Source organism: Vigna angularis, chromosome 9 (assembly GCF_016808095.1).
Source record: "Vigna angularis cultivar LongXiaoDou No.4 chromosome 9, ASM1680809v1, whole genome shotgun sequence".
In the NCBI taxonomy this organism is placed as follows: Eukaryota; Viridiplantae; Streptophyta; class Magnoliopsida; order Fabales; family Fabaceae; genus Vigna; species Vigna angularis.
Genome location: NC_068978.1, coordinates 683,104 through 820,102, shown reverse-complemented (window position 1 = coordinate 820,102; position 136,999 = coordinate 683,104). Strand labels below are relative to the sequence as shown.

Sequence of the window (136,999 nt, the reverse complement as noted above, 5' to 3'; positions counted from 1 at the left end):
ATCAGACTGAACTTTCAGATGCTTCTCTCCACTCTTATTACTCAAGTGGACCGTGCACGTAAATGGCATATGTTGGTGACTGTGACTGTTAGTGACCACTGACATATAATAACTTGAGTACCATTCATTTTCAAACCATGACATGCTTAGCTCATTGATTGTGATGTCACTATCAACCTATAACTTAAGCTTAACTTTAAGAGCATATTATTCTTAAGGAATGAGTATATAATGAAGATATATTTGTACTCAAAATTAAAATTAGTCTCTGTAAACTTAAATAAAAGTGAGATATTGTACGTTTTAGATTCTAATTTTTCACAGTTGTTTGTAAAAGACATTTCGAAAAATTGAAAAAAAGAAAGTATTTAAACCGTATATACAAGGACACATGCATACATAAGCTAACCCTGTAAAGTTTTTACGCTGGTCCAGTGTCATAATTTGTCACTTAGGTTGTTAACTTTTACACTATAACTTAAAAAAATTCATACCGTGCATGATTTTCTGTTGGCTGACATTATAATTTGCTTTGCTATATATGGTGCTTGTCCTTCTACAATGCTTTCAGTTTTGGCAGCAGCATGATTTGGAAGTGACTGTCAGTTGCATGAAGGTGTCAACCGTTGGTCCTTGCTCTGGAAATTCCTTTATTCTCTATACCACCACACTGCAAATTGACACTGAATAAATCTTATGAAAAATACAAAATCATTCAGTAATTTTGAATACAAAAAGGAGATAAGTAACACAAAACTCAGCAGCAGTTGGTTTATCAGTACAAAGAGGACCATTTCATCTCTTCAGGCTAAAGGATGACATGTCTCTTTTTCTTATATAAGATTTAACTGGGATAGATTCCATACAAGAGATTCACATTACTTTTAACCAAAAACTTCATCTTAAACTCAGTTTTATTCAGATCTGGTTAAATTTAGGTGCTTGCATATGTACTTGGCCAATAATTGTATAGATTTTAAGGATGCTATCATTGCTCTGTGTTTCGATAAATCTTTTTACACAAATTATCTTCTAACTCCTAGCTTGGATCATAGTTTGGTTCTTAATTCTCCTTGGACTCTTCGATCTCATCAGGTGTCATATGCAAAAGCACTCCGACGTTTAAGTCAGTGTTCTGAACAATTTGACAATAAATGAGTAATAAAAGTAGTCAACTACCTGAATATCAAACCTGTATTTATAGACTTTCGTGATGGACTTCTGACTAGGACGGATTTAATTACAGCCCATACACTAATAATCTCACTTAAGGTTAACCTAATTACAATAGCTAATCTTGTTTGTAGTCTGACTGATCAGTTTATCAATCGTTTCATTGCTGGATAGTCAACCGTTCGATCTATTACACAATATACTGTGCATATAGCACAGTTAATCACTTAGGCAATTTTTTCAGATCTGTTATTGCTTTTTCCATCTTCTCCCCAATATTAGATACTGCACATTGATTGATATAATTTCACCTTTTCAGCTATCAGAAAAAAAAAGTTTCTTTGGAAGGAAAATGAAGTTAAGTCTCCAAAAAGCAAACAGAGGCTTGTTTTTGTTGGGAAAATGGTGCACAAATACAATGAACTGATAGACCATCAGAACAGCATATGAATATACTAAGAAGAAACTCTGATATATTGCTTATACAAATTTAAAACCAATCCTGCGGCTATAAGGAATAAGGTGCAGGAGTTGTAAAGGAGAAAAGCTATTCTGCATTGATGATTGAAAAATTCATCAGACACAGAAATTCCTTCCAAATCAGGAAATGCTGCAAATAAATGGAGTTAGCGCTAGCAATCACGTTTGAGGAATGCACGTGACGTGACTTCATCTTGCATTCATTCTATCTCTAGAACTTATAATGCTGCATGCACATATGTGGACTTAAAACTATATACATTTTTGTCAGAGACAGATAATCTTAGTTTTAAGCACGTGATCAAAGATCAATCTCGAGATGCTAACTTCTTAAATAAATATCATTATTTCAATAAATTAATCCTTAACTTTCATTCAGAAAATACATTGGATTTCATTTAGAGTTACATAAAGTCCATCATTACCCCAACATGTGATAAACTGAGGTGAGATTTTTTCATGAATCAAAAGTTCTATATTCAAGTTGGAAGTGTGTGCAGATTGTTAAGAAGTAGAGTTAAACTCTATCTTACAAAATGAACATGTTAGGTAGAGTTTGCATTTATTTATATATTGTAAATCAATCTTATCTCTAGTCGATTAACTTATAAAGTAAAATTTGCATCTACTTATCTACTGTGAATTGATCTTAATTTTAGTCGAACAACTTGTAAGGTAAGATTAAGGTTTGCATTCATTTATATATTGTGAATTGATCTTAACTTTAGTAAATTAACTTGTAAGGTAAAGTTTACACTTACTTATATATTATGATCTTATCTCTAGTTGACTAACTTGTGAGATAAGGTTTGTATTCACTTATATATTGTGAATTGATCTTATTTCTAATCGACCAACCTGTAAAGTAAGGTTGATGTTGGAAGTCTCGTAATGACTAGAGATAAGACTAATTTATAATATATAAGTAGGTGTAAATCTCATCTTATAAACCAGTTTTGTGGAATTGAATTAGATTTGAAGTCTACTTCTTACCATGGAATTGAATTAGATTTGAAGTACTAATGCTAAATTGTAGAAAATAGTGTAATAAAAAGTTTTACACGCTGTGTGGTGGTGACGAGTATTGTTAGTTTTTGTCTTTTTATTATTATTAAAGAGGAGTGGTCCTGTTGCATGAAGTGGCAAGTTGTATGAAGAGTGGTGTCTCAAAAAAGGCAACTACCTAACTGAATGGAGCACATAGTGTGCGTGTTTTCACTGTAATGGAAAAAGTTACAGCACATGTGATGTAAACATCGAGTGACACAGTACAAGAAGCATTATTTATGGCTTCATAAAGAAGCTAGCGGGGTTGAACCCCCCACGGCAACGTGCATGCTTCCTCATAGCTACAGAGCTGTGTGAGTGCCCTTTATTACAAGTTGGGATTTCATCACCCATTTGCACATGCACACCCTTTAACACTGCACACCAGTTTAACTACTGCTTCTTCTGCTAACCACTTTTTCATCCTTCTGCTGCAACTGCAAAGACACAACTACACTGTCATTTTACCTATTAAATTGTACACATAGATCTTTACATCGAAGAGATATTGTCCATTTTAGATCAAACTTTTACGGATTTGATTTTGATACCATTCCAAAAGAGACAACTAAACTGATTTGCTTTTGATACAATTCCAAAGGAGACAACAACACTGTCATTTTACCTATTAAACTATTAAACTATAAGAGGAACAACACACATAAATCTTCACACTGGAAAGATATTGTCCGCTTTAGGTTAAGTTCTCATGAATTTGCTTTCGGTACCACTCTAAAAGAGACAACTACAATGTCATTTTACCTATTAAACTGTAGGAGGAACAACATACACATAGATGTCCATGCTGGAGAGATATTCTCCGTTTTAGGTCAAGCTCTCAGATTTGTTTTTGGTATCACTCCAAAAAAAAACCTCTCACACCTAAGTCGAACTTTATTTGTATTTTAACGTAAACTCACCTCACTCAGGAACTAACTACAGTGTTTAGGTCAATTCTTTAGGGTCATTGATTTGGTTGGACAATCTTGGCCTAACTCTTTGCCTTGTCAAATTCTGATGCATGACTGTGACAGCTATCCACTACCCACTTCATAACGGAAAAATATCTTACCAAATTAACTACACTCTTTGATATTCAAGGCTTAGCTTATGTAACCTTGAGAAGTTAAGTTCAAGTTCTTATATAGGATCCATACCTAATCAAACAAACTTATAATTTCAACTCTTTCCTCTAATGGTTGCCTCTTAATAACTTCCCTGTAGCTGTGATGTCTTTTTCTCTCAACCTAGATTTGGTACGCTCTTTTCGTCTATTAAGCATGAGATAATCATGCCTCGTAGCTGTATCTATCAGTGCATTTAATTAGCTGTAATTATAATGGCATTAATTGATTAATTATTTCATGATTGATAGACGACAATAATACCGATAAGATGATCATGGCGATGGTTTGTCCAAATTCAACTGCAGTTTTTCTTAATGGAACTCTGAGAATTGCTGCATGGGTATAGTAACTCGCAGTAGTAATCTATAGGTGAAAAATTGTACTAATTCATAATCTTCTACCCATTAGCAAGAATTTTTACAATACAATCTTTAATTCATAATCCTAACTTTTTACAACACAATTTTACCCCTACATGTATAATTTATAAATTTCAACAACAAGGATAACTAGATTCAACAAAAAGAGAAATGAAATTACTAAAACTTGTTGTCATTAGTCACTATCTAAATTTAATAAATTGAATAAGCATAGAATAATTCAGTTGATGTTGTACAAAAATAATATTATTCCTGTGTATCCAAATATATCAAATAAAACACCAAGTTGAGATGTTTATATTATTTTTAATGACTTGACTATTTGGTAGGAAGTGTGAGATGCTATCATAGAAACACAATATAAAAAAAATATTTTTTAGCGAAATCATCACTTCGATAAATAAAAGAAAAAATCTAAATAAAAACACATAATATATTTCACACGGTTTAACTCAACAAACAATTTTTCTGACAAAAACAACCGATATTATTCTTATACAATTTTTTGTCGACAAAATTACAAACATTATTGTACATTTTTTACGGACAAACTGTAAACTCTTCAATAACATACCCCTACATACAACTATCCGATTTTGAGTTGCGATAATTCTCAAATCAATTCAACATATTTATAATAATTTCCTAAAGTCACTATAAAAAGAAGATTATCTCTCCATGATCCATTGGCTACATTGAGGGAAGTTGTTGCATCCATCCAGTGGAGATTCCAAGGAATTGCAAAGACGTTTATTGCAAAGACCATCGGCATATAAGATTTCCAAACCTAAATTATTTGAATTTGGGTGTTGCTCCCTCCACCTCCACAGCCTTCTCCCTTCACCTCCCCAATTATCTTTAATTCCAATTATATCCTTAAAGTTAAAATTTTTTACTTTTATTATTTTATTATTTTAATATTTTAATATTTAAATATAAACTAATATAAATATACATTATTAAAATACATTAAAAAGATATTCAAAAATAATAAATCAAAATATTAAAATATCTAATAAAATAATAACAGAAACATAAAATTAAAACAAAGCTTAAACGGATGTTGACATCCGTTGAAGGATGTCATCCGTTTAAGCTTCGTTTTCATTTTACGTTTTAGGGTTAAAGAATTATTGGAAAGATTATTGGAAGGATTATTGGAAGGGTTTAGGGTTTAGGATTATTGGAAGGATTATGACTACGTACCTGGAGAGGAACCACGACAAGCACACTACACCATGTACTGCACTGAAAGCAAGAGGAAGATTGCTTGATAATTCTTTTCACGATCACTGAGCTTTGCAGAAAGATATTTTACTCATACAAGGAACTACGTAGGTTATCAGTGAAATATGTTATAAATGAGTAAAATTAAAAAACAATAATTCTAAAAAAAAAATTTTAGTGAGGGGTAAAATAGTAAAGGGGAGGTGGAGGGAGAAGGCTGTGGTGGTGGAGGGAGCAACACCCTTTGAATTTCAAATCAAAATATCACAACAGTTAAAGGACAATCATGATAGTTTAATTCCAAATTTTAATTATTTTGATGTAATTTATTTGTATAAAAACGGTGAATAACACCATCGTGGATTACAACAACCACAATGCGAGATATTTGTCTATATTTTGCAAGAGTTTATAGATCCTTGTTGTTTAGATTTAGAATAATTAGTGTGTTTTCTCTTCCTTAGTAATTATTACATGATTATGGAAATCAACCATCATCTTCAAGAAAGCATAGTTGAATAATCTTCCAAAATGTTTTAACCAAAGCAGTTAAAAAGAGTTTAGATAAGGCGTCTTATATATTTTTCCATTCTCACACTATATATTTGTCGAATTTATTTATAGATAACTTCTTCTTATCGTCTTCCTTGTTAATTCGTTTAAAGTCTATTTTATCCAAATCTAATTTGTCTCTCTTCTTTAAAAATATATTTCTAAAATATCTTTCAATCTTCTCATTGAAAAATTCTAGATTGTTCATCTCATACCCTTTTGAAACAGTATCATTAGTATTGTGTTGGAATATTTTCAACAAAAGAAAATTTCTCAATTTTTCTATATATGTATATATTTAATCCTCATTTTCAAATTCTAAAATTCAAACAACATATTTTTTTTCTTTCATTTATTTACTCTTCTTCAATCCCCATTTTCACATTTTTTTTAAATTGTTATAAATAAGTTAATAATTGTTTCTATACATTTTATAATTGTTATATTTAAGTTAACGGAATCAATTAATAATAATTAATTAATTAAATTAGTACTCATTTACTAAAAATATAATTTGACCCGTAAGTTTTTTTATTTTATGATGAATTAAAAATATTGTTCAAAGAAGGCCTTGTTTTTGCTCTACACCAAAATAATGAAAGGTTAACTCATTGGTTTAATTTTTCTGGGCTCATGTGTACATTTATTGGGTCCATCTTGTAGCATATTATATTCGGCAACTTCTTCCATAATTTCTTTCTGCACCTCATGAAGTTTTGTATTTGCAAACCAAAATTATATAATTCAAAATGTATTTTTTGTTTAATATTTTAGAATATATAATTCAAAATACAAAAATTAAAAAAATATAATATGTTTTGAATTATATAATTTAATTTTTTTTATTTTATATTTTAGATTATATAATTTGGCATACGATTTTTTTTATTATTTAGAATATAAAAGTTTAAGAGAGTGTAAGTTGAAATTATGAAAGTGTAGGAAGAAGCTGCTATTATATTGTATTAGATATGTATAAATAAATTTTTAAAAAAGTTAGCGCTAACTAACTTTTGAGTGTTTTTATTTGAATTTTTATTAAAAAATTCATTTTATGAAATATTTATAATATCTTTTATTTTCATTTAAATATTTTGCCGTTAATTTTGTTACCAAATGGATATTTGACTGTTTATTTCATTTTTTTTCATCATCATCATCGTCACTCATGTAATTATCATAAGAAATAAATAATATATATCGAAAGATTATTTTCCAAATATTACTCGTACACATGAACTATAATATTAGTCATGTTTAAAAATAGATTAAGAAAAACTTAAATTTTTTAGGTTACAAAAAAATAACTAAAAAATAGTAAAAAAAATAATAAATGGAACATTTCTCTTGTACTTCTAGCCTTCTCTTGATTTAAATAGTTTAACTTCTTAATGTTTACTCGCATTCTATCATTTTCACTCTCGATTAAGTCAAATCCTTCGTGATTTATAATTATATACAAAAAGAGATTTTACACACATTTTTGATTTATTTTATTATTTAAATAATCATTATTTTAAATTAAAATAATATTATTTTCGTTTTTCTAAATAATTGTTAATTTTAAATTTAATTATTATTTAAATTAAAATAATTATTTTATTGTTTTATTTTAAAAATTGTTATTTATTTAAATTTTCTTATTTCCAAAATTAAAATTATTACGTACAATTAATAAAAAACAATACACTCTAACATATTACACTTGGTATATATAATCTGAAATTATTTTAAAACTTTTATAAACTCCGAAACTCACGGATTGAATGTGGAAAAGATAAACATATAATTTAATTCTTTTCCTTACCGACACCAAAGATATAGTAACAGTCGTTTCGTCCATTTAACGACACACGGTTTTCGCTTTCAAATGACCCTACCCAGTTTTGCAACCTTTTTATTTATTATTATTCATTGATATCTGTCACTGTTAATTGATTTGATTTACTGCCATGTTATTAAAAGAAATTATTAAGAGTAAAAGAATTTCAAATTATAGTTTTAGACAAATTGAAAGATATATAAAAAATATAAAATATATACTTAAGATTAAACGAACCCTCTCTATTTATAGTTATTTATATCATGAGTGTCTTTGAATTTAGATAATTAAATTATTAAAAATAATTTGTTTTTCAATTTAAGAATAAATTTGTAATATTGAATTATTTTTAAGTTTCAACTGTTCTTGCGAAAAACTAATTATTCTGTGTCCGGATAAGATAACCATCTTAAAATTAATTTTCATCAAAGTTATTGACAAAATAAATTATAATAAACTACTAAAAACAATCTAATATTTCGACTAAACGTGTCACCTAAAAGGACGACTTCTTGTACACGGCATTGTTCAGATCTGAAAGAATTTACTTACGTATTTAATACGTGATTGTCTACTGGTACATGTGTATGGTAGGAAAGAGAATGCTGACCTATCACATACTTCAGATATTTAAAAATGTCGAATTTTATATAATAAATATTTAAAGGTGATCGAATCTGGATTGGTTCATATTTAATTGTGTTGTTTGAAGTCTCAAAATATATACAAAAGATGTTTTTGATATTAAAATTAACTCAACGTGAGACGTGTGAGTGATAGTACTTAATGGAATAGTAAGTGTATATAATATATTTTTTATCTCAAATTTTTTTTTTGGATATTTTACCTATGATTAATTATATTTTATTTTTAAGTTGGTTAATTTTAAGATTAATTTACTTTTGGATCGTTCATCTCAATTAGTTAAATACATGATCGATCGATCTGTTTGATGGTTAATCACGTTCGTTATATTACTCATTGAACTTATGATTGACTATTTGGATTCATACATGATCAATTGACTTATTAGGTAACTAGTTAAGCTTGATGATTTGTTCTGAGTTATGAATGTCCGAATCATGGAACGTTATCTATAATAATATATAATTAATCAACCTCTTGGCATTTCAGTTGTGTTACTTATTTGTGTTCTGAATTTTATTTATAACTAGTCACGCTCACTAATTAAATACCAAAACTATAATTAATTATCCGATTATAATTACCTGCATTGTTATATATATAAATAATCATTATAATTCCTTGAATTTACTCTTAAAAAAAATTATAAATATGATATTGTTTCGTAGGATTTTACGGGACCGAGAGACAAACCTTTGCTGACGTGTCTTCCTTCCTTCCGAACGTTGGAATCGCTTGAGCTGCTTGCCTTTCTTCTGTCGGAGATGTTCGGTTGACTTTCGTCTGAGCCGTTCGGTCACTTCAGTCTTGGCTCGGTTGCCTTCGTGCCCCAGGGGAGAGGTACCTGCAAAAGGTACTCTGACGCTCAAGTTAGGCGTGTGGTTGAAGAGCTTTTACTCTTAATGAGACAATCAATGATTGATTGGCACTGTTTGAGTATTTGAGAGTAGGAGAGAAGTGAAAAACGTACCTGGCTTTCGGCCCTGACTTTCGGCCCTGGCTTTGTATTTATAATTTACCTCATGGATCCTGAACTGATATAAGTCCAAATAAAATATAAACAGAATAAGATATAAAGAGATTACCTGGAAATTCGGTTGGTTGTTTATAACCTATTTTATCAACATCTTTAATTAAATATTCTTTGATTATTTTATCATATGCTGGACTGTTGACCCAACAATAGCTTAAGCGCTGGCCCAATTGCAGTCCAATCTTTGACGTGAGTGGATAGACCGAACGGTGCTGAATGTTAACCTTTCGGCTTTTACTTTCACTGGATACGATACAGATAATTTAATCTTAGAAGAAGAAATAAAAAATTAAGTTATAAAGCGTTACCGTAACGAATATTTAAAATTTTGTTTACTGCATTAATCATTTAAAAATTATAAATTTTCGTCATTAAATTTTAAAAGTTATTCTTTGATAAATTGGTCCTTCATTTTTCAGGGAACTTGAAATAGTTTTCTTTTTCTTCTTCGTACTTGAAATAGGTTTCATGAAACTGTTTATAAAAAAAAGTCTTGTAATTTTCGTTATGTTTCAATAAATTTATTAGATAAAACTATTAAAATTAACTATGTTTTAACCTTTTCTTTTTGACAAACTGGCTGAATTTACCAGAAAACTTTTATTACATAACATGCTTTGAATTTGTATTATACTTAGTCGGATATTATGTACACCTTTGATATGTTATTTGATGGTTTTTCTTCTACATATTTTAAATAATGAATGTTTTCCCTTTTACCAAAAAAATTAATAAGAATGTTAATCACTCGTGTGTGGAAATACTAATGTGAAAAATAAAGCTAATACAAAATAAGTGAAATGTACCAAAAAATCATAATTACTTTTTATTTTCTTAATCACTGTTTTTGAGACATTTGTTAGTAGTTGCCTTAGAACGAGTTGACTCGAAAACTCAGTATATTACAAAATAATAATTTATAATTGATTAGTAATTATAAAAGAAAATTAAAGTAGAAACTTCTTTTGGGTCAATGTCTATTAATGTGTAAAGCTTTCCAATGTTGCCATGTGCATAAAGTTCAATAACAAATTTCACTATTACACTTGCATTTACACCTTACTATTCAAGATAAACTTATTACACATTGAAACTTAATTTTGTTAACTTTCTAAAAATTGTTTTTTTCTTTTAAATAAAAAATTATTTATTTAATTCATTATCGTGTAACTAATAAAAAACAGTAGTTCAACACTTCTATGTAAATAATTTAGTCATAATTTAAATAATACTGGATCAGGATTTTTTTAAAATATATTTATTGTGTACTGTGAGATGACAATATATATATATATATATATTCATACCTGTGCTCTCATAAGAATTAATCACCATAATTTTTCACACACGTACACAAAAAATGGGATGCATCAATAATGGTGGTACAATATTTACCAAATTTAGTTAATTTTGATTCTATATTGTGGTCCTCTCTTTGATTATCTCACTATATACTTTTGATTTTTTTCTTTGTTATTAATCACAGAATATTTATTTATTTTTCTTATTGTACCTTCTACAGAAATCTCGATTATATTTTAGTAAGATTTTCTAAATTTAATTATCATTATTATTATTTTTAATGATTAATATTTTTTAGTTTTAGTAAAAATTATAATTAATCTCTCTTTTAAATTATGGACCAATTTAATTTATTAATTTTAGATATACAAACCAAATTTGTTATTTGATGTTTCAAAAAGAAATTTTCATTTAATATCGAAGTAATAGTGTGTAAAAGGTATAAATATCACAAATGCTATAATGAAACACTTATCAAACGTTAAATAAATTTAATAAAATTTAGTTTAAAAAAATAAATTCATACATTTATAAAATTAAAAATTAAATTAAATCAAAACTGAAAAAAAGATTAATTTTAATTTTCACATAAAATTAAGAAAAAAAAAACATATTTAATCATAATTTTTAATGTACAAAAGCATGTTGTATTTATCCATTAAGTTTAATTATGTTAAATTTAATAAAATTTAATATTGTTATAAAACATATTTTAAACATTAAATAAATTTGATTAAAATAACTAATTTTATACGTTTTAAAATTAAAATATTAAATTAAGTCAAAATTTTGAAAATAAATTAATTTCAATTTTATTTTTACTGAGAGTCGAGGAAAAGTCTAATTATATTAAAAAAGCCTTTATATAAAATTAATTTACTCTTTTTTTCTTCAATTAAACATGAAAAAAGACATAAATATTTGTAAATAAATTAGAAAATAAAAGAAAACACGTCTAGAAGAAGTCAAATGAAGAGATGATTGTGCTTTCCCACGAACACGACGCGATTAGAATGCGATGTTGTGCAATAATATGAAAAGTTGAAAACATGCATGTTTTTACTTCCTTCCTTGTTAAAAGGAGACACTCACTCACTAATCTCCATTCTCACTTCTCCTTTCTCGGATCTCTCTCTCACCCTTTCTCTCTTTTCTTCTTCACCTTCGCTTTCCCTTAACAAGGTAGTGTTTTTCGCTCTTCTTTCTATTTCCACACGCTCTGTTTCTTTTTCTGCCATTTCTACTCTGAAACATTCTTCCCCAATTTTAAGCCCTTTTGGTCCACCCCGCGATCTGATCTAACTCTTTAATCTCTCAAATTGGTAATCTTTGTGTGTCATGCACTTCAACTCCGCTAGATTTTACATGGGCGCTTTTGCTAGTGCTTTTTTTCACGTTTCTGTGATCTAATTCGAAGTGGGGTTGTGTGGATTTGCATTGCAGGTGGGAGATGGCGCAAATTCTGCTTCATGGGACTCTCCATGCTACCATCTATGAGGTTGATAAGCTCAATGCTGGTGGTGGCGGCAATTTTTTCAGCAAGGTATTTGTTTTAGGCCTGTTTGGACCTTGCTCAATCTGGTGGTTTAACTGTTGATTTTGAGTTACTGTGTGTTGGATTTGAAATTGGAGATGGTATGTGTTTCCGTTTGTGTTGAAAATTCATAAATCGAAGTGGACACTGCTTCCTTTGAAGGATCCGCGATTTGTTTGAATTTGATAATTTGTTATAGTACCATGAACTGATAAATTAATAACGAAAGGAACATTATTTGATAGTGTATTGTGTGATGTATCACAGCGATAAGGAAATTGAAGTTGATGCAATTCTGAGATTTTTTCTGTGAACCTTGGTGCAAATGATTAATCGGTTTAACTTCGTTATCCAGTTTCAACTTTTGTGACAATGATCTAGTACTGCAAATAGTTTACAAAGCTGTCTGTGAATTCTATCTGGAAATGGATTGTGCCGTCTAAGAGTTTTTTGTTATTAAAAAAGGAGATTGTTAATCCATGTTAGTGTTCGTAGTCAAGGTTTCTGGAAACGAATCGTAATTTAAATTGTGATTTAACAGTTTGCTCAACATGAATCAAATTGTTGACTTTAGTTGGGATTATATCATTCATCCATCTGGAGTTTTCCTTCGGTGGCCATTAATTTAACCTTATGTAACCTTTGTTACACATATGCTTTATTTAATTTTAGAATTGACTATGCTAGCCTTAGTTTGGATTTTACCTAGTGACTTAACAGATTTATAGTCCTGAAAGCTGGATTGAGTGTTTTTGAAGTGTGAGCAAAAATGTTGTGTTGTCTATTAATTAATTTTCGGCAAGCTACATTTATTCAATTATGGACCTTTTCCCTTGCTCCTCTCCTTTCATTCCTTTATCACTGCAGGCATGTTATTATCATTTACTATTCATAAGTATTTCAATTGATTTAGATTTGCTCCTTTATTTTCCTAATCACTGTCATTGACTCATTTAATGTTTATTCTGCTCAGCTCAAGCAAAACATTGAGGAGACTGTAGGTATTGGAAAGGGAGTTACTAAGCTCTATGCAACCATTGATTTGGAGAAGGCAAGAGTAGGAAGGACTAGAATTTTAGAAAATGAACATACTAATCCCAAATGGGATGAGTCTTTTCACATTTATTGTGCCCATGTGGCTTCAGATATTATATTCACTGTGAAAGATGATAATCCTATTGGGGCAACATTAATTGGAAGAGCATATGTGCCAGTTTCTGAGGTCTTGGATGGTGATGAAATAGATAAGTGGGTTGAAATCTTGGACACAGAGAAAAACCCAATAGAAGGGGGTTCAAAGATCCATGTGAGGCTGCAATATTTTGATGTAGCAAAAGACCGCAACTGGGCTCGAGGAATTAGAAGTCCAAAATACCCTGGAGTTCCCTATACTTTCTTCTCACAGAGGCAAGGATGTAAGGTATTTCTGTACCAAGATGCTCATGTACCTGATAACTTTGTACCTAAAATACCTCTTGCTGGAGGCAAGAATTATGAGGCTCATAGGTGTTGGGAGGATATATTTGATGCGATCACTAATGCAAAACACTTTATATACATTACTGGTTGGTCTGTTTATACTGAAATTTCCTTGGTAAGGGATTCTAGGCGGCCAAAGCCTGGGGGAGACCAAACAATTGGTGAGCTTCTCAAGCAAAAGGCAAGTGAAGGTGTTAGGGTATTGATGCTTGTTTGGGATGATAGAACATCAGTTGGTTTGTTGAAAAAAGATGGATTGATGGCTACTCATGATGAAGAAACCGAGCAGTTTTTCAGGGACACTGATGTGCACTGTGTTTTATGCCCCCGCAATCCTGACGATGGCGGGAGCATTGTTCAAGATTTACAAATTTCTACCATGTTTACTCATCACCAGAAGATTGTGGTGGTTGACAGTGCTTTGCCTGGTGGAGGAGGGTCAGAGAAGCGAAGAATTGTGAGTTTCGTTGGGGGTCTTGACCTCTGTGATGGAAGATATGACACTGCCTTCCACTCACTTTTCAGAACCCTGGACACAGCACACCATGATGATTTTCATCAGCCTAACTTTCCTGGTGCTGCAATCACAAAAGGTGGTCCCAGGGAACCATGGCATGACATTCACTCCCGGCTTGAAGGACCCATAGCTTGGGATGTTTTGTTCAACTTTGAGCAGAGATGGAAAAAGCAAGGTGGGAAGGATATACTTGCTCCACTGAGAGAGCTAGAAGATGTCATTATTCCCCCATCCCCAGTAACGTTTCCTGAAGATCATGAGACCTGGAATGTTCAGTTGTTTAGATCTATTGATGGTGGGGCTGCTTTTGGGTTCCCAGATACTCCTGAAGATGCTGCCAAAGCCGGGCTTGTTAGTGGGAAGGACAACATCATTGATCGTAGCATTCAAGATGCTTATATTCACGCGATTCGACGTGCTAAGAATTTCATCTATATTGAAAATCAATATTTCCTTGGAAGCTCTTTTTCCTGGAGCTCTGATGATATTAAGCGTGAAGAGATTGGTGCATTGCATCTAATCCCAAAGGAACTTTCCCTTAAGATTGTTAGTAAGATTGAAGCTGGGGAAAGGTTTGCCGTGTATGTTGTAGTCCCTATGTGGCCAGAGGGTATCCCAGAAAGTGCATCAGTTCAGGCAATATTGGACTGGCAAAGGAGAACAATGGAGATGATGTACAAGGACGTTGTTCAGGCACTCAGAGCTAAAGGAAGTGATGAAGATCCCCGAAACTATTTGACATTCTTCTGCCTTGGAAACCGGGAGGTGAAAAAATCTGGAGAATATGAGCCTGCTGAACAACCAGATCCTGATTCAGATTATCAGAGAGCTCAAGAAGCCCGGCGTTTCATGATTTATGTTCATACCAAGATGATGATTGGTAAGTATGCTATATTTTTGTGTATAAGATCTTACAAATGATGTACATTTTCAAGCCATGATATTGTATAATTTTTACCTTTACTAACACAACTATACATTTTCCTCTTTGCAGTTGACGATGAATACATAATCATTGGATCTGCCAACATCAACCAGAGGTCAATGGATGGGGCTAGGGACTCTGAGATTGCCATGGGTGGTTATCAGCCATATCATTTGGCTACGACACAGCCGGCACGTGGCCAAGTCCATGGTTTCCGCCTGTCATTGTGGTATGAGCACCTTGGCATGCTTCATGACTCCTTCCAGAAGCCAGAAAGTGAAGAATGCATCAATAAGGTGAACCAGATTGCAGACAAATATTGGGATCTGTATTCTAGTGAGTCACTTGAGCGTGACCTTCCCGGTCACCTTCTACGCTACCCTATTGGTGTTGCCAGTGAAGGAGACGTCACTGAGCTGCCAGGATTTGAATTCTTCCCAGACACCAAGGCTCGCATTCTTGGTGCCAAAGCTGACTACCTCCCCCCTATCCTCACTACCTAGTTTGGTCTTGTACTTTGTTTCAGTTTTCTGATTGCTTACATATCCTAATGTTGTGTTTTCATCACTTCTTAGTAATAATCTTATTAGTCTCTGATGTCTTGTGGACATGTTTTTCTCTATTTTTATGTCTGACAGATGTTAGTTATCTGGTGGTGTTGGTTAGCATGGTTTTGACTGCTATCTAACAATGTTTCCTTTCTCCCACAGTGGTATTGTTGTTTTTGTACCTGCTTTCTGGTTTAGCTATTGCCTAACAGGAATATCATATCCACATTCTTTTTTGAACATTTGGTTAGTGAAAGCAAGCCATGCAAATATGCAAATTAGAAACATTTTGAAGCCTTGGATTCGCAAGGAATCTGTTATTTAGGTGGTAGAGTTGGGACATATTTCTCAAACTGTGGAAACAAGACAGCAAATGTTTGGGGTAGGTCTGCCAAAGTAGGCCAAAACTGTGTGGTTCTCTGAGATTCCACACTTAGCAGCCATGAGAAAATCTGCACTCTTTAATTGTCTCTGTCGTGTACCAGGATGCCATTTTGGTTTAAATAGGTTGTGCTATATACTTTGAATGTTTAACTTCTAATATTGCCAGCAACACAAGCTTTGAATAAAATATGATTGATTTTTACACTTTTGATAAATAAAATAAGAAAAATATATTTTTGACACATACATTTTTTATATTTATTTGATATTATATTTTCTTACTTTTTTTAAAATATAAAAATATAATTTTTTACGATCATTTTATTTTTATTCTATGTGTTAAATAAATAGAAAAGGGTTCATCGTACTATTATTTATAAAATAATGTTTCAAAGACTAGGATCATTGACATTGGAATTTTTAAATTTACTCGGTCATCGTTTCAATCTTTCAAAGTCTTATACTTATTAATAACAACCTTAAATTAGTTGTTGACCACGCTAGTTGAAAAAATAGAAAAAAAATTTACTGTAAGAAAATGGTTGACATTAAAATGTATTAAATTATAGAATGTATTTATTCAAGAATTTATAAATTGCGTTTTTTATTATTTTTAAAAAGTAATATATATCAACGAGCAATTACTATAACAATCCTCTTATGTTAATAATCACCAAAGTCACTTAATCATGAACAAAATAAATTATTCAAAAAAATCACCATTAAATAAGTAGTATTTTAAAAATAGCATTATCAAATATAATGAAATCAGTTGGTTTTACTAATATTTCATTTAAGTCTATCATGCATTATAATTTCATTATTTATATTTAAATGTAGAGAAAATACTATTTTTTACGTGGAAGAATTAGTTATATTATCTTACACATTTTATACAGACATACAAGACCATGTTGAAAAACATGATAAGTGTGTTTATTTTTGTTTCTTTTTAAAGAAAACCACTTTGTTAATTTGTTATTTTATTTTTGAGGTGTTTGTTTCATTTTAGTTAGATTTTTTTTAAATCTGTAACCTAATTACAACCAGATTTTATTTCGAATAAATTTTCAAAATATGAATTAAATTTTACTTTTCCTACAATATTTAAAAAATAAATTAATATTGTATACCACAAATTGACCAGGAAAATATTCAAATGTAAAATATTACCTTTTCTATATTAAAAAACACATAATAATAATAATAATAATTGTAGAAAAAAAAGAGACCCTTTTTATCTCTCTATATTTTTAGAATAAATAAATAAATGAGAATGAAGGTTAAATAATCATCAATGGATAGTGGTCAAATAGTAAATTCCAAAATGTTCATGGTGTGGTTTGAAAGATTTAAGTTATTTAAATAGTGTAATTATTAAAAAAAAGTATAACAATTATTGAAGATGTTATCAATAAGAATAAAATAGGATATAGAAAATGTTTTAATTGAAACATTTAATATATAATTATATATTATTATTATTATTATATTCTTAAAGAAACAGTGTATGCCATTACCGAAGAGAAACTTCCCACCGTGATATTTATGAAATAAACAGAGCAAATAATTAATTTATTTATTTCTTAAAGCCGGGGTCATTTTGTACTAGTCGTTGAAACGAAAATCATATTTGAAAAAATCAAATTAAAATAATAGAAGAATTTAAATATTTTTCTCAAAAATAAAAATGATTTCAGTTTCTCCTAGTTTCACATTAATAAATTAATATAATTGTGAGACACATCTTTTGTAGAAGTTGTGTTGGTCAACTTTGTGGGGCTGTGGAAACGTTTCATTCAATTCAAGAAAGTCCAACTAATAGTTACCATTCATTGTTCTGAATTACTTCTTCAATAATTGTACGACAAACCATTATTGCATTTTCTTATTAATAACAACAATATCTCAAATTTTGTAGTTGAAAAACATATAATTAAAAAAATTAAATTTAGTGAAAAAATCAATCATTTTTTATAAAGATTAATCATCTATAATTAAAATATTAATACAAATTTTGAATTTTAGAAAACTAAATACTATTTTTGAAAATGCGATATGACTTAGCCCTATATAGTTTGAAGCGAAAACTCCAATTAATTAGAGCAAACAATCGTAGAATTCAAATCTAATTATAATATCATTACCATCTTTAATTTTTGTGCTCTTTATACGTAACTATGTATTATTCGTTATTCATTGTTCATTATCACTTTATTAACTTCCCAAACTATTGAAACTATAAAATATGTTTGCTAAAATTGGTGTAAATTTTGATTTATAATAAATAAAAAGTTAATCAAGTTTATATTTAAAATTTATCTATGTTTGAAATACCATGCAAATTTTTAGTTATGATAGGGTTTTATATATTGATTAAAAAAATTAAAAAATAAGATAAAATTATTATAATTACCATCTTCAAATAAGTAATTATCATATATTAAATAGTAAAAGATATAATTACTTTTTGCCTAAGATGAGGTATATATATTAAAAGTGAATCTAAATATTAATTTAATTAGTAATATACAATACTAGGTTTATTTTTAACAGACCACAAACCCATTAAATATTACTAAGTTCAATAAACAAATCTCAATAAAATAAATTTTAAATAATTTTAATATCATTTAAAAAATATTTTGTAAGTTTAATTCAGCAAAATCTCTACTAATATATAATTCAAGAATATGAAATTATTAGAAATTATTTATAAATTGCATAAAATTAATATGTTACAATTTATCAACAAATCTATTAATAAAATAGAAACATTGAAGAAAAAAAATGAAAGAACTTGAAATGAAAAATGTCTCCCCTGTTTCATGAAATACAATTTCTTCATGAAGCAACAGACGATGATCTCGTCAGTGACAGCACGCCATTCTCTGCACTCTGTCCCTCAAAATCCCGTTATACAGAGCAACTCGGTTCGCTGGAATTTCAGGGTTTTCCAGATTTTCTCTTTTGAACTCGCTTCTCGATACTCTGTTTTGCATCCCCTGCTCTTCTCTGTTTTCTTCCTCACCATCTCTTTCCACTTCCTTCACCATCACATTCTTAGCAAATTTCACCTTCTTCTTGTTCTTCTTCCTCTCCCTTTTCTTCTCCTCTGTGAAAACAAAAGAAAAAACAAAGTAAGCACCACAGATCACAGAATCCCATAGACGCATTTTTTGTTTTGAGCATTTAAGATAATCGATCATCGACAACCTGAAATCAGAGTAGTGTTTGAAAGAGAGGAATAAGAGTTGATTTACCTGAGTACATGCAAGAGCGAAGAATCTGTTTGTTGGAATCTGAGGGAATTTGAAAATCGGGAGAAGTTTTGTGCTTGGAAAATGCAAGATAGAGGAGAGTGGTGGAGAAGAGCATGGCGGAGGTGAAGACGAGACCTTGAGAAATGGAAGCCATGTTTGGGGAACAGAGGAAAAGGTTGTGTTTCGAAGAGAACGAGGAGCAGAGGACTTGTGTTGACCATAAAAGGAAGAGACGTATAAATAATGAACAGAAAGAGATGGCGTCCCCATTCACGAAGCTTCATGGCTGGTGCTTTATAGCAAAATAAACAAAAAGGAAAAACAAAAATCCAAAATGGTAATTAACGGAAAAACAATTAAATTTGAGAATTTAATATCTTTTTCTTAGTACGTGAATTTTAACGAAAAATTTAATATTTTTTTTCTAATTAAATCTTACAAAATTTACTTGTAATATATTACATATTTATGTATATATATATATATATATATATATATATATATATATATATATATATATATATATATATATATATATATATATATATATATATATATATATATATATATATATATATATATATATATATATATATATATATATATATATATATATATATATATATATATATATATATATATATATATATATATATTAAATTAGTTTTATCAATATTTAATACAAAATTTCTAATACATTTGTTCACATTAAAATATATATTTTTTATGTATAAAATTAAATATTAATAAATAGTTTGACAATAATAAAAAAATAATAAATTTAATAAACACTGAATTTTATTAGGATAGTTTTTAAATTATAACTCTATAATATATTAAAAAGTAACTTTTTAAGTATAATTTAATTCTACACCATTAATTTATAAAATGAAATTTATATTTACATATATGTTATAAATTAATTTTATCTTTTTAAATTAGCTTTATTATTTAGTCGATAAAATTTCTAACATTTTTTTTAATTTTAAGACAATGAACATATAAAGGTATTAAGTTAAAGATAGGAGTTAGTCGAATATAAATATGCTGTAACTTTATTCAAATAATGAAGATTGAAAAGATACGTGAAATCTATTACATTGGTTATTATTGATTTTAAATTCTGTTAAATTTTGTGTATATAGTTATATAGTTTTCATTTACGTAATATTCTTAATTACTTTACAACTTTTTAGTAAATGATAAATGTTGTAAATTAATAAAAATAGAGATGATAACTTCTATCTTCACGTACTGGTTAATTAAGTGGTAAGAGATTAAATTATGAAAATTTGAAAAAAAAAATAGTACAAATTTTAATAAATTTAAAGAATTTAATGTGAATTAGTTAAAATGGTCAAATTATTTATTCATTTAAATATCGTACTGGCAAAACAAGTTATCTATTCATTCATTCATATTATCATATATTAGATAGTAGAAAAAATACAATTACTTTACAGTTCCAGTCAAAAAATGTATATATTAAGAACGAGACTTCTTAATTTAATTCAATATTGGACTCGAAAAACAAGCTACATTCATTTAAAAGCTTAATAAAAATATTTTTTTAATAAAAACTAATTTAAAAATATACAAATCTATGAAGGATATACAACTTAATTGTATTATTATTATTTTTTATTTCTACATAGGAAGATATAAGCAATGAAAATACAAGACTATGTGTAACATCCCAAAAATACAGTATAAAAACTATATAAGGGAATAATCACATATTAATAATATTTCAGATTAGTCTTACAAAAGATGAGACGTACGCTTATGGCCGAACGGCCTTACAAGATAGCGGGGAAATTAAAACTGTACAAATATGCAATCTAGACTAAACGGTTTACAGAAGACGTACCGAACGGTCATACAAAAGAAGAAAACAACAGATGACCGAACGGTTATCACACAAAGAAAATAACTACTGACCGAACGACTCTATTGTTCGGTCTTAACTTCTACCTCAACCAAACTTTCTTCTTTCAGCGCCTCTTCCAACAAAGCTTCTCCTTCTGCTCACATCCACACGGATGATCATTGCAACAGAAGGACAACCACCGAACGTACAAAACGGACAAGACAGGAAATAGGGTAAGCTTATGTAATTTAATTCAATTATCAACAGATATCTCACTCAATCAATTTAAACAAGATAACTCATTAACTCTTTCATGCAAAGCCTAATACTAGACTCTGACTGTCCGGACTGTATGAATTTTGTGTAGCTACGACGTTCGTGCACCCGGGTGATGTAGTAACTGGGATACCCTCAACAGCTGCCACCCGAGGTTAGTCCGTTCCGTCCAAATTAACCATAAGGACGAGGACCTCCTGCCATTCCCACACATGACTTATCCTTCTCTACGTGAGAAACGAGTAATCACGGAATATCAGGATGAACCGCCAGTTTAGCGTGCCCACATTCATACTTTACCATTCAATTATCAAATCATGAGATATTCCTCCCCGGAACACTCTTCCATAACCAAAGTCATTTCATCCATATCGTATGACATCATCTTTCATTATTAAAACCTCAACTGAACCAATTTGAATAATGATCCCTTAGGATACCAAATACCGCACGTTAGTTTTTAATCCAGAACAAGACCGAACACTTGGAGTGAGACCGAGATGTCTCCAACTCAAACATAATCAAATTGAGAGAGTTACTCACTAGTTGTGAAAATGACCAAATATAATAATACTTCTCATAGACTAATATAATCGAATGTTGTTTACCAAGTGAGCCAATTTAATGAACTGACTCTTGAGAGTTCAAACCGACACCGTAAAGCCTAGGCCCAGTACTAGGACTCTAGGCCGAAACCAATTGAGACAGGTACTGTAGGACACCAAATAATAGTACATGACGGAATCATACGAAGAAACCGATCGCTAATAAATACTTAGCTTCTTAATGAGCTAAACCTCAAGGAAACCGAATGTCAGTTGAAGACTGAGCACTGTAGAGAGTGAACTCTATGGAGTTTGGACGAACGCTCTTATTATAAAGATAGATTACGGAAACGAGAACGAGCGCCTGGTGTAAGACCGAGCACTTACTTAATACGAGCGCTTTGTGTAAGACCGAGCACTACTTAGTACGAGCGCTTGGTGTAAGACCGAACACTACGAAACTTATAGAAGAAAGGCTTGATAAATATAATAAGATACCGTTTAAATAGTGTTCACGAACTAACGAAATATACAAATACATATAGATATACTTAAGTTTACCATCAAACACCAAGGAACGAATATCCTTGGTTGAACGCTTATATACAGATATTACAGAACGAAGACACTCGGTCCTCAATTGGAATTCTTTCCAAATGAAAGAATCCAGTTACAACCGAGTCCACAGGAAAACCCAACGGTCAAAGATCTTCAGTGACGAACATCAATTTTCACATAAAACTCTAGACTTAGAATTCATAATCTTATCAATACATTTCTCAACATCTATCTTCATACATTCATACATCCATATCATAGTAAATATTCACACTTCATACAGTCAAAACATATCAACAATCATACTTCATATTCATTCAGAAATCAACGAACGTACATCCATTCAAAACAAGAATCTTAATCAAATTATATAAGTTTCCCTTACCTCTAAGCGTGACCGAACGTTCACAGTTCATAATACGGGTTCACCTTTACTAGAGACCTTAGCGTTCTACAGTCACGCCTTAAGAAACTAAACCAAACAGAAATCAAGAAACTCTCAGAACAAGATGATTGACTCATGCAACCCATAAACTAGGTTTGCATGTACCAGGAAAGCAACCGGCTGAATGAAGAGAGAACTTACCAACTTAGAACCCGTAACTGATCGGTTCAAACAAATGTCCTCGATGCCGGAAATGCTCAGGTGTGGTCTGTTTGATGATTGGAAGAAGAAAAGAGTGAGATTTTGTAGAGAGAAGTAAGAGCTTTATAAAGAGAAGGAGGAGAAAAATGGAGTTTCAGAAGATTGAAGAAGATGGTTGCATGCAGAGAGTGGCGTGAATTTTGAAAAACTAAGTTTTACTTCTACCCTCCAAAACCGAACGACCACTCGACTGCTCACACCTGTCTTCCACTTTCTGATTTCCAGCTTCCCTTGCTCGACATTTGTCTTCCACTCAAATAGGATTTTTAGTGTGTTTTTAATGATTCTGACACTATGACTATATCACTCCAATTGATATCAAGATTGAGGAAAATATACTCAATTAAAAAATATAAAGGTTATGAATACTTAATAGATTTTTTTAATAAAAATTGAATAGTGAATAAGAAAATTAAAATTTAATCAAGCCTCAATTATATTTTTGAACCTTTTTATTTATAATTAAATATCACCATCTTTTATACATTAAAAATTGAACATATCTTGTTAATTGATTAATTTAATAGCTAACAAAAAAAACACAATGCAACCTGATTACATTTATGATTTATATTTCATTAGTATTTTCCTTAATATAGTAAATATAATAAATAAAGTAGAATTAATTTATGTGTATATAGTAATTATATTAATTAATAAATAATTAAATATAAAATATTAATAATATTTACTTTTTATACTGATGAAATTAACTATACATTTTGGTTTTTGAAAAATTGTATTTATGCAAATGTTTTTTTTAACGTTTTTAACATCTTGTTTTCACATGCATTACCAATTATGCAAAAATATTTTTACTTTCTTAATATATGTTTATTGGTATTTTTTGAAAAAAAATCAGAATTTTTTTTTTACATTTTTTGTTTACTTTAATAACCATGCGAAATTCTTTTTTACCATTTTAACAGTGTTGTTCTTTCTTAGTACTATTTATTGTTACATTAATTTTAAAAAGAAATATTTTGAGACTTTTAACTATGTTGATCATCGTTTTGTCATTACTTTTTCTTCAAAACTTAGATTACAATAACATTAACTGAACTATAAAAGTAACACAAATATCGTTCGTTATATACATAGACTTAGAACAAAGGATGTTAAAAAATAAATTATTGAAAATATTTCCAAAGCTATCATTCAACATATTAAGAAAGTAAAAATATTTTTGCATAAGTGAATGATATAAAAGATGTTAAGTTTTTTTAAAAAAAAACACATGTGCAATAACACGATTTACACTAATAATGATTTTGTTTATATTTATATCTTACTTTACATTTGGTCGTTTCATGTGATTATTTTCCTAAATTATACAGTTATTTATGCTTATACGTACATAACTAAAAAAAAAATCAAATTATCTTAGAATGAATGAGAACAATTAAAGTTATTCTATTTTTTCTATATACCATTACTTTTAATTTTTATAACATAACAGTATTTATTCGTTTTAGTCACATATGAATATTTATTTAATCTAAAATATAAATTTTGATATAGTTATACTAGTTTACAAATTTTGTGTTGTTGGAACTTGTGATTAGTCAATGGTCAAAGAGAACATAGCTTCTTCTAGATGGAGTTGCAACTTCAATTGTTGGGTGACAACTACGACTCCATGATATATATATATATATATATATATATATATATATATATATATATATATATATATATATATATATATATATATATATATATATATATATATATATTATAGTATAGTATAATGCATTATACGTTAATTAGATTTGAAGTTGGGGCTCAACTACTTTATTTTATTTAATTTTTTCCTAAGCTGTACTGGTACATATCTTTTATACAGCTGACAAATATTTATTATTTAATACCATTTAAAAAAAACATAACACGAATTATTCATTTTGCACGTTAAAGGTTTAAAAATACTCATCATGTAACAAATATAAAATTATATCTTGTTTTTCTTTTCAAATATTTAAATTATCATAACATATTAATATTTAAGATATTGTTATTAAATATTTCAGAAATATTATTGTATAATTGTCTAATTAATTTTAGACTAGACATCGGTTGAAGAATTATGATTAAGATAAAACATGATTATTATTCATTGGAGGTATTGCAATATGTTAGTCATATTTAATATACATTATTTTGAAACTGTCGATTTTTTTGTTGACTTTATAGTGAAATATATTTTATAAGTGTATAAAAAATTGGAATAATGAAACTTAAAAGACTTCACAAACACTAACCATAACATTAATTGTTTTTTATTATCTTCAACAAATATTAAACAGTGTAATATCTTTTCACAATTTTATTTTTTACTATAATGTCCCATTTCTGCCTAATGTCTATAGTAACATTAAGAGCGGTAATTATTTTACTTAATTTTTGTAAATTAAAATTTCCTTACAATCCACCAGGAACTTACCGTAAACATAAAAAAAAACTATTATTTTGTGTTTGATGATTAATTACTATAAATAATTAACAAATATTTATTATAAAATTAGTGATGTTTTCATAGTTTTTAAAGATTGCATCCAATTCTATTAGTATTGATTCCAAACCTTTTACACGTGTTACATGAACAAATATAACATGTTATCGTATACGGTGATGTAAGTACTCGTATTTTGCAACATGTACGCAGAACACGCACACGATACGTAACTATTATACTCATCGAATTAGAACGTGAACATAAAAAGTTGCTGTACGAATAACTGTAATGGTATCTTATACGAAACAGTTAACTAGAAAACTAATATCATAATAGTCAAATAAAGACTAAGACTATTTTGTTTTGTAGGAAACACTTTCACATTAGTCAAACATAAAAATAACAATACTTTAAATTTATTATAATAAACACTAATTTGATTTAAAAAATATTAATCATGTAAATATTTTTACAAAATAAAATTAACATTAAGTAAACATTTGGTTGTCTATGGAGAAAATAGACTTGAACTGAAGTAAACATTTGGTTGTTGTCATTTTAATAAATGTTCAGTATTTTAGCTTATGTGAAACTTATTTGTATTATAACTAATTAGGAAAATTTTCTCAATTGAATATTTGACGAAGTAATAAAAAATTTAAATAAATAGAATTGAATGAATTCGTTTTATATCTGAGATAGTAAAACGACCTTTTAAAAATCAAACTCAACTAAAACTCGTCACTTAACCTAATTTGACTAAGACTATTAAATAATATTAATAAAATATTTCTCTTAGAGATTTTGATGGCTCAAAAAAAAATAATTATTACTTTAAAAAAAAAAACAGGTAATGGTTATTTTTGACGTAGTGAAAATTAAATATATTTTTTTCTGATGAAATAATGAAATTTCATACACCATAAAAACTAAATATAATTTTTTTAATTGCCTGCATAATGTATGAGTGCAGAGTACGGATACCTAACATTTCACCTAATCAATTGAATCGTGATTAGTCCAATTAATCAGTATTTTAAATTGCTAATATTATAATTAAGAGAGTTAGATAAGACTTGTAAGAACAAGTTTGATAAAGATTTACTATTTTTAAAACCCTGTTGTTAACTTCGTCAATATACACTTTGACCAAAGGAAAACTAACAAACAAGGAATTAGAAGAAAAAACAAGTAGATAAGACATCAAATTGTTCTGTTTTATATTTAAAATGATGAAAAAAAATCATAAATTTAAAGATAAGACAGATAATTAAAAAAAATAGTTCATATAGAGATTTTGATATTCATAAAATATAACTCAACTAATTCTTATTATTATTTATTTATAAGCTTTGTATTTTAATAATATAACATTTAAGAGCATCTACTCTTAATTACTTTCTAAATAATTACAATTTTTATTTAATCTCATGAAAGTATGCTTATTAAATTTGTATTGAAAACTATATTAAAATTTATCAATCATAAAAATATGAAATAATAATTTAAAAAGAAATAGAAGAGAAAAGATAAATGTTTTCTCTTATATTTCTAATCTGGCAATACAATAACTTTATTGAAAGTAAAGTTAATTGAAAATGTAAAATTAATTATTCAATGTCAAGAAGATATCATTTTATAACTTTATTTGGTGTCATATTTTAATGAAATAATTTTACTTTTAAATAGAAAAATAACTGATTTATTATTTAATAAAACAAATAATTAAATTATTATTTTTATTTTAAAATAAATAAATATATTTTTTAAATTAACAGTTATATATATATATAAATGATAATAACTAGTGAAAAAAATATTATTATTATTAATTTATTTAATGACAATAAAGAATAATAAAATTATATTATGAGAATAAATATAAATAATATTTATAATTTTATTATAGATAATTTTTATTTGTTTAGTAAATAAATTTTTATTATAAAAATTTATTTTAATTTGAAAAAAAAATTAAAAGAATGTTCAAATTAAAAAAGAAAAAGTTAAATTAAAAAAAAATCACTTAAAACCATACTTAAGAGTAAAATTGAAAAAATAATTGTACACTAAAATGATTTTTTTTTTCTTTTTGATATAATAATATATAATATAATAACTAAAATGCCTTGGTTAAGAAATTAAACTATTAACCATTTATATATAATTACAGTTCTTTTAAGTAACTGTTTCACTACAATGTTTAAATAATGGTAGATGTAAAAATTAAAACATAATTATTTATTCTTATTAATTTCATTCTTAAATATAGTATCTTAATTTTTAATTACTTTTTAAGATTCTAACAGGTAGCTGAATTGCAGTTAAAATTATAATTTTTTTAAATAGATTATAAATACAAGTTAAATTATTACATTTTTGTTGCTTAAAATATTCCACTCCTGCCTTATCAGTTTCTTTTGTTGATTTCAATTGAGAGAGAAGAAAAGAGAAGAAGCTGAGGAAGAAGAAGAATCCAAAAAGCAATCCCATCTGAGTGTTTACACATCAGAAGGGGGGGCTTTCAAACTCAAAGGTTTTTATTCTCATCTTCTTTATGCATTTTCTTTATCTTTTTTTAAAAATTTTTTTTATTTAATCTCTGTTTTCTGATTGAATTGTTAGGATTTCTCTGGAATCGATTTCATCTTCTTTGGTTTTCTTCGAATTTCTTGGGTCAGATCTAATCTAATCAGGCTTCTGGGGTGTTTCAGACATTGCATGCATATGGGGTATGTTTTTCGAATCCAACCATAGCTGAAATAAAGTTGTCTCCTTTTTCCCCTTTCCCCTGCAATTAACTTTATATTGTGTGGGTATTAATTTCCCCCTATATTGATTAGGAATCATGTGCTGGGGTGATGACGCTGAAAGTTATTCCTTTATGTCTCTTGATTACACAGTTGTCTAGAAAATTGATGAAAAGGTTTTAAGATCGGTCAGATTTTAATGCCAACATATATTTTTTTGGTAGTAGAGGATGTATATGTATAGTGGTTGAATTTGTCAATAAATTACCTTTTAGGTTTTTTAATTTTATGAACTAAAGCCGCCGGTCTGGAGAGTATTGCATTTTTGTGACTACTCAAACAAGATTGGTTCTTGCATTTTTAACATAAATAATGCATATCTGTTGCCATTAAATTGAAGTGGCTGAATTATGATGGATATTCTAGCCAATAGTATGATTATAAAGTGGTGCATAACCGAAATTAATGTTATTGTAACAGAGCAGTGGTTGTGTTGGATGCTATAAAAGGCCTACACTGAGCGCCACAGTGGATGTGCCATCAAAAGGAGTAGCAACAAAAGGTAACTCAGTAAGGAAACCTAGTTCATCAGAGGATTTCTGGACCACCAGCACGCATGATATGGACAACAGTGCCGTCCAGTCACAGGGGAGCATCTCTTCAGCCAGTCTTACAAACCAAGCTGTGGTTCCTCATGCTAGTTCTTCCAAAAACAGCAGCAACCCCACTGAATTTGTAAATCATGGTATTGTATTTTTCATTGCTTTTTATTTGTGCAGATATTCTTCCAAACAAGAATTCATGGTTTGAGATTTTTTTTTTTTTGTAATTTAATTGAAACGAGAAAAAGAAAGGGTGTGGCCTTTCACAGTGCAGGCTGAAATCATCCACTACCTACTTGTGGGTTGAACAATGCCAAACTCTATTAAAACGTGTAAAGCTAAGCCATGGTGCGTGTTTGTAAGTAGTGGTGATATGTAATGCTAACATTAAACTGATGTCTATGTAATGCAGTTACTTCTTTATTTCCTTTTTAGGACACAGTAATTTTTGGTGTACCATGACAATATATATCTGATGCATGTTGTTGCTCAGTTAAGAAATGCAGTTTGACTAGCGCTCACCTCACTTTTCTTTTAGGCCACACACATTCATGAAACACTGTTAGTTTACCTCGTTTCTTATTGATATGCCTTTTACCCGCTGAACCTTTCAATCTATCGTAGATTAGTGAGATTTTGTTAGATATGTTAGTGGTGCAATCATATTTTAGTTTGCAGGTGAATTTATGTTAATATTTTTGGTTGCAGGTCTAATTCTTTGGAATCAGACTCGGCAACGCTGGGTTGGAAATAAAAAATCTGAAAACCGAACACAACAATTACGAGAACCTAAATTGAGGTAACTTACATTTTTGGATTAATATATTGGCACCTTTTTATATTTTCTGTAAATTTGTTTGTGTTTGGATTCTTGAAAATCCATTTATCTACAGGTTATTTTCATCATTTCCTTTTTCTTGTCTGAGTTTCATATACAAGTCTCCTTGTGTTGTGGTTATACTGTTAAACATATGCTCTCGATGATCATATTGGAAACAGTCTGCTTAGCCACCCTGCGACCAATGATGAAAAAATAATTTACTCTATATTAAAGCTCATAGTTAAATAATTGGAAAGCCTGTTGTAGCCTTGATGAAGAAATTTGTGAATGACTCGTTTAAGTTGAATCCATGGTGCATAGCTGTTATGTCCTTGCTGCTACATTAACAAGTACATTATAAGGAGCTTAGCTTATATTTCAATTGAAAAAAAAAGGTTCTTTGACACCATTTGGCTACCAGTTGACAACCTTAAAAGAAAAAGAGAGAGGGAAGTGTAGCGAGGGATAGTGTCATATAGGTGTAAAAAAAATTATGGTGTCAAAGCACCATTGTCCTTTCAATTGTTGTCTTGATGAGTTCTGCTTGCTAATTTCTTTTATATTGGTATGGTGTATAGCATAACTTTCCAGTTGGGTAATAAGATTTGCATATACTGCTTCGAATGAACTTCTTTCTCTCAGTATGATTTTCTTTCTCTTTTTCTCCTATCTTGTCAGAACTTATTGTCTGTGCCTTGCCAAAATTTCTTGGCTTTGCAGTTGGAATGCAACATATGAAAGTTTACTTGGGAGCAACAAGCCTTTCCGTCAGCCTATCCCTCTTGCAGTAAGCATCTACTTTCAAAGAACCATGATGCAATAATTTTGAGTAAAAAAATGATTATGTAATGATCTTGTCATATGAATACTGATAGGAAATGGTAGATTTTCTTGTGGACATCTGGGAGCAGGATGGCCTATACGACTGAGCTGTTGAAGCTTTAGGAAGTGCCGCTGAAAATAATCATAGTTCTTGCTTATAGGAAGGACTAATTGGCATATACTTCAGTTTGTATATCAGTTTTCAAATGCCTATGAATATGATGAGGAAAATTTCTCTCTTGGGAACATGAGATAACTGTATTATACTTGATTTAATTGATTGCCTTGGCTGCCTCCACTATCTCATGAGCCTAGTTTTGGAAAACTCTTGGCTGACACCATGCTGCATGAGTTGGTTGCTACTTTCATTTGCACTGCCTCTAAATTTTGTGTAATGGTCAATTTATAAATTTGCTGTTTCTGATTTGGTTTCATACCAGTTTATCTTGGAACTTATAAAATCTCCGGGTTCTTGTTGGAATTTGTACCAATATCTTAACAAGACTTAAAAAGGTTTTAGGTACAACAGATGACCAAATTTTGTTTAGACTGTATAATATAGTTTTCTAAACAAATGGATATCTAATAAATTAAAAGATTTGGATTTAAGTTTACGAGAAAACATATTTATTTGTATTTTTTAATTACTTTTTAACTGATATTTGAAATATGTGTGTGTATGTATATGTATACCCTATGTTAGTATAAGTAATAGGCGTTTAATGTGTATCTTCATCAGTATTTATCTAACGTATAATGGGTTGGTAGATCTGACTAAGATAACAAATGTTTTATTAATGTAATAGAAAAAACTTGGATTAAAGTGTGTAATTAATAAAATTATTGAACATTCTTAGCAAAATTCTAAGAATGGTCAATGATTTGATTTATGATTGCATAATTTGGTCAAACTTTGATTGTTTTTTCTGGTGAAGTGGGTAGTTTGATTGTTCACTGCTACCCACCTTCAAATAAAAAATGATCATAGATCGCTATCATTGTCCATTTTGTCATGATTCATCAATGTCAATGTTGCATATTCTAAGATTTTCTCCTTTTAACTTTTCAGTAATTATATGTCATCTGATAAATTCTCCTCCTATTTTTGAAATTAGTCTTTTACTTTATAAGAAAAAGATTTAATAAAAAGAAAAATAAATATATACTAATTATTAAAAGTATAAAACATTGTAATGACAGGATAGACAAATTTTGACACCAAGTATATATTACCAATGAAATCCTTCTCTGGGCATGATTTCAAGTTTCACTTCTCTTTTTTTAACAAAGCATATTCTAAATATCGTCAAAGAGTCTAATTGATATATTTAGGAAATTGCTTATATTTTAATTGCGTTAACTTCTTATTGGAAAGAGATTGACATTTCAATTCAATGGTATTAAATCAAGCAATAAGCTTTTTCCTTTGTAGTTTTTTATTATTTATTTTTCACTTAAATTACACATTTCACTATTTAACTATTATTTCATAAATCTTATCGTGACAAAAATTGTACAAGGATAGTAAAATGAAATCAAAATAACACTGTTTGAAAAGTAGTGATACAACTTTTAATTGTCTTAGTTTTTTCAACTACTTTTTTGTAACACCTCATCATTTCAGTAAGAATTTAAAACTTTGATAGTAAATATGAAAATGTGTGATTAAGTGTAAATTGTATTCTGAATTTGGGCCAGAGCCATCTGACTATTTCTGGACTCTATCTTTATTCTTCAGGCCCAGAAGGGAATGAAAAAAAAATTTCAAGAACACAGGTACATGTGTATTATATTTTTTCTCTGGAACACTCTAGTGAATCTATCCATGCAAGGTCTGAGAAGAAATCAGAAATCTCCATTAATATCACTGTTCTAAACATCTTTAACATCCTAGAATCTCATGGACACTTCTCTAAGCATCTTATGTTACATATATATTTAAGTTGTCTCAGTTCCACCAACTATCAGCAAGAACATACAAAACAGACAAAGAGAAAACAAGCAGCAGTTCAACATCAAGTCATCATATGGCTTTGGCACGTTTGGCTTTGAAAGATTTGCGAGGAAGGTTGTTTGCTTCATCTTCCTTCACCATCCATGGTTCTGGTGGCTTGCACAAGCAGAGATGGAACAATGAATTGCTCAAAAGGTTTGCCACTGCATCAGGTGATAAAGGAAAATCTGAAACCACTGAAGTTGCTGTCACTGAAGGGAAAAAGTCTAACAGGTTGTTCCCCAGAAGGAGGAACAGAAGATGGATTTGGAGAAACCATGATCGTGATTTCCCTCCAGCTCTCTATGGTACTCTCTCTTTCTCTACTTTTCTAAGATGCAGGTTATGGTATTGAATGTAAGGTTTTTTTGTGATGAAGCTCACACTTACACTTTGTGTTTGGGTGTTAGAGTTCTTTCCTTCAGGGCTTGGGAATGCACTGATGCAGGCAAGTGAGAACATCAACAGGGTGTTTGAGAACATGAATCTGACACCTTGGTCTCTGAGTGGTCGTGTGAAAGAGAGAGATGATCATTACAAAGTGAAATATGAGATGCCAGGAATGGCAAAAGAGGAGGTGAAGATCACCATTGATGATGGGGTGTTGACAATAAAGGGAGAGCACAAGGAAGAGAAAGAAGAAGGAGAAGATGATGAGTATTGGTCATCAAGTAGCTATGGATACTATAACACAAGCCTGGTTTTGCCTGATGATGCTAAGGCTGATGACATTAAAGCAGAGTTGAAGGATGGTGTCTTAATTGTCACCATTCCTAGGACTGAGAAACCCAAAAAGGATGTGAAACAAGTCACAGTAGAATGATGTTAAGGTTTTCCTAATAGAGGTGTGGCTATAATGTACTTTGTGACATGTGCTTGGTTCTTTTGGAGTTAATGTAACATAATCAAATAAAACCTAAGACCTGTGAAAGTTTTATTTTTGTTTCTTTTCATTCTTTCCATATTTTTCTTGTGAAATTGCATACTTTTGTTTTTCTTATCTGATGTTTTTATTTTCCCTTTCTTTGTAGTTTCTTTCTCAAAACAACAAAACCAAAAGTATACAACAGCATTGTGTAAGGAACAGATAAATAGAGAAACATTGTAGATTGTAGAATGGGGCCCTTGTAGATTGGGCTTAGACTGATTCTGATCATACTTGGGCTTTATTGGCAATAAAAGAAAGACCTGGTATAGTAAAATAGGCTTTAAATACCAACCTGTTTATTGTCCATTCCTTCAATTCAAAGAGTTTTTACTGGAACTCATATAAAGTGTAAAAGTTAAAAGAATGCTTCAGAATGAGAAGTTGTTTTCTTAACAAGATAATAGAAACTGTTATTTACAAATATCATAATTCTGACAGCACAAAAGATGTAACTGATGATGCTTTGCCTGGTAGTAATTGGTGATTACTTTTCAGTTTTCCTACTACTATTTTCATAGACAATTAAAATCTTCATAAGACAATGAGATTTCTTTCTTAGAATATTATATATGAAATGTGTTATCTATATTTCTTAAAATTCTATATAGTATCTGATGTCTAATAAGATTTTGCAGATGTATTTGTGTCCTGGGACCACATCTGATTTGTTTTTTCTGGTCAAATTATGTTGAAAGTCTTTTTTCATCTACCAAAAGTAAAAAATCCTTTTTTCACAAACTTTCTGAAGAATGCACCAGCCCAATTAGAGTACAGCCTCGAAATCTGGGATATGTTCTATTGGGTCAGTGATCCAATCTCTCCAGTGTCTCTTAAATAATGCCTACAATACCAGGACAAAGATGAATGATATAATAAAAAAAGAAAAACTTATCCTATGAAAGAAGAAGAAAAAGGTGCATTAGGTGAAGTGGTGTAGAATGAAAAGACTGAACAGTGAAAAGAGAGGAGAAAGAAGAAATGATGTGTACCTTATATGATGAGGTCACTGTGTTCATCTCAACAGTTACGTGCAGTCCAGTGCAAGCATGAGACTGTATGCAACAACTGTTTATGACTTTTGCTTCTGTATCAGTACACAATCACCTTTGTGGGTCCAGAAAATGTGAACAGTCAGATCTGATAACAAGTGATAGAGGTCTTCCCTCCTAACCGTAGGATTCATCCACCTTGTGATTGGAGATCTTGTGTGTGTGTACTTGCTCCCATCTTTTGGGAGATTGTGCATGACACTCTTAATTCAAAATAATTTAATATCTAAAATCCCATTTACTTCAATAAAAAAAACAAACACATCACTATTCACATGTTTTGAAGACTTCAAGCCTATTCTATGACCAACATGACAGAAATATCACTTCAGATCTTGGTGGGGGCTTTCTATTTTTCCTGATAAAGGTCAATTCAAACTGTAATAAAGTCTTTAATTTTGGAACATTGTTCTGTGTGGATGAAGAATTTCTCTATGTTTAAATGCACAATTTGTAATCGAACTGTGAATATTAATGAACTATGCTTGAATTCAAAATCAGCTGTATCATACCAAACTTATCTTGTGTAACTGGAGAATGCTACAGTTATTATCTCTTATGTTTACTTTTGTACAACATATAGCACATTATTTGCTTTCATTTCACTGCACCAATGAATTTGTAAAACTCAGGTAGAGTGCATTTCAAACAATCTAAGTGTGATCATGAGGCACTTTGAATCTAATACTTTTGAAACACAATATCATTTATTATTAATTTCAATTAACAAATAAAAGATGTACTGATAATAAAAGAAAGTAAAAAGCTGTGTGAGTCAGTGTTGGGCATAGTCAACAGTATACAGGAATATGGAAGTCAAATTTGAAAGTAAATAAATTCGTTTATGAATGTATGTCTTGGAAGGAAAAGACAAGAGTGATTCCACCGTTGCCATGCATCACTATTGAGCAATAGTCATAGCAGTTTCTTTCTTCGGGAAAGGGAGGTTGGTGTTTTCAAAAGTTGAATTTTCCTTGGTTTGTTTGTTCAAGACACTGAAAAAGTTGCTTCATGAGAGGAAGGTGTGGGGGTAAAAACTGAAAATAAATTCTACCCTTATCATATTAAGCAAAGTTTTCCATGTCAGCAGCAGCAGCAACAGTAAATCTCAACACCCTGTGTCAGATCTAGAAGGAAATAGGGCATACACCAGTGAGTTCCTGCTAGCACAGTTTCTTTTAAACCTAGGAATGTGTTTTACACATTATAACAAGCTTTTAATTAGCAGAGTTATAAAAACTAAGCATATTTAACTCTTCAATATCTTATTGTAAAGTTTATGTTATTATCATATTTATGTGTAGAAAGAAAGAAAGTATATTCATATAAAATGAAAATGAATGTGGGGTCAGGTAGGTAATTTAATGGATAACAGTAGAAGTTGTGCTGGAGAAGAGAAAGGGGAGGTCATATCATATTAGTTTTTGTTCATTTCACTCAGTCAATATTCATTGTGAATCCAAAATCTGTTCCCCAAATTCCCAAAAAGGCCAAAGCAAGTGACTCTCACTGTGTGATTTTGATTTTCATTGGTGAACAAGCCATGGAATCAGAGCACTGTCTCTACCATAGGAAACATCCCTCAACTTTGTCTATCACACTTCTATCTCTTATTTTCATGTATTCCAACACTAATATAATCTAAGTCACTTTCACTGCTTCTTCACCTCCTCATTCTTTCCTCAACACTTCTCCACTGTGACTATAATTGCATCAAAATCCAACACAGCACACGTCAAAGCTCTCTCCTAGACCAGTCACTGCTGATGGCTCCACCTGCTAGATCCTATCCTCTACATGGACTCAAACTTTCAATCACTGTGCTTTTCATCTTTTTCGTCTCCCTTCTACCTTCCAAATCTGGTAAAAACCCTCCACCACTCTCATACCCTATTTAACTGAATAACTGTTTCAACCTTCTGTTGGGTAGAGTAATTGCAAAATTCCAAATAACCATCTTTTTCACCAAAACACCTGATCTTCATATACACACACAGTTCCCCTTTTATGGGTTTGTTTCAAAATTTTAAATTTAGTCAGATTTCGATGTTCTTTTTCTGTGCTTGTTGTCTCTTTCTCTGTGTTCTAGCCATGTCTTTCTCAGTGCTCTAGGGCACCCTTGAGGTTTAATGAACAGTACCAATTGTTGTACATGTGCAGGTGGATCGCTGACGTTGGACACAAGAAAGGGTTTGGAGCAAAGTAAAATGGTAATAGGGTCAAAGCCTCCTGCTTGTGTGAACAAGTGCAAGAGTTGCAGGCCTTGCATGGCTACTCTGGTAGCTCCAAACCACCAGAAGAGGAAGAAGGGTTTCAGAGTTTTTTCTCGTGGGGATGATGATGATACTTATTATCTTCTTTCATGGAAATGCAAATGTGGTGATAAATTGTTTCAACCATAGAATTATTCATCTTAGTACTCTTAATTAGTTTTTTACCATTGACTTCTGTATATGTAACCAGAAAAAAGGCAAAAAAGATCAGAGAATCCATCTTCTGCTAGAGCCTCTTTTTGGCTATCTGTCATTTAGATCTTGAAAATTATTGGAGCTGCCAGTTGATCTTGTTTTTCATATATCACTCCTAATATAATTATATATTAATTATTTGTCTTTGCTTTGAGACCATTGTTTTATATACTTTATTTAATTTATAATCAGAACTAGCCAGAAAATAAAAGTAATGATTGTAGTAATATGATATATTTTTACATTTATTTCACATTCAATCCAATGATAAAATATTGATAGAGGTATAAACTTTTGTATCTTTTTAAAAGAAAAGAAAAAAAAAAGTAAAAATAAATAATATTAAATGAATGTAAAAGATTTATCTATCTCAAATAATATTTTTCTGGTGGAAAAGAAGAAAACATTGTTTTCTACTCTTAAATTTCTAATCCCTGATCAAAATAAACTAATAGTTTTTCTGACTTTCTAACCACAAACACAAGAAATAGGTTTAAGACATGAAAAGAATACAACTGGTACAAGGTCCTATCATGCTGTCTCATGTCCACACAGTTGAGGACCATAATGCACTGTACTTAGGATATGTCGAGAATAAATTTTTGAACTGGTTGAAGAGGAAAATATTTTTAAATTTAATTTATATAAGTTAAAAACAAATGTAAAAAAATCGGGTATTTATTTTATAAACTAATTTTAGATTATAAATATATTTTATTACTCTTTTTTATTTTTTATTCTATTTTAGATGACTGGGGTTCGTAAAAAAAACACCTCAGATAAAAAAAAGGAAGTTTTGTATAATAGTTAATTTTATTGCACTAAATAAATTTCCCTTGCAATATAAATGTTATTAAAAGGTTTGTTAAGAGAAATTAAAATAATACATCTTTTGATTTATTTTAGTATGTGGCATCTGCTTAGAAGTAGGATCCAATATTTGATGATGTAAATGGAGCCCAATCAACCCAGGCCCAGTTAATGATGTAAATGAAGCCCAATATTTGATCCAGTTGGTCGGAAAGTGAGCCCAATAATTCACCGTATAAGGGAACACTTTAATCAACTATGGATCATTCATTTTGGTTAAAATTGAAATGAAATGTGTCCGAATGAGTCTTGTCTCAGTCACCACCGCAAGTTCCTCCGAGCGCTTTCTCTATCGCACTATCTATCATTCTCATGCTTTCTCCTTCCCTCTGCACCGCCGATTTCAACCTCTTTCCTCCTCCGCCGTACTCCGTCGTCTTCCACCGTACCGCGCTACCTCCCCCGGTTCTCCGCTCCCACCTTCCGATAACAATTCAAGCAACCTTAAAGGTTTCATCCATCGAATCTGTTACTGTTTGATTATATGAGTTGGTTTTGTTTCGTGCTTCGATTTAGGATTTTTTTTTTTATAGTTCACGTTTATTACGGGGAATTTCCTTTCCCGTTACGTTCCGTGTCCAAGTACTAACTGTAGTAATTGCGTTTTCTTTTGTTCGAATTCTGAGGGGTAAACATTAATATGAAGTATAAGGAAGAGCTTAGTTAGGTCGGTGAGATGGATTTCTTTAGGAGCTAGTTTAATTTTTAACGGAAGATGGACGGTGCTCAATCAACGTAGTAATTTCATAGCTAGGGATGAACACGAACTTAGCTAGTCATGAATTGTTTAAGCTCCACATGTTAATTCATCAGTGAAATTCTTTTTTTCTTATAGCTCGACAAACAAGCCCAGTGCCTGACAATATGTTCTGCAAAATATAAAGTTTTCTATCGAGTATCTTTTGAAGGTGTTTGTTGTTTTCTTGGGGGCGGGGGCGGGCAGGTTTAAGAAAATCTGATTAGTTTTTGTACTTTTTGTGCATAAATATCTGTCTTTGACGCATGAAGTTATAATATTTGGAGTTTTGAAAGTTCGTAGTTAACCATCTAAATCGTCAAGTGCAAGAAACTAAAGTAGATAAGATATTGGAATTTGAAATAATCTGTTGTCTTCTGTAGCATTGAATTATGTTATAGATGGTTAGTTTGTCATGTTTCCCTTGTAAAAGCCACTTTATAATTGTCAACTGTACTTGTATTGCGTTTATCTTTATTCCACAGCAATATTTTAGTCTTGACTTTTTCTTCTTTGGTATATTTTCTCAATGCTATACTAGCCTGAGTTTTAATTGGATGAGGATGCTATATTTTTTGTATTTAAAATTTATCATATGCACAATTTCTATCATTATGTTTTGATTTGGTGTTAGATGCAGCTTTCGGTATTGAAAATACATTTTTTTTTCAGGAGCAGATGTTGGTGCATCTTTATCCAAAATTCAAGATAGGATACAGATATTCTTTGCTGTTCTTTTCTGGTTGTCTCTATTCTTTTGGGCTTCTGCCTGGGATGGGAGGAATAGACCAAACAAGGGATCAAGATTTAGATGATAAAATAGTAAGCATTTAATTTGTATATATGGAACATGTATCTTAGTGGAACAGAATTATACAGCAAAAGAAATAAATTATGCAACTGTGTCGAATAAGTATTATTCTGCATAAAGTTTTCGTGTGCTATGATTACTTCTGTCAGAAGTAGTTTATGAGTGATACTCTGATCTCCTTTTCCTTCTAAGTGCTTTATCACCTAAATGAAATATCCTCAAATTGAATGTCTTGAATCAACAGTGAAGTTTGGAGTTTATTTTTGACAGATGTAGTGGATGAAATTTAGTAATTTATTTGCAGTCTTTGCATTAAAAAAAATTCATGTATACTTGGTTGCATTTGGTCGTAATTTGCTATTGGATGGATAACGATTTATTCAACATATTGTTGTAATCCAAGGTTCAGTGTTTTAACATATATGTCTTTTAAGAGACTGTACTAAATACTGCGGTGTTTTGGTATAAGAATCTGTATAACTCGTGTTCTGTTTGACCTTGTGTAATTTGATGTTGGAGATTGTGTAAATCATAGTGTTTTGATGCTGTTTTTATGTTAACTAGAACCTTGACGGCGAGTTAAATCAAAATCTTTATAGCGTTGTCATTATTCTGAAAGACTGAAATTCTTAGAATATATGTGACCTTATAACTCCTTTTGCATTTTGAGTGATTGGTCTGTTTTTGTAGTCTTAAGCCTTTAATTCAAGTAAAATGTATTGTGGGGTCTCGCAGGTTATTACTTTTGCTATGCAATTCAGTTTAGACAAGAACCTTGAAGATGTTTAATTTAATGACTGTCTCTGCTCTTTACTGGAAGGACAAGTGGTTCCCTTCATAGTGAATGATGTCTTTCCATTCGGCTTAAACCATGATGCATGAAACCCAGAAAAATAGAATGAATGGCCTACTATCATTTTGAAACTTGGGATTTGTTTCAAGTTGTTTTCTTGTTTTTCTTGAGCCAGCAGGTATACTCTGTGGAAAGGAAGGGTCATTTTAGATTGAACATCATTCATTTATGGATGGACTAATCGTCGGTTTGATGTGTTCAAAGGAATTGATATTTTTGCACAGACCGTTGTTGCGTGTAATATGGTTTGCAATCTTTTACTTCTCATGAGCAACGATCGAATACGACATATTTTGTTCTGTTGCTTTCCAGACCGTAACACTGGATGAAAATGGAGATGAAAATTTGTTGTCGTTACCTAATAGGCCCAATTGCTTATAAATATCAATTTCCATTTAATAGAAAGCCTCAGATATCTTTCATGCTTGATATAATTATACTTGTCAAAGCATCAGTGAAGTTTCTAAGATTCAAATGAAATATTTAATATATTAAAAATTATACAGGACGTAAAGTGTTTAACCCCTTTACTTTTCATTGTTTTGGTTCATTCTTGTGAATTGTTTCTCAGAGTTTTAGGAAACAATCTCACATTTACAGAGGAATTAAACACGAAATTGTACCAATTACTAAATTGCTTTTTGACTCTGCCAATGGTGGTTGTATCAAGTAAATAACATAAAAGCAAAAGGAATTAGTCTTGACATCTGTTGCATACTTCAACACATATTTATATAACAGTTTTGGAATAACGCAGTTCACGGTTGAGGTTGTTTTTACCAAGTATATAAGCAAGATCATGACATCCCCTGTCGCTTCCACTTTCCAGTATGTAGTTTTAAAAGGTTGCTACATTATTAGCAAACGCCATACGGCGACAAAAAACGCCCATGGTGCCCAAAAGCAGGTGTTCATTCATGGTTGGTCTAAATTGGGAAGGTTCATTAGAGATGGCGATACAAAAGTAATCGGTGTCCGTTCAATTTTGCAACTTACAGTAAAACAAAAATGGCGACTAAGGTCCCCCCATTAACGTGTCTCTTCTGCATTGGTTGTAGTCTATCACTTGCATTCCCTTTTCCTAAATTTGTAACTCGGGATTGGACAACACATTCCTCTAAGTAATAATGTCCATTGTTAATTCTTATATAAACACTTGCTTCTTTCTTACATTCAATTCCATGTCTCACTCTAATAATAATCCCACGAATCACTTTGGTTTCTGCTTTTTCTCTTTCCTTTTGCAGTTGAGTACTTTTCTTTGACTTTTCAGTTCCTGGTTGTTTCAACTTGCACCATTTCGTTTCTATTTCTGTCCTCAACCATTTTCTTATTGTTTCCCTGTAGAAGATGTTACTTAGAAGTTCCTCCGCACCAATTCTAACTTCATTGGTACTCTATTCCAGAGACTCCTCCACTGAACCAGAAAACATTTTTCGGCTACCTAAAACAACATCAGCTTTAAGTCTAAACCAAATACCTGTAGAGATAGACCTTAAAAACTCAAGTCCTAAGAGAAAAAACCGTGTGCAACTTAGTAATAGTGTTCCCAAAAATCAACAGAGTATAAAAATCAAAGAAAGAGATGAAGTGAAAAGTCCTCAACAAAAGACTTATTACATGAAATCACAACCTTCCATTCAAGAACTCTTTTCGAGTTTGGATTTAGATAAGGGAGTAATGGATCATGAAGAAGAGTGTTGTGGGGGGAAGAAAGATGGTACCTTGCAGACTTCTGTGATGGGTGGTGGAATGGGGAGTGATGGTGGTTGTAATGGTAGTGGAAAAGGCTCAAATGGTGGACATGGAAGAGGGAAGAATTTCCATGAAGGAAATGATCGTGGTAGAGATAGGACAGATGCTTATTACCAGAACATGATTGAAGCAAACCCCGGTGATGCTCTTTTGCTGGGAAATTATGCAAAGTTTTTGAAAGAGGTAATTCAATTTGTTTGAGCAGCTTCTTGAGCTTCATCATGTTTTATTTCTCTAAAGATCGTGTACTTTGTTGATGCATAGAAATGGTAGGAAAATTATATGCTTCACCGACCTATCTATTTATCTGTTTATGGTTTTGATATTGTGTATGAAAATAGGTTTGTGAAGACTATCCTAAAGCAAAAGAGTATCTCGAAAGGGCTATTTTGGCTAATCCTGATGATGGTCTTGTTCTCTCCCTCTATGCGGACTTAATATGGCAAACAGAGAAAGATGCTGATCGAGCTGAAGGATATTTTGATCAAGCCATTAGAAGTGCCCCAAATGATTGGTACAATATATTATCCGCAATTCCTAGTTGATTATTGTTCTTGTTTACTTTTGTAATTGTTTAAAGTGTTGAGAATTTAAGTGTGAGTACAAATCTCAGTAGAACACCGTATAAAGACGAAAAACTCATTAATTCATTGTCTTAAGGTTTTGGATAAAGAGTGATGTCAATCTCTTATGCGGTTGGGCTCCAATCTTATTGGTATTGTATTTTCTCTTTAATAAACCCAAAGTAGTATCAAAGTTTGGCTCGTCTTGGTCATGGGCTCAGACGAATACAATGGTCTCTATATCAAAAGTATTCCAATGTTATATCTTATAATCACTTGATATTCTTGATATCCATGAAAATTGAACATTGTGCTTTGTGCTCAATTACTTTTCTCTGTGTATCCCAAATGAAAAAATGTTCTGCCTTTTCTTGTTCATGAAACTGATATATCAATCTTGATTGTTGGTAGCCATGTCGTAGCTTCATATGCTAACTTCCTTTGGGATGCTGAAGAAGAGGAAGATAAAGACTGCCAAAGTAAATCAGATGAAAATCAATCATATCCAACTGCTCTCTTTCTTGGAAGTAACCATCACCTTCGTATAACCGAAGCCTCAAAAGCTTTACCACTGTTTCTTAAATGAAGGTGATATTGCATGACAAATAAGTATGTTGCTCAAACAGCAGTAACTCATGCCCCTTTTGGAAGTGATTACTAGGAATGGTTGGTGTAATAGTAACGACTTGCCTACTGTGAATAGCTTTAGACCATAACAAGAGAAATCAACTTTTGATGCCTCTTGTGCTTGTAAGTAACAAGGCTTCATCAAATGTATGTTTTGAGAATATAATGTTATGCATGCAGACACTAAGGAGTACAGTGGTGCAACCTTTTTTTCAACATGAATCCATTGAGATAAAAGAGAAACATATATTTAAATTGTCTTCATGTTACTCTGATATAAAATTATTGAATAAATAAGAAGACTTTTAATATAGCAGAATCATTCTACTCTTCAATTGCTTCTAGCCGTAAAATTTATAACATTAAAATATTAGAATTTGAAGTGTGAATCTAAGTTTTACATTGAGTAAAAATAAAAATATAAAATATCGTATAAGATTAAAGATCCATTAACTAGTATCAATTCTTTATGTGATTGAGTTTAGATTTTATTGGTGTTGTATTCACAAAGGCTAAAGTGGCCATGCATGTACTTCTGTATAAGATTTTGAGAAATGAGGTCAGTTCAAGTTGGTCATTGTTTTAACAGAAAAAGAAAGGAGAAAGAAAATAAGTGGAGCATGTGCATGGAGCCATAGACAGCAACATGAGAAATAGTAGCTGCAGACATATATTCCAACAGATGAGAGTGGGGTTTGAGTAACATAAACCAACGGCTCCAAACGTAGAACTAGGGCCATGAAAGGTGAAGCAAATGGGTGTTTTGTCAGCTATAGTGTGTATGGGTTTGTTGTCTTTTTGACATGTCAGAGTCAGTGATAAGGTGGTAAGTGTTTTTGAGTTCGTCTTTTTCAAAGCGTTTGTCATTGTTCATGATACAGTTGATTTAAGGGTCGCTGTTATTTAGCCCCAACTTGCTTATTTCAATGTATGACCAGTGCCGCAGTACTCAAATTGGAATAGTTCGCATCTTTTTTAAGTACACTAATCATTGATTTCGTATTTGGACCCGTATATCTTAACAGTTTCTTTTTTACAATGGATTAAGTATCATTATTTTATTTTATTGGTTCGTATATTTGAAACGACTAGTCATAAAATACCACATAAACTCTTGTCAAAAAAAGTTGTTAAAAGAACATTTTTCTTCGTATTTTATCTTATGTTTAAACAAAGATATCTTTTATCTCAATTGTATGACTGTTAAGAAGACGTGAACTTTAATATTAACTCAACTTTACAAAATTATACTATAAATTGATCTAATTTTTAGTTGATGTGAAACTTTCAATAATGGATTCACTCGGAAAGACTAAGAATAACTTTAAATTTTTAGTTTGTTCTTATACAATATTTAAGGATTGGATGTTTAATAGGTAAAATCTAAAAAAATTTAAATACTTTTTTTATTTTTCAAAAATTCTTTTAGAAACAAAAATTGTGATAAATTTTCAAATTTCAAAATATACAACGTCTTAATTGTAATGTTTGATCATAAAGATGAATTTAAAATGGTAACAAATTTGAATTCTTCCATTCAAAATACCTAAATTTAGCGAAACTAATATTAATTCAAACAATATAATCAATCATTCACACTCCAAATACAATTTGCAATCCAAAAAATTTTCACTTTATCAATCTAGAATTCAAGCAATTCTCTCAAATAATTACATAAACAACATTACAATTCCTATAAACTTGATTTTCTTAAAACTAAATAGAATGACCAACAAAATTTCAAATATCAATTAATTTTCACTACCTATAAACATCTTGTTTGTTGAGAAACTCTACTAGTTGTGTCATCATGAATCCCTCCAAAAACAACATGCATGTAATAAATGAAGAAGAGATTTGAAATCCAAAGTGAATAAAGGTGAATAAGTTGGATTTGATCTCAATAATCTTGTGGCTTATACACTAGAAGAATAAAGGTGATGGATGATAGTCAAGAAAATTGAAAAAAATTATAAAAAATTTTAAAAAAAGAATATATGACTCACAATATCTTTATAGTGACATCATATTTTTTTTAACTGAATTTTCGATGGATTTTGTTTGTGTTTTTTTTTCTCAGCCTTTTTGTTTGCTCGCGGACTCAATCACTTTTAAATGGACCCGAAAAGATGGGCCTGATTTTCTTGTTTTTATTGGGTTGGTAACAAAATTGGTCGAGTTAGATATTATTACGTGAAAATAAAATATTTAATATTTAAGTGTATTTTTTCTTTTCTATTTTAAAAATTTTACATTTTCATAATTTGTAATTCATTCTCTCAATAAATTTTACTTTTTTAGCAGATCAGTGAATACATACAATTTATTATGTGGTACGAAATAAAAATTATACGCAAGTAACTTTATAAATAATGCGAATATGAATGTTCACAGTATATTAAAAGTGATTTTAAAACAATAAAATATATCATATCAAACTATAACCATATTTCTTGTTATTAAACTAATTAGAGTTTGTCGGGACTGGATTATTCATTGCGACAAGAAAAGCAAAAACGATTTTTTTATAGGCTAATATTAAATTGTACGTAAATTAAAAATATTAAGCATATTAAACCAAAGAATTTCCATAAATTAACCTGTACGGAAACTAATTTAATTTTTAGAAAAATTTCATTTTCAGAAATCTTTGAGGAAACTTACAAAAAAAGAGTGTCATGAAAAAAACTAAGGTGAGTGATATATAAGCAATTAGTTTTTTTTTATTTTTTATCGTAATTAAGATATTTGTATTTGTGTTATTTTTAATTTAATTTTACTAATTAGTTTAAAAAAAAAAAAAAATTTGGTAATGGTCGGTGGTTTCGGACTCGAAAAAAGAATTGATTTTGATTAAATGTTAATAACCGGGAGAAGAACGTTATCCAGATTTTTTATTATTTAAATGAAAAGAAAATTGCATAAAAGAAAGAAAGTGTCGGAAGAATTTGAATTTGAAATCGGAAGGTGATTGGTCGGTGAGTTTCGGACTCCAACCACACATTTAAATCTGGTTAACACAAAAGAGAAGAGAAGGTTATCCATAAACTCTAACTTTTCACGTGTGAGCAACACCTACCACTCTCCACATATTCAAATTTCAACCTTTTTTTTGTGTTTTACTTTTACCACACACCCATTCATTTTTTAATCCTTAAAACACCATTTTCATTTTGAAAATAAGAATATACTTCCAATTCATGCATAAAAATGCGTACTTTAATTTGAAATTGGTAAATGTAACAGTTCTTGAAGTTTGTGCTGGGACAAGTTTGATGACAGGCACGTGTCGATATGGAAGGTGAAGAAGATGAAATGCTGGAAATGGATAAGAATATTAATTAGAAAGGAGGTGTCTTTGGGGGGATTTGATTGGAGGGTGAGAGAGGAGGTTTGAGAGAGGTGGGTGAGTTTAGAAAAGCCCTTTCTGGAATTGAATTTGGTGACAGTTTGAGAGAGAAAGGGGAACAGAGAGAACCATATCCTAATTCGACGCTTTATGCATTCTTTTTTTTTTTGATTTTTTTGTTTGGTTGCAATTGGGTTAGCAGAGAATAGCAGGAAGTTGAGAAAGTGAGTGTGAGAAGAGGAATGGAGAGCGAACCGCAGAGTGCAGGAAAAGATGAGGTTTTATCGGTTGAGCTATCGGCCCCTTCTGCTTGGAAGAAACTGGTCTCTTCTCATTCTTCTCTTTCTTTCTCTCTCTAATTTATTTTAATTTATTTTCCCATTCCATGCTTTCATTTACTGTCTGTTTTTCCAATTTCCATGGTTTTTTGCTGTTACCGATGTTATAGTCTTATTACATGTTTTTGTAGTTTTTTTTTAGATTAAATGGTTGAATCAATTCGGTGCTTGTTTTTGTTTTAAGGGTTTCGGGAAAGAGATTACCTTGCGATGATGGTACCTTTTTTGAGAAAACAAAAATGGTTTTAATGTTTTTGTCGGGTAAGCGGTTGGAAGAATTCGGTGTGAATCTTTGTTTCTAGGGTTTTTCTGGAAAGGGATGACGTTGTCATGAAATGGTTCCTTTACGAGAAAGTCTCTGTTTTTATTTTTTGTAGTGTGAATTAGTTTTGTTTCTAGGGTTATCCGGGTGGGATTAATTTGGGATGATGGTAACTTTGTTGCAGAGGAAAAAATCTGGTGTTTTAGTTTTGTTTTGGTGTAATGGTTTGGATTTGGAAGAATCAGTGTCGAATTTTGCTTCTAGAGTTTTCGGGAAAGGGAGTGTAATAATGGTCTATTTCATTCAATTCAAATTCTCCTGTTAGTTTTTTCTTGTTGTAGTGCAAATGTTTTGAAGAATTCTGTGCTTAATCAGGATTTCATGGCTTTTCTCAAAGGGCTAACGTTGTCAAGACAGTTTATTTTGTTTTTTGGTTTTCTTAGTTTCATTATGTTGACACTGAGTTCAGTTCCTATTTCGTAGCGAAAGTTGTTCTTTTTAATTTCAATGCCATTGCAATCTGCTCCTTTCTTTCACTGTGATCCCTGCGCAAATTTCCTGAAAAATACTACAAGATTCTGGGCATCTCGCTGTAGAAAAAATCGAAGACAATGTCTCTTTTTATCTGGTACTATGTTGTGTTTCCATGGATTTATGTCTGTGCTTTTGCTTGCTACCTAGTGTCACCGCTTTAGTGTTTTTCGTTTTGTTATGTGATTCAGAAAATCTTGGTGTTGATTCTATTCCATTGCTGCACCATTCCTTCCTTATTAAATTCGTAGTTTCCGGATTCAGAAGTGCAATTTTCCTTGTCTGAGATATTTCAAAAAAATATGCCATGGAAACTCCTGAACTCTTTAGGAACATATTGGTTGATTTATTCTAGATCCTTATGTGAACAGAAGCTACTAATAAAAGGTGAATTTTGGAGATAACTATCAATAGCTTGTATAGGTATCTCATATTTCCATATCGGTTCATAATAGGATAAGGAAGCTACATGGAGTTGTTTTCACCAGCAGTGATTTATACAAAGGAGATAACTATCCTTATGCTTTTGCTTTTTTTTTGTGTGAAGCTATTATTATACAAAGATCTATGTAATGTAGATGTTTCTCTGTCGAACTCTGAAATTGATAAACCTTAACATGGAGATTGCGTTGTGATGCTTGCTTTGGTTCCACTCTGCAGTTCTTCCCTAAGAAAGTAGGAACACCAAGGAAAAGTGAGATTGTATTCGTAGCTCCTACTGGGGAAGAGATCACTTCCAAAAAGCAGCTGGAGCAGTACCTAAGGGCACATCCTGGGAATCCTGCCATCTCGGAGTTTGACTGGGGAACCGGTGAGACCCCTCGGCGATCGGCACGGATTAGCGAGAAGGTCAAATCGACTCCACCGGAGACCGAGCCTCCGCGGAAAAGATCCCGGAAATCATCAGGTTCTTCAAAGAAGGATAGCAAAGAAAACGAACCCGCAGCCGAAGAATCGAAACCAGATCCTGCTGAAACTGATAACAACAACGTAAAAAAGACTGATACAGAGGAGATTGATAACAGTAATGCCGAAGTGCAAAATGCAACAGCTGAAAAACCTGAGGGAGGAGAAGAAGCATTGGTAGAGTCAGAGGAGAAATTTGCAGGGGAAGCTTTAAATACTGAGGAGGTAACTGAAAAACCCCAAGAGAAGGAGGAGATCACTGAGAAGCCTGAGGAGCAGGAGGGCATTGAAAAACCCCAAGAGGTGGATGAGGCAGCAGGAACTGCATCAGGAAAAGAAAATGGCACAGTTGATGACAGGAAGCAAGACATAGCTGATAGTGTGATTCCTGATGCGAATGGAGGAGCTGAGAAAGTGAAGCTGAACCCAGATGTTGAGGAAAAGAACGGTATAACAGAAATCCCTGTAAGTGATGGAAAGAACAGCATTCAAGCTGAGGAGCAAGTAAATAAAATGGTTGACAACGGACAAGTTATCTGGAGCTGTGCTCAGTGAAAGTTCTTGTTCATCTTGTAGTGTAAAAGCTGTGCTTAAATGTATCTTACTGATATAGGTGGTGACTTTTGTAATGTTATGTGAGTTGCTGTAGTTGTTTTATGAGCTCCTGGATTATTGTAGTTCTGTACTATTTCTTCAGATTTCGTTGTATTTAGGATGAACATCAAACGCGTATCACTCCTAGACTAGATCTTTTGGGTTATGAACGATCGTTGTAGGCTTTTGGCACACATTTCTGTTAGGAATTAATTGTTTTTAACTGTTCCATTATTTCTTCACCTCTTTTCAGTAATCTTTTTCAGCTACAGATAGAAAGTGTTGATATCATATTTTCATTGTTTCCATGCTTGATTTGAATCTGTTTTAGCAAGTTGTGTTCAGTGTTCATAATTAAAATAGCCTCGTGCTTGGCGTGGGTAATCTGATAAACTTATGATAATAAAAATAAGTGATTTCTACACACAATTGCTTGTCTTATTCATTCTGATATTTGACAGAAAAGAGCATTTTGTTTGATAATAATAGCTTTTTGCATTTTCAATGTTCAATTATTTTTTATACAAAATGGGTGACTTATTGTAATAAATAATGTTTTAGGTCATTTTCGATACAATAGTCATTATTTAATATGTAAAATTTGAAATCTATGATGTGTATGTATTCTAGTGAAAGAAGGCTTTGATCACATAAAAATCTGAACTTTACGTCGGACCAGGATGATCTAGTACTAGATTCATGTCAGTGCGTCATCCACATCTGAATGTCCAAGGTTGTTGGAGGTTGGTTCCTTCACATAAAAGATAAAAAAAAAAATACCTTTTTACACACGTTAGTTCAGGAATATTTTAATCATTTAAAAAATTAACTTTTATATTTATAAAAAATTAAAAGAAAAATAGTAAATACAAAATATGTGTAAAATTTTGTTAAATATAAAAAAAATTATTTAAAACACCTAAACCTTTTACATTCATTTAATATTATCTTTTCTTATTTTTTTACTTTCTTCTTTTTTGAAAAAATACAAAAGTTTATATTTCAAATTCTGCATAAAATTTGTTACAAAGACTGGGTCAGATTAATTTAACTAATTAGTTTTACGAAAACGCTTCTTTAATTGTCAAAATTAGTTTTATTTTGTCAATGCAAAACTTGAATCAAAGAAATGACAGAGGAACGAAAGGTATCGATGATGATGATGAATTTACAGATCCTTCGTGTCTAGCTTGAAGCCTCTGCTGGCTACGCTGCAGACACATTCATGAGTTGATTAAAGTTGCAAAAAGGTATACTTTAAGGAGAGTTAAAGGGTGGTGAAAGGAAGAATATGTTCTAAGTCTCTGTAAACATCCTTGTTTTATATTTCAGTCATCTTTTGTTTAAGGCTAAGAATCTTATTCAGATATTTTGGTCATCATCTTTTGCCAAAAAGCTTCGAATCTTTAGCTTATGGCATTCCTGGAGGAAAAGTTTTGCATCACCGCCAGGTTTGCCTATCATTTCTTCACCAACCGTGTTACGTTATTGAATTACATATTACAGGGAACTCACAACATTGCTCATTCATTCTTAATATCCTCACACTACGACGGACCATGTTCTCTTACTCAACTTCCTTCTTTCTTTGCCTTATCTTCTTCTCTGTAACACTTTCTCACGGTCTGTGTTTTTCTCTTTCTCAACTCATCTTTAAGCTTTTCTTTTTCTTCTCAAAACTGAATTTCCCACTTCATTGTCGAGTTTGCAACTACATTTTTATGAGAATTTAACGTCTTTGCATATCAGTAACTATAAGAAAAATACCATTTTTAGAGTAGTTATTTTAAAAGTTGGTAAATTTAACGTGCTCATGTACTGCATAGATTATTTCCTGTTTGATACCATGCAAAAATGTTTGTTTTTGGTTAGCAGAGAGACCCTTTGCATGGTAATAAAGCTTGTGTTATTGTTTTTCAGTGGCATGGATTTTAAATTTTGACCATGTTTTGATGTTCTTGTGTGGTGCAGTTTTGGGGGATAAAGTATTTACTGGAACGTATGGAGTGAACTATGGTAGGATTGCAGACAATCTACCTTCTCCTCAGAGTGTGGTTACTCTTCTGAAAGCTTCAAAGATTAGGAACATCAGAATATATGATGCTGATCATCAAGTTCTGAGTGCCTTCAAAGGGTCAGGGATTGGAATTATCATTGGGCTACCAAATGAGTTTCTGAGAGACATAAGTCAGGGAGAGGATCGTGCCATGAACTGGATCAAAGAAAACGTTCAGCAATTTCTTCCAGGAACCAGAATTCGTGGCATTGCAGTGGGGAACGAAATACTAGGAGGAGGAGACATGGAGCTGTGGGAAGTTTTGCTTCCAGCAGCTAAAAATGTTTACACTGCACTTGCTAGGCTCAATCTGCAACATCAAATTCAGGTGTCAAGTCCACATTCCGAGGCTGTCTTCGCAAACTCCTACCCTCCATCTGCATGCACTTTCAGGGACGATGTTCTTCCTTTCATGAAACCCCTTTTGCAATTCTTCTCACAAATCGGCACTCCTTTCTACATAAACGCATACCCCTTCTTGGCCTACAAGAATGACCCTCAACACATTGACATAAACTATGCTCTCTTCAAGAAAAATCCAGGGATTTACGATGCCAAGACTAAGCTGCACTACGACAACATGTTCATGGCTCAAATCGATGCAGCTTATGCAGCCTTGGAGAAGGTTGGCTTCGACAAGATGGAAGTCATTGTTTCCGAGACCGGTTGGGCCTCTCGTGGTGATGACAATGAAGCTGGTGCAACCTTAAAAAATGCAAAGACTTACAACAAAAACTTGAAGAAGCTGTTGATGAAGAAAAAGGGTACCCCTTATAGGCCTAAGATGGTTGTGAGAGCTTATATTTTTGCTTTGTTTAACGAGAATTTGAAGCCTGGTCCAACGTCTGAGAGAAACTTTGGATTGTTCAAACCAGATGGTAGCATTGCTTATGATATAGGTTTCACAGGACTCACTTCATCAGCAACCTCCTCCTTTCTTTCCTTCAAGGTATGCTTGCTCTTACACTTTGTATTATTCATGAATTTTACCTATAATTTGTAGAAAGTGATGGTGATGATGCAGAAATTATGCATTTGCAGGGTGTTGGATCTTTGTATGTAATGGTTTCTGCAAGTTGTACGGCTTTTCTTCTTCTTGTAGCATTATAAGCAATCAGAAGATTGAATGTACAAGTGAACTCAATGATTCTTTGGATGTAACAATTTTCAGAACTCACGGAGCAATTCAAATTGTGGAAATTCTGAACTATAGATATCTGATTAACCTTTTTTATAAATATTCATCTTTATTATATGAACTCACCAACCAATATTAATGTTTTTTTTTTCCAATATTGTAGTAATTTTAAATCACCTATATATATATATATATATATATATATATATATATATATATATATATATATATATATATATATATATATATATATATATATATATATATATATATATATATATATCCTCATTTTTAATTTTATTTTTATTGTCTCTCAACATGTTTTTATACAATTATTTTTTTAAACAATGTTTTCTCCTATTTTATTTCAACTATTTTATTAAAAAATACAAGCGTATTATTTTTATTTTTCGTATAATTTATCCTATTAAGTCAGAATAACACAAGTAGAGATATCACACTCGAAATTTGAAATTTTCAACATTTGGGATATTCGTATAAAATGCTCGAGGATTTGACTGGGTTCTTCCTATGAAATCTACCTTTATTTCGGGCGTTTGAAAATTTTTAAATAAATAAAATAGGATATCATAATAATTTAATGAAAAAGAGTAAAAGAAACATAAATAGAGTGTGTTAAAATATCAATTTTTTTTTTTTTTAAAAAAATTATCCTAGCAGTGTAATTATAGTTGATTTGCACTTAAATTATCAAAACATTAATTGAAGCAATATAGATCGTTAATTGCATTGGGTTTGAATTTGAAAAAATAACTCTGTACAAAATCTAGATTGGATAATAAAAAGGAAAAAAATATATCACTTTTTAACTTATTTATTTATATATTATATTTACCCAAAATAATTATTTTCTAAATACATTATATTATTGTAATGACTAGTGTTAATCCTGTAGAACTACATGTTGATGAAGTTATAATCACTGAATTAATATACTGCATATAACTATAACTATTTTCCAGATTATACATTCAAAGTTATACACCTTGACGAAATTCATTAAAAATGTATAAAGTTTACTGTCATAAAAAGAAATTAGAGTTAATTATAAAAGATAATCTTGTTATTTTATACATCTTGCTTAATGTTATTAATTATGTGAAAGCATACTTTCATTTTCAATTAAATGCAACAGAGAGAAAAAATGAGAACAACAAATAAATGTTGGTGGTTGGTACGTGAAGACTTTGAACTATTGCGTAACGAGGAAGTCCGAAAGAGTGGCGTCTCCACCGGTGCGGCTAACACCAACCCACAAGCTAAACATATAATTTTAATTTTTCATCATATAATTTTTGAACCAAAAGAAAAACTTTTTTTTCTATTAAATTTGATAGGAAATAAAATAAAATAAAATGATTAAAAATATTATAATCCAATTAAATAAAAGAGGTTTTATAAGTAATTATTTCGTTAAGTAACTTAAAATCATTTGAAATACAATTATATTTAAAATCAAGCATGAGGTGTTAAATGTTATGGATTGTTCAAATTTCAATTATGATGGAAACTTATTCCCTTTATTTAGATTTTATTATTAAAATAAAAATAAAATTATTGTAGAGATGACTTTTTTTCATCTTAAAATTTATTATTTGTTAAATTTATTATATATATATATATATATATTATTAAAAAATAAATTTTAAGTTTAACTATAGTAGGCAAAATAATATATATAATAAATAATAAATATTTTGATAATGATAAAATATTATACTCAACAAACAAGAAATTTATTAAATTTTGTGTCATATTAAAGATTAAATTTTAAACCGAATTCAATCGTATAAAAAATTTATTTATAACTTGAAATTTGTAATCATTTGTATATCTCAAATTGGTTTTATTTTGAATTGATGTAAGATTTCACGCCAAAACTTTTGATTTTGTAATATCCAAATTTTGTAAATTGAATTAGTCATTATGTATAAGAAACTAAATACTTTTTCTTTGTTTGGAGTCTATCAAAGTCAAGTTTACAATTTCCTCTGTAACTTTGGTTTCTTCCTCTATTTATAGCTTGGCTCTCCACTCAAAACACTTCAACCAAAAACAGAACCAACTTTGTCATTGTTATATATCTTCACTACACTTTACACCAACAAAAACATATTTTGCAAGAATTTTGAACACGAACATCATGGTTAGTTCGCTCTGTCTTAGTTTAATGGTGACAGTTTTAATGTTTGTACAGTATTCAGAGGCACAAAGAGTGTTCAATGTTGGAGACGGCACGGGCTGGACAACCCCACAAGATTCCTCCACATACCAATCTTGGGTTTCTGACAAAACTTTTGCAGTCGGAGATATTCTACGTAAGTCTTCGATTCATACCATGATTTTACCTTAATTATCTTTCGGAAAAGTCTCACGTGTACTGTAAATCCAATTTATAGTTTATAAATAAATGCAATCTTCATCTTACTAACTAGTTTTGTAAAGTTAAATTAGATTTAAAATTTACTTTATAATTAAAGTTTATCCTAACAATATTTATTATTTATTGAACATGTTATTCTACTAATATAACACTTTCCAATAAAAATATCTAATCTCATGCTTTACACTTCTAACAGAATAATTTGTTTTTCTTTTTAAGACTTCGATTTTCAGACATCACATAACGTGGTTGAAGTGCCGGAAGAATCCTACACTTCGTGCACTTCAGCTAATTCTATACGTACATATACAACGGGTCCGGTCAACGTTACCCTTGACACAGCCGGTCAACATTACTACATCTGTAGCATCGGTCAACACTGTACACGTGGACAAAGGTTAGCCGTCAATGTCTCCAGCTCCGGTTTGCCACCTTCCACCGCCGTTTCACCGGGTGCCAACACCACTCCGCCACCACCACCTTCATCTCCGGCAGCCACTTTTTCCCCTGCTTCCGTTGCCTTCTTTCTCTTCTTATCCTCATTTATTGTAGTGCTTTTTGGACATCATGCTTGAAGTGTTCAATCTGATTTATGAGTGTGACCTACTAATAATTATATGTTTCCTATGTTGTAGTTGTAGCATTCATGCTTATAGTTTGATCAATAAAAAACTTTTATGGTTTCTAAATTAGGTCAAAAGTAATGGTTGATGTAATTTGCATTTGCTACAAGCAAACTTTAGATAAATTATATGCTAAATTAGTCAAAAGTTTGATTTAATTTTGGTGGTTTACAAATGTTTGTCACAGCTTTTTGGGTCTATTTAATTAAGCCATTTAATCTTACTGAATAATTATTTTTCTGTAGATATTATAGGAATTGAATGATGTTCATATACTTTGTAAATTATAGTTATAAGTTATTTTGAGAAATTATTGAAATAGATTAATATAGCTTGTTGATTAAATCAATTCTACGCGGTTTAGGAAGAAATTTTGTAACTGCATTAAATGAGTTTTATTTTTGTAGAGTAACGCCATTAAGTTTTAAAACTCTTTTTTTTTCGTTAGATAATAAGTCCTTTCATGACTTTATTTTAAAGTTATTTAAATAAAATTTATAACAATTGATGTGACTGATTCTTAAATTTAAGAAACCAAAATTTATTTTAAATAAAAAAGAAAATGAATCAACTCGAGGAAAAAATTTTACTGCGTGTTTGGGCTACAAGCCCACCATGACTCGTTTTTTATTTTATAGCCCAACAGAAAATCTAGCTATGAACATTCTGTACATATAAAAGTTAAAACTAAATTTTCTATAAGCTTCAAGATCTTTGTTTGTCCAGATATTAATAAAGTCATATCTATATACTCTTATATTAATTATTATAAGTGAAGCAACATCAAATCTCAAAATAGTAAATTTAGTTAACTAAATTTTTATAGCTTTGATTTTTTTTAATATTTATTGTACTCAAATCTATCATCCCTAATGACTCCAATAATACCTATGAATTCTTTGATTATGTTTATAAAGTTTCTTTTTTTAATTCTTTTCTATACAGAGACAAAGTTTTGATATATTTTGTCTTCTTTGTTCACTTATAAGTCATGATTTTATTATTATTTTTTTTACGAAGTAGACTTTTATTATTTTTAATAATTTTCTCTATAGGATATATCTTTTTGTTTTTATTTTCTTTCAAGTTCACATTTATCTCTTGTAATGATAATTTTGGCGGGCCATTAATATCTTTAATAATTATAACAATAATAATTTTTAATTATTTTATGTCTTTTTAAGTACAATCGTGTCATCAAATATAATAGGAGACTTGTCATAATCATGATAATTTATTTGACCTATACTTTTTACAAGAAAATATCAATAGATTTCCTATACATCAATATCAATTTCTGTCTCTTTGCTAATTTAAAACCTTTAAATATTAATAAATAGACATTTTGTTACCACGCTACCTGAAATTAGATTTTATTTTCTTACCATAATCTAAACATTATTTTTATGTATTTTTTCTTAAAAATAAAATGCAACGCACAAAGAGTTGTGTATACAATTTTAAACACTCGTAGCGTACATTTCTTAATTTTTAATTATTTTATTAAAATGGTAATTGTGAGAAATAACAAGGGAAATTAGGATCAGTTCTTCCTTGTGTTCTTTGCAAATGACAATGTACTACATTGCCAAGTGATTTCATCCACAACATTATCATTATTATTTAAAAAAAAAACGTTTCTAATATGAGTGAGTATAACGTCAGCATCAGAATAAACACGCATTTCTCTCAAACTGGAAGAGGTGAAACCAGTCCCGGATCCTCTGCGGCAGAGCGCACCACAGGCTCTTCCATTCTATCGTCAAAGTAATTCTCACCGTTCATCTCATCAAGCACCAACACCAATCCCATGGCGAAGGCCGCATCAAAACCAGGCTTCACGCAAAGCCAAAACACTTCCTTCCCCAGCATAACGCTAGTGGTGGGGTCCACCTTGCGACGAATCTCGGCCACCGTTTCCTTCCCCGCATTCAAAACCTTGCACCACCGCTGCCGGAAACACCCTTCGATCAGGTACTCCACACCAGCCCTATCGTACACCTCTACCGCCACGCTCGTCCGCGACCGTCCGATGATCGACGATCTCTTCACGCTGAAAACGGCTCTCTCTCCCTCCCTTCTCTCCCCTCTGAACCCTTCCCACCGCTGATGAAGACTCGGCTTCTGCCGAATCAATTAGAAACGTTTCAGTTGTAAATAAAAGAATAAAAAACAGAGAAACACTGAATCGGTGATCTGAGAATTAGAGCATAAACATGTGATCGACCTGCTAGAAAGCAAAAAAAAAAAAAAAAAAGGTTGTAATTGTACCTTCCGGCGCAGAGTAAGAAGAGAACGGCCATTGGGATCCATGAGAACAAGCTCGTCTTTGTCACGTGACCGTGGACCATAGGAGTCGAAGCGGAAAACGAGTTGACCCTTGGAATCGTAGACAGCGAAGCCATCACCGTTGAAGAAGAGAGAGGTTTTAAGCACTGTGAGGTACCTCTCTTCATTGGCAACGTAGCCTTCTTGCATCACCAATTCCTCTCCCATTCTTCTCTCTCTTCAGAATTTCAGAATGTGCGACAACGGAGAATGGAGAATGGAGAAGAAGACCATGTTCCTTTCACTTTTTCACTCTCATCTATATATATATATATAGTCGGAAAGCAGAATTGAGTTGCAATGGAAAAGGAAAGGTATCAATGAACCATACTCGTGTTTTTGTTGTTTTCTTCTTTTCAGTAATTACCACTGCTTCTTATTTTATTTTATTTTATCCCTGCAAGGTTTCATTTTTTCTACTATCTCATCATAAACCAATGACTATGTATCTATAGTTATATATAAAGAAATATATATGTATTATTTTAGTTTTTTAATTTTATCTTTTTAATTATTGTTTTTAAATTTAAATAATCATTTATAATAATAAAAAATTATTTTTCAGTTTTATTATTTTAGTAATTATTATTTTTAATTCAAATAATTACTATAATAAAAGAATTATTTTTTTATTAACTAATTTTTATTTATAATTATATTTACAATTATATAATTTTTTATTTTTTCAATTTTACTCTTTTTATTACTACTACTAAAATTTTAATGCTTAAAAAATTAATATTTATTTACACTAATCTTACGTAATCATGATCTCAAACACATTGATTAAGAGATAAATTACAAATTGCCATTTGAAAGTGAAGACCATTATTAATAATTTTAACCAATTGTAATTACTTGATATTTATTAAAGTAGTTATAATATCACTGTAAAAGTTACTACTTAAATCAAATACGATCACATGTACCATTTTCTTTTATGTAGTAAACACAGAAGCCAGAGTAGCTATCTTTATCATACTCATATTATATAGTCTATTATGCCCCACGTGTTCGTATAATCTTAGTATTCCATTGTATTATATATATACATATATACATAATATATATATATATATATATATATATATATATAATTGTTTATATTATTTATATGCTCCCATTCTTCTTCCAGGCATAAAGGTGTTATGATACTATCTAAGTTGCTTTTGACCTCACGCCTTTAAAGAAAGCGTTTTTTGAAAAACTATGTTGTCGGTGTAACCTAATTAATTGCATTTTAATTATAATATCCTAAAAATGAAATAAAGATTAGTTAAAATGTCCAAGTGATAGATGACAAACATAATAAAATGGACGTTAAGAAGTTACAGAAATTTGGACGTTACTATTAATAGTTTAATTTATTAGACAAAGAAATATGGTAACTTTTTTTATTACACAAACAATTTATGATGTTGGAACTTTGTAATTTTAGGATAAAATACGAAGATAGATGAAATTAAAAGTAATTTGTGTACTTCAACCTTATACAAATTCTACTGTCCAACTTTCTAAACAATTTTTGTTATTAACTGTATTTTAATTGCTTTAAAAAGTATGTTTTGATTTATGAGAAGAGTTTGGTTTACTTTGTTTTTAATTTGATTATAATATAAGTATATATTGAGGAAAAAGTTTATTCAAATTCGTATTATAATAAAGTATTGAAATATCATAGATCAGTTATATTTTCCAATGAGAAAAAAAATAGTTAATGATTCAACAACCACTAAACATTATTGAGTGAAAGATCAGACATATTATGTGATTCAACGATGGCCTTCTATTTTGTGTTTTTTTCATGGAAGCTTCAAAGAAATTCAACATCAACTTTACTAATTTTGAATCTTAGGTATTTGATTAAATACAAATGTTAATAATATACACTTTAATATGTCATTTTAATTGATCTAGTTATGAATTTAAATTCATTATGATTTACATATATTATGTGGAATTCACTTTTTCTTAATAATCTCACATATGTGATTTTATTAATATTCATAAAATTCTAGTTAACAAAGTTGTATTGAAAAATAAGTCGGTGGAGTTAATTTATCTTTTTAAATAATGTAAAATTAACATTTGCATTATAGATTAGGAATATTTTCCATTGGTCTTGGCATTAGGATTCTATTTGGCAACAATAATACTTTTTTTTAGTTGAGCTAGTTTTAATTAACAAATCATCGTATGAAAAGAATTGATTATGTTCGTGGATTTCTAAGGTGACAAATATTCTCAAACATTTTTGTAAAAATGTTATAAAATTTTAGTTAGGTGAAAATGAGTTTTGATTAAAGATGATAAAAATAGTTGTGTACGTGAATAACAAATATTTTAATATTTATTTAAAAACAGATTGGATATAGATATCATACTACCTTTACTTGCACATATCCATTCCTATAAAATAATTGAAATAAAAATTAACTTATATTTTATGAAATTAGATTTAACTAAAATTAAAATTAATTTATATTGAGTTAATTTTGTTTAAAATTAAATATTAATTTATATTATATTTTATATTATTTTTGTAATTTTTTTTCTTTCTTTTACCAATTTGGTACATTTGTAGGTTGTGGTAGTCCACATGGTTGGAAGAAATAAAGGAATCGAAAAATCTCAACCACCAACTTGTGTAAGTAGTTCTTTTAATGCAAAAGGAAACTAATGCCAGGTTTTTGGTTTTCTTTTAACAAGTAGTGATAACATTTATAAAGTATATTTAGAGGAAAAATTTATCACATATTTATTAGTCTTATCTAATATATGAATTGGGTGGCGTTTGAATTTGGAATTTTATCAATTTTAAGAAAAATTTAAAATAAGAAAAGCTTCAAAGGAACTTGAGAAGCACAATCACTATCTAGATGTTTATTTTGTCCTTGTTATGCTATTTCGTTATGATCCATATTTAACTTAGAAAAAATTATAAGAAGTGTATACGTTTACTCAATTAAGTTAGTCAATTATTTAAGACATAAATGGATAGTATCTTTTTGGTAAGTTTGGTATACTTAAATTAATTTTCAAACTTCAACAAAACCGATGATGATCCACCTCAGTAATTGACTTGTCGGAACAACATCTACATGCATGCTGGAAATGAAAAAGACTTTATTTTATCATCTCATTAATAAATTTCCATTGGACAAAACCTATTTTATGATGGGGAGAAAATAATACTAACCTAAATATAAACCTCGATTAGAATCTTTAAAAAGGTAATCAATAATTAGGATAAAATAATATAAAATAAATATTACAGTCTTAATATAAAATAAATTAATTTTGATAAAATTTCGTCAATGATTAAAGTAATTAACCACAATCTTCATTAATTATCTCATGTTAATTGTTACGTATATTTAAAAAAAATAAAAATTTTATCAAGTCTAATTATATATTAGGATTATTATTTAGTAGTGTTGTCAAAACGGGTCATCCAACTAAGTCTGACCCAATTTATTATGAATTGGTCACTTAATAAGTCAACTTAATTCGACTTATTAATAAATTGAAAAAATTCGAATTCGATTTGACTCATAAATTAACGAGTTAAACAGATTGACTCAATGATTCCAATCCATTTTGACAATACTACTTTTTAATAAAAAAACATATTAAGGAGGTGTATAATTATCTTAATCATTAGTAAATTTCAAACAAAATTAATGAAATTAAAATACTAATTTGAACATGTCTCATAGAAAGTTATTAAGAAAGATGTATAATATAGAGAAAATAGATTAATAGTGGAAGTGAGTATATAGTATAGTTTGCTTGGTAGGTCGGCAAGTTGCCAGCAGCACCACAGAAATTGGATCTATGAATTCGAAATTCTAAGCTAAGTTTGTAAAGAAAAGTATGTTGCATAGGATGTAATGCAACACTATATATGATTCCAATTTCCATAGTCAAAAAACACGCTCCACCGTCCTTCCTCACTCACCCACACAACTTCTTTTCATTTTCTTTTTTCTACTTTATTAGGACTGTGAATATATTTAGTTCATTTTACGATATACTGTCTTTATTAATATTCTTTTATGTGTTCACATTAACAAAATCATCCCATATTATACTATTAGGAGTTATAAAAACAATTCATACTTGCAGATATAATAAAATTCGTGATGATGCTAAATTAATTTTTATAATGGATATTCACTGTTTGATGAGACAATTCAAATTTGATAAATTTTAATTTTTTTAGATAAAATATTATGATCATCATAAAATTTTAAAAAAAATATTTTATATATATCAAATAATTGTGTAAAAAATTAAAAAATATTAATAGCAATAATTTTTTGGTCAAAATTATTCCAAATTTTATTCCTATTATATATTTGTAAAACTTTTTTTAAAAATTTACGTCAAATAGAATTATTTTAAATAATATTTTAGACTAAATGAATCGACTTAGTCTAAGATTGAAATGAGTTTATTAGAGTCAAAGTTCAAACAAGTCGAGACAAGACAAAATTCGGTCAAGTCAGGGTCTGAATTGAATTAGGCCTAGGTCAACATAGTCCAACCTTGAATTTATTTGTTTTAGTCCAATGAAGAGTAGGTCGAGTGGAGTCATCCTAGAGTCAATGTTTGATGTTTGGTGTGCCTAAACTCATACTAGTAAGTTAATTTCAAACATATAAATTGTGTCAAGTTGACTTGGATCTAAATTTGGTTGAATTTAAGTTAGGTTGGTCCTAAATTAGATAGAAACAAATCGGATCGAGTTTAGCCAATTCAAGTTGATTTTTTACTGGACTGGAATCATATCAAATCAAGTTGAGTCAATCTGCAAGTTAAGTCAAGTTTACTTAAATCCTCGTTAAATAAAATCAACTCAATATATAAATTTAAAAAATAAAAAATTATAAATATTCACATTTAAACTAAAACTTGAAATTATTTAATTTTAAATAATATATAAAATTTTAATTTCTTTCAAAAAATTTATACAAATAACATATTTTATTATAAAGTATTTTAAATTTCTTCAATAAATATAATCATCGTCATAAAATACCTAGACAAGTTAACAAAAACCAAACTCTTTTTTAAACTTTTTACATTTATTCCAACTCTATACTGTAATGACAGATGATGCTCATTAGTGAAACTATATGAGACTATTTTCTTCATAACTATACATTTCTCCTTAAACTTCATTACCTTTTAACTATACATTTATAATGTCAATTTTATATATTATTTTTCCCATAACAATAAAATATATTATTTCACCCCTATTATCCACAATTGGAAGATGTTACGTATTTGTACACGTCTTTTCGTTTCATATAATATAAATGGAAATTTAATTTGTTTTAAAATGTTTGTCGCTTTAGAAAATAAGAAATCGTAAATATTTTTAGAATATTTTCATATATTGGTAATTTCATCTAAAAGGATTCATAGTTGTTGTTTATTTCAAATCAGTTTCTTGTTTATTAAAAATTAATACCTGAACTTTAAAAGGAATGTCTCAACTGCCAGCTAATATATGTCCATGTCGATATTTGGATTAAATATGATTTTAGTCCCTAAACTATTGGTTATTTTTCTTAGGAAATCTTAATTTTTCGTCTTCTATAACTAACGTTAAAAAGAAGCTGAGCTGACTAACGGTGAAGTGTCACGTCATTTTTTTTCTGACACTGAGTCAATATGTCCCTCACCGTTCGGTCACCATCATCATTCAGTCACCATCACCGTTCAGTCACCATCACCATTCAGTCGTCATAACCGTTAGACCATTACCAATACCGTTCGACCATTACCAATACCGTTCGGTCACCATCGCTATTCAGTTATCACAACCGTTCAGCCATTAACAAAATCGTTCGGTCATTACCGTACGGTAAATGACAGATTGACAAAAAAATGACATGACACTTCACCGTTAACCAGTTCAGCTTTTTTTTAACGCTGTTGGTTTTTTAAGACGAAAAATTAAAGTTTCCTAAAAGAGATGACAAAAAAGTACCATAATTTGAAAGAGGGATTAAAAACAAAATTGCTTGATAATTTAGGGACTAAAAACATATTTAACCCTAAATATTTTCATAGATTTATTTTTTCACTTGCTAAAAGTTGTTTTAGATGGTAATGAAATTTTATGTGGCAAATTATTTTAGCCCGTGATGTGATTATTTCTTCTTTTTATATCACTTACCAAATGTTAATTTATGTATCATTATTATTATTATTATTTTAAATTTGATCCTATCTTATATTCAAATATGAATTCATAAAAGAGAAATTATTATTCGAAATTAATAAAAAAATATTACTAAAATTTAAATTGAAGCTATTATAAAATGTGTGTACATCAATTTTTTTTACAATGTTAAATTATATAAAACGAGAGTTTATATTAAAATAAAAAGTAAAGAGTAAAAAGTAAAATTACAATATATGTATCTATATATAATAGTAATAAAATATTTTAATTTTTATTATCCATACAATTAAAATATTTTTAATCTGGATAATCCTTTTTCAATATGAGAAATTAAAAGAATTGGTTAACCAATATAAAGATACTAATGGTATATAAAGGAGTAAAAAATACTTACAATAAAAATCAGTTACAAAATTTAGTTTCTAATTTTAATTTATTAAAAATTAATCTTGTTCTTGGTATTAATATAATCTATTATTGTGGTATATGGAAAATTAGTATATGAAAGTCACATTTTTATATTGTATCAAAGGGAGTTTCATTGGATTCTTTATTTTAAATAAAATGTTTCATAATAGCACCAAAAACTACATCCTATTTGGTAATTGTGGGAACACAATTCCAAAATGACCAAGGTTCAAATCCTGGCATCTGGTGGTAGTGGTGGTGATGAAGAGGAAGTAACATGATGAAATTAATGAGGTATTGTACAATACCTCTCTTTTATTGGTGGTGTATTGTATATTTTACACGTATAATATACATTTTTTTTAATGGTTTATAATGTCACTTAAAAAAGTTTTTTTTTTTAATCTAACTCACTTAAATCATACATGATTCGTCGAAGTAAACTAGCCATGATATTTAAATATCTATAGAAATGTTTGAATACACTAATTACAAAATATTTATAAAATCTTTAGTTAAATGATATAAAAACTCATGTGTTGTAGTAATAGTTTGTAATGTATTTGGTTTCAACTACAACAAGTTTTTGCTAGATTAAAATATCGAGTCATGACCATATCAAATCAAATCAAATTGGGTCGATTCAACGATAAGCTAAGTCAAATATACCTATGTCTTGATTAGGTGGAATCAATTCAAAATAAAAATTAAATATAAAAATAAAGAGTTTTAAATTCTTATATTTAAACTAAAAATTTTAAATAATTTAATTTTAAATAATATACAAAATTTCAATCTTTTTCAAAATTCTTTATACAAATAACCTATTTTATTATAAAGTATTTCAATTCTTCAATAAATATAACTAACATCATAAAATACCTTATATAGACATAATGTTAACAAAAACCAAACTCTTTTTAAAATTTTTAAAATTTATTCCAACTCTAGAATGCATTGTAATGACAGATGATGCACAGTAAAACTATGAGAGTATTTTCTTCATAACTATACATTTATCCTTAAATTTCATTACCTTTTAACTATACATTTATAATGTCGATTTTATATATTATTTTTCTATAAAAATAAAATATATTATTTCATCCCTACTATCCACAATTAAAGGTGTTACCTATTTGTACACGACTTTTCGTTCCATATAATATAAATGGAATTTCAATTTGTTTTGAAATATTTGTTATTAAAAAAAAAGAAATCATAAATATTTTTATAATATTTTCATATATTGGTAATTTCATCTAGGTTTAATATTATTATTGGTCTCTATTTCTATCAATTTTGTTTGAAGTGAAACTCATTTTTTTTAAAATGTTTAATTGAGTCCCTTTATATCGTAATTTATGTTTAATTTAGTCAATCTGGCTAATGACGTTTAAATCGTTAAATGAAGAAGAGAAAGGAGAGTTTCCCTTCTAACTATGTTGTCCAGAACGAGAAAAGAGAAAGGAAAAGAAAATTCCTTTGCACGAGGAGAATCCTTTATAGATAGGGTTGATGCGTGAGCCTGAAGCAGAGAAGAGAAGAATGGTTCTCCTGTCTCCACGCGAACTTGATTCAAGAAGAAAGAAAAGTAGAAGAAAAGCCTCCCTAGGCTAGAACTTTGCACGAGATAAAAATGGCGCCTAAGACCCATTCATTGATGAGAAAGGAAGGGAAAGAAGCTTGAAGCTTCTGGGTTTTCCTTACGGTAAATGGAGAAAATAAGAGATTGAAGAATAATCTCTCTTGGGTGACCCTAAGGCTGGGTTCCTAGATTCTAAAAGACCAAAGTCTTGACCCTTATTTGGGTTCTGTGATAAAATTCTCTCATTAAAAAATTAAAATCATAATTGCAATTTTATTTAGATTTAAAGAAATATGATGTTTTCACGGTGGTGAACTGTTATGCCTGAGATTGAAGATGGAAGATGATGAAGTGGCCACAACAAAGATGACGAGAGACATCACATCAAATAAAATAAGTTACATTATTTACTTATTACTGGCTTTGACACTGTGTTGTTAACAAGTTTAACATCATCAATCAAAAAGACCAAATTAAACATAAATAACAACATAAGAGACTACATTAATACATTTTTATGTGGCAAATTATTTTATCCCATGATGTGATTTAAATTTAATCAAAGTAAGCTTCATTGGATTTATTTAGTTTTAACAAAATGCATAACTAGCACACCAAACCTTACATCCTGTTTGGTAATTGTTAGTACACAATTCCAAGCTGTCCAAGGTTCGAATCCTGGCATTGGATGGAAGTGTGTTGGTGTGAGGAAAATAATAAACATCTTTCTTTGGTATATATTGAGGTATTATACAATACCTCTCTTTTATTGTATATATTTTACACATGATATACATATTTTTTTTGTAATGGTTTATAATATCACTTAAAAAAGTTTTTTTTTTTCAAAATCAAACTCAATTAAACCATATATGATCCATCATAGTAAACTGGCCATAATATTTGATTATATATAGAAATGTTTGAATTAACTAATTACAAAATATTCATAAAATATTTAGTGAAATCATATAAAAACTCAATAACAGTGTGTGTTATAGTAACAGTTGCAATATATCTGGTCTCAACTACAACAATTGTGACAGTAACTCCAACCCCGTTTTCAAAGATTGAGACTTTCTTGAAATATGTATGACCAGATTATCAGATCAGATCAGATCACTATAATGTAGCCATCTGCATATCCAACTTTCTGAAGTGCAAAAGACAAACTAGTACCTTTCGTTGGAAAATGCAATATATATATGTATATATATATATATATATATATATATATATATATATATATATATATATATATATATATATATATATATATATATATATATATATATATATATATATATATATATATATATGTGTGTGTGTGTGTGTGTGTGTACATATTTATATTCCAACAAGACAACACTGGTTGTCCTCCTTGTATGCAGATGTAGTCTTGTTCTTGGCAGGACTGTCCATAGCCAGAACGGAACTGCGGAAACAAATAGTGTCTGCTCTCTCTCTCTCTCTCTTCATGTTTGGTTTTACCTATGATTTGGGTCAACAATTTGACTAACTGCATCCATGTCCATCCATCGATCAAATTCAGTGAATAGTTTGTGAAATATCTGATGTATTTTCATGTGGGTTGTAGCTAAAACTTAAAAACCAGAAGAGTGTCACGTCTTTACTCGGCAAGCAGAAGCTATGAAACGAGCTTTCTAGCTAAGCTAGCTAGTCCATGTTTTGTATAAATTTTGAATTCGTGAACATGTAAAGAGACACAGTGCAGTGGCTTTGTTGAATTTTTGACCAATCTTCATGCATGCATAGAAGATAGATTGAAGATAGAATAGATTCTGTTGCAGAGGGAGATTGTTTGGAGAGAGAAAGAACAGAGTACCTTTCTCCTTTTGTTTTTTTTTATCTCTGGTGTGAGCAAACTTCTCTGAGTAATTAGTAACCAAACTCCCAAACCAACTGCACATGTTTCAAAGTTTACAACCTTTTCTAACTTATTAATTCTTTCCGACAAAACAATGTTGAGATTTGCAGGCTTGAAACTGGTCGGTATCGTCAAGGAGACAATTCAAAAAGAACATGACTTTGCCGAGAAGATCGTTTTGCATGAACATGAACTGCATAACTGAGCAAAGAAGGAAAAAACACAGATAAACCTGTCATTTTATTGTTGCATCAAGTGAGTGGTTGAAGAAGCTTTTGTTTATAAGCTACTAGAAGAAGTGACTAGAGATGAAGTGGGATAGGGTCAACTCGTACATATTTTACAGAATTTAATTACCCCTTAAAATATTTTAAATTATAAAATGATTCTTAAATATTTCATATAAATTTTAAATTGATAATTAATTAACTTTTATTATTTACAATTTAATTAGAATGTTAGGGTCTAATTTCAATTCAATTAATTTACTCCAATATAGATTTTACTCAATCGAATATTGTTTGATGTTAATCTAAATTTGGTTAGTCATGATTTTGACTCCAATAATAATACTTTGACAATACTTTGACACAGTTTGGTTTTTAACATTCATTTGACACTTCAGACCATCACAATACACAATTCTAAAATTTAATGACACTTAACATGTTAAATGAGTGTATTTGTCACGTTAACATGTCAAGGTACCCTTACTCTTTTGACTTAACTTAATCTAAAGTATGATTTGACTTAAAATCATGGTGTTTGACTCTATCTGATCTAATGTGACTTGATTAGACTCAGTGGAATATTTTGATAACAAATATTAAAAATCAATTTAGAACCTAATTCACAAACAATTATAATTTTTTATTTGTAATAAACTATTTAAATATTAATAATTTTTAGTTTATAAATTGATATATAAATTAGTTACTATAATAACTAACTATATTTTGTCTCTAAAAAATTGATTGTTATTTACGGATTATCTTATAATTTTCTCGTAAAAATTAAATATTTTATATAATTTGTATCTATGTTGTTTTTAGTTCATGTGAAAAATCTGCAAAAACAAATATAAAAATATCTTTGTTATAATAGTGATATGCTTTGGAACTAACTAACTCCATAAAAAAACAATTTTGTAAAATGTCATTTAGTAGGTTAATAGAAGAGGAGTAAACTCTCCTGTCTAATTGGTTGGAAAATGACTTAAACCTTTTGATATACTAATTTCTTCTTCATTGTTGAAAGCCTTTCAAACATCATTTATAAGCCATCTTATACGCATTCTTTGTTGTTAGTCTGAAGAAATTACATCACTAAATTAAGTATAAAAAAAACATATAAACTTATATATATGTTATCTCATACAAATAATGTGGAGCGTGCACTGTATACTTTAAAATTTAAATGTATACTTTTTCAGTCAAAATTTTCAACCATACAAAGTGAAACTATACTCAAAAGTAGGCTTTATTTGAATGCAAATTTATGCATGAAGTTCGTTCATTGATTGGTTGTCCTTCAATTCGAACTATATAATTTGTATACAATAAAATCCGATATAACGTCAAGAAAATAAATATTTTTTTATCTGACGACACTGAACAAGAAAAGTCACGATTCTTTCTAGTTGAGTTTTCACTTCTCTTTTCTCTTCTGTCTGCGTTTCCATTCAATTTCCTCACGAAAATGGTAAAAAACAGTACTAAATCACTTTTCCTTTACGTACAAAAGTAATGCATTTAAAATTATTTCTTTCCAATTTACTCTCCAGTAGTTTTCGTTGTTGTTAATTTTCTGAACAGTGGTGAAAGAAAACCTGTCATATAAAATCATATGTAGTGTTTTGTTGAATACAATGTTTTTGTTTTTGGTGGTATCGTGTTTGGTTCCAAGCACATTTTGGTTTCATTTCGATTTCTCTCTACTGTGGCTAAAATACAAAGAAAAAGTTTCTAGGAATAGTAAAAATCGAAAGAGCACCAACTTTGAATAGATTTGATCCACTTTAGCTAAAAAAGTGAACAGCTTACAGCGAAGCATAAGCATGATGGCACTACGTACACTAGAGAATCCAAACAACAGAGTCGGTGATCCCTTTTTTTCTTTTCCCTACACACCCAAGTACAAAAGCTGATCATCCTTTGGTTTGCCTAAAACCGGAAAGACCAACCAGAAAGAAAACAACACAAAACCAAAATCACCTACAAAATTTTCATCTTTTTGCTAATCCTGCACTGGGTATCTAACTCCTGCAGCCAAAGCACGTTGCTGCTCAATCTGTTCATTATCAAATAATAAACGTGATTATGTTCGCAGTTTTTCTCAGATGGTATAGTGCTGCAATGCAACATTACCTGAAACAATTCATGCAATTTGTTCTTGAGATAGCAGTACTCATGCTCCAGCATCTCCAACGCTCGCAAGCAGCTGCAAAATAGCTGTGTGTTAGAATTGGCAATGGCTATTAACAGATATGGAAACACAATTTTAAAAGGGCTCATGATTGAGCGAGGCATCAGAAAAGTTGCGTTGTAGCAGGATTTTTATATTCTGAAATATGAGAACGTGGGAACACGAACATTTGCAAAAGGGAATATTGCAATAAATGGATAAAGTGTGAGATGATTAGAAGAAATGGAAAAAGGGTAGTGACGATGGAGAGCTAGAGAGTGGAAAAGTTGCACGAAATCAGAGGGAATAGTGATTGGAATAGTTTGCAAAATGGCACCCACCCAGCACGGTTATTCTGCTCAGCAGCGGCACGAAATGCAACGCAAACGTTTCTAACTCTCTTCGCGCCAATGCTGGAGCTACTTCCCATGAACTGATTCAAATGATTCCCCATTTTCTTATAGTCCGAAAACTCCCTCTCCATGCTGCATTCATTAGTAACATTCATCATTGCATCGTCATTCAAACCAAACCAAACCAAACCAATCACTTGCTCATAATAATAGCTACTGGTCTACTCACAGTACTACTTAGCACATAATGAAGAAAAAAATAGGATGAAAGAGAAGAAGATTTATTACAGCGAAGCTCTGAGATTGGTGAGAAGCTTTTCGGATTCATGGAAATAGATGTTGACAACCTCGGATACGAAGTTTGGGGAGGTCTCATCCTGCAGCTGCTGAAGCTGCAAGAATTGCTCATCCAACACTCCCTGATCAAAGCAAAACAGACAAACAAAACAGCATGCATTCATGATGCATGTTTTACTACATATGCATGTTCTGTTGTAAGATGAAAAATTAAGAAAAAAGAATGAGCAGTGAAATGAAACCTGGTGGAAGAGGAAGGCAAGCAGACGGTTCATGTCGGCCCACAAGAGGTCCGCACCCAAACCAAGCATCCACAGTGGCAGACCCGTTTTGGCTGACTCTAACAATTCACTTAGTTTATCAAAGTGTTTTAGAGTGGCCCTTATTGGAACACCCTACCCTGCCAATGCAGTGTTGTTGTTGTGTTATGTGTATGATATATATACATACATACATACATACATATATATATATATATATATAAAATATGCAGACTGAAACTCAAAACTCCTTAACTTTCTGTCTTCTTTTTTTCTGTTCCACTTTCCTTCATGTTCTTCTACATGCACCACAGTATAAACCCACTCTTGGACCACATTCTGGGACCCTCTTCAAAGTGCTTCTTTACGAAGGCTGAGATAAAATATAAAAAAAGATTAAACAAAACTGATAACTTTCTAATGGTTTGTATTTTTAAAATGCTTGAGATAAGATGAAACTTAATGAATTTAATATTTCAAATACATAAAACGAGTAACAGTAACGTTTCAAGTCTTTGAGTTCTGTGATCCCAACAGAAATAAATGCACCATTAATGATTTTCATGTAAACAGCATCGTTGTGTTTATGAAAATCATAAAGACTCAACCTTTAATGTGTAATTAATTATTGTAATTAATCAGTATGCGTTATTATGGAAAATAAAATGAAAGGGGCGTGCAGTTTTTTTAGGTTATCGAGGTGAGTGTGCGTTATCTTCCGGACCATCCTACATACCCTCACTGCAAGTGTTTGTGTTGGAGGTATGGGTATGAAATTACCAACCTGCTGTCCGGGTAACCGGTCACTTGGCATGCGTCTGTCTTCTGCAAAATGCTGCGCCTTTGCAGCCCCTCTTCCCACCCGACACCACCTGCAGCCGGTAACCTGTCAGTCACCACCCTCTTCTCCTGTCAGCATTAACCCATCTCAGCTTTCACTGTAATAACTGATTAACTTTGCATGTTAGGGACAATCACTGCATAAAAATCTGATTTTTACAAACTGGTTTTACTGTGTTAAGTATATTTACTGAATAATTAAGTATATATTATATATATCTGGAAAAAGTTAACGTCTAAACTTAAATATGCATGCAGAATTGACATGACATGATAGAGGTGGAAGGTTAAAGGCGTATATAAATGCATGGAGTGTGTCTGAGAATTACAGATGTTGTGCCTTTTTCTGTTCGTGGAAAATAAGGGGGTGGTGACAAGACAAAGGCTTATGAAAATGGTTCACCTTTCTCATGTTGTTTGAATGAAACTTTTTCCACTTTCCCGAGGTAAAGGAAAGGAAAAAGGAAGACGCTTGTTCTGTAGGTAGGGTTAGTGAGGGTGCATCGAAAGGAGGGCATGGAAGAGAAGAGAGAAATTTTGAAGTTTGAATGTGATAACGGCCGTTGAACACTGTGGAATGCAGGTGGGGGTGGTGGAAAGTTCAGTCCATGCTGGACACGTGGTTCGTTATGGGTTACTTAGGGTTTTTTTGTCTGTAATATACCACAATGAGTTGCAGAAGCCATTTTTAATGGAGGATGAGAATAACACTTTTCAATTCTACTCTCATTGGTGAGGATGGACCACCCTATTTTTTTTTATTATATATATATATATATATATATATATATATATATATATATATATATATATATATATATATATATATATATATATATATAAAATAGGAATGTAAGTGGGGTTCACTTCACATAATCTATTTACCTCAATTACTTCTTTACATATTGGATTAAATTTGTTTATTTAGTGAACCAAATTATAATTAGGTTAAATGTTATAAATTCAACCCAATCTTATTGCAAGCACAATATGTTGTTTATTTTTAATGGTTTTTCTGTATAAAGAAAACAATAATAAAATTTATTATGTGAATGTTATATGAATGTAACGTATTATTAGAGAAAATGTTATAATCTTTGTATTTTGTTTTAGATTGAATTTAATGAGTTGTGAAAAAGAGTCATGATTGTTGTTTTAATATTTTAGTATTTTATGCCTATACAATATTTGTTAATTACTTAATTGTGTGACTCAACTCAATTTTGTTATAGTTGGGTTGGATTTACCTAGGTTGTTAAATAAAAAAGACTTATCCAACTTTTTCCAATGAAATTTAATTCAATTGAGCTTAAAGTTAGATTTAATCAAAACATTTAGTTTATTATAACTTTTTCCAATGAAAGTCAAAAATGAATATTTAAAAAAAATGAACTGTGAGAATTTTTTTATAAATGAATTTATAATACTTGTTTTAGAGGGAAGAAAGCAATGTATATGTTTGAATTAAAGATGATAGTGATAGTGAAACCCTATTATTGAATTCCTGCAAAGAATGCTTTTGGACCATATTCATATCATTATTAATTCATTCCCTTTACAGCTTCGAAATTCCAAATAACACGAATAGCAGTGTTCTTCTGTTCTTCTTCCAGACAAGTCAAAACCTCAAATCATGCTCTTACTTTATCCTCTTCTTCTTCATATAATTGCCACAACTATGAGGTCATTAAGTTATGCTGATTAGGTTATAAAGGTAATCGTGAATGTTGGTTGCTCAATGCTCGAGGTTCTTAGGGTTTTATTTTATCCTCTTCTTCTTCATATAATTGCCACTTTATTGGGATTAATGTCCATGAAAATTGTCATCAAACTCAATAATCCTACATCGATTAAAAGTTAGCAAACTCAGTAATCTTACCTAGATTAAAAGTTTAGGTCAAATACGATTTAAATATTTGTTTCTTCTTCCATTATTTGAAATGTTTTCTAAAGATAAAATTGTGATAGAAACTTAATATTTCATTATCGATTATCGATCTCAAATACTAATTTCATCAAATGACATTGTTAGAATAAATTATTATAATATAAGTAGTACAAATTATCACTAAGATAGATTTATAATGATATTTCATATAAGTCTAAGAATAAAATTATTCAAAACAAATAAGTGCTAAAAAACGATAGTAATCTTGTGAGTAAGAATAACTTCTAATCTATGATTTGGATACTAATCACATCACTTACTGAATTTGTAATAAATTATTGGAAAATACTACTTCTTGTAGACACTCAATGTCTTTGGCAACATTAAAACGTGTTTCAAAAATAAATAGTTAGTGGTAAAATTATCTGTTGAAACTAATTATTTTTTCTTACTTCTTTTACAGACCATAATTATATAGCCCATGCATGGTCCGGCCCATTGGGAATTGGATCGGCCCATTGGGCTGTAATAACTTTCATGATGAACAGAATGGGCTTCACCACCGATGATTTTTCTTCAGCTTAGTTTTTAACTAAGCTAATAAAGAGGGGGAATTTAACTAATTTTTATTTATTAACTGGTGTAAAAATGATTTATTGAGAACCTGTGAAAATCGAATATTTACATAATTATTTTTATTTATGTAAAAGTAGTGGAATAGCTATAAAGTTATTATAAAATATTGTTCAGTTTTTACGTAGCCCGTCTAGCTCAGTTGGTAGAGCGCAAGGCTCTTAACCTTGTGGTCGTGGGTTCGAGCCCCACGGTGGGCGTTTTCATTTTTTAACTATGGAAGTTCTTTTTTTGTGTGACACAAAACACGACAACTCAGAAATGAAACGAAAAAAGTCGACAATGAATATTCGACATTTAAGTGGACGGTGAAAGCCCGAAGAAAGAAATCCAAAAACATGGGACGGTTCATCAAAACTATATGCAAAACATGTTAAAGTTATATTAATCAAAAGAGGTGCATTTCCCACGCCATGACTATTGCCACTCTTCAGCACATAATAAAAGTGAAATGAACGTGTGAACGTGTCTGCCACAATGGTCTACTCATCCATTCTAGTGCACAAAGTTTGGTGCCTTAAAATGTAGTGGGACCAATACCATAAAACAACGAAAATTAATTATTTAACACACCTAAAATTTTTACACTCACATAACATTATGCTTTTTTACTTTCTACTATACAAAAAGTTATACTTTTATGATCATTTTATCCTCTTATAGTCTGTATGAAATAAATATAAAGATATGTCATCATATTATTATTCTAAAAACAACTTCTGCATTTGTTTCCAAAAATACTTTGAGATATTGTATTAGATCAATAATAGAGTGACATACTTTTACATTTTATTTGACTGAGACGTTCATTTGACAAACACAGACAGAATAAGAATAAAATGTTCATAAAGAAATACGTTTCATTTGTAATGAAATTATGACTAAAGAGTTTGGCTTTGGAGCCACTCGGTTTGCGTTATTATACACAATGAAGAGTACTGTGTAGCCTTGGTATGAACAGGGAAGGATAAGAAAGAAACTGTTCCAGAGAGATAATGAAAAAGGATAAGAAAGGTGACAAGGACATTATTGAATATTCTTCTCTATTAGTCTATAGTAACAAAGGTAGGTTTATTTGTGCTATACTGTAATTCTACTGCACAAAAAACCCAGCAGTGAATCCAAATTCAAAATTTAGTCCCCAATATAGATGGTCAAAACCAGCATTCATGTCCCTACCAAAACTTCATTTTACTATTATTTCCAGACCCCTTTTAGTTATCCTTGGACAAGGACAGAAATTGTGTTTCATGTGATTATTGTATGATTATTGAATGCCATTCTCTGCTTCTGAGTCTCTGAGGGTAACTTGACTTCAGTGGCCAACCCAATAGCTTGGAGAAATCTCACAACGTACCAAGTCATGTCTAGTTGCCACCATTCTAGTCCATGTCGAGCTGAATACTCAAAAGCATGGTGGTTATTGTGCCAACCTTCACCAAATGCAAGCAACGCCACCCACCTAATAAATTTTACATTTTGAATAAGATCAAACAACTTGTGAAAATATGAAACTCCAAAATATCTATTAATGTGTAGTCTGATGTATATACTTTAGGATGAGGGGGCGTTGGAAGTCTCACATGACTACAAATAAAGTCAATTTATAATATAAAAATAATAGAAACCTTACAAATCGATTTTGTGAGATTAAGTTAGGATTAAGTCAACTTCTTCTTAAGATAATCAAACTATGAAAAGTTTTAAGATAAAGAAAAAATACCAATTATTTCTGGACAGGTCCCTGGTGTTCCAGGCCTGATTCCCCCAAACATGGCAAGCTGAGTTTACAAACCAGGTTATGTGATAAACCCAAACAATCCTCACTCCCTGCGTTTATAAAAGAATGTGTGATTCAAATAATCTACCAAATTGGTGATCCATTTTCTTTGTCTGATATGTGTTATACTTGAAGAACAGACATGCTTTTTAAAGTGAAAGTAAAATGAAAGCAACTTTTGGTACCATTCCCCAAACTAGGAAAGGAAATCCTCCAGCTGCATATAGAAGGGCTCCCAAAGCAAAGGGGTGGACAAGGTAAGTGCTTCGGAGAAATCTATAAAAAGGTTGTTTCTCTAAATCACCAACATTGTTTGGCTCTCCACACTGCATTTACATAAAATATCTTATAATAAATTTACAAATACGATGGTCTTGCAGAAGAAGCATTCGTATGGTACATACATACGTACATACATTCATACATACCCTTTCTACGATGGAATTGGTATCAAAGAGCCAACTCATATGGCTGAACCAGAACCCTTCGGTGGGGCTATGAGGGTCTCTCTCAGTGTCACAAAACTGGTGATGGTATCTATGTGTGCTTACCCAATCAATTGGGTTCCCCTGCATCACCACAACAAAACCAAAAACCAAAGCATGAAGGGAGATACAGAGAAAGAAGAATAGCAAGTTTTGAAGAAACAAAATCCACCTGAAGTGCCAGAACCCCACAATAGGCAAAGGAATATTCAAGCCATTTGGGAAGCTTGAAACTCCTATGAGAAAGGTTCCTGTGGAAAGAAAGAGTGATGCCAAAAAGGCCAGTGACAACATAGAGAGCCACAGCCACCCAAAATGCAGGCCAATTGAAATGGAATGGAGCAAAGAGGCAAAGCACATGCATTGCCAACACAATCCCAGCAGTGCCAACATCCAAAGAGCTCCATTTTCTCCCAAACAAAACACTTCTCTCTCTCTTCACCTCAACTTCAGACAATAAAATCTTTCTGTGTTTCAATGACTCACCCTCCAAACCTTCTCCGAATCCTGCATTGGCTTTGGCTGTCACTGCCAAATTATAGGTAAAGGGATTGCTTTTAAGGGAAATTTTGCTTTGTTTTCGGTTAAAGTTAAAGTTTTTAACGGAGCCAAGGCCAAGAACAGTAGTATTGCCCCGCCGTGGGATTGAGCGGTGAAGGGTGGTGCAGCCATTATAAATGGGGTTTTTAGGTTGAGTGGTGATGAGAGCCATGGGGAATTGAATTGATGAATTGAATGGTTGTGTTGAGTTTTGTGGAAGGTGGTGTTGGTGGGATAATTGGTTTGGGTTTTAAGGTGGTGATGGTGATTGTGACATGCAAGTGCAAGTGACCAAGCAAAGCATTAACAACTTGTGGTGTGGCCGGTGTCAGGAAAATGGATTTTGAAGAGAAATTTTGAAGAGAAATTGAAGTTATTAAAGCAAGTGGAGACAGAGAGAGACAGAAGGATAAGGCGCATACCCTGAAGCTGCTGATTGTGAATCACATTGCTTCAAGGGATTCCTCTATCAAAGTTCTGATCTTTTTCTCCCTCATATAAAAAACACAACTTTGTTTTTTCTTCTATCAGTATTCAAAATTAAGAGATACCCTTTTGCTTCTTCTACTCATCTCATGGAGCTTTGCATTTAGTTCTTCATGTTAATTTGAGAAAAAAAAAGATATTGATCCTTGTTTCACACCATTAGTATGGATGTTGATTAGGTCAAATTCTTTGATGATTTAATTAGACCTAATCTGATTTTATTTAATTAGATTAGATTGAATTTTACCTATGATTTAATCAAAACACTGACTCAATTCAATTGGATAATAAATTGTTATGTAAACAAATTTGTCGAATTTTTTTAATGTATTGAATAATTAACTTTATTTTTTCTATTGAATTTGTCTAAATTCTTACCAACTTAACTCGTGAATACTCCTATAACCCATGGTTAAATTAACAATTTTATAAAATTAAATTTTACTCCATAAACATACAAGATTCTTCATCCGGTTACAAAAAAAAGATTATATATTTTGGCTCGATTTAATTTTTTTTTTACTTTATACTAATAAAAAAATTATTTCATTAACTTACTATATAAAAAATATAAAATTTAAATTTATATATAAAAAAATTGATTGAACCAACTGATTTTTTAGCCTTCTACACAAGAAAAGTTGGATTACAAAAATGGTTTGATCAACAATGAACTAACCTTAATGTTTTTAAAAGAAAATTGCAAATGAATATAACTTGTACATTATAACTATATTACTAAATACTTTTGTTGGTATATATAAAAAAGTAAGTATCTCGTTAAGATAAAATTATCATAAAAAAAATGAATTTTTGAATTTTTAAAAAGAATAAAAAATAAGAAAAAAATAATGTGAAATAAATATAAAAAATATTACGTGTTGTATAAAAAATGTTTGATTTGAGAACATTTTGTTAAAAAGAAAATATCTACAAAATTTGACTAAAATGAAGCTCTATCAATTATCTTCTTATAAAAATCTTTATTTCTCTGTCATGCCGCTTGCCACTAGCCACTTTCTACACGCACACTGGAAAATATCATTTATCTCTTGCTATCTCTTGGCTATTATAAATTTGGACATGTTCTATTCTTAGATTTCACTTCTCTTCTTCAATATTCTGTCATACATAAATGGCTGCAACCAATGCTTCTTTCTTTGCTTCTTCCACGCAGCCATGTTTGCCTGTGTCTCCAACCATTTCAAACACGCTATGTCAGTCTCTTTTATCTCATTTTATGCCATATTTTGTCAACTATAGAGTGTTTTATTTTGTACTAAAGTTTAGATTTTGCTGCAAATGGCCATGTGATTTGAATATGCATATTTTTTTATTATGGGTACTCTTATGTGTTTATATCTTCCTTGATTGCTGCTAAAAGTCCAAACCTTTGTAGGAATCAAAATTAGCAATCATAATCAGAACATTAATAAAGCTAAAACCTGTTGTGTTCTCACAGTAGCCTTAATATCTGCGCTGATCCTTTTCACAATTCCTTCCTTTAATTATTTCTCACTTTAGTGGTAGCTGTTGAGTTGTTAGAACCCTTTTAATTTCATGAGATGATTCATTAGTACTGAATTCTTTGATAAATTTATAGCCAAATCTTTTTGTTCAATTAGTTTTCTAATCCCTTTCTGTACAGTGAAAAGTTGTATGAACTAGTAATTTCTCATGCAGCTAGTTCTTTTCTCAATGTGTCATTACCAAAAAGTTACCCTGTGAAGAAAAATCATATGAAAATTAGCAAAAAGATCTGTGCTGCTGCTGTTGCAACACCAACAACAACTACTGAGGAAATTAAAGAGTATGAATTCCCCCTTTTAATAATACCATTTACTACTTTAAGCTTAACTCAGTCACACGGTTTGTAAAATAAGGTTTGCATTCAATTATATACTTATATGTTTTAAATTAGTTTTATCTTTAATTGGTGTGAACTTTCAACACATAAAAGTTATACAAATAAAAGTTAGTTTTGGATAAACTTATTATAATGGCATTATCTACTGTTAATGTTTACAGGTACAAGCTTCCTTCTTGGGCTCAGTTTGAGATTGGAAGAGCTCCTGTGTATTGGAAAACAATGAATGGCCTCCCTCCTACCTCAGTAAGTGTAACGTTTTGAGTTAACTAATTGAAAAATGCATCATAATCCATTAACTTATAGTAAATATTTTACAAATTTTGGCAGGGAGAAAAGCTAAAGCTTTTGTATAATCCAGCAGCAGCTCAACTAGTCCCTAGTGAAGAATTTGGAATTGCTTTTAATGGTAATGTTTTGCAAGCAAAATATTTGGATTCTTCATGAACAAACATAGAAAGTGTCAAGAACAAGTGACAAACTACACACTGTTATTCTGAGTTAGAAATTTATCATATTTGAAGTTATTTCATAAAAGTTTCATATCGAATAGAGATAAAGTCAATTTATAATATATATCAGTCGATTTTGTAATTAAGTTGTGATTAAGTTAGACTGAATAGTAACATTTCATCCATCCAGGAGGTTTTAATCAGCCAATTATGTGCGGTGGTGAGCCAAGGGCTATGCTTCGAAAAAATAGAGGCAAAGCTGATGCTCCAATATATACCATTCAGATATGCATTCCAAAGCATGGTAATATGATGCTGTTGTTTCTGTGTGTACTTTGCAGACAAAACCATTCAATGTTATCTTGTTTACATCTCTTTTTTGTGCAGCTCTGAACTTGATCTTCTCATTTACTAATGGAGTAGACTGGGATGGTCCATACAGACTGCAATTTGAAGTTCCTAAGGCTTTAAAGAACAAGCCAATTGAGTTTTTTAATAGGGTAATTGACACAACTTTTCTCTCTTAATCAACTTGCTCTAGTGGAATAGGGTAATTTACATAGAGCTATCTAATGGAAGATTCATACATGTTTGATAATCTCAGATTTGATTTAACATTACAAAATCTTATGCAAAAAAGAAGTTGGTGGCAATACTATAGTTATTGACCTCAAAAGAAAACATTGGTGAAGTGGTAAGGGAATGAGTATTATCTATTATTTCTACGGGAAATCATAGGAAAATAATCTCTTCAAGTCACAAGCACACCTACAAATAAGAACAGAAATATAAATAAAAACACACCTCAAGGACTACATGCACATACATTCTTCCTGACAAAATTTGCAAAATGACACAACTATCCAAATCTCTCATATGTCAAAGAAACCTATTGTGGTGATTTTTCTTAAATAAATTCTTCATTTCTATAATAACTTTCTTATGATCTCTTCTTCGTATTAATTAATGTTTCGGATATAGGATAGAGAATCACAGTAGAGTCACCGATCGGCTTAATGAGAAGTCGTCCGGTTTATAAAAACTTAGGATTGGAAACAACTTTCCAATGTTCTTTTGGAAATGTTGATCAGAAGCTCACGGAAGACCAGTCGATCATACTGTACAATTTAGACAAAACTTTGATGAATATCCATTAAAGATCCATCACGACAAAATAACAACATAACATTATGTGAGAATTTAGTACTTTTATTTTCTGAACTGGGTGTGCTGTATTATGTGGCAGGGTTTGGCAGATGAACTGAGTAAAGAAGGAGCATGTGAGCAGGCAATATTTCCAGACACAAACGTAGTTATATCAAGATGTGCTATGATTGGTAATTTGTCAAAAGAAGGGGTGAGAACATTCTTCTATTCTTCAGTGTCTTTACTCTTTAACATGGTTCTTTTTCCTTGAACACTTTCAGTTTCTTAATGATGAATGAAAACATTGATGCAGGGTGATCGTTGCGATCTGAATCTTGTTTTAGGATGCACAGATCCTAGTTCTCACCTGTACAACCCACTAGCTAATGTAGATGATGGAACATGTCCAATTGATTTGGATTCTGAGTCTGAGGATTAGCATTATACTTTTCATGAATATTCATTTGGATCATACTTTGTGTTGGTTTTAAGTACATAGATAGTGTATATTGTATATAAATTCACTCTTGAAATTGAACATTGTCATGTCTGGTTGTGGTCTTGAAAAAACTATGGTTTTGCTACATTATTTCTCTCTTTAATTTGTTACTGTTAAAACATGTTTTCTCTTTCTCTCAGTCTAGCTGAAAGTTTAATTTGTTTAAGTATACATAATATTAACAAACTACAATTTACATACTTGGTAATAAAGATTCATTCAATTTCATAATCATTGTTTCCAGTTTGGATTCGCAATGGTAATTAAAATACTCTCTTACATTTTTGTCGAAGTCTCCTAAGTCGCTTTTGGTCTCTGTTATAAAGTTCTTATAAATCTTTAATGTTTCAACTTCAGTATGGGTGAATACTTGTTAAACACACTTCGATACTAAATCAGTAAAATAATCGATTCATTAACAGAACAAAGTCTTAAATTTATAATAAATACAATTACATACCTCTTTACATTACTTTAATATTTATAAGTTTTAAAATAGATTTTACTTTAATATTTATAAGTTTTAAAATAGATTTTTAATTAGAATTGAACTACCTTGGAACAACGTATAAGTATACTTTACATGCAATTTGTGATGTGATTGACTAATAGATATTTGACTCATGAGTTGCTCATTTTATAGAGCATCCGTCCAATCTATAAAAGATAAACAGAAATAAAAACTTCGACCATCAGTCATTTAGTATTCATATAGAAATGTTAAATCTCAGATAAATAAAAAAATCAGTCATACGGTACAATCAGAGTTTTGAAGTTTGAATTTGTTGTTTGAATGATCAATCTTATAGTGATGTGTGCATTGCTTTACCGTTTACTACTATCCTCTTGTCGTAATTTGAGTCACATCTATTCATTTTAGGACCTTAGAAGAAAATTAAAATATAAATTATGTTAATTTAGATTAATAATTTACTTCTCTAGCCTTTTGAGATTTAAATTATTTATTAGTTTTATAATTAAATAATTCTAACATCTCATACTCAATTTATCAGGAAAAATTGATTTCAGATTAATTTGATCAATTTTAATTTTGAAAAGTTTATTTTAGCAGTCACAATAAGTACAAGTAAATGTTAAACAATATTCTATAAGCAATGTATACATTTGAAAAATAACTTATTATCTGTATATTTTCATTTGTTATAATTCCTTTCACGACCTTTATTTTTTAAAACAAATTAAGACCTTCAATGTGAGAGAATGTTTATCAAAACTCAATATTTTCGAGACTAATAAAATATTTTTTTAGTTCATGTTCTTCCGAAATTTCAAAGTTATTTGAATCAACCAAAACCCAAATATATTTTTCGTATTATAAAAATATTGAAGTTTAAATTTATTGGAATGTGAAATTGATACGAATATTCAAATCAAGAAGAAATTAAAAATATCAATATGCACGCATAATTTTCCCACGTATTACTATAATATAATTGGAACGTGAAATTTGAATTTTTGGAATATGACATTGATAGGACTAGTCAAATTAAAAGAAAAAATTAGAATGATCAATATAGACCAATGCACCCATCATTTTATCATTTACTATTATATTATTATTAATATTATTGGAAAGTGAAGTTTAAAATTTTGTTATACACCGTCATAATACTATATTCAGAAGACCAAAGCAGAAATTAATTAAAAACACCAAAGACTTAGAATTTTTTTATAAAACTCACTAAATATTGAAAAATAAAATGATAGACATTGCAAGTAGCAACACCAATAAATAAGAAATTGACTTTGGAATTCAAGCTGCAGGAACGTAAAATTTTTACACATTCCAAAATGCTTCTTTTAATATTAAAAGTCGGAGTTTTTTAATTCCTTTCATGCTTCCATCACTCAGTGAATTATTCAAAAGCAGCCTTATATGATCATTCATCCATCTATCTCTGATCTCTCTGACTTTGCTGCCCAAACAGAAGAAACTTGCATATGCAGATAAACACAACATTCAAATCAAACTTTAACACATCCAAAGTTTAAAAAATCTTAACTTCATTTACTGTGCACAATCTTAAATCTGATGTAATGATAATCAAAACTTCATTCCTTTAATCAATCGGATCATGGCAAGGGAATTCCAACTTAGACAGCATTAAGAAAAACAGACTCAACTCAGAACACTGTAATTAAGACTACTTCTATTCTGATACTACCTTCTATAGCATCATTCTCTGATCTTTTCTTTTCTTTTCTACAATAAAGAGTCTCACCCTTTTGTGTACTTTTTCCAATGATTAAATGATCTTTGGCATATTATGCACAATGTTCAGGAAAAATCGTGCTTTGTGGTGAGAGCAGCGCCTTTCCTTTTGCTATATTCGTACTTGCCTGCTAAAGAATCAAAAAGAAGTCCAGCACCAACCCCTACGGCCAAATCAATAGTGTAATGGCCTCTGGTACCAAGCAACCTCACAGCTTGCAGAACATTAAGCACATCAAAAGTCCAAGCCAGTTCCTTCCTCTGCATCCTTCTCATGTCCAACGAAGCAATCACCGACCCTGCAACGTGCCCCGAAAAGAACAAGAAAAAAGACACGTTTCCGACAGGGAAGTCCGCACCAGAACCCAGAAATTCCTATTCACCATCAAAGTTAAATAAACCAACCAATCAAAAAAGTTTGAATAATCAAAAGCAAAACATTCTACATGGTTTGTTGAATCTCCTCTTGTTTCTATTACTGTATGGCTTTCTCAAACTAAAGAAATTTCTGAAATTACAACACCAGCTGTTATTTCAATCTTTGGGCATATACCCTTCAGTTAAATGTTATACAAAACGTTTAGACCTGCATAATTACCAGATTGCAGTTATTCTGAAAACCTTCTTTTTCTCTGGTTTCAAAGACTTAAATGAAAGGACAACGTCTAACACTTTTAGGACAAGATAGATAATAATAATAATAATCAACCCTTTTGGTGATACCCTGCTAACTTTAGAATCAAGGTAAAATGTTGATTCTAAAGAAGAAAAAAACAACACAATTATTTGAATTGCATGTAAGTATTATCAAATGGAGAAAGCTTGATAAAACTCTTTTAGTGATGTTCTCTGATTAAGACTAGAATATAGTCATAGAAACATTCATTAATTAAGCAAATTAACAAGAAAAAACTGAAATTCGAAATCAGAGAAAACTACGACCAAGAAAATGTGTCTATGCTTTGGTTTTATAGAAACTGAACGAACGATCACCTGAGGCAACGGGAGCTGGGTGGAGTACCCCAAAATCCCACGACATGTGAACATGAACAGTGTTGAAATAGTGGCTCTGGGGCGACCTTCGATCAGCCACGTCCACAAGATATAAGTCGTTTGCATTCCGACAAACACCTACGCGTCTCAAAAGCCAATAATGCAAAAAATAAAAAAATTAAATAAAAAAAAAACGCCGCGAGATCAGATTTTGAGACCAGCCCATTTTGCATTTCCTTCAAACAAGTCGATTCCGCAGTTACCCACAAGAAAAATCCGAACCAATAAAGAATCCCATCGATTCAGATCTGAGAAAGCGTAAACGAAGTACCGTATTGAGCGCGGCCAAGAGCGTGTTGAGGTCCGGCGACGACTCGAGGATGGCGTGGAGGTGGCGCGTGGCGATGAAGCCCAAGTCGAACGGCGGCGACGACGGCGGCACCATGAAGAGCGTGTACTCCACGCCCATGAAGAAAAGGAGCCCCAATGCGAACAAACACGGCATCCAATGGTGTGTGGCGACGTGGACAGCATCGGCAACGGTCCATTTCATGAAGGAGGCGTCGGAGAAGTGCGTAGAAGCGGTTTTGGCCATGGCGCCGTTTGCCACCTTAACGCCGTTGGCCGGAGCCGTATGGTTATTGCCCCTGCGCTTGACGGAGGAGGGCTTACCGGCGCCGTTCATGACCGTTGGAGATAGCTTTTTGAAGTGCGGAAGTCATAATGATGCGAATGGTATTAAAAGCACAGAATGCGGAGTGGTGACGGAGTTTCCTAAGTGAGGCTAAGGTTAGTTTTCATATACACCCTTTCTTTCTTTCACCGTCCACTTCGTGATTTTCTCTTTTCGTATTTTTCTCTTTTTAACAGTTAAAAAAATCCAGACTTTGTTGTGATTGGTGTTGCATGTGACTTTTTATTATGCCTTTTGGGTTTCTGTGGTCACAAAGCATTCATATTGCATTTAGTAATCTTCTAATGTTACAAGTGTGGGTGGTTTTATATAATTTTTTTATAAATATTTTTTTTTATGATACAGAATAAAGTTTAACCTATATTTGAGATAAAATCAATTTATAATATATAAATAAGAATAAATCTACATGTGAGTTTTGTGAAATTGAATTAAACTTAAAGTTTATTTCTTAATATGATATGAGAGTCTGATTTATCTTGGTGATCGACTCAGATGAGTACAATGATCTCTGTATTGTAAGTTTTTCTGAGAAACATTTTTAGGTAAACATGTTCCGTTAAGATGGACAGTAATACAAAAATAAGTATTCAAAAGTTTCTGCAGTTGTTTTATCTATTATCAGACCGTTATCAATCTACCTATTTTTAGTTTTTCTTATAAGTCAATTTTGGAAAATTAAGTTAAACGCTTAACCTTTAATAATTAATGTAGTGGCTAACTAAACAATCCAAACTATGCATGAGTAAACATTCATACATATATTTCTTATTATTTTTTAATTAAAATATTTATGAGAAAAATGCATTGAATACATGGTATATGCACCAAAAGACAGATAGGTGTCAGATGTCAACTACTGTAACTAACTCAATTTGTATTAATTTTTTTAGAAGATGAAGGCAACAGGTCCAAACATGAAGACAAAGAAAATTGTGAAGCTCACGTGCGTGTGTCTCTGACCTTGTATTCTGTCTTTCGATTGGGTGAGGATTGGGCTGGAGCCCATCACTCACTTGGTTTCTCTTCGTTTGCATTTCAACACAACGATTTAGATAATCGGTTCAGTTTCGCAGTTTCATTGTCGCAGAACTAACTAACTAACTTTTGTTGTTTAGGAAAAATGAAGTTTTCTGTGTGCTTACTTTATCATTGGAATCTATGAATATGTGATCAAGGTTTTATTGATTCTGTTTCTGCTGGAATGGGACAAGGAAAAGGCTATTGCTTCCGCTCGGGAATGTTTCTCCTTTGTCGATCGGTCTTTCTCACTTCTGTCTTACCTCCAGAATCTTCCTCTCTCAATCCCAAAATGGGGGTGACCTGTAGGAAATACTCAGACGCTCAAGTCAGAATTTATCTCCGCAAGTCTAGTCAAAATCAGAAATCAGAGAGTTGTTATTTATATGGTTTCAAGGAATATTATCCATTAATTTATCTCTTAATGACGATCAATGCTAACATTAACTGTTCCACAGTGATCGTTAGCTCATTAATTATGCATTCATTGACATTCAAAAGTTGTCTCCAACAAACGGTTAGAGAGTTCACGAGTATTATTCTAGTGGCCGGTCGGTCTAACTTTCCCAGTAGTAACAGATTCAATCAGTTATTGAATCGATAAATAAAATAATTTTATAATTATGATATATAAAATGTTCTTGCAAGATGAGTGTGACTTTTATAATTTTCTATTGATTAATTTTGGTATTTGAAAGTCTTCAATTCATAACTAATTGTCTCAGTTTAAGAGTCTTTGTTTTTGGACTTTGGTTATTTTAAGTTATTTGTTTTACAAAGAAATCTCATCTTTAATATTAAAATAGTATAGCAAACTTATAGATAATATTCATACTATTTGGTGATACTTCTCCTATCATATTACATGAAATAAGAGATAGATCAAATCGTTAATTAGAAATTACTTATTTATTATTGAACAATCACGAGACGGAATGAATCATGCCATAGTATAATTATCTTTAACGATAAACGACTTAAATTAAAGTATAATTATCTTCAAATTGTACTGTAATTAAGTCAATAATTTATATCAAAATTTATAAATATAACTATGAAGTAAGGAGATAAATAATTTTGCATTTATTATACTATTACTGCTTAAATTACATATCTTTTGACATCAAAATAATAATTTTGCATTTATTATACTAACACGATTCACAAATTACAAAGATAAAGAGTAACTTATAAACAAATATTTAGATTCTTTTACAACTTATACGACACTTGATGATTAACCTCGACCCTATCACTAAAACACTTCTCTTATATAGTTTATATAATTACTATACATAAACTAATATTGGATAGTTAAAAAAGGAAATAGGAGTAACATATTTTTTCCTAAATTTTGCTTATATTAAGTTTGGTTAGATTTAAGAAAAGGGGCCAAAGCCTAATAACTGCCAAGCACCTAGGAAAGGCCCAACAACCCGGTCTAATATTGTAAATTTATGTAACTATTTCCTGATACAAAAATAACCCTATAATACTAAAACATAATTAGTGGAAACACACGTACTTTACTATATCAAGCATGTATCCATTTTTATGCTATGATTATAAAAAAATAAAAAATTAATTATTATTAAAATAAAAAATACTATTAAATTTATAAACAAATATATTCTTAAAAAAATGATAAAAAAAATAAATACAAAATTTAAAGGATAAAATAATTTATATTAATAAGAATAAAATATATAAAAAATGGTTACAAAATAATTATCAAAGATATATATTTTCTTTATATATAGATATAGATATTTTGACAGGATTTTAAGTAACAACAAACTAAAAATAAAACGAAGAAAGTTAAATAGTTTTACTTCCAATTTTATTTGATACAAAAATATAAAAAAATAAATAAATATTTTATTTATCATCTACATTAATTATACAAATTTAGTATAATTTTATTTTTTTAGTCAATACTTGAAACTCGTTATCTTACAAATATGAAGTGCAATTTCTTATTTTTATGAGTACTATTTTTTATCATTTTTTTATGAGAATTTATTCTAACATGATTTGAGAAGGTGCATAAGACAGAAACGTGGGTTATTCAAGTGAAAGATGCACCAGATAAACCCACCAGTTGGTCCCACCATTTGTTAATTAAAATCATATTAAAATAAATATAGAAAAAAATTATAAATATTTTTCCAAGAATTAAAATTTTTTAATTGTACAAATTATTATAAAAAACTGAGTTTGGCTATGAATTAAAAATCAACATTGATATGATTTTAAGATAATTACTGTACAAATTATAATAAAGTTATGTTATACAATCATAATTATTTATGATTAAAAAATAATATAAAGATATTTTAACCTGGTTGTATGTAGACTATTTATTTTAAAAAATAACTCCAGCAAAATATACATAAAAAATAAATCTCATAAAACCAAGTCAAACTCTTCTGTTATTAACTTCTATTTGTCTTGAAATAACTACCCCTTTTTCTACCAATAGTAACTAAACAATTTAAGTGTTCTTCACCTATATTGAGTAATAAGATATAAATGCTATATTTTTTTTTTTTAGCAATTTTTTTAAGTAAGATAAAGGATTATGCATGGTCGAATTCATATTCAGAATATATATATATATATATATATATATATATATATATATATATATATATATATATATATATATATATATATATATATATATATATTTATATATATGCATGGATATATTGGGATACATTAGGTTCTACTTAGAAAGATTTTTGGAAACCAAAACAAAATTATTGAACAAAACTAAGTATATGTTAAAAAAAATATATCATCAACTTGTAATGTGATAAGAATTATTTATTCCATAATGTTTTCGGTGGAAAGAATAGAATGTATTCTTCAAAGAATAAAAGAGTTTGATTTTCAAAAGATGTATGAGGAAATCATATTCTTTCTTCATATTATATTTTATGTTTGATGCCAAAATTATAAATAAAAAAAATATATGTTGAAAGTTTATAATCAATTATAAGGTGAGTTTAAAGTATATAAAAAAGAAATTTACATGTTATGAGAATTTTGTCTACTATAATTAAAGTCATATACTTTTTATTATGGGTATTTATTATATAATTTTATCACTATTATATTTTTATATTAATTTTTAAATAACTATTTTATATTATAACATAGAAGGAAAATGTGTCATCAAGCAATGTGAGCATATGACAGTGCATTAGAAAATTCATAGCAACTTACATCTTTACTTAACCAACTGAGTTCGACCTCCTTAATAAATATAAAATATTTAATATTGTAAGAGAAGTATGCAAAAATAATTAAAATAAATAAGTAAAATATAGAAGAAATTTAGACTTTAATAATAATAAAAAGGAATTTTGAAAACATAGGTATTTAGTACTCCAGACAAAAAAGTTATAAAAGGAAATTATAGAAGCACGCACAACTAAAATTTGAAAGAGGAAAAGAAACAAATATAGTCGTAAAATATGTTTCAAATAATCAATAATTTAATAATTTATAAACTAAGAATATTAAATAATTTCAAATCCACAAGCGAAGGAATTAAAAAAAAAAATAGTGAAATGAGTTTTGACTAAATAGTCAATAATACCCTATTTGATAAAAATAATAATTTAATACATTAAATAAGCTTACAGCAGAAACATGATATATTTATTTTGTTAAAAACAACAACATAGAAAAGTTAAATTCTTTCACGAAAATAATTTCGAGCGAAAATTAGTTTTTTTTTTCAAAAATATAATTTTATGAAAATGTTAATTTTCAAACACAAACTAGATAAATATCTGACAAAAAAAAACTAGATAAGATAGCTAACATTCTCAACTCCGAAATTATTATAATAAAATGAAAATGAAATTATTTATGTTAAAACGAAACTTTTAGTTAATGTAAAATCTTTTTATATCATTTTTATTTTTTCTTTTACATGTTAAAAGAAATTATTGAATGTAATTAATTTTTTTATCTTTTTTTTGCGTATAATTAATTTTATCTATTTAAGCAACAGACCTTCCTTATTTCGGTTTTTTATCCTAAGATTGACATTCATGTCTAAATTAAATTCTCCAAAATCACAATTAAAATTTTAAAAGAAAAATGGGCCCCACACATATTTTTGTTTTCTTTAATAATTAAAAAACATTAACATTTTCAACAGCTGGAGTTCAGTGTGACAAGGACCCAGAGGAGTAACGAGCCATAACTTCCATTAAACAGAAGCTCTTTTTCTTCTCTGTTGGCACTTTCTTTTGGGTTTCTCTTAACATCACCTTTCACATTGCATCATCATCTTCTTCCTCTTTTCTTCTCTTTGTTTCCATGCAACACATGTTCGTTTATCTGCATTCACGCTGAGAACCGAATATCCATCCTAAGAAACAAGTCCGAGGTTAAAGGAACAACAACGACATCAACACCTGTTTTGGTTGGTGGGTCGGTTTCAAGTTCTGATTTTGTTCGCGTTTTCTGGGCTTCTCTTGCAAAACACAGAGAAGGGAGAAGGTGGGTCGGTTTCAAGTTTTGATTTTGCTCGCGTTTTCTGTGTTTGTTGTGCAAAGCACAGATAAGGGAGAAGGTGGGTCGGGCTCGTTGGTGAAAATTATGGCTTCATGGTTTTGCTGCGGAAAAGTTTCGAACCGGTACGACAGTAATTCATGAATCTTGTTCCACTGTTTTTCTTGCTCTGTTTTTTTTTTTGTTATCAAATTAGATGTTTGTTTCAGTTGTGTGTTTAATTTAAAAAACGTTAGATATTTTTTATTGTGCAATCTTGACTCTTCTTGAGTAAGAAGAATCAATCAAGGGTTAGTTGAGCTTGTTAGGAACAACTCCAGAGGCAAAACTAAGAGAGAAGATTTGAGCATTCAAGCATGATTAACTGTTCTGAGCATACCAAGGTGTATGTTTCATTGATCGTAAACTCGAACAGTTCTTAAAGTGCATCTTTTATCTTCAAAATTTGGTCTCAGTTATGCCTTTTCATTTTGTTTTTTGCCCATTAGATGTTTGATATAAGAGTCTTATTCATGCAGCGCACGGAGAGGGAAAGAACAACCCACATGGCGGGTGTTTTCTTTGAAGGAATTACACTCTGCTACGAATAATTTCAACTATGACAACAAGCTTGGAGAAGGAAGCTTTGGCAGTGTGTACTGGGGCCAACTTTGGGATGGATCACAAGTAAGACTATGCTTTAAATTTTATTTACTTTTGCTCATTGTTTTACTGTCACTGATCTAAATAATATGATCAGATAATGCTATAAAAATCCTCTGTTCAAAAACCTTGATAATTGAATCTATGTGATGTATAACCACTTTATTGTTTAAAAAATCTTGAATTTCAGATTGCGGTGAAAAGATTGAAAGTTTGGAGCAACAGAGCCGAGACAGAATTCACAGTTGAGCTTGAAATCTTAGCAAGAATTCGACACAAGAATCTTCTCAGTCTTCGTGGCTACTGTGCAGAAGGACAGGAACGGTTAATTGTGTATGAATATATGCAAAATCTGAGTCTCCACTCTCATCTTCACGGACATCATTCATTCGAATGCTCTCTGGATTGGAATCGTCGGATGAATATCGCAATTGGTTCTGCTGAAGGAATTGTGTGAGTATTACTGACCTGACTTTTTCTTATGAACTTCTTCTGCTATAGTTTCTTATCCATAAATCTCATTACTTTCAGGTACCTTCACCACCAAGCAAGACCACATATCATCCACAGGGATATTAAATCAAGCAATGTGTTGCTAGATTCTGATTTCAAGGCCAGGGTTGCTGATTTTGGGTTTGCTAAGTTGATCCCTGATTGGACTACACATGTGAGTACAAGAGTTAAGGGAACTATTGGCTACCTTGCACCAGAATATGCTATGTTAGGTAAAGCAAATGAGAGTTGTGATGTGTACAGTTTTGGTGTTCTTCTTCTAGAACTCGCTAGTGGCAGAAGACCAACAGAAAAGCTCAGTTCCACGGTGAGGCGATCGATAGTTGATTGGGCATTGCCATTGGTTTGTGAGAAGAAATTTGGTGAAATTGCTGATCCAAGACTAAATGGTAACTATGTGGAGGAAGAGCTTAAAAGAGTTGTTTTAGTTGCTCTTATGTCTGCTCAGGATCTGCCTGAGAAGAGACCAACCATGCTTGATGTGGTAGAGCTACTCAAGGGAGAGTGTAGGGATAGATTTTCTCATATAGAGAACAGTGACATGTTCAGAAACCCTTTAGCTGCAGAAAGCAATGATGGAACATCATTGGCTGATGACAGATTAGACTGTATCTCAGAAGAAAAAGAATTAGAACGTCCATTGAGAGAAAATGCTGAACTATGATCAGCTTCAGTTTTATGTTTGCTGCATGAGTGTGGTTGTATGAGTGCTGGGGGGGTTTTCAGTTTGTGTAGTGTTGTTTTGTTTCCCTCTTCAATATTGCTTTCTATATTTTTTTATGCTATGCCCTGTTAGAAATTGTCAATTTTTGTTGTTTGAAATTCATCAATAAAATAGTTTTTTATGAACTAAATAAATTTTCAAATTTTAAAAAATAACGAGACCATCACACATTTTTACTTTTATTTGATAGAGTATAAAAATAAAATAATCATAAAAGTATAAAAAAAATTTAACTTTTTTTAAGAAAAATTAAAGTAAAAAATAGAGAATGATACTCTCAAATCAATGTAAAAAATTTAAATATGACAAATAAATTAAAAAAATTTAAGAATGTAAAAAAATCATGCTTAGGCAGAGGTAGGTTTAAGAAAAGTAAAATTGATACTTTGAGATACATAAATTTTTTTACATTCATACGAGAATGCTCTTTTCTATTTTTTTTCTTCAAAAAAACTACAAAAGTTTAATCTTTTAATATTATTTTATGGTTATTAGGTGTGTGAAATCAAATACAATCTATATCATATTACCTACTCAAAGTTTAAATGCACCTACCCGCGGGTTCCTCGTCATTTCCAAACCAATTGCTTCTCATTTCATCTTTCTCTCGCTCTCTCTTTCTGTTTAGGGTTTAACCAATAACTTCTCGCTCTTGTATTTGAAATCACCTCGCAGCTTCTCAATTCATCTCTCTCTCACTCTCTCCATATATACATACGTGTGTTTGCGCTCTAAAAGCACACACACATTACATTTTTTTTCACTTGGTAAATGGATGGAAGAATCAACGCGGCTATTGAAAGTAGCGGTGGTTCAATTTCGACAAATAGAAAATACAGCGTCGGTGGATTTGGTTCAGAAGTGGACAGTGCCATAAGGAGTGGGACTGCGCCAAATTCGGAAGTATCCTCCGTCCATGGATTCGATCGCGCAGTGGAGAATGACATCAAGAGTACCACGTCAAATTTGGAAACACCGGTCAGTGTTGATAGTTTTGGTCGGACGGTGGAGAATGCAATGAGGAGCTTTGCGCCAAATCCCCCTCCTCTCTACGGTTTCGCTAAGGCAGTGGATCTTGCCATTAGCAGCCACGTCGGTTTCGAACAAGATCAGAATGAAACTAAAGAGTCGCCCAGCGGTACCGTCTACGAAGGCTTCCCGGAGTATGTATTCTCTCTCCTCACTTCCTTACTAAAATAAGTTTAGCACAAAATTGAATTCATGATTTACAGATTCTTTAACAAAATATCTACTAATCAATTTATGCCTCAAATAATAATAAAATGAAATAGATTTTTTTTTCTAGTTTTACTTTTTTAAATAAGTTTCTTACATGAAAAATTAGTAATAAATAATTATTTTATTTAATAGTTTTTTATAATGATGGAAAAAATTATACAAAAACTACTCTTATTACGAAATTGTGAGAAAATATTACATACAATTTTTCTAGTTTCTCTTGGATAAAATTTTTATAAGAAAGATGACAAGGAAGTTGGGACAAAACTCATGAAGCAACTGAGCATTTGTGTGTAATTTCACAAAAATTAGAGAATAAGTAATATAAAAAGCTATTTTTCATTAATTATTGACCTGCTTGTATATAAACTATTTATTTAAAAAGCGTGAGGAAAATATTACATAAAAATAGATCTCACAAAACCAAGTCAAACTATTCTTATTAGCTTTTAGTTGTCTTTAACTAACTACCCCCACTCTACCCATAATAAACAATTTTAGTGTTCTTCATGATATTGAGTAATAGGATTTAAATGCTATATTTTTTTAGCAAAATAGTCAAAGGAATATGCAAAGTCGAAATCAAATCCAGAAAAAAAGATGCATGGATAATAATAATATATTGGGATGCATTGGGTTCTAATTAGAAAGATTTTTGTCAAACTAAAACAAAGTTTTTGTACAAAACTAAGTTTATGTTTAAAAAAATCACATGAGCATGTAATGTGATGAGAATAATTTATTGTATTCTGTATTCTTCAAAGCATCAAAGAGTTTGATTTTCGAAGAATGTGTGAGTAAAGTATAAATAACCAATCCTGATTCAATTAATTAATTTTTGTAATTAACTACTCTAATACAAATCTCTCCACGATAAATATTGATAATATTTCAGTGATTTTTAAGTATATTTTCGTAAATATTTTTTTTTTAATTTTTATGAATCACTACCATGGTACCTCTGCGTTGAGTGTTGTTCCCTTGATCACCAAATGATCCTTACATCTCTCATACCTCTTTTGCCCGTAAATTTTCACCCATCCACCTACTTCATTAATGATATATTAATGGTCCCTTATAAGAATGCACCCCTATCCAAATTCTTTATATTTGATGTGTTTCTCCAAGTTGTCCCTAATTGCTGAACTTCTCTGAGCACCAAGAACAGACATTTTACGAGGTGCTCCCTGACTTGAATCCAGAGTCAGAGGACGAGAAGCCTCAGTCTCGCTGCCAACAACTACATCACGAGATTCTCGGCTGCCTGAGACGGCACCTCGCCTTGCAGATCCACTTGGCCGGAAAAAATTAAAGCTTGACAACTGATAAACCATGCACAAATATTCGTGAGTAACACGAAAATTATGCCATATAAACAGATAAACTAGTATAACCTCAACCTGTAAGAGATAAATTAGAATTTTGAAATAACAAGGCAATCACAAAAAGAAAGATTAGCAACACAAACAAGAAAGGGTCTATATTGTTTTAGTTTGCCAAGAATCACATACACTGGATAATGACATTCTCCCCACAAAACTCTAATACAAGTCTGAAGAATCTAAGTCCAGGGAATGATATATAAAATGTCTAACATAAAGCTAAGTTTTGAATATTATATTACGTATTTATTTCGTGCTTCATCTGTAAATAAACGCAATACAGTCGATACAGTGTAGTCGGGTCATGACCAAAATAAAGATGTGCAACAAACTATAAGAATTAAACTCAACTGGGGGCATATTCGTAAATAGACGTGACATATCCGTAAATGGATATCAACATCCGGGCCAAACGGATATGTAACATCTATTTATGGCCTGCGCGGTTATCTTATTTTTCTGTACACATACACACATAGAGAAAACACACAACAGCACAACAACAATCAAACAACAAACACAATATATTCAATATATTAAAAAATCATAAATCCATCATACATACTATGAATGAAGCAAACAACAAACTTACCTCTCCTAGACCAACTACACAATAACCACGAACCAAAATCAAAATGATAAATAAATGAAAACGGATATGGAGAAGGAGAGAAAGTGCGAGGAGGAGTGAAAATGAGGTACGGATTTAGAGTTCCAGAAAAAAGTAAATAAATATGGTTAAAGTAAAAAATAATATTTTTGTAATTAAAATTTTTTTGAGAAGATTTGGAGAAGTGCAGAAAGGATTTGGTGGTAGTGGTGGAGGGACCAACACTCCTCTATGTTTTATGAAATCCTTAGTAATTACCAAAACAATTCCAAAAGCCACTGTTGTAGTCCATTACTCAAGTCCAAATACTCATTCTACATGCAAGTTCACAGTTCACAATCCTCATTTTAACAAAAATCAAATTCTGTCTTATGGACCAATAGTAACTCACATTCGAATTCACATATTTATAGAGTTCAATCAAAATTATACATTCAAAATGCACTTCTCATTCAAAAGTAATCCCATTCATATATCAATAAATCAAAATTAAAGATTGAAATTATTACTATTTTTCTTACCTCTTTCAGGGCTTCTTAGTTTACAATTGCTCATAAGTTCTACATCTCATAGGACACTCTAAAAACACACAAAAAAAAGCTTAAATTAATAATCTAAACTAGAATCACAACAAAATTAGAATTCCTATAAATGCCATAGAATCATATGCAAAACGAAAAAGATCCACACACATTTAGATCAAACTTTGACTTAAGAACACAAATTAAACTTATTCTATTTCAAAAAAACTAATAGGTTAGAATTGTTGCTCTTGTTGCGAGAAACATACTAAAATCTAGAAGGAGAAGAAATGCAGAGTTAAACATTTAAAGAGAAGATATAAGAGATTCTGAAAAAAAGGTTTTTAGAAAGAGATTTTTATAAAATGAACTTATTTCTAATAAAATTATATTTATACATAATTTCAATTTTAATAATAAAATATCAATTGTTCATTTTATAAAACCTCTTTTCTATATTTAACCATTTTTAATCCTCACAAACTAAATAAAAGAACTAACATTCCGAACAAATTATTATAATAAAATCAAAATTAAATGCATTTATGTTAAAATGAATTTTTAACTATTATGAAATATTTTTATACCATTTTTATTTTCTCTTTTACATATTAAAAAATTATATAAATATATATTAGTTTTTTTTATCTATTTTCATATAAATAATTTATCTATTTAAACAACATACCTTTTTTTATTTCTATTTATATTTCTTTTACTTTTTTCTTCTCTAATATCCTTCATTATTTGGGTTTTTTTTATCGTCATTAATTTCTAAATTATATTCCCTCAAAGCACAATTAAAATTTTAAAAGGAAACGGCCCCACAGATGTTTAGTTTTGTTTAATGATTAAATAATAATAACTTTTGCAGGGGAGTTCAGTGTGACAATGACTGAGGAGTAACGAGTGTTTAACTTCCATTAAAAGATTAAAAGAAGCTCTCTTCTTCTCTGTTACCACTTTTTTTAGTTTTCTCTAATCATCCATCACCTTTTGCATTGCATCCTCCTTCTCCACCTCCTATTTTCTTGTCTTTATTTCTTTTCAACACATGTTCATTTATCTGTCTTTACTCTGAGAACTGAATATTCATCCTAAGAAAAAAGTCTGAGGTTAAAGGAACAACATCAACAGCTGTTTGGGTTGGTCGGTCGGTTTCAAGTTTCTATTTTGTTCGCATTTTCTGTTTTTTTTTTCAAAGCACAGAAGGGAGAAGGTGGGTGGGGCTCATTGGTGAAAGTTATGGCTTTTTGATTTTGCTTCGAAAAAGTTTTGAACGCGTATGACAATTCCTTGCTCTGTTATTTTTTGTTGTTGGATAAAAGTAGACGTTTGTTTATATGGTATGATTCAGTTTGTGTGTTTAATTTTGATGAAAATAATGAATGATAGATATTTTTAATTGTGTAATCTCGACTCTTCTAGAGTAAGAAGGATCAATTAAGGGTTAGTTAAGTTTGTCAGGTACAACTCTAGAGGAAAACTTAATAGAGAAGATTTGAGCATTTAAGCATGATCACTGCTCTGAGCATAACAAGGTGTATGTTTCATTGATCCTATACTCAGCACAGTTCTTAAAGTGCATATTTTATCTTCGAAATTTGGTCTCAATTACGCCTTTCCAATTTATTTTTTACTCAATAGATGTTTGATATCGGAATCTTATTCATGCAGCGCAAGGAGAGGGAAAGAACAACCCACATGGAGGGTGTTTTCTTTGGAGGAATTAAAGTCTGCTACGAATAATTTCAAACCTGGCAACATTCGAGGAGAAGGAGGCTTTGGCAGTGTGTACTGGGGCCAACTATCGGATGGATCGCAAGTATGAGTATGCTTTAAATATTTATTTACTTATAGTTACTATTGTTGTTGAAATGTCGTATCAAATCTGCTGCATTTTGTGTCTTATATTCTATGGTTGTTCTTGCTTATTTTAGCCACAAATGGGGTGACGATAAGAAAGTCTCACATTATCTAAAAAGGACACATTGAGAAACATATAAGTCCGCAAACCCAATACCTCAAGGCTTTTTTAGAGTATGGTGTCAACAAATTCACACAGAGTTCATTAACCATTTCACATCATCGATTGTGTTGACAAATTCACATTCTTAACGGCTCTGTGGGGTCTGCTTTGATAGTTTGAAACATCTCAAGAAATTTCCTATATCTTTTTCAGTCGTACTTGACAACTGGTAATGATGAGTCTTCCAACCAATTAATATGATACCTTGATGTATGATAAGAATTACAATATTCAATTATTCATTTTTATTCCTAGCAGTTCCATTGAACTAAAATGGCAAATGGTTGTATATTAATCAAGTGAGTGAAGTTGATTTACCTTCCTTAATGGATTTCATTTAGATTTCAAGGATTTCGATTTATCTAGTGACGTGATTTCTAAAGAATATGATCCAAAGTTTCTGGGGTTATTGGTGCAAAAACCTATGTTCAAAACCTTTTACCTAGCCCTTGAGAATGAATCTACTGTAATATGTTTAAAAAATCTTGCCATTTCAGATTGCGGTGAAAAGTTTGAAGTTTCAGAGCAACATAACTGAAACATTTACGGTTGAACTTGAAATCTTGGCAAGAATACGACACCAGAATCTTCTCAGTCTTCGTGGCTACTGTGCAGAAGGACAGAAACGGTTAATTGTGTATGAATATATGCAAAATCTGTGTCTCCACTCTATTCTTCATGGACATAATTCATTGAAATGCCCTCTGGATTGGAATCGTCGGATGAATATCGCAATTGGTTCCGCTGAAGGAATTGCGTAAGTACTAACCTCACCTTTCTTATGAACTTCTTCCACTATCGTTTATTATCCATAAATCTTATTACTTTCAGGTACCTTCACCACCAAGCAACACCACGTATCATCCACAGGGATATTAAATCAAGCAATGTGTTGCTAGATTCTGATTTCAAGGCCAGGGTTGCTGATTTTGGGTTTGCTAAGTTGATCCCTGATGGGGCAACACATGTGACTACAAAAGTTATGGGAACTCGTGGCTACCTTGCACCAGAATATGCCATGTTAGGTAAAGCAAAAGCGAGTTGTGATGTGTACAGTTTTGGTGTTCTGCTTCTAGAACTCGCTAGTGGCAGAAGACCAACCGAAATGCTTGATTCCACGGTGAGGAGATCGATAGTTGATTGGGCATTGCCATTGGTTTGTGAGAAGAAATTTAGTAAGATTGCTGATCCAAGACTAAATGGTAATTATGTGAAGGAAGAGCTTAAAAGAGTTGTTTTAGTTGCTCTTATTTGTGCTCAGGATCTACCTGAGAAGAGACCATCCATGCTTGATGTGGTAGAACTACTCAAGGGAGAGTCTAAGGATAAATTTTCTGATTTAGAGAACAGTGACATGTTCAGAAGTCGTCTTGCTGCTGCTGGAACTTCAGTGGCTAAAGATAGTTTAGACTACATCTCAGAAGAAAAAGAATTAGAACATCCGCTGAGAAAGAATGCTTCGTGTTTTTTTGCTATTGTTGCAATTTTCAAGTCAACACTCGAAGCCCTTTTTTAGATTGGCTTGGGTATGTTTGCTGCATGTGTAATTTGATAGAACTTTTCGGAATCAACAAGTTTGGAAAACGATTTTTAACAAATTTTAAACCATGACTATGTGCAACAGAACTTCTTCTAGTGTTGTTTCTTTCACCATCTAAACTTCTCTATAAATGTTTCAAAACCAAGCTCTTGGACAGGTTCATCAACAAGTGTTGCAACATGTCTTACAGCATTCTCTTTGTTCTACCAATCTTTTTCTTGTTCCCGAGTAGCTTCTGCAACCATCTACTTTTACGTTGGTAAATGATGCTTGTTTTGGATACGAGATTGAAGTCTCTTACTCAAAGCACTCACTCTAAACTCTCTTGAAGGTATGATGGACTCTCTAATAGTCTTTCTTAATCCAAGTTACATTGTTCATTCTCTTTATTTCTTGTTTAAGCCGTGCAAGTGGGTATTTAGTGTTTTGGGTATGACCATCTGAATGGATGGGAGGATAGTGCAAGATCCTATTTTATGATACAATGTTAAATATGAAGATGATCATCATAAAAAACATACATTGACATGGCATTGAGCTTATGATCAAAGTAAAGATTAATTTCTTTTTCAAAACTTCCCATGGAGCTATTCTAGAATACAATTATATCAACATCATCTACGATAGGATACAAATCATTCTTTATTTTCTTCCTTATCATGATATAGTACATGTGATGATGTAAAGTGAAAGAATCGATTAAGAAAGAAAAGAAGAATAATAAAATTAAAGAATAAAGTTAATGGGATAAAAAGATAAAAAGATATATATATATATATATATATATATATTATTAATAATTTTATTTATTATATTAATATTATTGTTTTTATTTAAATGAAATAATTCAATATTTAATCTTTTTAATTTTTATGTGTTTATAGAATATTAAAAAAACTTCAAAATACTTTTAAATAAGTTACCATGTTCATCATTATTTTTTCAGAAAAGGAAATTGAAGCTGATAAGGTAAACCTTTAATATTCATAAAATCACAACAATACGAACTGTTAGATAGATAGTACAAATTTTAAAAACAACATTGATGCTCCTAACTAACAAGATTTGTGATAATAATTAAAAAATGATTTAAATAATTAGTCCGAAACAAACTTACAAATATAATAAGACCGTTTTGGCTTGATTTTAAAAGGTTAATAATTAAAAATATAATAATAAATAACATACATTTAAATTTAAATCATATATATTAATGAAATGATATCATCTTAATTTTTGAGGTTAGAAGATATAGAATTTTAAAGGTTTTGGTTTTTCCAGGGAGAATTTCCGACAAAGGAAACGCTGGTACCCGACGCGCTGGCAAGCACGTGGAGAGTTCCGTTTTCCTTTGTGGCATAGCACTATAAATAATTCTCAAGTTTCCACACTTTTCCTCCTCCTGGAACAGCCCGAACCTAACCCTCACGAAAACCCCTTCGATTCCGATAACTCTCGTTCTTCCGAAACCCTAACCCCAGTTCGTTGGGATTGAATAGGAGGAGATCGTGAAAGGATTGTTTGAAATTGGTGGTGTCAGCGTTGAAGAACGATGTCTGCTGCTGTGTGCGGAAGCAAGAGATCTTTCTTCGAAGAGCTTCCTCCTTCTCCACCACTCTCCAAGAGGCTCCGTTGTTCCTCTTCGCCGATTCGCTTCCCTCCCCTCTCTCTCATCGACCAACTTCGCCCGCTCTTTCCGCACATGGACGACCTGGTATCTATTCTTTTCTTTCTCAGTTTTACTTTTACGTGACTTTGAATCCACTTACGGTTACACTTTACGGTTTTACTAATCTTTTAAACTTGGTAGTTTATAGTTTAGTTGCAAGGTTAGAATTGTAGTTTATCATATTGTTGTTATCAGTTACCGTGTTTGGTTGTGCTTTCGCTTTTTTCTTTTGTGCTTCAAAATAATTAGTGTGTAAATTTGGCTTGAATCGAGAGAGGGAGTTTCTGTCCTTGATTTGTTTTCATACTTGAGAATGAAGTCGGCAGGTAGTCCTGAAGTTCAGTATGTATGAACTCAAGAGGTCTACTATCTTGGATTGGTAATACGTATCTAACGAACATGTCAATCAATATCCGATTGACTGGTTTGAGGTTATCGACAAAAAGATTTGTCCAAACGTCCCTCATTTGAGCTACTTTGCTTCTTTTTGTGGAAATGCCCCTCATTTTTCTCTCTTGAGTTTTGGGAGTATCCTTACTCATTTACCATGTTTCCCGTTTTCTGGGGTGTCATCAATGTTGTCACGTGCGAGGAGAGGAAGAGGTAATACTAACTGTGCATCAAGTAGGTGCCATGGGCGGTCTAGAATATCAGTTTGGCCTGGAATACCGTGATTGGGGCTAGAAGTATTATAGTTGGGCCCTAGAGTGTAGTAATTGGGGCTAGAAGTATCATAGTTGGGCCTAGAATGTCGTAATTGGGGCTAGAAGGATCATAGTTGGGCCCTAGAATGCCATAATTGGACCTCAAGGCCCAACGCAGACTGACTATTTGAGGTCTTGGTGCCTCTCAACTGTTAATGTGACGGGGGAGTGGTCATAGTAAATAGTCGGTCGACGACGACGACGTAGGTTGTCAAGCCGGGATTTGACTTTTGGCTGACCAGTCCAATCTATGATGTGTTCGGTTGGTGTTTTCCGAAAATTGCATGATTGATATAGATGATTCTCTTCCTAACATATCTTATTGGTTGTTATTTTACCTTTCAGGTTCTTGAGAGGGCTCTTCAGGAATGTGGAAATGATATTGATGCTGCCATCAAGAGGCTGAACGAGCTTTGCTTGGGAAAAACAGATGGAAATGAAAATTCGGAAGGATTGGATGTTGTTAATTTGGTTGCAGGTATGGTTGGTTGATGTTTGCGAATGAATGCTTAAAACCTTTATGAGAAAATTCTCCTTTTACATCGATAGGATTTTAAACTGTTAATTGATTGCTTTCTGTTATTGTACTGGTGCACTGCTCTTCTATCCTAGCCCGGACAGGGGCTGTGGAAAAATAATGATATGAGTTGAATAAATTACGAAAAAGTTTTTGTAAAAAAACTAATTGAGAAATTGACCTTTTTGAGACACTCTTCAGGTAAATTGGAAGACAATGGAAATGCTTCTGTTCCTGAGGACCAGCCTACTTTGAACAACCACCTTCCTGCAGATGGACCAGAATGGATTGACTTTTTTGTTAGGGAAATGATGGTTGCTACTAGTGTTGATGATGCTAGAGCCCGTGCTGCTAGAATGCTAGAAGTTCTAGAGAAATCAATCAGTGAAAGAGCAAGGGCTGAGGCAACTGATGCACTTCAAAAGGTACTCATTCTAAAACCATTCAAGATTCATGTTATCGACCAAACTCTGATGTTTTGCATGTCACTGAGTGAATGTCTATTTAGAGGAACAGATCAATTGTATGATGTCTGCTGTTGCCCAGGTATTGCTGAACTGAAGTGGCAGTTGGGTGATATTGAGTGCTTTGAGATTGGTTTGTTTGTGGAGGAACTCTTTTGTTGACTTAAGCTGAGGATGGTTCATCCTAATTCTTTCATTGTAATATTTTTACTTTGTTGTTTTTGTGTAATGATTCTGTGTATGGTGTTTTAGTTTCACCAGCTTGTATTGGGGAACTAAGTGTGTGGTGGCAACAAGTCAACAAGAAAATAACCTCAAGCGTATCGTAGATGAGAGTGCTGTGTTAGATTTATGGACATACTTGACAAAATTAAAGAAAGCTGAGGGTATGTACCTGTAGTAGAAAAGGTAGTAGAATTTTGCTCCAATGGGGTTTGGGTGTATGTGGAGAAGATATGAAGAAGCTCCAGGAAGGATATTTAGATCAAATATAGGTTAGTCTTGTTGTTAATAGAGGTAGAGGGAGGTCAAGAAAAGTTATGGGCAAAACCATTAAGAAGGTTTTAATGGTCAGTTTGTCTATATAATTGTTTATGATAGAGCAATATGACATTATTTGGTTCGTGTAGCCAAACGTAGTAGGAAAAGGCTTGGTTTTCTGTTTGCTTGGATGAGAAGATAACACGGGAGAGACGCTGAGACTTACTGTGCTTAGACAATGTAGTCTGTGGATCTTCTTTGAATAAACATCCAAAGTATATCGTGGCTGATTTTCTACAATACTCTGTAGTTTGGTTTCATATAAAAAGACTAATATTTTTAGTAATGAACTTTGAGCTAGAATTATAATGCTAAGATTGCACTCTGATGTTCTTATATATTAGGACATGATGATTTAGGAATAAATACATAGTGTTTCTTCTCGTTTCAGCTTGTATCTTAGTTGTATAATGTTTTCATTTTCAGGAAAATTTGATGCTGAAAGAGCAAATCGAAGCATTGATTAAGGAGAAAAATTCTTTCAAAAATGCTTTTAGAATCCAGCACGAACGATCTGCTGATTACGAGGTTAAGAACCAAGAGTTGCAGCATTTAAAGCAATTGGTGTCTCAATACCAGGAGCAGATTAGAACTCTCGAGGTTTGAATCAACTTTCCATCTTAATTGTTCGCAGTCACAGCTGTTCGTTAGGCTAAGGATTTAATCGGTATCATCTCTCGTAGTTTGGTCTTAATTTTTAGACTCTCTTTATTGTTTAGGAGTCAATATAGCAATCTGCTATTTATATATAGGTTTATAAGTGAGAGTGCAACTTTGGCTTGTAAAGGGGAGAGGGCAAATACCTAAATATTGCATCCTACTATAAGAAATCAATTTACAAATTCAAACTGGTCCGTTATTAAATTCAGACAAACTGGATTAATGGGTAATGGTGGATGAAAAATCTAAAGTGTTACGCTAGCCTTTTTCCTATTAATAATTGCTTTTGAGCATACTGATGATTTCTATGACCATTGATTTGTTGACAGGTGAATAACTATGCTTTGGCAATGCATTTGAAGCAGGCTCAACAGAGCAACCCCTTTACTGGGCATTTCCCACCTGATATCTTCTAATGGGTTGAATGTGTAAAACGTAATAATAGAGGCAGCAAATAGCTGCTTCAGCTTGACTAATTATGTTTTGTTATTTGTTTTCTTTCATAAAAAGGTTAATGCTGCTGTAATTTTCTTTTTTATAGCTTCTGTTTGTGATAGCATGGTTTCTGCTTTTATAGTATCTTATCAACACAGTATAGAATCCAACAGTATATCAATGTTTTCAGTCAAATCCTATTAGTATCATCCGTTTATCTAATCCTGCTTATAATTTTTTTTTTCAAAATAAGTTTAATTATACATGCTACAATCAAAATTCAAATCTATACACTGTCGAAACTGAAAACGAAACTGAAAACGAAACTGCTTGACTTATTTATAAAAATCGACTGTTGAATTGTATATTTATTGGCGTATTCGAGATTTTTTCTTTTTATTCTAGCAGATTCACGTCTCAAATATTTGAAAAAAAAAATGTTTTTCGTTTTAATTTCTGGTTAAATTTACACAGCAATTATGCGATTTGAAACAGAAATACATATGCTAAAAGAATGTTTTATAATTAACAAATTAAATTACTGCAAATGACTGGAAGACAAAGGAGTATTGTTTCTTAAACTATCTATAATACTTCAATTTTCATGAATTTATTCATGGTATTATCTATTTTCCGTTCTAAATTAAATTTCAGAAAATTTCGTAGCGAATCTTGAATTTCATTAGTTTTTAAACATTTATTTATCGACTGTTAAAGATATTAGCGTTTAATTCACTTTGTATTTTTAACTAATACACTTACAGCTTGTTTCATTAACAATATATAATTGTGTTTTAACAAAGTGATATCAACATTTTATAACTGAATTCAATGTCATAATTATACCACTTCTATTATATTTTAAATGTTTCTTGTTGCTAAAAAATAATAATAACTAAACTTTGGAATCTATCAAACTAAGACTAATAATCAAAATCAATCATAAAAACACAATCTCTCTTTATAGATTTTCTTAAAATGATCTAATAATATTCAACCAATTAGATCACAAAAATCTAAAAACACAAATAAAAGTGGGAATGAAATCCATTATTGAACAAATGATTGAATTAACAAAACAAAACATAAGAAATATAAGAGAATAATAGTAATAATATCATTAATAGTATAACGATAGTAACAATAGTACACTGTATATATAAATTAGAATCAGAAAAGCAATAAAAAAATAAAAGAACTTATAGATCAAATATATATATATATATAACTCTCAGCATTCTCAAGAACAAATCAAATAAAATAAAATGTAGAAAGAATTACAAGATGACGACTACCATTTGAAGAATAAAAAATTGTCACTTGAATATCAAGATAAAATTTAAAAAAAATATATTAAAACCTTTCTATAAAGACTCTAGGTGAAAGGTGAGAAAAAGATAACTCGTTTATATTTTTTCTTCAATAAATAAGTTCGCAATAGACATGATATCTAATAAAAAAACTAAAGTCAAAATTTAACTTCCTGAAAACAAACATTCTAATACTATTAATCATATCAAAAAACAACACAATTTTTAATTCCTAAAATTTCTAAAATAAAAAATTGTTTAATTTACTTATGCAAGACAGGATTTGTATGCAAATAAAGAAAGCACCTAGTCTTGTTCTTTTCTTCTTAGAGTCCCTCACTAGTCTTAGTTTCATTGAATTCCTTGAATGATCTCTTCTTTATCCTTGTCCTCCTCCTCCTCATCTCTCCAGCTGCACGAGTAACAGAACACCACACCTAACTCGTGCACGAGTTAAAGGTAGCATCTCAAATACTATGCATAATAGCATGAGACAAGAAAATGCAAAGTGTCTATGTTGATTCGTTGTAGAAATAAATACCAACTGCAAAACCCAAGAGAATCAGGGAACTAAATATAGTAGCATCTTGATCATGAAATCTGATAATGTGTTGTTCTGGCAGGCATGGTTTGACGTATTCTCTGTCCCCAACATATAAATCACCATTCTAGGTTAAATGGTGTTGCTGTTCATTTTTGTTAAAACTGGAGGAGATGCGCAAGAGTATTTAATGAATGGAATCTCACGGTCAGTTGCACTGAACAATTCAGGAAAACTCAGTGAAACTTTCCATAAAGATGGTACTATAATATTATTTAAATAATATTCAACAGAGGCAAATTCGTCCCACCATTATCCTACATTGACAGTTCAGACTTCCATACACTGAATATTTATAAGGGCAGTAGCAACACTCACACAATTCTTCTAATTCTAATATCTCTACACAAGCTGCAAAACAGCTTTCATCAAATTTCTTGTTTTAATCTTTTCATCATTTGCTAAAATCTAGAGGTCAAAATTCATTCTAAAATTAATTTCATCAGTTGATTCTTGCTGTGAATACAAGATTGAGAACGCTCTAATGACCATCAAGTGTTGCTAAGGACTCGTTAAGGAGCCGTCGTGCTTCCTCTCTCCTCCTGCAAATAGCGAGATTACCTTAGAAAAAAGGCCAATGACAAAAACAAATCAAACACCATTTTCGTCCCTAGAAGATTTGGATTCGATAACATTTGTTCCAATAAATTGCGAATCACCATTTTCATTTTTAAGGGCGGAATCAGTGTAAAAAAGATAACAATTAAACTTATAACTTTCTTCCATCCTTCACTCCTTAATATTCATGGTTTATACAGTAGATGAATTACTAAATCTGATAGGATATGTAATGTATTTGACAGTTTGTAGACAATTGTTAGATAGTTTGGAAAAAATAAAACATAGAAGTTAGTATGAAGTGGTTAGGGGTAATTAGGAGGAGTTTAAACAGCAGTTAGGGGAAGTTTTAATTAGTAGTTAGGCAGTTTTTGTCTTTTAAGGAGGGGGGTGTTCTAGTTCTGTGGGTGGAGTGTATTTTGTCTCAGAACAGGGCTTGTCCTGTGTAGAAGGGAATTTCTTCCCTTGGAAGCTGTTGGATGTTTTCTTGTGTTATGTTTTTCAGAATTAGAGTGTTAAATACATTGTGCAGTAAGATTTGAGTGCTTATTTCTTTACTGAATCTGAAAATCTGGTTTCTTGTTCCCAAGAAACCTAACAATTTAGTCTGACCTGCTGGATCAGTCAAACACCATGGAAAGTAGAGTGAGTGCATTAGAGAGCTTTTGAGGAGAATAGAGAGGAAACTAGGGCCAACTTTCAAAGGTTCGAAGATATGATGAAGGATATCTTGCAAAGACTCAAGAACATGGAAAGAGAGTCAGATGGAAGTAGAGGTTCTGTGTATGGAGATAGAGTGGGAAGAAGAGAAAAGGATATCAGTGAAGAGGAAGGTGGAGACCAAGACTGTGATGGGAATGTTGTGACTCTTGCTTCTCAGAATGAAGTTGCAAAAGTTGCTGGTTTTAGTGGGGATAGTGTGGTAGGTCTTGGTGAATATGTCAAAACAGTGAAGGTGGGTGAAGACAAAGGAAAGAAGGCCGATGTGGTGGGAACATTGTAACCGTTACTTCTGGGAGTAAAGTAAAAGATGAGGCTGTTTTGAGTGTAGATGGTTCAAAGGTAGTTGGTGTTGGGACAGAAAATGTTTTTGAAGTCCAGAACATCACAGGAGCAGCAGAAGTACACCTAACCATCAATAACATGGGAAAAAATGCAGTCAAGGGGTTCAATACCTGGCAACAGAAATCTCATAACCTTTCTTGGGAAGATCTTGCAACACCTAAACTAAGGATAGTTGAAGGGAACAAGGGAAACATGTTATTGGAGACTTTGGCAGCAGTAACACAGATTGGGAGTGTGGAAATTTTACGTGAGAGGATGGCAGCAGTAACAAGGACAGGGAGGGGGGAAAAAGTCATCCAAGAATTCAAGATATTGGTGTCTCTAGTAAACCCAACATCAGAAAACCAGTTGGGGGAGTATTTCTTGACAAAGTGGCAGGCCCTATGCAAGAAGGACAAGAAAGTTGGCAATCTCCCTTTTGTCTCGGTTACTTATCTGTTATGGAAATCGATTGCTAGCAAACTCCAGTAATAAACTTGTTGATTTTGGAAAAGATTATGTTGTCAAAGTTAAATCTTTGCAGATTCAAGGATTAATCCAAAGGCCAAAAGAAAGCCTTGAGGCAGTCACATGGGAAGTGGTCGCAACGATTAAGGACCAGTTTCTAGACTACAACCTTGAGGACAAGGTTGTTTTGTGTCGGCGAGTAATGATAGGATATATAATGTATTTGACAGTTTGTAGACAATTGTTAGATAGTTTGGAAAAAATAAAACATAGAAGTTAGTATGAAGTGGTTAGGGGCAGTTAGGAGGAGTTTAAACAACAGTTAGGGGAAGTTTTAATTAGTAGTTAGGCAGTTTTTGTCTTTTAAGGAGGGGGGTGTTCTACTTCTGTGGGTGGAGTGTATTTTGTTTCAGAACAGGGCTTGTCCTGTGTAGAAGGGAATTTCTTCCCTTGGAAGCTGTTGGATGTTTTCTTGTGTTATGTTTTTCAGAATTAGAGTGTTAAATACATTGTGCAGTAAGATTTGAGTGCTTATTTCTTTACTGAATCTGAAAATCTGGTTTCTTGTTCCCAAGAAACCTAACAAAATCACTGACAAAATAACATAACAGAACGTTTGTGTGGCAAGTCTCCATAACAAAATAAGGAATCTCAATGAAAATGGCTAAATTCGTCTCCTAACAAGTCATATTTCTCTCCTTGTCATACAACTGACTCGAATGTTTTGAAGGATCAAAATAGCGCTTTACTCTGACAAGATATAATAAAATTTTGTCCCAATCATGCATTAGTATTATATGAAAGAAAAGTATCTGCTCAATTTTCACCAAAGCAAAATTAGATAAGCAAGGAAAAAGAAGGTAGAAAGATCTGCTAAACCATCTTCTAGCGACAAATAACAACAGAAAACACTACCTAATTAATGTTAGGAAATTATAGTTCACTCCCCCATTTAAACATTTCCCTCCTATCAAGTTTATGTTCACTGCCTATAAAATCATACGTTTCAGACCAATCAAGTTTCAAAAGCATCACACCCTTTTGTTTATCTACAGCTCATCTAACTTAACCAAGATACATTGAGAATTGTCTTCTATGTTAGAAAATTTTAGAAGAGGGTTGTAAAAAAAGAAAAATGTGACATGTCTCCATTGTCAGTTTCAATCACATTAACAATTCAAACTTTCTCATGGTCTTCCATGGGTTCAAGATCCATTCTAAGTATGCAATTTGTAAGTGTAATTTTAATGAGGTATAGTGTAGTTATGAAGGTAAGGAGGTATGGGTATATGAATCTAGGAGGGATAACTCTATCACAAGTTATCGGTTATCTATAAAGATTCTGCTAGGAGTCCCACATTGAGTAGCCTTGAAGCCTTACTACCACCACTAAGAACATTGTTGTTGTCAGCATTGTTACCATTATATAAACTTACCTATAAATTAATTTTAATATGATGGGAGTTTTTTTAAACTAATTTTCAAAACTAAAAATCACCCTCAAACAAAAACTAAACATTTAAAAACTGGTTGTTGCAGTGTTTAATTAAAATCTTGAAAGTCACAACTAAATCCTGAATGAGGCCTTACTACAAAAAAAAGAACGCGATCTGTTCCTTCCTTCTGAGGATTGTTTTCATTATGTGATAATATCTACATCCATTAATCTAAAAGATATCGCTGACGCTTTATCATCTATCCAAAATAATAGTTAATCCAACCCATTAAGTCCAGGTATACTTTCTTATGCACACACGCATATACATATATATTTATACCTTTTTATGTCCTCCACTGCCTGTTTACGGCGTTGTATCTGAAGTTCCAAAATGTGAATCAGAGTTGCTCTCGCCTATAAAGTAAATACAAAATATAATTAAAATCCCAGACAACGGAAACAGAACAGCAGCATGCCAGTCAAAGGCACGCGTATTTCCTTATACTTAATTGTATAGAAGAAAATATACCTGATGAGGACGCAATGAATTTAAAAGGTGATGTAAGTTTTTGAATACAGTAGAAATTTCTTCAACTCTCCTTGCATACTGTGAAGGTCTCTCAATAAGAATATCAGCAAGCTCCAGGACATGTAGCTGCAACTCTCCATTAAGTGACCTCAGCTCCTTCTTGAAATCTATAGAAGATCGGAATCTTTTACTAAAGGATGGAAGGTAAAAGAATTAAAAAAAAAAATCTTTTAACGGTTATGTTAAAGCAGCTTATTATGAAAGAGAAAATATATTGTGAACACTTGACCCTTTCTGAAATTACTCATTTTATGGGCATGGATGTCATCATTCTAGAGCAGTAAAACTTTATGAAAGTTACGATGAACAATTTCACAACAGTTGCTCAAAAATACACCATCCTATTAAGTAATTGAGTAAGGGAATAGATACCCAACTTAGTTAAAAATTCAGTGCATGTAAAGTTGAAATTGACACTGTATCTATTCTAGGTTTGTGCCTTAGTGATTCATCTTTCTCATATAGAAATTTCCAAAAGATGATGAAAGTGACATGGGAGTATTTTGCAACATAGTACCTATGGCAACAAAGTGTAGACAAACAACCTAAACGTGAGTTATCAACATTACGAAGCAAGGATTCGCAGAAGCATTCAAATGTTAAAGCAAGGTTCATAATGATACTACCAGCTCTTATGGAGGAAGAAAGAGAAGTCATATCATTTACTATTCTCTGGAACGATAGCTTCCAACTGGATAATATTGAGATAGAAAAGCATCATAATAGAAAACCAAAACTATTTGTAGCAACTTGTGGTCATTGCAAAACATTATCACATCAAATTGTGCATGAATAGGGATAAAAATGGCCTACCAACATTAGGCCCCTTAGAATAGAGCTGGCGCACCCCTTGTTCTTCCAAGCTTGGCAGAACATCACTAGTCTACAAGAAAATAAACAAAGAACTATAATTTTAATACGTTATCATGACATAGAGATCCTACATAAAAGTACAAATAGATAAACAAAGACTTTGTGATCATAATAAAAATAAGTTTATATTTGGATAAGTTTGCAGAGAATATATTTCTAAATAATTAATTTTATTTCGACCCATAAAATAAATCAGCTTTTACGTTATAAATTAAAAAAATAAAAGAGAGGATATGTATGAAGCTGAACGAGAATAAAAAAAGTGATTGGAAAATTTGATTAGAGATAACATGATTGAGGGTGGGAAATTATCATAAACTACAGATGTCCAAAAAAATAAAGCCAGCTTAGTTTTTTTTTTGTTTACAAAAAGCTTTTTTTTTTCTAGATTTCAGCGAATGATCCCAAACACAACAATAATTGTCTAACAACTGAAATCAATAAGTTTAAGCTATTTTACCAATCTCTAAGAATTCAATAGACAAACCAACTGACTCCCACATAAGCTGTTTCAGGTTTCTTTTCACAAGCCAAAAATCGATGCTAGTGAAAACAAGCATCCACAAAAGCTTTCAACTAATCTGAATACATTTTTAAAACCTCGATGTATAGTTAAAATTTCACCAAGAAAGTGCTTATTATACCAACGACACTGCAATTGCAACAACAGAGGTTCATTTTAATATTATATCCTGAAAAGAAATGGTTACCGTATAATTGCCTCCAAAACAAACGTAAGTCCCTTCAATAGGCGGCGGAGGCTCGGGAGCAGACTTAGGGTCTTGCAAGTAATCTTTGTAAAGCCTGTAAAAAGGTGGCGGTGGAGGGTATGTCGCCGTTGCCATGATTAAAACCTTTTAAACTTCTCAATTTCACGATCTGCACCATCATTGTATGATACAACACAAAATTAGGGTATGGAAGACGCAGATGCTTACTCTCTCTCAGTTTTTCAGTTGCGAACTTAATATCGCGAGAGTGAGTGAGTGACAACTTTGCTGAGACACAGGCAAATGAAATAGAGAAATTGATTAACAGAGAAAGGGGAACTCACGAAAACCGGCGACCAGCGACCAGCGACCGGCGAGCTACGGCGGCGCGCGAGAAGGAGACAAAGAAATTAGATTTAGAAAGGGGAAAAGTGAAGTGTAAATGCGAGACAGAGACGTTGAAAATCAAAAATCAAAGGAAAACAACAAATAAAAATAAGAAAAACAAAACCAACCGTTAGATCAAAATTAAAAGAATCTAACGATTTAAATTATCTCTCTTCCCATTTACCCTTTTATCCCTCTCCTTTCTCCGTCGAAGAGAACCGGTTTCCTATACCGCCGGCAGTCGCCCCGCCGCAACCCCTGCGGTGTAAAGCAAATAAAAACAGGTCCTTGTTATATATTATTTATAACTATCTCTAAAACTTATATCACATTTACACTTTTCAAGAATATTTTTTTATCTTTATTTATTTTATAACTACAGCAATACAGTTAAAAATAAAATTAAGCAATATTTAATTTTAGGTTAAATATTTTTTTCTTCTTCTCAATGTAGTAGTATTCCATTTTATCTTTTATTTTTTTTTATCAATTAAGTTTAACTTTTTGTTATATATTTAGTTTTTTCTATTAGATTTGCATAAACGGTTTTTACGTATCATGTGTCAATATTATTTTTGAATTATCTTTTAATTTTAAAATTTTTGCAAACAGATATTTTATATATTGACATATATAACATCAAACCTGTTTAGTAAATTTGTATTGCCGTTACAACTTTTAAATTTGTTATATTAATTTTTCATCATTACTATATATTACGTTTTCCGTTTTTGGTTTTTTGTATTTTTTAATGTGTCAGGACTAAATAAAAAAATTATTCTTAAATAATAAAAGAGATCAACTATTAACAATATCAGTTAAAAAAACGTTTGAATAAAAATCTTTTTAACTAGTTGAAAAAGTAAGATATGGAATGTATCATAAACTAAACAAGAGTAAAAATCCATATAAAAGAGATTCGCCTATTCTAAATTTCTAAAGATTAAATTACTCTTATTTTCTAAACTACTTACACCTAAACATAAAGCTATTAATTGAAATTTTATTTTTTAGAAATACATTGAAAAAAACTAAATTGTTAACTGTTTTGAAAATCTTAAATATATAGAAAAAAATATTCAGTTAGCTGTTTTACATAATTAACGACCTGATTATTCAATGGAAACCTATATTTTTTATAAAAAAGATTACAAAGTCGTTTTAAAAAAAAAGTAGTAAAGGGATAAATTAAGTAGTTTAACCTATTTTTTAATTTACAATTTATAAATTATAAATTAAAATAAAGAGTATATTTTTATTTTTAAATTCTACTGGACTTTAGAAAAATCAAAATCCAGCTATAGCTAGGGTGTGCGTGTATACGAGAAACGCCGTGCGGATATTTGGATTTGCTTTTTTCGTTTCACCGGCGGCGAACGTGGTGCAAACCCTAATTCAACAAAACCCAATTGGTGATCGGAGGAAGAATCTGACGGTGGGCGAAGATGGTTCTCGCGGAGTTGGGTGGGAGCATTTCGCGTGCTCTTCAGCAGATGAGCAACGCGACCATCATCGACGAGAAAGTCCTCAACGATTGCCTCAACGACATCACGCGCGCACTTCTCCAATCCGATGTGCAATTCAAGCTCGTCCGCGAAATGCAGGCTAACATCAAGAGCATCGTTAACCTCGACGACCTCGCCGCTGGCCACAACAAGCGTCGGATCATCCAGCAGGCCGTGTTCAATGAGCTCTGCAAAATCCTCGATCCCGGGAAACCCTCGTTCACTCCCAAAAAGGGCAAACCCAGCGTCGTCATGTTCGTCGGTTTGCAAGGTTTGTTTGTTTCTTTTGAATAGCGTTATGCTTTGCGTTTTGCACGATTAGAATGATTGTGGATGTTTTCGTGATTCAGGATCTGGTAAGACGACGACGTGTACGAAATACGCGTACTATCATCAGAAGAAAGGATGGAAGCCCGCGCTGGTATGCGCGGATACGTTCAGAGCTGGTGCTTTTGATCAGTTGAAGCAAAACGCTACTAAGGCTAAGATCCCTTTCTATGGAAGGTACGTGTTGGTAGTTGTTATTCAAATTGGCTCCTGAAATGCAGAGATGATCGGATTTAGCTGTAGTTGGCATATTGTTCTGTTGTTAGACATGCTGCACTTATGCCTGTTGAATGTTGATAGTAAAGTTAAGGTTGTGTACTTGTAGTTTTATATGTTGATGAGTTCCATTGGCAGTTATATTTCTATATAGATCATGCCTTGGATGGCGTTAAATTTTATTTTGGGATATTATTCGTCTACAAGTGTGTATTAAGTGAATAACAAAGTAAGATTGGGGATGATTATCGCTGACTATTTCGGAAACTGGGTCTTAGATTTGTTTGTTCTCAATTTATTTTTTCATATGTTATGGATTTTACACTCTTGGCTCTTCAATCACATGCTCAGAATTTGTCGCTAAGATTCCCATGCTCACAAATGGGCGTACTCTTTTTCATTTTTTATCTTATTTCTTCTAAAGAAGACTTAATACAAATTTACAATGTTTCTCAGGCATGCCATACAAATTCACGAACATAAAAAATGCATGAAACCAATAATTAAAAGAATTCCTTTTTTTTTTCTCCCAGTGATCTATTTGGATTCATCTTACAATTTCTTTCGTTTTCGTTTTATTTTTCTCATTTGTCATTCATGACAGCTGCTTGCTTCTATTTTGTTAATTGCATTTCATTTCCAACGGTGACCGTGCTCAAGTAATTTCTTTTTCTTCAGCTATATGGAATCAGATCCTGTGAAAATTGCTGTGGAAGGAGTTGAAAGATTCAAGAACGAAAACTGTGACCTTATAATCGTTGACACTAGTGGGAGGCATAAACAAGAAGCTGCACTTTTTGAAGAAATGCGGCAAGTTTCAGAAGCAACGGTATTTCCTGTGGATACTCTGTTAATTTCTGTTTTCAATGGTCAACATCTAATATTTTTCATTGCATTGATCAGAAACCAGATCTTGTTATATTCGTCATGGATAGCAGTATTGGTCAGGCTGCTTTTGATCAGGCTCAAGCATTTAAACAGAGTGTTGCAGTTGGAGCTGTCATTGTGACTAAAATGGATGGCCACGCAAAGGGTGGTGGTGCTCTTAGTGCGTAAGTATTGCAAAGATAATTATATTGTATTTATACGATTTAATACCAACTTATGCAAATAGGGTGTCTGTTGCTTGTGTATGTTTGTTGTGGTTTGAATTGTAATCTAATTAATCTTGTATGTCAGTGTCGCAGCAACAAAGAGTCCTGTCATATTCATTGGAACTGGAGAACACATGGATGAATTTGAAGTTTTTGATGTTAAACCATTTGTCAGTCGGCTATTAGGTGTGTGTTTTCTGCTTTTTTTCTTTACCTGAGTATTGGGTTATGCCACACCCTTTTGAAGTATATTATTTTGTCAGTTAGCTTAAATTAATTCTTAGTCTTGTTCAATGACTTTTGATTCAGGCATGGGAGACTGGTCTGGGTTCATGGACAAAATTCATGAAGTTGTTCCTATGGATCAACAGCCTGAACTGCTACAAAAGCTATCAGAGGGAAACTTCACCTTGAGGATTATGTATGAACAGTTTCAGAACATACTTAAAATGGGTCCCATTGGCCAGGTTACCTCCTTTTTATGTTTGATTGAATTTATTATACCCACAAAATTTTATATTTGATGCTCTAAACACATACTGGTAATGGCTGATTGGTTACCGTGTGATGAGATGCTGCACATTTGCTTTATTGACGTTTGCTAGGTTGATTTATGCAGGTCTTTTCTATGCTACCAGGATTTAGTGCTGAATTAATGCCAAAAGGCCGTGAGAAGGAAAGCCAGGCAAAAATTAAGCGTTACATGACAATGATGGACTCAATGACAAATGAAGGCATGTGCTGGGCATTTTTTCTCCTCTTTGAGAGGATAAAATCTTTTGTATATTGAATCCATTATTTTCAAACAGTGTACCTTCATCAGCTGACTTTTAATGGTTACAATGTTTACAGAGTTGGATAGCTCAAACCCTAAGCTCATGAATGAGTCCCGCATGATGCGAATAGCTCGAGGTTCTGGTCGTCCAGTTAGGGAAGTAATGGAAATGTTGGAAGAGTACAAACGGCTTGCAAAGATATGGAGCAAAATGAAAGGGCTTAAAATACCCAAGAAGGGTGAAATGAGCGCCTTATCCCGAAATATGAATGCTCAGCACATGAGCAAAGTCCTCCCTCCTCAGATGCTAAAACAAATCGGAGGCATGGGTGGGTTACAAAGCTTGATGAAGCAGATGGGATCTGCTAAAGATATGATGGGAATGTTTGGCGGTGGTGATAAGTAGAATGTTGTTGCATAGAAGCTGAGGATTGTTTCTGATCACTACCCAAACCTCTCTAATACATACTTCACAAGAGCTAGATTCATGAAATTATGCAGTTCACATTGAATTTCGGATGAATTGTTCTGTTAATCAATCTGCAGCAATCTCGATGGGTGGAATAGTTCATTTCAAAATTTTCGTTAACAGTCCCTTTGTAGAACTAAACCCCTTGTCTGTATATTTTTTAGTCTTTAGGAACGCAAAGCAATTTTATTGTGAACTGGAAATTTTCTTGTAGCTGTAACATATTGCTCCTCTCTCAATTTATTAAAAAAGGTGAAGTTAATTCTGAAAGTTGGTTTTGGATTTGCATTTCATGGGGTAAAATGTGATAATCATATTAGCCCGAACCAGACATTAACTGGCTCAAATATGATATCACCGCGACTTCGTTTGCTTCGATCGATGTTCTTCTTGTTTCATATAGTATGTTTTAATATATATATATATATATATATATATATATATATATATATATATATATATATATATATATATATATATATATATATTTACTAGATATTTTTTTATCTTATTTTCTAATTGTTGGATCTGTTCTACGTCTACAAAAAACAAATTATGTATTATCAATTTCAATTAGTTAAATAATTTTTAGACATTATGCTTGATTATTTATAATTTTTTTTTACATTAAAATATTTGACTCTGTTAATTTTAAGTGTTTAATCACATAAATAATTTAAAAGAATTTTGTTTTGTTAAAATAATTTTTATTTTCTTTCAACTATTCATAGGCTTAATTATTCATGTTTTTCTTTTGTACATTTTATTCTATGTATATCAAATAGTTTTTAGACATTGATCATTTTTACCTTTTTTAAACATTTTAATTTATTATTTTTATCATGTAAAATATTATTTTAATGATTTTTGTATGATTATTTTTATATTTTAATTCATTATTTTACTACAACATATGAGTATAATATAATAAAGAAATTAAAAAAAAATTATATTCAAATTTGAATTATTATTAATTTAATATTCCATGTTCCATGTAAATAGTATATTGTAACCTTTATTAATGTATAAAATATATTTCATTATAATCTATAGAAAGAAATTAAACACTTAAAATATTTTTAAACTTGAATACTTTGTTCTATAATTTTTTTAAATATATTTTAACCTTTTAAAGTTTGTTTTTTTAACACTTTAAAAATTGAAAGATATTTTAGTCGTTATAAAATATTATTTTGTATGTAATTACACAATACTTGTATCCTCAATTCACCATTGACTTCAAGAGTAAATTTTTAGGATAAAAAAGTAAAAACATATTTTAATTTGAATTAAGTTTTTCTTTATGCAATTTCTATTTTATTTTTTTTATCTTTCACTTTATTGTATTTTTTTTCTAGACATTTTGTTATCTTCATAAAGAAAAAACATTAGAATTCCCAACATCATAATCTCCATTTTTTCCCTTTTTATTTTCTTAAATTGAGAGTTACTACATTACTATATATCTATATAATATTATTATTTGATATTATTATATTAAATATATGATGAACCCTATTAATAAGTACGAAGGGTTTAGAAGTGCAAATCGGGAAGCAGTTCAAAAGTTGCATAGTTTGAACCCCTCATTGCCTCCTTTCCTTCTTTCGGCCGCGCGTACACATTCTCTCCGCCTTCCAACCATAATCGTTTTCCTTGCTTCTCTCTCTTCTCTCTCTATATATATTCATCTATATATACGCACATACTCACACGTGTGAGTGTATAAGCACTCCTATCTCATTCGTTTTTTCTTTCCATTCACTTCACAACGCCGTTCAACTCTTCCGCCGCCGTGGCAGTGGCGCGAGCTCGTGCAACTTTCCCTTTTCTCAAGGTTCTCTCTCTCTATATATATATCTCTTCACTATTTGAATTGAATGTGATGCTACTCTGTAATGGATTAGAGTTTCTCTCTGTTTTTGTTTTACTCACTGTTGTGTATTGTTTAAGTTCGATCCCTAAACTGAAGAACGGAAACACGAGGAAACAACGGTATTTATATTATTTGAATTGATATTTTTGTTTTAATCGTGACCTGTTCCTTGTGCTTAGTCGTCGTTGTTTTTTGACACGCATTGTCATTGTGATGTTAAATGAGTTAGTCGGCTATTGTGTTCAAGTTAAATGTTGTGCTGAGGCTTGTGTACTGTTCATGCTATTTTGTTTTTTTTTTATTATTCTCTTGAAGAAATAGAGAATCGGGTTTTTGTTTTAATTTTTGTTTAAATTTTGTTTTGTTTCCTCTGTTGATGATGCGGGCGGATATGCGATTATGGTGTTTTATTTGTCAATCCACCCCTTTCAGAGTTTTAACTGTATAACTAGATTGGATTGTTTGTGGATGTTATGGGGAAAGAAATGTGAATGCTACCTTTAATTTTGAGTGTTAGTATGACTGTTGAGATAACTGGGATAAATGAGCACAAGTTATTTGTAGGCTTTGACTTAAGCAGTGTTGTTTAAGTAGTGACTAAAGCTCTGTTGCATGGCACAATACCCAGGATCTGCGTTCACTTCATGATGTGGTTTTGAGATGGATATGGGACTACACATGTTTTTTTCCAACTCAGTCCTTGTTTTCTACTCCCCCTACTCACTTAAACCTATTAATCTTCTCTTATACAAAATCCTCTGTTCAGGGCTTCACCTAAGAACGAGCCCCCACTCCTCCATCCGTGTTTGTTCACCTCCTTCTTCACCCTCTTGTCATCACTGACAAGTCTCCGGCCAGTTGAACTTTGTCAGTTAGTATTATGAAAAGCTTTATGCATTTTAATTTTATTTACGTGCAACTTAATTTTTTTATGCATATATGATATAGCAGATTATCAGCTTTCTGACATTTTCATCCATTCTCAATTTAACACTGGTTTTAAGTGTATCTTTCAAGGGAAAGTTACTTTCATCTAGATACATGTTGAATGAAGCTGACATAGATAGTTATAGCACCGATGGACATTAAATCATAAACTGCCATGCAACTTTAGAGTTATGACTTTAAAATCAAAGAAGTGAATGTAAGATTTGGAGACAAAACAAAATTCTTTTGTTCTGCCATGGGCTTTTCTACGTCCACTTTGCTAGAGACTAATCCCCGCTCACAATATTATAACTGTTGTTGGTCCGACGAGTTTTCACAATGGCGAGGACAGAACTTGGCCGGCTACTGTTCATGTATATCATATAAATGATGATAGTACATCATGCAATCATTTTAAACTAGAAATAACTAAAGAGGTTGTACATAAGTCTCACAAAACAAAAGTACAGGCCGTAATCGAGCATGTAAATCCTTTATTTTTTGAAAAAAAATCAAAACAAAGCAATGGAGTAACCAAATAGAGTGTGATGAATAAAGTAGTGGAATATTAGGATAAAATATGTTTCTTAGCTTCTATAAGTTTTCGAATTTTTATATTAGTGAGAAAAGGTAGAAGAAAAAGTAAAGAATTAATAGAACGTTGATTTGTTTTGGTGATACAAAATTGTGTTGATTCATCTATGTATCATAAGATTCAAGTCATTGGAGACTGATTACGAGATTCAAAACACTGGTCAAGTTGAATTACATTGAATGATATGATTCAAATCGAAAGAATCTAATAACTATGATGGATGTTTAGTTTTTTAATATTGTTGTTGTGGTGTGCTAACTCAATTTTTGACAGAATCCGTGTAGCTAACCCAATGGAAAAAGTATTTTGTTTGGACAAATTTGTAGTAGCCAATAGCTTGCTATAGCAGAGTAGTGTAGTGATTTTCGACTGCTATATGATTCAACCTTCCTCCAAAACTCAAGATTGTCAACAAAATTAAGAGTCCTGGTTTCTTTGTTTTGCAATATAATTTCCTTTTTATTTATATATATCATTTATCATAATTTGCCCTTAGCAGCTGAACTTCCGGGGGCCTTTTAAATTCTTATTTTTTGTAGTTTTTATTTATGTTTTGTATAAAAAATAATATAACTTTTAGCCTGCCTTTATTATTTCTGGAGGTAAGCCACTCATTGATGCCCTTCTGGCGTTCCAATTTTTTGGTTTTCCAGGGTTAATTTTGCTATCATGGAGCTTGATGCTCATGTTACCCCCGATAATAATGATGTGATACCTTATTCAGGAACGCAACCCAATAAGCGGATGAGAAAAAAGTCTATGGTGTGGGAATACTTCACAGTAGAAGCTGTTGGAGCTGGATGTACCAGGGCTTACTGTAACCAGTGCAAAAAGTCATTTTCTTATATAACTGATTCAAAACTAGCTGGTACAAGCCATCTGAAACGACACATTTCGATGGGAATCTGTCAAGTACTTCGGGAGAAAAACCAACAAATCTCATATCCCAAAACAGATGGTTCTCAATATAATGCCAATCCTCCCAAGAAACGGCCAAGAGAGAATTCTAGGTTTACTAATGGTATCTCATTTGATCAGGAGCGTTGCAACCATGATATTGCCAAAATGATAATTTTACATGATTATCCTCTTCATATTGTGAAGCAACAGGGTTTCATTGATTTTTTGCGGATTCTTCAACCCCAGTTCAATCCATCATGTCTAAATTCTATTGAAAGGGATTGTATTGGTATTTACCTCAGGAAAAAGCAAAATATGTTGAATGTCATTAATGTGATTCCTGGACAAGTCAACCTGACAATGGAATTGTGGACTTCCAACCAGGCAATGGGCTATGTTTTTGTTCGAGGACACTTCATTGATAGTGATTGGAACTTGCATCGTCCTATTCTCAATGTCGTTACAGTACCATTTCCTGGTTCTGAAGATTCTTTAAATCAAACTTTAGTGACATGCTTATCCGATTGGCATTTGGAGGGTCGGCTGTTTACTCTTGCGCTTGATAAATCCTTTTCCAGTGAGAATGTGATAGAAAATCTGAGAGGCCTGCTCTCTGTTAAGAACCCTGCCACACTCAATGGTCAGTTGTTAAACCAGAATTGCTATGCTTGTGTGCTTAGTCGCCTTGCAGCTGATGCACTATGGGCAATGAGAGAAACTATTAGCAAGGTTCGCGATAGTGTGAAGCATGTGAAGTCTTCAGAAACCCATAAAGAGAAGTTTATTGACTTGAAGCAACATTTACAAGTACCTAGTATGGTGAATCTTTCAATTGATGACCCGTGTAAATGGGACACAACTTATCATATGCTTGTAGCTGCCTGTGAATTAAAGGAAATCTTCATCTGCCTTGATACCACTGATTCTGATTACAGAATGACTCTAACAATGGATGACTGGAAGCAGGTTGAAACTCTCTGTACATATTTGAAGTATTTGTATGATGCAGCCAAAATTCTGACACAGCAACCGTACCCAACTTCAAATTTATTTTTTGCTGAAGTGTCAAAAATTCAGGTGGAGCTGACACAAGCAGTCTTCATCCAGGATCCTTTCATAAGAAGTTTAATTTTTCCTTTGCACGAGAACTTTGACCAATATTGGAGAGAAAGCTGCATCATCTTGGCAATTGCTGTAACTATGGACCCAAGGCATAAAATGAAACTTGTGGAATTTACCTTTGCCAAGACATTTGGTGAGAATGCTGGGGCCTGGATAAAGATAGTTGAGGATGGTCTTCGTGATCTATTCATTGAATATAGCACCCAAATGTTTCTTAAAGCAACAAATGATGATGATGGGGATGACATTATGATAAAAGAAACATGTCAAGAAGATTCTATTGACTGCTCTCTTTTTGTTGATGGTGATGGTCTTTCGGATTATGAATTTTATATATCTGATTTTACTGGTAACCCTCAATTTAAATCAGAATTGGAAGAGTATCTGGAAGAGCCTCTGCTGACCAGTGTAGAGGAATTTGATATTCTGAACTGGTGGAGAGTAAATGGATTGAAATACCCGACATTGTCTAGAATAGCATCTGATATTTTGTCTTTACCAGTTTCCACATTGTCTGCAGATTCTGTTTTTGACACCCGGATTAGAAAAATGGATAGCTACCGTAGTTCTTTAAGCTCTCTCACTCTTGAAGCCCTTATTTGTGCCAAGGACTGGTTCCAGTCAGAATGACTATAGATATTTCAGTTGTACATGGGAAAATGGAATTTCAGGTATACATTTTTTATGAAGTGGCATATTACAGAGTAGATTTTAATTCTCGTGTTATTGTCAGGATTTTCATTACATGTTTATAGTATAAAGGTTAATTCTATTCAAATTTAATCTTCTTGCCCAAAATAAACCTTTTGTAACAAGAAATGATTTTATTCATACTTTCATTGTTTCAATGAAAAACATGAAAGATTCATAGTTTCAAGATTTGAATGAAGAACGTGGAAGGATTGCTTTTCTAGGTTGGTACAGTGGCAGTTTTTATCCCGTATGTATAGACATTGGCCTAATTACTAATTTGATGTATAATATGCTTGATAGGAGAGAATATGAATGCCAGTGGTCAGGTTGGAAGTCAAATCGACCAAACATATGAATCATACTCATGTGATTGTTTTAACCATATATAGTACCTGTTTGGTTTGATCCATATTGTGATTTCAGGATTTATATTTTATGATAAAAGTGATCAGTTCTACTTAGCATGTAACAATATTTTAAGAAGTTAACTTGCATATGATGTTTTGATTTTAATGATATGCTTTAAACTTAGACAGAAATATCTAAATCAAATGGAAATGTCCAAACCTTTTGGATATGGTTTTAGTCTATTTGACAATTTGTTTTTTCTTTTAAATATGATGTAGAATGAGTCTTATAAAAAAAACAGGAGACATGTTACCGGTAGTTGTAATTAATGAATTGGATTTATCAATTTTCATTTTTGATTTATTTAGTTTTATAGATTCTTATTAAATCTATAATGATGAAGAAAGATGCTACATATTAATGAGCAATGAAATTGGTTGAATGAGTGGCAAGGTGGACAAATTATCTTTTCATTAGTTGGGCCGCAATTGAGTGGAAAAGAGGACATTAATTAGGGTTTTTTACAATTAATTTTCGCAAAATTTTTAAAGAAATAAAAAAAGTAATTATGTTTTTTTAGAAGAATGATTTTTGTACATATTTTTTAATACAAAAACAATTAAATTAAGTGAGTAGATTGATTTTATTAGCATTTTTTTTCTGTTACTGGATTAAAACAATTATTTTTTATGAATGAATAATACACTGCATTTTGCCTTATTAAATTTTTTAATGAAATATAATATTCCTTCTCATTTATAATAGGTTAGCGAAGTGATAAACCACAAGAAAGTGAAGTATCTTGTAAATCAAACATAAATATTTTATATATATATATATAAAATTATCCATTAATTATAATTATGTTAGAGTTGGCGAATGAAGAAAGGTTTAAGACCTCTACTTTTCTTTTAAAATGACATTTTTGGGTTTTATATATCTTGAGATGATTCTAATATTTAATTTTTTAATAGATATTTTTATTTATATATTATTAATAAATTTGATTCATATAATAGATTTTTAAACCGGTATACTTTTTATGCGTTTAGTAAATGATATTAATCTTTTTTTTACATCTTTAATAAAATAATAATATTTTTTATTAAAATTACATAAAAGATTATAAAAAATTAAAAAGAAAATTAAATACATGTTAAAAAATACTTTCATAAGTAAAGTAAGTGATATTTTCTTACAAATATAAAGGAAGTGACTTCAATTTATCAAAAAGATGAGGAAGATGAATGTTTATTTAATAATTTAAATAAAAAAACGTGTGTCGTTTATTGAAAGTATTAAAAACAAAGGAGAGCTAAATATTTCTTTTGAAGATAGAGTATATTGGTATATTATTAAATAAAAATTAAAAGTGTTACGCCTCTCAATAATTTTAATTAATTCAATTGTTGAAGAGTAAATATATATATATTCCCTTTATTTTGTGTACCAAAATTTATAAGAACAGTAAATAAAAAAATTAAATAATTTATTTGGAAAAAAAAAACTTTTAATCCAAGTTTTTGAGATTAAATTTTTTAATTAAGTAATTTTTAGTTTCTAGTAAATTTTTAGATTTTGGTTATGAGTTTTTATAATTTCTTTTCCTATTCTAGCTTTTTTATTTTTTTTTCTATGTTTGTAATTTAGTAATATTTCTTAAATGATTGGCTGTTTATTAGGTGACATGTTAGCAATAAAATAGGAGTCAGACATGTATTTTTTTTTCTTTTAGTATCCAATAAAATCATAGATTTTTTTTAGTCCTAAATTATTTTTCCCCATTTTTATTTTCTGTAAAAAAAACCCATTTTCTTCTCTATTGCATATTGAGATATTTTAAGTAATTAGCTAGAATTAGCACATGTATATTTATCTTAGGTTTGTGTCCCTTTTTTTTCACGCTTCTCTATTTAAGGGTGAAATCGAGAAGACAGAGGATTTTAAAAACCCTATATAATTATTCAAGGGTGTTAGATATATAACTTTTTTTTAGTTTTATCATCAAATAAGTATTGAATTTTTAGGAAAAAAGCATATATAAATCAAGAAAATAAAGTTATTTACATGATATTAATTTATTTTCTTCCTTCAAAACAAAATAATTAAAAAACACATCTTAATTCTACTATTATCTATATGATCACTTACCAAATTGCACATTATTTAAATAATATCGATACTCAAGATAAAAATAAAACTTTTACAAAGAACTAATAATCAATTAAGATAAAAAAATAGAAATAAAACTTTTATGAGAGACTAAAATAAAAGAAATTATATTAAGAGAAGTACAGAACAATAATACACTATTATTCCTAATGAATCACTTACACATCACATGACCATGAGTAATAACTATTTCCAGTATTACGAAGATCATGAGTTTATTGATCTTATTTCTTATATCTTTTTTCATTTTTTCTCTTGTTAAAGGTTGAAATTCATACTTAGATTGTAAACCAGTAGAATAGTGGAGCACAAAACATGAATAGATAGTTGTCACATTGATATTAGACACACTTAAATTAACGTTGCATGTTGTGAGTAAGATGACATGTTGTCCATGTTATCTTTGTCAACTCCCTTGTTCTTTTCACTTGCAACCTTCCCCAATAGAGTGATTTATAACACTCTTGCTACTGCTGTTGTGTGTTCTTCAAACTGCTTTGGAGAATCTCCAATCTCTCTGCTTGAGAGGTGCAAGTCCATGTACCACCTAAAGCAAATTCACTCCCACACTGTCAAAATTGGTCTCTCTTCAGACCCTTTATTTCAAAATCAAGTCATAGTCTTCTGTTGTGCTCATCAATCAGGGGATATGGACTATGCCCGTCAGGTGTTTGACACAATCCCGCACCCAACTGCTTTCATTTGGAATACCATGATCAAGGGGTATTCTAGGATCAACCGTCCTGAGAATGGAGTTTCCATGTATCTATTTATGCTGGCTAATAGCATCAAGCCTGACCGTTATACATTTCCGTTCTTGTTGAAGGGATTTAACAGTGATATGGCTTTGCAGCATGGGAAAGTGTTACTTAACCATGCAGTGAAGCATGGATTTGATTCTAATTTGTTTGTTCAAAAGGCTTTCATACATATGTTTTCCTTGTGTGGGCTTGTGGATTTGGCTTACAAGGTTTTTTATATGGGTGAAGCGTGGGAAGTAGTTACCTGGAATATAATGCTATCCGGGTATAACAGAGTTAAGCAATTTAAGAAATCAAAGAAGCTTTTTAATGAGATGGAGAAGAGAGGAGTGTCGCCCAATTCAGTTACACTAGTATTGATGCTTTCCGCATTCTCCAAACTGAAGGATTTAGATGGGGGCAAGAACATTTTTAAGTATATTAAGGAAGGTATTGTTGAACCTAATCTCATACTGGAAAATGCTTTGATCGATATGTTTGCATCTTGTGGAGAAATGGATGCTGCACAAGGTGTTTTTGACAATATGAAGGCTCGAGATGTTATTTCTTGGACATGTATTGTTACTGGGTTTGCCAATGTCGGTCAAATTGATTTAGCTCGGAAGTATTTTGATCAAATGCCTGAGAGAGATTATGTTTCGTGGACTGCTATGATTGATGGCTACCTCAGAATGAACCGTTTCATAGAGGTTTTAGCACTCTTCCGTGAGATGCAAATGTCAAATGTGAAACCTGACGAGTTCACCATGGTTAGCATTCTAACGGCTTGTGCGCATCTGGGAGCACTTGAGCTAGGGGAATGGGTAAAGACTTACATTGACAAAAACAGTATTAAAAATGATACTTTTGTCGGGAATGCTCTGATAGACATGTACTTTAAATGTGGGAATGTTGGAAGAGCAAACACAGTATTTAAGGAAATGCGTCAGAAAGACAAATTTACCTGGACAGCGATGATAGTTGGCCTTGCCATTAATGGCCATGGTGAAGAAGCTCTTGCCATGTTTTCAAGTATGATAGAGGCTTCAGTTACACCAGACGAGATAACCTATATTGGTGTCCTGTGTGCATGCACACATGCAGGCATGGTAGAGAGAGGAAAAAGTTTTTTCACTGCCATGACCATGCAACATGGAATTAAGCCTAATGTGACACATTATGGATGCATGGTTGATCTCCTTGGTCGTGCTGGGCATTTAGAAGAAGCCATTGAAGTCATAGTGAATATGCCTGTAAAACCAAATTCAATTGTTTGGGGATCACTTCTCGGCGCTTGTAGAGTCCACAAAAATGTGCATCTAGCAGAAATGGCAGCTAAACAAATTCTTGAGTTAGAGCCTGAAAATGGGGCTGTTTATGTCTTGTTATGTAATATATATGCTGCCTGCAAGAGATGGGAAAACTTGCGTCAGGTCAGGAAAATGATGATGGAGAGGGGAATCAAGAAAACACCAGGTTGCAGTTTGATGGAGTTGAATGGCAATGTTTATGAATTTGTTGCTGGGGATCAGTCACATCCTCAATCTAAAAATATATATGCAAAGTTAGAAAACATGATGCAGGACTTGATAAAAGCAGGATACTCACCTGATACATCAGAGGTTTTCCTTGATCTAGGGGAGGAGGATAAGGAGACCGCACTTTACCGGCATAGTGAGAAGTTGGCTATTGCCTATGCCCTTATTAGTTCAGGCCCTGGAGTTACTATAAGAATAGTTAAGAACCTTAGAATGTGTGTGGATTGTCACCAGATGGCAAAGCTGGTGTCAAAAGCTTACAAAAGGGAACTAATAATTAGAGATAAAACTAGATTCCATCATTTCAGGCATGGTTCATGTTCATGTAATGATTTCTGGTGAACATTTTTAACAAGATGATCCAGAAGAGTAGCTACAAGCCTACTAAGTAGTGCAGTTCTCACGTTTACAGAGAAATATATATTCTATACTTTTGTGCTTAAGTCATGTCAATTTTGATCTCCATTATATCATTTTAGAAACTTGACACCACCGCACATTGTGTGGGGAAATATATTTATTGTCACAATTAAATTAATTTTTAAATATGTATATCAAACTTATATTGTCAATTTCACAGTATACAGCAGAAAAAGGGCAAGGAAAAATCCAAATTGAAGTTGATCATGGTTGCAAATATCAATTCTCAGCTCGTGTCAGTTTCTTTTTGTCCAGTAACAAGTATTTTGAACTCGTTAAGCCAGAAACTGACCCACTTAATGTTGTGACTCTCAATAAGTTAACTTAAACATATTAATTACTTTGCTGTTGTCGGTTGACACAAGATGTCACAAAATTTGAATTATTATGAGTCTGCTAATTATTTCTGTTACCATTAACATGTTAATTGCTTTGTTACAAATTTGCATCAAATAATTTTATTAACCATTATGTACACAAGTGCTTATTGTCTTTATTACCATTGACATGCTACTTGCTTTGTTACGGATGACTTATACATACAACGTTACACATTTTGTGTACATATTTTATACAATTTTGTCCTTATTCTTACAACTTTTTAATACATTTTTTTTCATGAAAGTAGTTGTGTTTATTTTGATAACTATAAAAAAAATGCTAGCACACGTGGTGTGTTCTTACCAGTTCTCACTATATGCCACATCTTAGGTGGAAATATATGAGGACTACGTTTAAGTGGGGACATCAACCGCAATTTATGAAGCAACCAAGAAAAGATAAATATCAAACAGCAAAAGTTTGGCTAGAATCGTTGGTTATGAACCGTTAGTCACCTCTGCCACTGATCACAAACCCAACAATGGTTTTTTCTGCCATGTTTTCTCCCACTCTCAATCTTGCCATTTCTTCCACCACATACTGCTGTAAAAGAAGACTATCACCCACAAGAAGTGTTACAGTGAGAGCTAGCTCTACAGAGAAGGGTGAATCCAAGGACAAAGAAGCCTCAGAATTCAACCCTTTCGGGTTTGTCACTGACAACCCTTCAAGCCGCAGTGCTATTCAATTGCCTGAGAACCCTGCTGAGGATGGCAACGTTGGCCAAATGCTTTATGTACCAATCTTTCTTTTCTCCTTCTACTTCCTTTGATTCCTGATATATAACATCGAAGACTTTGTGTTGTTTGTGCATGACATGATGCTTCTTCAACTATTAATGTCTGATTGATCAGTGATGATGGTTTTCATTGAGTGGGAATGTAGTAATAGTTTTTGTGTTGGTAGAGGACAGAAGACAAGGGCAAGGAATACGGGTCATACGTTAAATCTGGCAAGTTAAGATGGTTTGTGAGAGAAACTGGTATTGCTTATTTCTTAGCTGAGGAATTGGTTTCTAATTTTCCATTTTCAAGTTTAAGAAACGTATGGAAAATGCTCGTTTTTGGTTATTTTTTTCCCTTGTCCTATTTTGCAGGGTCAGCAAGTAGCAGAAGAGGAACAATTGTCTTCCTTCATGGTGCTCCTACGCAATCTTTTAGCTACCGAGTTGTTATGTCTCAGGTTTTCATGCTACTTCTATTTTGTATGCAATCAAGCTCATCAGAATAAATAATTTTGAGCCTCTCATTTATAAGCCAATTCTCAAGGACAAAATTTAAAAATTGTTTAAATGTTTTCTGGAGTTTTTCCCGTCAGAATTAGAGTTTCATCACTGTAATTCGCGTAATAACGAGGAAAAACTTAATTTTTGATTGGAGAATAGAACAACACAAGCAATTGCATCTGTTAGTGTCAGCTGTTACCATGTAAGTAATGCAATAATTTGAAGTACTTATTGTTCCCTTCTTTCTCCAGATCAAGAGTGCCTTAAAATATGTTTCTCTAATAGATTTTGAGCATTACTTGTTCTTGATTTTACACTGTCACTTTACCTTGATTTCATGTTTTTCAGCATCTTATGATTAAATCTATTTAAATTTTCTCCGGTTATCTCTTTTTTTGTTAATTTTCTTCCTCTTAAAACAGTTGTCAGATTCAGGGTTCCATTGCTTTGCACCAGACTGGATAGGATTTGGTTTCAGTGACAAACCACAGCCAGGATATGGTTTTGATTACACAGGTTTTATGATGAAAACATCTTATATAACATGAAGCAGTTTTTCCTGCAGAAACCTCATTAATGCATTTCTTTCATTTCTCATAGAAAAGGAGTTCCACGATGCATTGGATAAACTGCTTGAGGTGTTAGAGGTCAAATCCCCCTTTTTCCTAGTTGTTCAGGTACCTAAAGAATGAATAAATCAGTAGTTGGTAGCATCTTTTGCATTCAAAATTTAGTAAAACGATGTGATACATTTACATATTAAACGATGGAATTCATCTCTTAAAAATAAATGTATGTTCAAGTTGCATTTAACTTTTGTGAAGTCCTTACGAAATACTGTGTCTAACATATGATCGCAATTCCCCTTAAGGGATTTCTTGTAGGTTCGTATGGACTAACTTGGGCCCTGAAGAACTCAAGCAAGATATCGAAGCTAGCAATACTGAACAGTCCATTAACAGATTCATCTTCCGTTCCTGGACTTTTTCAGAAGCTAAGGTTTACTTCTTACTGTACCAGTGAATGCATAACTAAACTTCTCGGCTAAATCTATGCAATAGTTCTGTAGACTTATCTCTCCGATTTCAATCACTTGAAGGCTATGGAGCACTGTCTTCACTTTCAAAACATATTGTAAAGGACAAACTACTAGAAAATCTTAACATGGCTTTAGTAACTGAATATTTCTTCAACTATAGAACAACCTTATTCCTATTCTTATCAATGAATAGTAACCATACAAATGTTCTACATGTTACACAGCACAGCTGATCTTAATGCTGCTATGTCTTTTGTGAAATGATGGCTGTTTGATCTTGATTCATATACTTTTTAACTTCGTTGATGTCTTTTCTTTTGTTTCTAGAATTCCTCTGTATGGTGAATTTACAAGCCAGAATGCTATCATTGCTGAGCGGTTTATTGAAGGAGGTAGCCCGTATGTATCCAAAAATTGTACATGACTATTGGCTGGTAATTTTATAAGTTGAAGCTGTAAACTGCAACTTGTTATGCCATTTCCAAAGTGCTGAAACTATCTTGTATAGTTTTTCACAGATTGAAGTAAACGAATTAGCTTTTAGCTTAATTAGCAATATAACCAACAAATTTGCACATCTATTAACCCTTTCTGTGACTTGCTTTATAAACATGTTACTCCTGCACTGTAAACCAAGGAATTTTCATACTAGGCTTTAGCACCTCCTTTAGTAGTAAGTGTTACACTTCTGCAAACCTGCTTGTCCTTCATTCAATGCATTATTCAAAGACTGTAGTACTGTAATTTTAGTGCACGGAGCAGCATTCAGCGTACTCATTGTTTTCAATAACCCACTGGAGCAAACATCTTTTCTTGTTAAAGCATTAAAATGTGAACTAAGGACATAACACTTCCTCAAACTATAATTTTTTAAGGATCTTGTTCTTATAGATGATCTATTTTGCAGTTACGTTCTGAAAAATGAAAAGGCTGACGTGTACAGGCTACCTTATTTGTCAAGCAGTGGACCTGGATTTGGTTAGTGACAGACAGGACATCATCACTGTGGTGGCCTCAAATTTTCTGCTTGTAATTCAATTTTAAGGAAATTGTTTATAAAACCGATAGATATGTTACATGGAGGAAGTGAAGAAAAATTACTTTGTGCTAAGTTCAGAGTGATGTCCATGAAAAATTATTATACCTGATATATTCAGCTCAGTCACTAGAAAATCCATGGTTTATTAACGATAAATCCATGGTTTATTATAATGTTGGGTTTCAGCTCTACTTGAAGCTGCAAGAAAAGCTAACTTCAAAGGTACTTTCAGTCAAATAGCAGAAGGATTTGCAACTGAGAGGTATATTAATTTCATGCTTTATTATTATCATTATTTTGGAATTGATAAGCTGTTCTTGATGAAGAAGGCTGGGGAACTAAACATCTGGGTGGAAACAGTAACTCTCAGACAAGAACAAAGTTTACTTTTTGGCTGTTACATGTTGGGTTGGGAGATTGGAACATCTTTAATCTGACAAATATATTATGTATAATATACACAATTAATTTTAATCCTCTAAAACTACCAAAGATAAAACAAGTAGTTTTATTCCTCAATAAGAAAATCACCAGTTGATTTTTCAACATATTCATGTTTGTTATGCATGTGTATGGAATGACAATTCTAATCTGTGAGAGTCTTACATAGATAAAATCAATTTATAATATATGTTGATTTGTGAAAATCTCGGTTTTGTGAAAAAATCAAAATCCTACCCTAACTAGGTTTTGTTATTTGATTTCAGATGGGATAAACCAATACTTGTTGCTTGGGGATTATCAGACAAATACTTGCCTCAATCTGTAGCAGAGCAGTTTAAGAATGGAAATCCAGCACAAATTAAGCTGAAATTGATAGAAGGAGCAGGTCATATGCCACAAGAGGACTGGTAAACAACTTTGACATAGCATTGAATAGAGGGAAATATTTTATTCAACCTACTAAGAATATACCCTTTGTACCTTTGTATTTTTTACAGGCCTGAGAAAGTTGTTGATGCTTTCAGAATGTTCTTATGATTTCAACAGCTACCTGATCCTGCAGCCTGCAGGCCTCAAAATGCTTATTTGATTGGAAGATAATTTCTCAGTTTTTCCATAAATTGTAAATTTAGCTTGATTTCTTTTTTATCTTTTAATGTTGGACTACTAACAAAATTTTATCTTTCTTGAACTTGTCATCCATCTTTCTTGAACTTGTCCTTAGAGAATAAACACTACTATTGTCTTTGATTATTCCCTCAAATAATGAGAAAATGTGGCGAGAAATACAAGTTTTGGGTAAGATTTTTATGATTTAAAATATATTTTACGAAGTGTAAGAATAATTTAATTTTGTAAAATCATCTTCTAAAGGAAAAATTGATATATTTATTATTGTAAATTAGACTTATTTTTATTTTATCTTGGATTTCTACCATATTTCTATCGTTCGTGCAAAGATTATGTATATTTCAAGTATAAAATTAAACATTAATTAATTATTTAAACTGAGTAAAATAATATAATTAATAAACAACAAATTTTGTTAAGATAATTTTTAATATATGATTATAATATTAAGAAATAAATTTTGAATTTAATTTAAATTTATAAAATTTACTTGTAAAATTAAATTTGTATATATTTATTATTATAAATTAATTTTATTTTTATTTGAAAAGTAATATTTAAACGAATTTATTCACTTACTATTTCAAAGAGAGGAAAAAAAAAGCTTTTTGTTCTTTTATTATTTAAACACAAGAAATTTATTTTACAAGTAGTTACATAAATAAATAGTAATTTTTAAAATATTTAGTGGCTTTGCACTTAAATTTTAAAGTGAATTTTAATTGAAATGATTATGATATGGTTGATTAAAAAATGTGTTTGGCAAACAAAAGATTTTATGAAAGAATCATGATATTTTAAAAACTTTTTTTAATAATTTTTCGATAATAAATTATATGTCATTATTTTATTGATATGTATATTTAAAATAGATCAATAATAAACTATCACTTGTTATAAAAGAAATTGTAAAATAAAAATTATTAAAAAGATATTTTTCAAATGAAATGGGTATAGAGTTCGGTGCAATGGGAAGTTGGCTAACCAAAATTACTGCCAATGAATGATTTTGTGAAATGAGGTACAGAGTTTGGTGCCAACTACCTACTCTGTTCAGTCCTACAAAACTTTCACTATTTATTACCTTTTCACTTTTTAATATAATTTTTTCATTAAAAATCTATATCAAGACATGATATAAAAATATTATAATATATAAATACAACATAGGTTTTAAAAAGTTAAATTAAAAAACTTACTTGTTAACATAATAGTATATATGTTTTTTTATTATTTTAAATTATTGTAAAAAGTTGTGTTTGGTCCATAAATTAAATTATTAAATATTTCATCTATACACTCTATGAAAGTTATGTCTTCAACAAATGTTTTTAAAGATTATATTATATTTATTGTAAAAATGTGTTCATAAAATATAAAAGTTAAATATCTTATGATTTATTTTAGAAACTAAATATATTTAACCTTAAAAAGATTTATAAATATTGAAGTCAAATGATACAATGATATATTAAAATGTAGTCATTAATGCTCCATTATTTCTCTTTCTAACTAGGAATAAAAAGTCATGAATTGATTGTTGCAAACACAATGGGACAAGAGTTTAATGAAGGGAAAGTAGCATGGTAGCACAATAGCTTAGAATAAAGAATATTAAACATTGCAATCAAATAATTCTATTTCACTTTTTTTTTTACTTTTTTAATTAGAATAATAGTCAATAACACACTTTTACAAATGACATATTTTTATATTTATTTGATGCACATTACAAAAATAAAATAATCATAAAAAGTTAATTTTTACATTTTTCAAGAAACAAAATAACAAGTAAAAAAAATAGTATCCATGTATAAAAGTAAGTTACCTTATTATTAGTCTTACTATTTATAGTCAGTATAATAATTTTGATATTTTAAAATACATTAAAATTTTAATATATCAATGTTAACGTATTTTAAAGATTTCATACAAATATACAGTACAAAAAAATTACAAAATGTATGTAGTTCTTATTACATCTCAATGTATATATTAAAAAGAAAAATCCAAGACACAGAAATTAAGCGTAATTTTTGTGCCATAATCTTAACCTATCCATGAATGAAGAGGGTTTGCATTGCTCTTAATTTTTCACACTAAATTAATCAGAAATAATAACAAATATGATTTTTTAAAAAATTCACTATAATAATTAATAAGATTAATTATATATAGCTATTGGAGGAGATAATGTGAAAACATTTACAACATGTATTAATTTTTATATGTGAAGGACTCAAAGTATTCATGAAAAGACATAATTGATCAATGAATCCAATGAAAGGTTTTTGGGGAAAAAAGGGAGAAAAATTACTTAAAAATAGTGTGATATTATATTAAAAAAATATATTTTGATTATACAAATCACTTTGACATTAACTTTTTTGTTTATATTATTATTCAATACTGATACCATTTGTTAGAATTTTAATCTTAGTCATTGGAAAATCATGTATCGTTTAAATCAATAAATTTTGAAATAATCATCAGATAAAACTGAAATTATAATAACATTATTAAATTAAATTAAATACGTTTATCTGTACTTAATAAAAAAATTTGTCAAAATTAATGCTATTTATTTGTATGTTTAATAACCAATATTAATTTTAAAAATGAGTTTAAAAATAGAAAACAAATAATGAATTATTCCGTAATGATCTAATTAGGCTTTTTAGTTAAACATTAAATAATAATAATAATAATAATAATAATAATAATAATAATAATAATAATAATAATAATAATAATAATAATAATAATAATATGTAAATGAAATTTAAGTTTATTCTTAGATCGAAATGTCAACAGCACAGGAGTCTGACCTCAGTATCCTAACTTTTAGATTGATATTTTTTATTGGTAACGAGACTTAAACTTATTAATGATTACATTTTAATTA

General features: G+C 31.1%; 22 protein-coding genes and 1 non-coding gene across 33 annotated transcripts; 17 read left to right on the top strand and 6 right to left on the bottom strand.

Annotated features, from left to right (window-relative positions):
- Window positions 1-11,790: 11,790 nt before the first annotated feature.
- On the top strand, window positions 11,791-16,031 carry LOC108320624 (phospholipase D alpha 1). 2 transcript variants are annotated; one of them, XM_017552100.2, is made up of 4 exons: window positions 11,791-11,970; window positions 12,232-12,331; window positions 13,296-15,198; window positions 15,313-16,031. In XM_017552100.2, exons 2-4 carry the CDS (start codon window positions 12,239-12,241, stop codon window positions 15,744-15,746), a joined length of 2,430 nt encoding a protein of 809 aa, XP_017407589.2. In that variant the 5' UTR covers window positions 11,791-11,970; window positions 12,232-12,238; the 3' UTR covers window positions 15,747-16,031. The 2 variants fall into 2 exon arrangements, with proteins under 2 accessions (XP_017407589.2, XP_017407590.2); XM_017552101.2 differs by having other exon boundaries at window positions 11,791-12,110.
- A 2,836-nt stretch (window positions 16,032-18,867) lies between these two features.
- Window positions 18,868-19,701, bottom strand: LOC108320557 (uncharacterized). Its single transcript, XM_017552004.2, has 2 exons — window positions 19,439-19,701; window positions 18,868-19,290 (listed from the first exon to the last, which is right to left on the bottom strand). Exons 1-2 carry the CDS (start codon window positions 19,590-19,592, stop codon window positions 19,046-19,048), a joined length of 399 nt encoding a protein of 132 aa, XP_017407493.1. The 5' UTR covers window positions 19,593-19,701; the 3' UTR covers window positions 18,868-19,045.
- An 8,474-nt stretch (window positions 19,702-28,175) lies between these two features.
- On the top strand, window positions 28,176-31,083 carry LOC108320428 (uncharacterized). Of its 3 annotated transcripts, none has more exons than XM_017551845.2 (6): window positions 28,176-28,324; window positions 28,414-28,520; window positions 29,024-29,283; window positions 29,849-29,939; window positions 30,681-30,747; window positions 30,836-31,083. In XM_017551845.2, the coding sequence occupies exons 2-6, from the start codon at window positions 28,510-28,512 to the stop codon at window positions 30,887-30,889; spliced, it is 483 nt and encodes a 160-aa protein (XP_017407334.1). In that variant the 5' UTR covers window positions 28,176-28,324; window positions 28,414-28,509; the 3' UTR covers window positions 30,890-31,083. The 3 variants fall into 3 exon arrangements, with proteins under 3 accessions (XP_017407334.1, XP_017407333.1, XP_052724767.1); XM_017551844.2 differs by having other exon boundaries at window positions 30,639-30,747; XM_052868807.1 differs by lacking the exon at window positions 28,414-28,520 and having other exon boundaries at window positions 28,177-28,324; window positions 29,019-29,283.
- A 1,431-nt stretch (window positions 31,084-32,514) lies between these two features.
- LOC108320560 (26.5 kDa heat shock protein, mitochondrial) lies at window positions 32,515-33,725 on the top strand. Its single transcript, XM_052868806.1, has 2 exons — window positions 32,515-33,083; window positions 33,186-33,725. The coding sequence occupies exons 1-2, from the start codon at window positions 32,810-32,812 to the stop codon at window positions 33,596-33,598; spliced, it is 687 nt and encodes a 228-aa protein (XP_052724766.1). The 5' UTR covers window positions 32,515-32,809; the 3' UTR covers window positions 33,599-33,725.
- Window positions 33,726-36,189: 2,464 nt separating this feature from the next.
- LOC108320580 (EPIDERMAL PATTERNING FACTOR-like protein 8) lies at window positions 36,190-37,299 on the top strand. Its single transcript, XM_017552029.2, has 2 exons — window positions 36,190-36,615; window positions 36,913-37,299. The coding sequence occupies exons 1-2, from the start codon at window positions 36,519-36,521 to the stop codon at window positions 37,152-37,154; spliced, it is 339 nt and encodes a 112-aa protein (XP_017407518.1). The 5' UTR covers window positions 36,190-36,518; the 3' UTR covers window positions 37,155-37,299.
- A 991-nt stretch (window positions 37,300-38,290) lies between these two features.
- On the top strand, window positions 38,291-43,651 carry LOC108320683 (uncharacterized). The gene is made up of 5 exons (XM_017552191.2): window positions 38,291-38,540; window positions 39,499-39,648; window positions 41,838-42,428; window positions 42,587-42,759; window positions 43,220-43,651. The coding sequence occupies exons 1-5, from the start codon at window positions 38,403-38,405 to the stop codon at window positions 43,392-43,394; spliced, it is 1,227 nt and encodes a 408-aa protein (XP_017407680.1). The 5' UTR covers window positions 38,291-38,402; the 3' UTR covers window positions 43,395-43,651.
- A 3,048-nt stretch (window positions 43,652-46,699) lies between these two features.
- LOC108320674 (methyl-CpG-binding domain-containing protein 11) lies at window positions 46,700-49,646 on the top strand. Its single transcript, XM_052868805.1, has 2 exons — window positions 46,700-47,107; window positions 48,576-49,646. The coding sequence occupies exons 1-2, from the start codon at window positions 47,027-47,029 to the stop codon at window positions 49,374-49,376; spliced, it is 882 nt and encodes a 293-aa protein (XP_052724765.1). The 5' UTR covers window positions 46,700-47,026; the 3' UTR covers window positions 49,377-49,646.
- Window positions 49,647-50,931: 1,285 nt separating this feature from the next.
- On the top strand, window positions 50,932-52,753 carry LOC108320548 (glucan endo-1,3-beta-glucosidase 14). The gene is made up of 3 exons (XM_017551994.2): window positions 50,932-51,038; window positions 51,387-52,420; window positions 52,513-52,753. The coding sequence occupies exons 1-3, from the start codon at window positions 50,975-50,977 to the stop codon at window positions 52,579-52,581; spliced, it is 1,167 nt and encodes a 388-aa protein (XP_017407483.1). The 5' UTR covers window positions 50,932-50,974; the 3' UTR covers window positions 52,582-52,753.
- Window positions 52,754-54,691: 1,938 nt separating this feature from the next.
- On the top strand, window positions 54,692-55,804 carry LOC108320573 (umecyanin-like). Its single transcript, XM_017552021.2, has 2 exons — window positions 54,692-54,948; window positions 55,233-55,804. Exons 1-2 carry the CDS (start codon window positions 54,774-54,776, stop codon window positions 55,586-55,588), a joined length of 531 nt encoding a protein of 176 aa, XP_017407510.1. The 5' UTR covers window positions 54,692-54,773; the 3' UTR covers window positions 55,589-55,804.
- A 1,308-nt stretch (window positions 55,805-57,112) lies between these two features.
- On the bottom strand, window positions 57,113-58,237 carry LOC108320520 (protein LURP-one-related 12). The gene is made up of 2 exons (XM_017551961.2): window positions 57,908-58,237; window positions 57,113-57,760 (listed from the first exon to the last, which is right to left on the bottom strand). Exons 1-2 carry the CDS (start codon window positions 58,130-58,132, stop codon window positions 57,326-57,328), a joined length of 660 nt encoding a protein of 219 aa, XP_017407450.1. The 5' UTR covers window positions 58,133-58,237; the 3' UTR covers window positions 57,113-57,325.
- An 11,718-nt stretch (window positions 58,238-69,955) lies between these two features.
- Window positions 69,956-71,520, bottom strand: LOC108320645 (pseudo histidine-containing phosphotransfer protein 6). 2 transcript variants are annotated; one of them, XM_017552138.2, is made up of 6 exons: window positions 71,346-71,520; window positions 71,095-71,225; window positions 70,795-70,938; window positions 70,417-70,489; window positions 70,268-70,339; window positions 69,956-70,171 (listed from the first exon to the last, which is right to left on the bottom strand). In XM_017552138.2, the coding sequence occupies exons 1-5, from the start codon at window positions 71,412-71,414 to the stop codon at window positions 70,286-70,288; spliced, it is 471 nt and encodes a 156-aa protein (XP_017407627.1). In that variant the 5' UTR covers window positions 71,415-71,520; the 3' UTR covers window positions 69,956-70,171; window positions 70,268-70,285. The 2 variants fall into 2 exon arrangements, with proteins under 2 accessions (XP_017407627.1, XP_017407625.1); XM_017552136.2 differs by having other exon boundaries at window positions 69,956-70,339.
- Window positions 71,521-74,851: 3,331 nt separating this feature from the next.
- TRNAK-CUU (transfer RNA lysine (anticodon CUU)) lies at window positions 74,852-74,924 on the top strand. Its single transcript has one exon. It is a non-coding gene; the product is annotated as a tRNA-Lys (tRNA).
- A 796-nt stretch (window positions 74,925-75,720) lies between these two features.
- LOC108320643 (palmitoyl-monogalactosyldiacylglycerol delta-7 desaturase, chloroplastic) lies at window positions 75,721-78,009 on the bottom strand. Its single transcript, XM_017552133.2, has 5 exons — window positions 77,162-78,009; window positions 76,933-77,073; window positions 76,690-76,830; window positions 76,448-76,554; window positions 75,721-76,186 (listed from the first exon to the last, which is right to left on the bottom strand). The coding sequence occupies exons 1-5, from the start codon at window positions 77,699-77,701 to the stop codon at window positions 75,973-75,975; spliced, it is 1,143 nt and encodes a 380-aa protein (XP_017407622.1). The 5' UTR covers window positions 77,702-78,009; the 3' UTR covers window positions 75,721-75,972.
- A 1,042-nt stretch (window positions 78,010-79,051) lies between these two features.
- On the top strand, window positions 79,052-82,064 carry LOC108320644 (protein POST-ILLUMINATION CHLOROPHYLL FLUORESCENCE INCREASE, chloroplastic). Of its 3 annotated transcripts, none has more exons than XM_017552134.2 (8): window positions 79,052-79,232; window positions 79,699-79,825; window positions 80,044-80,128; window positions 80,213-80,291; window positions 80,525-80,638; window positions 80,722-80,834; window positions 81,581-81,691; window positions 81,794-82,064. In XM_017552134.2, the coding sequence occupies exons 1-8, from the start codon at window positions 79,151-79,153 to the stop codon at window positions 81,917-81,919; spliced, it is 837 nt and encodes a 278-aa protein (XP_017407623.1). In that variant the 5' UTR covers window positions 79,052-79,150; the 3' UTR covers window positions 81,920-82,064. The 3 variants fall into 3 exon arrangements, with proteins under 3 accessions (XP_017407623.1, XP_017407624.1, XP_052724763.1); XM_017552135.2 differs by having other exon boundaries at window positions 79,058-79,232; window positions 79,664-79,825; XM_052868803.1 differs by lacking the exon at window positions 79,699-79,825 and having other exon boundaries at window positions 79,062-79,232.
- A 1,971-nt stretch (window positions 82,065-84,035) lies between these two features.
- Window positions 84,036-86,045, bottom strand: LOC108320478 (phosphatidylcholine:diacylglycerol cholinephosphotransferase 1). The gene is made up of 3 exons (XM_017551899.2): window positions 85,537-86,045; window positions 85,206-85,343; window positions 84,036-84,587 (listed from the first exon to the last, which is right to left on the bottom strand). Exons 1-3 carry the CDS (start codon window positions 85,888-85,890, stop codon window positions 84,279-84,281), a joined length of 801 nt encoding a protein of 266 aa, XP_017407388.1. The 5' UTR covers window positions 85,891-86,045; the 3' UTR covers window positions 84,036-84,278.
- Window positions 86,046-91,157: 5,112 nt separating this feature from the next.
- LOC108320550 (PTI1-like tyrosine-protein kinase At3g15890) lies at window positions 91,158-93,394 on the top strand. The gene is made up of 4 exons (XM_017551996.2): window positions 91,158-91,577; window positions 91,971-92,118; window positions 92,285-92,547; window positions 92,626-93,394. The coding sequence occupies exons 1-4, from the start codon at window positions 91,540-91,542 to the stop codon at window positions 93,269-93,271; spliced, it is 1,095 nt and encodes a 364-aa protein (XP_017407485.1). The 5' UTR covers window positions 91,158-91,539; the 3' UTR covers window positions 93,272-93,394.
- Window positions 93,395-93,910: 516 nt separating this feature from the next.
- On the top strand, window positions 93,911-101,076 carry LOC108320651 (PTI1-like tyrosine-protein kinase At3g15890). 2 transcript variants are annotated; one of them, XM_017552144.2, is made up of 4 exons: window positions 93,911-94,494; window positions 98,761-98,908; window positions 99,610-99,869; window positions 99,944-101,076. In XM_017552144.2, exons 1-4 carry the CDS (start codon window positions 94,103-94,105, stop codon window positions 100,626-100,628), a joined length of 1,485 nt encoding a protein of 494 aa, XP_017407633.1. In that variant the 5' UTR covers window positions 93,911-94,102; the 3' UTR covers window positions 100,629-101,076. The 2 variants fall into 2 exon arrangements, with proteins under 2 accessions (XP_017407633.1, XP_052724762.1); XM_052868802.1 differs by lacking the exon at window positions 93,911-94,494 and adding an exon at window positions 98,374-98,624 and having other exon boundaries at window positions 99,944-101,075.
- An 809-nt stretch (window positions 101,077-101,885) lies between these two features.
- LOC108320653 (uncharacterized) lies at window positions 101,886-105,863 on the top strand. Its single transcript, XM_017552145.2, has 5 exons — window positions 101,886-102,366; window positions 103,371-103,503; window positions 103,744-103,967; window positions 104,973-105,146; window positions 105,536-105,863. Exons 1-5 carry the CDS (start codon window positions 102,205-102,207, stop codon window positions 105,620-105,622), a joined length of 780 nt encoding a protein of 259 aa, XP_017407634.1. The 5' UTR covers window positions 101,886-102,204; the 3' UTR covers window positions 105,623-105,863.
- A 1,875-nt stretch (window positions 105,864-107,738) lies between these two features.
- On the bottom strand, window positions 107,739-113,913 carry LOC108320690 (mediator of RNA polymerase II transcription subunit 7a). Of its 2 annotated transcripts, XM_052868801.1 has the most exons (7): window positions 113,804-113,913; window positions 113,577-113,610; window positions 113,233-113,401; window positions 112,463-112,532; window positions 111,590-111,756; window positions 111,401-111,474; window positions 107,739-108,094 (listed from the first exon to the last, which is right to left on the bottom strand). In XM_052868801.1, the coding sequence occupies exons 3-7, from the start codon at window positions 113,365-113,367 to the stop codon at window positions 108,034-108,036; spliced, it is 507 nt and encodes a 168-aa protein (XP_052724761.1). In that variant the 5' UTR covers window positions 113,368-113,401; window positions 113,577-113,610; window positions 113,804-113,913; the 3' UTR covers window positions 107,739-108,033. The 2 variants fall into 2 exon arrangements, with proteins under 2 accessions (XP_052724761.1, XP_017407693.1); XM_017552204.2 differs by having other exon boundaries at window positions 113,577-113,881.
- Window positions 113,914-114,902: 989 nt separating this feature from the next.
- Window positions 114,903-118,275, top strand: LOC108320461 (signal recognition particle 54 kDa protein 2). The gene is made up of 8 exons (XM_017551879.2): window positions 114,903-115,395; window positions 115,475-115,628; window positions 116,346-116,496; window positions 116,571-116,719; window positions 116,847-116,947; window positions 117,071-117,228; window positions 117,381-117,495; window positions 117,614-118,275. Exons 1-8 carry the CDS (start codon window positions 115,065-115,067, stop codon window positions 117,940-117,942), a joined length of 1,488 nt encoding a protein of 495 aa, XP_017407368.1. The 5' UTR covers window positions 114,903-115,064; the 3' UTR covers window positions 117,943-118,275.
- Window positions 118,276-119,566: 1,291 nt separating this feature from the next.
- LOC108320422 (zinc finger BED domain-containing protein DAYSLEEPER) lies at window positions 119,567-124,208 on the top strand. Of its 3 annotated transcripts, XM_052868800.1 has the most exons (3): window positions 119,567-119,842; window positions 120,648-120,752; window positions 122,128-124,208. In XM_052868800.1, the coding sequence occupies exon 3, from the start codon at window positions 122,148-122,150 to the stop codon at window positions 124,053-124,055; it is 1,908 nt and encodes a 635-aa protein (XP_052724760.1). In that variant the 5' UTR covers window positions 119,567-119,842; window positions 120,648-120,752; window positions 122,128-122,147; the 3' UTR covers window positions 124,056-124,208. The 3 variants fall into 3 exon arrangements, with proteins under 3 accessions (XP_052724760.1, XP_017407327.1, XP_017407326.1); XM_017551838.2 differs by lacking the exon at window positions 120,648-120,752; XM_017551837.2 differs by lacking the exon at window positions 120,648-120,752 and having other exon boundaries at window positions 122,057-124,208.
- Window positions 124,209-126,903: 2,695 nt separating this feature from the next.
- LOC108320540 (putative pentatricopeptide repeat-containing protein At3g15930) lies at window positions 126,904-129,511 on the top strand. The gene has a single exon (XM_017551987.2). The coding sequence runs from the start codon at window positions 127,024-127,026 to the stop codon at window positions 129,256-129,258; it is 2,235 nt and encodes a 744-aa protein (XP_017407476.1). The 5' UTR covers window positions 126,904-127,023; the 3' UTR covers window positions 129,259-129,511.
- A 614-nt stretch (window positions 129,512-130,125) lies between these two features.
- On the top strand, window positions 130,126-134,212 carry LOC108320426 (uncharacterized). The gene is made up of 11 exons (XM_017551842.2): window positions 130,126-130,453; window positions 130,624-130,699; window positions 130,814-130,899; window positions 131,365-131,458; window positions 131,543-131,619; window positions 131,814-131,941; window positions 132,309-132,380; window positions 132,889-132,959; window positions 133,207-133,282; window positions 133,728-133,871; window positions 133,962-134,212. The coding sequence occupies exons 1-11, from the start codon at window positions 130,199-130,201 to the stop codon at window positions 133,999-134,001; spliced, it is 1,119 nt and encodes a 372-aa protein (XP_017407331.1). The 5' UTR covers window positions 130,126-130,198; the 3' UTR covers window positions 134,002-134,212.
- Window positions 134,213-136,999: the final 2,787 nt, after the last annotated feature.

What these genes read in the sequence shown, in the direction of transcription:
- LOC108320624 (XM_017552100.2), top strand. Translation starts at nt 12,239, where the DNA reads ATGGCGCAAATTCTGCTTCATGGGACTCTCCATGCTACCATCTATGAG. An exon ending in GCGGCAATTTTTTCAGCAAG is followed by an intron (nt 12,332 to 13,295) that starts GTATTTGTTTTA and finishes TATTCTGCTCAG; the next exon opens with CTCAAGCAAAACATTGAGGA. An exon ending in TCATACCAAGATGATGATTG is followed by an intron (nt 15,199 to 15,312) that starts GTAAGTATGCTA and finishes TCCTCTTTGCAG; the next exon opens with TTGACGATGAATACATAATC.
- LOC108320557 (XM_017552004.2), bottom strand. Translation starts at nt 19,592, where the DNA reads ATGGCTTCCATTTCTCAAGGTCTCGTCTTCACCTCCGCCATGCTCTTC. An exon ending in TCGCTCTTGCATGTACTCAG is followed by an intron (nt 19,291 to 19,438) that starts GTAAATCAACTC and finishes TTGTTTTCACAG; the next exon opens with AGGAGAAGAAAAGGGAGAGG.
- LOC108320428 (XM_017551844.2), top strand. An exon ending in TTACGAGAACCTAAATTGAG is followed by an intron (nt 29,940 to 30,638) that starts GTAACTTACATT and finishes CTATCTTGTCAG; the next exon opens with AACTTATTGTCTGTGCCTTG. An exon ending in GTCAGCCTATCCCTCTTGCA is followed by an intron (nt 30,748 to 30,835) that starts GTAAGCATCTAC and finishes GAATACTGATAG; the next exon opens with GAAATGGTAGATTTTCTTGT.
- LOC108320560 (XM_052868806.1), top strand. Translation starts at nt 32,810, where the DNA reads ATGGCTTTGGCACGTTTGGCTTTGAAAGATTTGCGAGGAAGGTTGTTT. An exon ending in TTTCCCTCCAGCTCTCTATG is followed by an intron (nt 33,084 to 33,185) that starts GTACTCTCTCTT and finishes TTTGGGTGTTAG; the next exon opens with AGTTCTTTCCTTCAGGGCTT.
- LOC108320580 (XM_017552029.2), top strand. Translation starts at nt 36,519, where the DNA reads ATGGCTCCACCTGCTAGATCCTATCCTCTACATGGACTCAAACTTTCA. An exon ending in CCTTCTACCTTCCAAATCTG is followed by an intron (nt 36,616 to 36,912) that starts GTAAAAACCCTC and finishes GTACATGTGCAG; the next exon opens with GTGGATCGCTGACGTTGGAC.
- LOC108320683 (XM_017552191.2), top strand. Translation starts at nt 38,403, where the DNA reads ATGCTTTCTCCTTCCCTCTGCACCGCCGATTTCAACCTCTTTCCTCCT. An exon ending in ATGCAAAGTTTTTGAAAGAG is followed by an intron (nt 42,429 to 42,586) that starts GTAATTCAATTT and finishes GTATGAAAATAG; the next exon opens with GTTTGTGAAGACTATCCTAA. An exon ending in AGAAGTGCCCCAAATGATTG is followed by an intron (nt 42,760 to 43,219) that starts GTACAATATATT and finishes GATTGTTGGTAG; the next exon opens with CCATGTCGTAGCTTCATATG.
- LOC108320674 (XM_052868805.1), top strand. Translation starts at nt 47,027, where the DNA reads ATGGAGAGCGAACCGCAGAGTGCAGGAAAAGATGAGGTTTTATCGGTT. An exon ending in CTTCTGCTTGGAAGAAACTG is followed by an intron (nt 47,108 to 48,575) that starts GTCTCTTCTCAT and finishes TCCACTCTGCAG; the next exon opens with TTCTTCCCTAAGAAAGTAGG.
- LOC108320548 (XM_017551994.2), top strand. Translation starts at nt 50,975, where the DNA reads ATGTTCTCTTACTCAACTTCCTTCTTTCTTTGCCTTATCTTCTTCTCT. An exon ending in CTCTGTAACACTTTCTCACG is followed by an intron (nt 51,039 to 51,386) that starts GTCTGTGTTTTT and finishes TGTGTGGTGCAG; the next exon opens with TTTTGGGGGATAAAGTATTT. An exon ending in CCTCCTTTCTTTCCTTCAAG is followed by an intron (nt 52,421 to 52,512) that starts GTATGCTTGCTC and finishes ATGCATTTGCAG; the next exon opens with GGTGTTGGATCTTTGTATGT.
- LOC108320573 (XM_017552021.2), top strand. Translation starts at nt 54,774, where the DNA reads ATGGTTAGTTCGCTCTGTCTTAGTTTAATGGTGACAGTTTTAATGTTT. An exon ending in TGCAGTCGGAGATATTCTAC is followed by an intron (nt 54,949 to 55,232) that starts GTAAGTCTTCGA and finishes TTTCTTTTTAAG; the next exon opens with ACTTCGATTTTCAGACATCA.
- LOC108320520 (XM_017551961.2), bottom strand. Translation starts at nt 58,132, where the DNA reads ATGGGAGAGGAATTGGTGATGCAAGAAGGCTACGTTGCCAATGAAGAG. An exon ending in TTCTTACTCTGCGCCGGAAG is followed by an intron (nt 57,761 to 57,907) that starts GTACAATTACAA and finishes TTGATTCGGCAG; the next exon opens with AAGCCGAGTCTTCATCAGCG.
- LOC108320645 (XM_017552136.2), bottom strand. Translation starts at nt 71,414, where the DNA reads ATGCTTGGTTTGGGTGCGGACCTCTTGTGGGCCGACATGAACCGTCTG. An exon ending in TTGCCTTCCTCTTCCACCAG is followed by an intron (nt 71,226 to 71,345) that starts GTTTCATTTCAC and finishes TGCTTTGATCAG; the next exon opens with GGAGTGTTGGATGAGCAATT. An exon ending in AATTGCATGAATTGTTTCAG is followed by an intron (nt 70,340 to 70,416) that starts GTAATGTTGCAT and finishes GATAATGAACAG; the next exon opens with ATTGAGCAGCAACGTGCTTT.
- LOC108320643 (XM_017552133.2), bottom strand. Translation starts at nt 77,701, where the DNA reads ATGGCTCTCATCACCACTCAACCTAAAAACCCCATTTATAATGGCTGC. An exon ending in GTGGGGTTCTGGCACTTCAG is followed by an intron (nt 77,074 to 77,161) that starts GTGGATTTTGTT and finishes GTGGTGATGCAG; the next exon opens with GGGAACCCAATTGATTGGGT. An exon ending in CCAATTCCATCGTAGAAAGG is followed by an intron (nt 76,831 to 76,932) that starts GTATGTATGAAT and finishes ATGTAAATGCAG; the next exon opens with TGTGGAGAGCCAAACAATGT.
- LOC108320644 (XM_017552134.2), top strand. Translation starts at nt 79,151, where the DNA reads ATGGCTGCAACCAATGCTTCTTTCTTTGCTTCTTCCACGCAGCCATGT. An exon ending in ATTTGGAATTGCTTTTAATG is followed by an intron (nt 80,292 to 80,524) that starts GTAATGTTTTGC and finishes TCATCCATCCAG; the next exon opens with GAGGTTTTAATCAGCCAATT. An exon ending in CAATTGAGTTTTTTAATAGG is followed by an intron (nt 80,835 to 81,580) that starts GTAATTGACACA and finishes ATTATGTGGCAG; the next exon opens with GGTTTGGCAGATGAACTGAG.
- LOC108320478 (XM_017551899.2), bottom strand. Translation starts at nt 85,890, where the DNA reads ATGAACGGCGCCGGTAAGCCCTCCTCCGTCAAGCGCAGGGGCAATAAC. An exon ending in TCTTGGCCGCGCTCAATACG is followed by an intron (nt 85,344 to 85,536) that starts GTACTTCGTTTA and finishes TGAGACGCGTAG; the next exon opens with GTGTTTGTCGGAATGCAAAC. An exon ending in CCCAGCTCCCGTTGCCTCAG is followed by an intron (nt 84,588 to 85,205) that starts GTGATCGTTCGT and finishes GATGGTGAATAG; the next exon opens with GAATTTCTGGGTTCTGGTGC.
- LOC108320550 (XM_017551996.2), top strand. Translation starts at nt 91,540, where the DNA reads ATGGCTTCATGGTTTTGCTGCGGAAAAGTTTCGAACCG. An exon ending in TGCGGAAAAGTTTCGAACCG is followed by an intron (nt 91,578 to 91,970) that starts GTACGACAGTAA and finishes TTATTCATGCAG; the next exon opens with CGCACGGAGAGGGAAAGAAC. An exon ending in AACTTTGGGATGGATCACAA is followed by an intron (nt 92,119 to 92,284) that starts GTAAGACTATGC and finishes CTTGAATTTCAG; the next exon opens with ATTGCGGTGAAAAGATTGAA.
- LOC108320651 (XM_017552144.2), top strand. Translation starts at nt 94,103, where the DNA reads ATGGATGGAAGAATCAACGCGGCTATTGAAAGTAGCGGTGGTTCAATT. An exon ending in AACTATCGGATGGATCGCAA is followed by an intron (nt 98,909 to 99,609) that starts GTATGAGTATGC and finishes TTGCCATTTCAG; the next exon opens with ATTGCGGTGAAAAGTTTGAA. An exon ending in GGTTCCGCTGAAGGAATTGC is followed by an intron (nt 99,870 to 99,943) that starts GTAAGTACTAAC and finishes TATTACTTTCAG; the next exon opens with GTACCTTCACCACCAAGCAA.
- LOC108320653 (XM_017552145.2), top strand. Translation starts at nt 102,205, where the DNA reads ATGTCTGCTGCTGTGTGCGGAAGCAAGAGATCTTTCTTCGAAGAGCTT. An exon ending in TTCCGCACATGGACGACCTG is followed by an intron (nt 102,367 to 103,370) that starts GTATCTATTCTT and finishes TTTACCTTTCAG; the next exon opens with GTTCTTGAGAGGGCTCTTCA. An exon ending in TGTTGTTAATTTGGTTGCAG is followed by an intron (nt 103,504 to 103,743) that starts GTATGGTTGGTT and finishes GACACTCTTCAG; the next exon opens with GTAAATTGGAAGACAATGGA.
- LOC108320690 (XM_052868801.1), bottom strand. Translation starts at nt 113,367, where the DNA reads ATGGCAACGGCGACATACCCTCCACCGCCACCTTTTTACAGGCTTTAC. An exon ending in TTCTAAGGGGCCTAATGTTG is followed by an intron (nt 111,757 to 112,462) that starts GTAGGCCATTTT and finishes GATCTTCTATAG; the next exon opens with ATTTCAAGAAGGAGCTGAGG. An exon ending in ATTCATTGCGTCCTCATCAG is followed by an intron (nt 111,475 to 111,589) that starts GTATATTTTCTT and finishes TTTACTTTATAG; the next exon opens with GCGAGAGCAACTCTGATTCA.
- LOC108320461 (XM_017551879.2), top strand. Translation starts at nt 115,065, where the DNA reads ATGGTTCTCGCGGAGTTGGGTGGGAGCATTTCGCGTGCTCTTCAGCAG. An exon ending in ATTTGTCAGTCGGCTATTAG is followed by an intron (nt 116,948 to 117,070) that starts GTGTGTGTTTTC and finishes CTTTTGATTCAG; the next exon opens with GCATGGGAGACTGGTCTGGG. An exon ending in GGACTCAATGACAAATGAAG is followed by an intron (nt 117,496 to 117,613) that starts GCATGTGCTGGG and finishes CAATGTTTACAG; the next exon opens with AGTTGGATAGCTCAAACCCT.
- LOC108320422 (XM_017551837.2), top strand. Translation starts at nt 122,073, where the DNA reads ATGGAGCTTGATGCTCATGTTACCCCCGATAATAATGATGTGATACCT.
- LOC108320540 (XM_017551987.2), top strand. Translation starts at nt 127,024, where the DNA reads ATGTTGTCCATGTTATCTTTGTCAACTCCCTTGTTCTTTTCACTTGCA.
- LOC108320426 (XM_017551842.2), top strand. Translation starts at nt 130,199, where the DNA reads ATGGTTTTTTCTGCCATGTTTTCTCCCACTCTCAATCTTGCCATTTCT. An exon ending in ATGGTTTGTGAGAGAAACTG is followed by an intron (nt 130,700 to 130,813) that starts GTATTGCTTATT and finishes CCTATTTTGCAG; the next exon opens with GGTCAGCAAGTAGCAGAAGA. An exon ending in CCTTTTTCCTAGTTGTTCAG is followed by an intron (nt 131,620 to 131,813) that starts GTACCTAAAGAA and finishes ATTCCCCTTAAG; the next exon opens with GGATTTCTTGTAGGTTCGTA.